At 42.5% G+C, this 114,275-nt stretch overlaps 1 protein-coding gene across 2 annotated transcripts; it reads right to left on the reverse strand.

Moving 5' to 3' along the window:
• Positions 1 to 14,788: 14,788 nt before the first annotated feature.
• Positions 14,789 to 97,799, reverse strand: LOC126149043 (serpin B4-like). 2 transcript variants are annotated; one of them, XM_049915790.1, is made up of 8 exons: positions 97,748 to 97,799; positions 82,589 to 82,678; positions 57,980 to 58,159; positions 55,319 to 55,523; positions 44,526 to 44,740; positions 43,776 to 43,961; positions 21,460 to 21,598; positions 14,789 to 15,127 (listed from the first exon to the last, which is right to left on the reverse strand). In XM_049915790.1, exons 2-8 carry the CDS (start codon positions 82,664 to 82,666, stop codon positions 14,982 to 14,984), a joined length of 1,149 nt encoding a protein of 382 aa, XP_049771747.1. In that variant the 5' UTR covers positions 82,667 to 82,678; positions 97,748 to 97,799; the 3' UTR covers positions 14,789 to 14,981. The 2 variants fall into 2 exon arrangements, with proteins under 2 accessions (XP_049771747.1, XP_049771748.1); XM_049915791.1 differs by lacking the exon at positions 21,460 to 21,598.
• Between the last annotated feature and the right edge of the window lie 16,476 nt (positions 97,800 to 114,275).

Genomic DNA, 114,275 nt, shown 5'->3' on the forward strand with positions numbered 1-114,275 from the left:
ATGCCCATTGGCTTGCATACATAGGGTCACTCTGCGGATGAAGGATGCCCTACCTCGTGTTACTGTTTCCTCTTTGATGGCTGTACAAGCATCAATAATGCGTTGCTTCATGTCCTCTGGTGTTGTTGGTTCATGTTGGTAAACAGCATCCTTCACTGCTCCCCAAAGAAAATAATTCAGCGGTGTAAGGTCCGGAGATCGAGCAGGCCACCTAACTGGGCCACCTCGTCCAATCCACCTACCAGGGAACTTACGGTTCAGAAGTCGTCGTGCTCGTAAGGCGTTATGTGCAGGGCATCCGTCATGCTGATACCACATGACCATTCTCCGGTTCAGAGGTACGGTGTTCAAGAGAACAGGAAGATTGTGTCGTATAAATCTGGAGTATTGTCTGCCACTTTGGATGCCATTTATAAAGAAAGGTCCGATAATGGTATCTCCAATAATCCCACACCAAACATTAACTTTCCACGGACGTTGATGCTCTACCTGACGGAGCCATTTTGAATTGTCTGCGGACCAATAATGCATATTCCTCATATTGACAATTCCTTTGTTGGAGAATGATGCCTCGTCGATAAAGAGAACATCTGCAAAAAAATTTGGATTAGTCAGAAGTTTTTGCTGAGCCCACCGACAAAATTTTGCCCTATTGCGGAAGTCATTTCCATGAAGATCCTGGTGTAAATGAACATGGTAAGGATGAAATTTATGACGTTTAAGAATACGCTGTGCACTTGATTTCGACACACCAACTTCACGTTCAATTTCACGTGTGCTGATTTGAGGATTCACAGCTATGGTAGCGAGCACAGCAACTTCAGCACGTTCAATTTTTTTTTATTTTTTTTATTTTTTTTAGGTTCAGCACGTTCAACTGTGCGTGTTCTAGGACGATGTCGAGGTCTTGGATTTAAGCTTCCCGTTTCACGTAGACGAGATGTGAGACGACCAAACATCCGGCGCGAAGGCGATGGCTTGTCAGGGAATCGTCTTCTGTACAGTCGTTCTGCCTGAACAGCATTTCGTCCACCTACAGCAGGGTACAATACAGGTATGTAGAGTAGGGTAGAAAACAGACATATTAACTTAATAATCATAATGTTCGCTAACAGTACTATCAACCAACAAGCAATCTCATAACGTATTTCCCGTCATCGTACATTCTCCATAGATCAGCAGCATTTCTACCGTATCTTCATGTGTGTACATTATACTGTACAGTTTAAGTTCCACAACACAACGTTTATTCACAATGTGTACTACCTCCGTGCCGTCACTAGATTACTCTGATGCACGACTACACTGGCAAGCGGTGTACTGCACGCCAAAGCAACAACAAATGGGATGCTTGGAAGGTGGTGGAGTACAGGAGTTTGCATGGGTCGCAAATCATAAACAAGGCGAAGTGGTAACTGTGGCAGTAGTGGGAACTACGTTGGACACTTGACTAGGTAGAGCCAGGCCCTGCGCGACAGGCACAATGGGTGATATAACGCATTAGATAAACCTTATTTTGGGTGTGCAGGATAAATAAGACAACCTGACGGGTGTACACCGATCGGTACTGGTTCATATTGTGTACGTAGATACGTAAAACGTGCAAGAGGGAAACCATTATGTGCTTATGAGAGTTGATGGCAGCAGACCGTATTATTCGTTTCGGACCTCTTGATAAGTATGGAAGTGTGATTACGCATGTCAATCACATCGGGATTACGGGCAGCAGGTGGTTCACGCCTGAGCCTCAGGACGTGCGCTAGCAGCGCATGTCGGGTGTTTCAAGCGTCAACTTCGCGTCTCAATATCTCGGGATGTAATGGGAATATTGCGATGCAATCAACGCCATTGTATATGTGCTTTGTCATGTTACGGATTGCTGAAGAAAAAATATAGGAGTTCCATTTAAAAAAAACATAAGTTTGTGTTAAAAAACACATATGCTTTCGTTTTAGAATGTTTCCAAATATGTACATTCATGGGCCCCAGCCCTACACTGATACCGGTGAAAGTCGTTTTCCAATCGCTGTTATTGTTTCAGAGATATTTTGGGTGGACAAGATAGCTGGAACACCCTGTATAATGATAAATTAAAATTAAAATTTCATACATGTTGCTGATATTTCACGGCATTAACAGCGAAAAAGTGCTCTATAAACATTCTTCCTTTCATTATTTTGAGGGGCGGAGGGGTACCAGTGTGAAAAAGTTTCGGAAAGGTTAGAATTTATGTGTAAAGTTTGTTGGAAGTCGCTAAGTACCCTCATTCTCAAATACTGGATGAATAAAGTCTGGGTAATTTGCAAGCCGTCAGTTTCGTTGCCTCGAGACACGTACAGTTTCGAACATCAATAGTTTACTTATAGTGTTAAATCTTTATCGTACGTTTATACTCCTTAGTGAGTAGAGTGTGACACTATTGTAAATTCCTCAATTCGGTAAATTGCATGAAATAGTGAAAATCAAATTTTTGTTGTTCCTGGAAGAAAACTGCAACTGGCATGGGTTTCAACTATTTATTAATATAGATAATTTATTGCTTTTGGTTGTAATGAACAGGTATTCTCAATCAGAAGTCCTTTAGAGCGATATTATATAACGTAATATCTTGACAAACCATTTGAGTGGTTTGAAATAAGGATGGAGGAAAGTAAATAATACAGTTTATTCGGAGTTTAGTATTCTACGCTAGTAAACAGCCTGAATAACTTTCTACTCCATCAGATGATATATTGGTGAATAAGTAAACACTACTTTTATCGGATTTTTAGTACATCTAAATTATACAACCGACACTTCTTTCTAACGTATAATGTTGTTGTTGTTGTGGTCTTCAGTCCTGAGACTGGTTTGATGCAGCTCTCCATGGTACTCTATCCTGTCCAAGCTACTTCATCTCCCAGTACCTACTGCATCCTACATCCTTCTGAATCTGCTTAGTGTATTCATCTCTTGGTCTCCCCCTACGATTTTTACCCTCCACGCTGCCCTCCAATACTAAATTGGTGATTCCTTGATGCCTCAGAACATGTCCTACCAACCGATCCCTTCTTCTGGTCAAGTTGTGCCACAAACTTCTCTTCTCCCCAATCCTATTCAATACTTCCTCATTAGTGACGTGATCTACCCATCTAATCTTCAGCATTCTTCTGTAGCACCACATTTCGAAAGCTTCTATTCTCTTCTTGTCCAAACTATTTATCGTCCATGTTTCACTTCCATACATGGCTACACTCCATACAAATACTTTGAGAAACAACTTCCTGGCACTTAAATCTATACTCGATGTTAACAATTTTCTCTTCTTCAGAAACGCTTTCCTTGCCATTGCCAGTCTACATTTTATATCCTCTCTACTTCGACCATCATCAGTTATTTTGCCCCCCAAATAGCAAAACTCCTTTACCACTTTAAGTGTCTCATTTCCTAATCTAATACCCTCAACATCACCTGACTTAGATCGACTACATTCCATTATCCTCGTTTTGCTTTTGTTGATGTTCATCTTATATCCTCCTTTCAAGACACTGTCCATTCCGTTCAACTGCTCTTCCAAGTCCTTTGCTGTCTCTGACAGAATTACAATGTCATCGGCGAACCTCAAAGTTTTTATTTCTTCTCCATGGATTTTAATACCTACTCCGAATTTTTCTTTTGTTTCCTTTACTGCTTGCTCAATATACAGATTGAATAACATCGGGGATAGGCTACAGCCCTGTCTTACTCCCTTCCCAACCACTGCTTCCCTTTCATGTCCCTCGACTCTTATAACTGCCATCTGGTTTCTGTACAAATTGTAAATAACCTTTCGCTCCCTGTATTTTACCCCTGCCACCATTAGAATTTGAAAGAGAGTATTCCAGTCAACATTGTCAAAAGCTTTCTCTAAGTCTACAAATGCTAGAAACGTAGGTTTGCCTTTCCTTAATCTTTCTTCTAAGATAAGTCGTAAGGTCAGTATTGCCTCACGTGTTCCAGTATTTCTACGGAATCCAAACTGATTTCCCCGGGGTCGGCTTCTACTAGTTTTTCCATTCGTCTGTAAAGAATTCGTGTTAGTATTTTGCAGCTGTGGCTTATTAAACTGATTGTTCGGTAATTTTCACATCTGTCAACACCTGCTTTCTTTGGGATTGGAATTATTATATTCTTCTTGAAGTCTGAGGGTATTTCGCCTGTTTCATACATCTTGCTCACCAGATGGTAGAGTTTTGTCAGGACTGGCTCTCCCAAGGCCGTCAGTAGTTCCAATGGAATGCTGTCTACTCCAGGGGCCTTGTTTCGACTCAGGTCTTTCAGTGCTCTGTCAAACTCTTCACGCAGTATCGTATCTCCCATTTCATCTTCATCTACATCCTCTTCCATTTCCATAGTATTGTCCTCAAGTGCATCGCCCTTGTATAGACCCTCTATATACTCCTTCCACCTTTCTGCCTTCCCTTCTTTGCTTAGAACTGGGTTTCCATCTGAGCTCTTGATGTTCATACAAGTGGTTCTCTTATCTTCAAAGGTCTCTTTAATTTTCCTGTAGGCAGTATCTATCTTACCCCTATTGAGATAAGCCTCTACATCCTTACATTTGTCCTCTAGCCATCCCTGCTTAGCCATTTTGCACTTCCTGTCGATCTCATTTTTGAGACGTTTGTAATCCTTTTTGCCTGCTTCATTTACTGCATTTTTATATTTTCTCCTTTCATCAATTAAATTCAGTATTTCTTCTGTTACCCAAGGATTTCTACTAGCCCTCGTCTTTTTACCTACTTGATCCTCTGCTGCCTTCACTACTTCATCCCTCAAAGCTACCCATTCTTCTTCTACTGTATTTCTTTCCCCCATTCCTGTCAATTGTATAATACGATGATAATATCCTGAGAGGTTTGGAACTCTCATTCTAAGCAGTGTTGGCTACCATGTTCCAATAACAACACTATACAGTTAAATGTGAGTGCTATTAATACCCAAAAGCTCGTGTTATACGTTACCTGGCAAGAGGTACAGGGAACAGACAAAATAATGTGAGCACCTGTACTTAGTTGGGAATGTTTTTTTAATAAGAGCTTGGACCTCCGTTTGGCCTTAATACAGCTGCTATTCTTCTTCGAATACTGGCATATAATGACTGTATAGTCTCCAGTGGAATGTTACGCCGCTCTTCGATCAGAAAATCTCCTAACTCGTGTACTGACGAGGGAGGCGAAAATCTGCTCCGGAGTCTCCGCTCCAATACCAGCCACGAGCGTTCGATAATGTTCAAGTCCGGGGACTGTTCTGGCCACGGAAGACCCTGCGGTTCAGTTGCATGCTCCTCGTGTCACGATTGCAGTGTCCTTGCTGTGTGAATGGGTGCATTGTCGTCCTGAAATATGGCATCATTGTTCGGGAACCTTTGACTAATGGGGTGCACCTGATCACCTAAAATGTTCACATGATTGTTGGCAGTAACACGGCCTTTGAGAGTAACGATGGGACCAGCAGAATACCGTGATATGGCTGCCCACACCATCACACTTCCACCTCCATGCTTAACCATGGGAGTCAAGCAATCAGGATTGTAGGCTTCTTTTGGCGTTATCCAGACGTAAGTCTGACCTGATGTTCGAAATAAGGAAAACGTTGACGGGTCGGACCAAATGACGAGTTTCCACTGATCAGCCGTCCTGCATTTAAGCTCCTGACACATGTTTTACGGTTCTTTGCGTTGGTTGCCGTCACTAATGTTTTCGGTATAACAGCTCGTCCCTTGAATATTCGCTTTATGGAGTTCTCGACGGACAGTGTCGATAGATACGGGGTCTCTAAGATAGTTATTGAGCTCTTCAGTCAGTTTAGCCACCGTAGTTTTGTCTTGTTTTGACACAATTCGTGTTAGCGTACGACGATCTCTGTCATTTAGTTTTGATTTGCGCCCACTATTACGTTTACACAATTGTGTTTTTACATGTTTTTATAGGCCGCCAGGACTGTTGAAACAGTTGCTCTTGAAACATTCAATAAGTTTGCTGTCTTGGTTACTGATGCTCCAGCTAACCGGGCCCCCACAATCTGCCCTCTTTGGAACTCTGTTAGGTCTTTCATTGCACGTCGACCTCGGCCTCTGAATGTAAATGTGAAGTGTGCACAACTCGTATACAACCTGCACTGATGCCTAGTACGTACCGAACACGCACAGTCGAGCGCGTCAAGTGCGTTACGTTCGTTGTTGACTGTCAATGACGATCATTCCATTACTACCATTGCTCACATATTTTGCCTATACCCTGTAATTCTCTGACGCTATAACAGCAGATGAGGTGTAAGTTGTTAAGTGCTGGAGAGCACTGAGCAACGTTTTTCAGTAAAGGTTGTTGTTGAGTTGTAGCTTTTCAACTTTCATGTGGGAGCTGTAGTAATATGACTCACATACATATATTATTCATGCCCATTTGAAACGTCCCCTTAGAATAATTTTACATATGAAATGTCCACTTAGAACAATTGTACAAGACTGTGCTTAACCTGGCACACAATAATTTTAGCGCAACGCAATCTGACTATCTAAAAATCCCTGCAAAGGAATGGCCCTGACAAACATTAAACTATACCTTTTACAAATCACTTACCTCACAAAAATCTTCGCTGCTCGAACTACTGCAATACGGCGAGCGCCACTACTGCCAGCTAAATAAAAGATTCAAACTACTGAAGGCACTAACTACTGATAGGGATAGTTAGCAAATGAAAGATTTTAATAGAGAACAAACACTGTATTTACCTTAATATTCATAATTAACATCCAGTATTACAAAACTCCGCCATCTCTCTCCCCACATCCACCACTGCTGGCGGCTCACCTCCAACTGTCCAGCGCTACGCGCTGTTCGCATCAACAATGGCAGACAACAATTCAAACTAGCCACATACTGCACACAGCACAGCCAGTGATTTTCATATAGAGAGCGCTACGTAACGTTGCCAATAAAAAACATAAACAGCAAACTTACATAAAGAAAACATAAACAGCCTACTTACATAGCCCCCATGCTCCCCACAAAAAATTTTACAAATGTTTTTGGCCAGTGGCCAATACAGATTTGAAAAATTTTTTCATAATTACAGTAAGAAAGATATCAAATGCACACACTTATTAATACAATGTTGGTCAACAGCTAAAATTTTCTCACAGTCAATAAAGACAGTCCTGATCATTCACCACAGTAAAACTGCCATTTCTTTTATCAAAGTCTGAGCAATAAAAGGCAATGCACACGGAAGTAGTGGATGTCCATGCAGTCTTGAAGAAGTAGTGTTGTCCTTCCAACAGAAAGACAGTGCTGACTCTGGACATGCTGACAGGTAATGCGCCACAATGGAGCAAACCCACAGCAGAGTCAGTCGACGTGTTGAAGAGTATTGGTAGGTAGGTCATCACAGAGCAGACCCACTGTAGTCCTGGTAGAGAGTATTGGTATTGGCGGGCCACCAGAGGTGCAGACCCACTGTAGTCCTTGTAGAGATTGTGGTATTGGTGGGCCTCCAGAGATGCAGACCCACTGCAGTCCTTGTAGAGATGGCCAGCAGCCATCTGTTGCGACTGTCCAGGTGCACAATCACCATTGAAGAGTCTTGCGGATAATAGAGCAAGTCCATAACCACCACTTGTGCACTCACAAAGTTTTTGGAATTGTCCTTAGAACCAGCAATGCTGTTATCCAGTCCCTTGCTGAATTATTAACACACGTGCAAACACTATCAGTCCCTACTTCTCACATATTGTCCATATACTATGACCAACAGAAATGTGTGCAGTGAAATGAATGCTTACAAGTTACTTAATTTGATTAACTGGCGTCAATTACAATTATATAACATAAGAAAACAATAACAAAGGTACAAAAAACATCATTAAAAACATAACAATACAGATAATATTTGTAGTGCAGGCTTTACAAAACAATAGAAATAAACATATACATCAGTGTTACAAGAATTATGACATGAGTACAAAAATAAAAGATCAGAATCACTTTTGAAACGTCAACTTCACACATGAGCATTAAAACAAAACAGAATAAATAATGTCTAAACATCTTTACAAAGAAAATAACAGAGTATTAAAAAAATTCTACAGCATAGCTCTCATCAGCTAAACACATAAAGACAGGAAAAACACAAATACACAAGGGTACACAAACACATAGTGGGATAACACCAAAAGGAAAGGACAACACACAATTACATATTTGGAAAAAGCAGCAAAGAGGAAAGGACAGGGTTTGGTTTACTGCAGTATTTTGCTTGGAGATCTCCCTTCATTCCATAGATCGTTCGTCTTATTTCAACCTTTGCTTCCACCAAAAAAAATCCTATCCAAGCATGCTTTCTGTATTTATGTGTTCACATATTTCTTACCTCATTATTTATTTCCAAGATAATCCTACCTATACCTCCTTCCTGTATTCTATTCATATTTCTTTCAAAATAATTATTTCTGATTGTACAATACTCATTGGGGCCCAAATCTTTCTTCGCAATGCATTCTTTACCTATTCTCCATAGTCAGTTTCTTATATAGTCTACCCCCTCTTAAGCTAACTTAAATCTACTGAGCTCAGATATATATACCAAGGGACGAGGCAATGCAGCATCACAACAAATCAACACAAACAAAAATGACAAAAAATGCAAATTGGCAAAGCTAGCAGCATAAATTAGCAAAGCAAGTGCAATATTACAACTAATATAAGGCAATGCAGGAAACAAGAAAAACTAGCTTAGAAGAGTAACACAAAGTCAAATTCAGTAACACTATGCCTGACAAACAGCAGCAACTTATACCTAAACATGACATAGCTCAAGCAGAAAAAATATTACAGGAAAAACAACAATGCAGACAAGGGAAATGCATATTCACATCTTAATGTCTATGTAATTAAAGTGGTGCACCATAACAACTGATTGTAAAAAAAAAATTACCATGTACCTGAAAAGAAAATTAAGTGTTACTGTTATTAGTTACTTCTTATTGTTCTTTCCTTTCCAAGTGCTCCTTTTTTAAAGAATGTGGATTACAAAATTATCATTTAATAGATCTGTTGACAGAAAGAGTTCACATTAGCAAATGCATTTCATTTTATAAAAGCAATGCTGCAACACAGCTGGAAACCAGATATCAAATGAAATAAGCAATTACGCAAACCAAAGCATAAAAATGTCATTCAGTAGTCATGTGACATTTCATTTCATAAGTTAATTGCTCTCAACTCTCGTACAAAGACTCTTGTCATAATCAGGTGTGCAGATGTAAAAATATTTCTTGTCAATTCATAAGCATTTCAATAATTAGCACAAAGTGCGAGTAATCATATGTTTTTTTAAGTAATGAGGGTGTCGCATTAGCGATGAAAGGCACGCCCTAATGGCTTGTTCTCCAGGTGTTTGACACAGCTGTGTGCCCACAACGCATTACAAAAATCATATGTTTTCAAGTAACGAGCGTGTCGCATTAGCGATGCCCTCTACAAAGGAATGTCATAAACAGGAGTATAGGCCTCTCTTTGTCCTTCTCTTCCACCTGTGCCTCTGGCACACCCTAATGGCTTTCTTTTCTACCTGAGCGTCTGAAAAGGCTTGTTCTCCAGGTGTCTGACACACCTGGGTGCCCACGTCACATTATGTGCAGGTGGTCACTTAATTTTCTTACGGAAATATTTACGACAGTAGTTTCCGCTACAGTGACAGTCTCATATACAAAATTTCACAGGTCAAGAATTAGCGTTGCAAATCTGTAGAAACAAAATGCTATTGATATGACAGTGTCCAAAAAATTTTCGCTTGCATTGTGATACATTCACGCATTTACACACATATCTCATAACTCTTAAAGTACAATTCTTGGTTTCCAACATCCTTTTTCACAAGTCAAGAGTCCCTAACCACTATTCATTACTCCTTACCTTATTCGTCGACACTTTTTCCATATTTCATCATAACAGATACATAGCATAATCAAATAACTCATATAGCATTAGCTTATTGATCATAAACTTACCTCAGCATCATAATACACATCGTCGTCGTAAAAATAACATCATAAAACCTCAGTCAAATCTCAAAATCGTCGTATCTTCCTCCAATAATTTCAAAACCTAACAAAATTCTCTGCTCATACCAAAGGTGTCATCTGCCTCAAACGTACTTTAAAATCATTCTCCCTTACCAAATACATCATTCAAAGCTCTCATAGTATTACAATGGTACCAAAAAAATTATGAACAGTTCACAAAGTGCAGACAAAGTACAATTTCTTAAGTGTGAAGTAATCCAACTCTGTAATTGCGTAAACATGTGTCACTGACGTAGTAAAAGGATGTTTGTTTCTCTGTTAAATGATCAGATAGGTGTGTAATTTATGTGTTAGAGAAATATGGTACCGATGTGTTAAATTGTATAAGCAAATACCATATTAGCTAGGGCTCCTTGTGCTTGCCAAACACATGGTACACAAAGTAGGTGTGTACCCCCCTGAGGTTTAATGTAATTATACCCTCAGGTGTTACAGATTACAGCAATGGAATGAAATGTATCACGAAAAACCTTCTTTGTAATTCAAAAATCTTTAAAAATAAATGTTTTAAGTACAAAATTAATCACTCAAATACGTGTCCTGTAGTGCTAAATATGCGTCTTTCTGTCAAATAATCTCTGGGAAGTGTCGTAGTTATTGTCCTCCAAAAGCTAAGTTCTGCAGAAGTCAATGTACTTACCTCATGATAAACAAAGTGAAATGCTTTGCGTATAGATATCATACTTATTACGCTTATTGCCGTGATGAAGAAAGTACTGTGCTGTAACGTATTGTTGTGCTACAGAAAAGGCTGTTTCCTTGTAGCAATAGCACAAAAGTCACCACTAAAACATGTCTCACTTTATAGAAGAATTCAGAAAAAACTGTGCAGATATAAAACAGATACACCGCAAAAGCAACATTGTAAATTGTCACGCATTAGCAGCGTCGTGATAAAATCGTGTAGCTGTCACATAAACTAACCACTGTGTCATCTGGCATTTCACAGAAAGCACCTCAAATCCTGAATCCACTCTCAAGCAAACCAAAACGTTGCATGAAAATTTCGTTAGCAGTGCTGGTATATGTTCTAAGTATGTAAGCCATATATTCGTTATGTAATCGTGCAACTAACAAGGAGGAATGTATAAATAACAACACTGTGTCGTCTGTTCGCAATCACAATGCATTCGCAATTACTTGTCTAAGTTACCTATGTTCTTGACTGGATGGTTAGTTTGCTTTGAAACATAGTTGCATGTTAACAGTTTCTCAGTGGGACAAATTATACAAGTAGCGTGAAGTGAAAATTGCAAAGACTAAGTTAAAAAGCAGATTATCTGTCAATAAATGGTTTTACATGAGAAATGTGGTGTAAACCTTTACTCTTCCTAGTACGCAGAGTTTCAGCTTGAATGCAATTATCGTGCGGTATTCGTCCGTAAAGAATACTGGAATTTTGCTCAAGGTTAGCGTCAATGTTATTTTTCCCTGAGCCAGCGGGCGCACGCGGCTGCCTGCGGTGTGAGTCATTGTCTGTTTCTTTGTTGGCGCGCGCCGTTATTGGGATTAGGAGGCCTAACTTCCACAAATTCGCCTTGCCCAGAGGGCCCAGCTCTGTTTAAAACTCGCCAGTTCTGATGCAGTTCAGGTCTGTCGTTACGATCATATCGCCTGTCGTCATGTCGGTAGTTTACATAGTTTCTTTCTTGTCTGTTACGTGGTGGAGAATTTCTGCCTGAGTCGTAACTGCGTGCTGGACCGTTGCGTCTGAAGTTATTCTGTCTCCCTTGATAATAATTGTTTTGGTTTCCATATTGTCTGTTTCTCTGATTGTCTCTGTGATAGTCATTACCGCGGAAAGGTGATCTTTCCCTGTAACTATTACTCTGCCAGTGGTTATCATATGGGTGGTGTCTGTTTTGGTCACGATTTACGTTGTAAGAATAGGTTTGTCGTGGCCATTTATTGTTTCTGTCGTCACGGAATTGAGACGGATGTGACCTGTAGTGATTGTTTTCCTGTTTTCGCATCCCGCGACTGTCTGTGTCAATTTCCAGTTCTTGTAACAATCCCTGAAAAGCTTCAATGTCGTCTTTGCAACGTCCTGCCAAAATAATATGTCGTAAATGTTCAGGCAGTTTGATTAAGCAAATGCGGATGAGTTCTGAGGGGCTGTATGGGTTTGATAGGTACTGATTCTTGTGCAACATGTCTTCAAAATATTTGACAAGACTGGAAAATTCAGATTGTTCAAAGTGTTTCATCATCATGATGCTATGTTTTACGCGGTCTTGTGTGGCTTGAGACCAATATGCTGAGAGGAAGGCATGGTAAAATTCTCCTTCACTGTGGCAATCGTGAATGACCAATCGCATTCTTACAGCTGGTTCATTCTCTAAGTAGCCACACATAAATTCTAACCTGTGCTCCAATGACCAGTTGGGAGGGAAACAATGAGAGAATTGATGGAGCCATGCTTGTGGATGAATGTCGTTGCCAGAATTCTTAAATGTTTTGAATTTACGTGTAGTAATGAACAGCTTATAGTCAAAATCATCGTGTCGGCGAGTAGCATGTCGGTCATTGTCACGTCGTTTCGGCGGTTCCGTCTCAAAATTCGGTGTACCTTGCCAATTTCTTTCATAATTACCGAAATGCCCTGTGCTATTATTTTGTGGCTTTTCCGTATTTCTAAGTTCCTCTTCCCGTGTTGGAGCGCGAGTATCCTCTGAAATATGTAATTCTTGTATTACCTGTGTCAACTGATCTTGTACTTCCCGGATTTCTCTTTTGTACTGTGTATTGATTTGATTTTGATTTTGTTTGAATTTTCTAATTTGTTCATACTCTTCTGTGTCAGTGAAGGCTACGGGTCTTGTGTCATTCAGATCATCATCTACCTTTGTAGATAAGTTAGTGACCTGATCCGAAAGTTCGGCTACTTTCTCTGATAATGAACTAATTTCCCCCATGTGTCTTTCTACTGTGTCCTTTAAGTTTTCCTGAGATTTTGCAAGTTGCGTAACCGAATCGGTAGATGCAACTGAGTCCATTTTAGCTTGCAAGGTCTCATGATTTTCATGAACAATAGTCTGCAGCTCTTTTATGGCTGCTTCGTGATTCTGTAATGCATTTTCATGCCGCGAAAAAATAGGCTGAAAATGCTCACAAATTTGTGTTTTTACGTCATTACAGACTTTTTGGCATTTCGATTCAATGTTATGTAACTCAGTAGTTAGATCTTCACGTGTTTGTTCAAGTGTGGTGTCTAACTTCCGAAGATTTTGTTCCATTGTGTCTAACTTTTGAAGATTTTGTTCCACTGTGTCTAACTTTTTAAGATTTTGTTCCACTGTGTCTAACTTTTTAAGATTTTGTTCCATTGTGTCTAACTTTTGAAGATTTTGTCCCATCTGTCTCTGATTTTGTTCCATTTGTTGCATTAGTTGTAATAACAATGCATTAGTGTCTGGAATCTGTTCCTCTACTCTTTTCGGCAGTGCATTTGCGCCGGCAACATTCACATTTTGACAAGCTGAAAATGTGTCTTGACTTATTTGAGAAAACGGTGAGGACGCAAAACCTGAATCTACAGTATTTGCAATATTGTGTCCTATCATTTCGGATTCCTGAGGCGAGCTGTTGCCGACCGACCGATCGATAATGCTTCCCTGTTCACTACCTGTTTGACTGTCTACGCCATTGTTTGACGTCCGCTCCATTTCCCTATGCACAGTTACCAAATTACTACTTTGAACATTAGTTAACTCATTACACAGTGGCGCTAACACATTGCTTTCGTCTTCACTGTCGTTTCTCAGTTTACTTTGGAGCCGAGTGTTACGTTTTTCACACGCCATTATTGTGACAATATTTCACACGATAACACAGAAAAACACAATTTGAAGAGCAAAAATAGGAGAACACATTAACATAGCACTGAAAATAATATCTAGTTAATTGCAGCTGCGAAATACTTGTTGCAAATCTACATGCATGCCACAACTGTTTTACATTACAACAATGAAAGACTGCAACTACAAAGGAGATTCTCTCTACAATTACGCGCTAGCAATAAACAAAAGCTACACTAAATACACAGACTACAAGAAAAAAATCAGAAGATTCCAGTGAGGTATCCTGGCAGGGTCGCCATATGAAACGTCCCCTTAGAATAATTTTACATATGAAATGTCCACTTAGAACAATTGTACAAGACTGTGCTTAACCTGGCACACAATAATTTTAGCGCAACGCAATCTGACTATCTAAAAATCCCTGCAAAGGAATGGCCCTGACAAACATTAAACTATACCTTTTACAAATCACTTACCTCACAAAAATCTTCGCTGCTCGAACTACTGCAATACGGCGAGCGCCACTACTGCCAGCTAAATAAAAGATTCAAACTACTGAAGGCACTAACTACTGATAGGGATAGTTAGCAAATGAAAGATTTTAATAGAGAACAAACACTGTATTTACCTTAATATTCATAATTAACATCCAGTATTACAAAACTCCGCCATCTCTCTCCCCACATCCACCACTGCTGGCGGCTCACCTCCAACTGTCCAGCGCTACGCGCTGTTCGCATCAACAATGGCAGACAACAATTCAAACTAGCCACATACTGCACACAGCACAGCCAGTGATTTTCATATAGAGAGCGCTACGTAACGTTGCCAATAAAAAACATAAACAGCAAACTTACATAAAGAAAACATAAACAGCCTACTTACACATTTATTTAGAGGATCGAGAAAATATTACAGAGAAATTTTCTGGGATACAACTCAAGAATATATAAATTTCTAATAATGTAAAACATCGTATTTATAAGTACAATTGTTATGGCATATCGTTGAAGCGTAGGTGACGGCGGTGACATCAGTAGACAAACTCTTTTTGCTGACCCATGGGGGCCTTCTTAAAGTTAAGGATCGGATACGCGTCCTGCGAAGAGCACCACCTTCGTCTTTTGATCCAGAATATAGAAGAGGAATGGATGGTCCGCCCTAAAGATGATTGGTGGTGGAGGCGTGTTGTGTAAGGACGTTGCGACTGCACCACCGATAACAGCTGAAACAGATAAATTTTATGAGATTACGCGTAGTGCAGGAGCTGTTTGCAATTTATTTGCACTCATTCTCCATTTTCTTCAGTGCACCGCAATTAACGCAATTTTTTGTTTGCAGTTATGACTGCGTTTTAACCATTATTGGAGAGATGATGTTGCTACTTTACTTCTAAGTGTTTTAATCATACTATTGTACATTTAAGGAATTGTGATTGCTGGTATCCAAGTTGCAGCGTACAGTGTTAATGGGGTTAAGCAAGCTCAAGCGACCCAGCAACGTATTGGTAGATATCCATGGATATATGAACCACATCGTCCATTGAAATTAATGACTTCGTCACCTTATGCAACAGAGAACTACAACCGATGCTGATCGCAGGAAATTCGAATGAAAAGTTCTCGGGGACGTGGCTCTGCCACCACCAGCTTTTATTCTAACAACAGTGGTTACAGTGTGTGTACAGTCAGCTGCTTCTCGTGTAGTTCGCCCTCATCTGTTCACAGCGGAAACTCGTAACATGTGACGCCACAGTTCCAAAACTGGTGGCCGAACGTCTTCAGGCACATGCAGTGGCCGTGGTTGTTTCTTCGATGCAACAGACACTGGCAAGTCGCAGGCTTCACCAGAAACTGTCTCAGTCAACGCTTTACCACGGCAGCAGTTTCCGTCCAATTTATAGTGACAGCTCAAACTTTTTTTTTTTTTTTTTTTTTTTTTTTTTAATGATCAGTCCTCTGACTGGTTTGATGTAGCCCACCACGAATTCTGCTCCTGTGTCAGCCTTTTCATCTCAAGGTAGAACTTGCAACCTACGTCCTCAGTTATTTTCTGGATGTATCCCAATCCCTGTCTTCTTCTACAGTTTCTACTCTCTATACCTCCCTCTAGCACCATGGAAGCTATTTCCTGATGTCTTAACGGATGTCCTATAGTCTTCTTCCTTCCTCTCTTCCCAATTCTGCGGATAAACTCCTCATTCCTTACCTTATCAGTCCACCTAATTATCAACATTCTTCTGTTCGTCGCATCCCAAAGGTTTCTTTTGTCTTCTGTTCCTGTTTTCCCACATCCTTGTCTCACTGCCATACAATGCTGTGCTCCAGACGCACAGTCTCAGAAATTTCTTCCTCAAATTAAGATCTATGTTTGATACTAAAGACTTCTCTTGGTCACGAATGCCGTTTTTGCCCGTGCTAGTCTGCTTTTTATGGCCTCCTTGTTTCGTCCATCACGCATTATTTTCCTGTCTAGATAGCAGAATTCCAAAACTTTATCTGCTTCTTCATCCCCATTTCTGATAATCTTCTCATTGCTCTCATTTCTGCTGCTTCTCATCACTTTCATCTTCCTTCGATTTCATTCGATTTATTCTATTCTATACTCTATACCAATTAGAATGATCATTCCATTCAGCAAGTCCCGTAATTCTTCTTCGGTTTCACTGAGGATAGCACTGTCATCAGTAATTCTTATCATTGATATCCTTGCACCTTAAATTTTAATACCACTCTTGAACCTTTATTTCCGTCATTGCTTCTTCGACAAATAAACCCATATTACACCACAGACAACGAGGTTGTCTATGTTCAAGGCGTACCATGGTAAACACCGGCTATTTACATACAAGGTAAGGGAAACAGACATTCCGAGCACTACTTCCTGCAGAGGGAGCTCGAGCCATGGCCTGCAGGAAGTATCTGTACGCCCACCCATTTTAACCCATGTACTTCGTTATTGGTCTTCTACTCACATTGTTCCCTCTTCGTTCTTGCACATATTACATATCAACCGTCTTTTCGTAAGTCCCTCGATAAGGTGTAATAGGCTTTCTCCACCCTATAATATTTCCCCTCTAGTACTAGAGAGAAGATTACTAATTTGGTTGCCTTAAGACACGACGTGCCGCTCTTCGTGCTACTTTGTCCCAACATTGAAAAATAATGAATAACATGTTAAAGAACAAGTTTAAAACAACATATGGTATGAAGGGGATTACTTTCATTTCTAAATATCCATAGTTACTCGTGCAGACAATAGTATAAAAACAAATCGAAAGGTAAATAAATCTTAATCAAAAACATCTTCGAGAAGCAGAAAAAAATTAGTTTTCCCTTCTGATTCTGTTTTCAGCATCAAACATAAGATTTTGCTAATCGAACATACCTTTCCTCATCTATTCTTTATGGTACGGCTTCAGCAGAGGCTGAAAATACCGCTTCAGTTGTAAAGTTGTTTTATCATCACACGACCGGTTTCGGGCTCTTATAAGCGCATCTTCAGGTGTCATAACTTGATGCTGTGGCCCCCGAGCGCCGTGGTGGACGTGTGCTATGTGCAGTGTGCTACCTATGAGCATAGGTTGCAGTGGGTGAGTCCAGCACTTGTGACACCGCCAAGTTCGTCCTGATGGGAGCGTTTGTTCGACAAGTAGTTGGACTTCGAAGGGGGCGGCCGGCCGAGCAACCTCTGCATAATTGTGGGGGAGGGTCGTGATCCTAGGAGGAGTCATAGTGTCACCTGTCGTGACTTGAGAAGCTCACCATTGTAAACACCTGACGTGCTTTTCTTTGTCGCAAACGCAGCAAGTACGTGACCGTCATTGTACTTGCTAATCACCCTACAACCGTCGATGATGAGTTAGGAAAGTGCGTGTTTTCTCGAGTCAATTATAATCTGTCGTAGCCTGACGAGGAGCAGATCTGTAGTAAAAGTGTTCCATTTTTTGTCCACATGTATGACCACTTTGGTCTAAGGCTGGAAGGCTGTGGTGACGACATCCGGCGGTAACTCGAACGGGAAATCGAAAACTCGTAGCTTATAGAAGCCGAGCCCCATAATGGTCATATCTGAATTTAAGATTCTTCGCGATTGAGCGCATGATTTTTTACACCCCTCGCCACTGACTAATATGATGTAGACGATACTGCTCGTAACTCGGAGATGGATACCGATTACGTCCTGTGGTTGAATTTTAACATCATCACATATAAGGCGTTCAACATCAAGAGCTCGGGACCGAGTGTAATCAGGTTGAAAGCTGACCTTTGTAGTAGTGTGTGTGTGTTTGTGTTTGCCCGCGCGCCTGGGCCATGTCATGTCAGCTGTGACGGAGTCTGAATTAGTGGGGTCGAAGTAGAAAACAACTACTCGCAAATTCGACTCCACGAACAGGACTCAAACAGCACGTCCGCGCCGCTCCACTACCGAAGGCTGACTGCACCATTAGGTTATCCGAGCACGTCTTACAATCAGACTCAAACTTCCATATGTCGTTCACGATGTGTCTACAATCAACACTCGCACATTCATGAAGTATATTCCCGTACTGGGAGACATTTTAACTGAAAGTCGCTTGAATGGTGTAGGCAGATAAATACGATACATTGTCCGTAATCGTAACTGCGAATACATTTCACGTTTTTCATAATGGCTTTAGTCGACCAATGCATGTTCATACGGACTTGCATACAAATCCGAAGGAACACTGCATCGTATTTCCAAACTATCACAGGCACTGCAGAGTCGAATTAGTTAACATCTTCTGCTGCGCCTGCCACTGTTCGAATGCTGAGCAACTGGTTATTTTCCATTCGCTCTGTGTTCACCACTTTAGTCTACAATCCGTATTTCACCAAATTCAGCAGCATTATCACACGGTTATTGTAAAACTAATCTGAGTTGTGGCGCAAGCGTTTTGTAGCCTGAGAACCTCAGTGGTAGCATTTGCATTCCTTGTGCAGTTTTAGAATTATTCTGAAATTTTCTTTCTTCGTCTTATCGACAACCCAGTGGGACAGCAACGGCTATAAGCGGAAATCTTGTCATCTCTTTCACCAAGACCCACTTACGTTTCCTGTCTATATGTGTACGCTATTCTAGCCGACAGTCTAATATTTCTCTTCTAGCTTGTAGCTTCTACATTGACGTTGACTTTCTTCTTAAACTTAGTGGGAAGTCTTAGGTTTAATAAATCTGAGCCCTGAAACAAAGTAATCAACGGTTAGCCGTGAATTGTCAACACCTGCTGACACGTTTTAATTGTCCTATCAACCTCACAATGTTGCATTCTCTCTTCGGTATCTTTCACGTCAAGAATCGGCGTAGTTTCAATGTGACTTCGTTAGGCAGAAGAATTGCCAGATCCCTCCCCGTTATCTCAGTACTATTCTCCGCGCTTTCAGACGCCCATCATTTATTTCACTATACATTACCGCGTCATAATTAACTCCACAAAGTAATTCATTCATTCCCCTGTTGGATGGTTTCTAATAACCCGTTATAACATCTCTTCCATTTGTATGTAACCAATCACTAGATTTCCCTGGACACATTCGTCGGAGTCCCTGGAATCCTGTACATTCTGACAATACATTATCAACTTGAAACTTCTCGTCAGATTAAAACTGTGTGCCAGACCGGGATTCGAACTGACGACCTTCGCCCTTTGGCAGCAAGTGCTCCACCGACTCTTTTTTTTTTTTTTTTTTTGGTCAGGCAGACGTCACATGACACCCGTTCTAGATCATTGTTGGTCCCTTCACTCAGGTTTTTTATTAAAAAGGGCATCCAGTCCTCTGAGCGAAGATGGTGAGGTACTGTGCCGGTGACTTAGCTACCCAAGCACAACGCACATAACCACTTAGCTTTACTTCCGCGTGTACCTCATCTCCTCGTTCCAGGAGTCCTGCAAGTTTCGCGGGAGAACTTCTGCGGAGTTTGGAAGGTAGGAGATGAGGTACTGGAGGAAGTACAGGTCTGAGGATGGGTCGCGATTCGTGTTTGGGTCGCTCACTCGGTACAGCACTTTTCCACGAACGGCGAAGGTCCCGAGTTCGAGTCTCGGTCCAACATAAAATTTTAATCTACTAGGAAGTTTCACATCAGCGCACTCTGCGATGCAGAGTAAAAATTGCATTCTGGCAAAATTACCAACATGTCCAGTGGATTGTGTGATCTGCATGTTACTACTGAACATGCTTCGAGGATGTGTATTTTCGGCTGTGCTTATCTGAACAAAGTATGAATAAAATCACAATTACAAAAAATATGTTGGCTTCCGTGCCTTGTGTCAATCGCATTAAAATCCTTCTCGGTGTACTCCCGGGACGCCTTATAAAGTGCTTAAAAATGTTCAAAATATTAAAATGTGTGTGAATTCCTAAGCGACCAAACGGCTGAGGTTATCGGTCCCTAGACTTACACACCTACTTAAACTAACTTAAACTAATTTATGCTAAGAACAACACACCCACCCAGGCCCTAGGGAGGACTCGAACCTCCAGCGGGAGGGGCCGCACAATCTACGACAAGGCGCCTCTAACCACACCGGCCGGGGTGGCCGAGCGGTTCTAGGCGCTTCAGTCAGGAACCGCGCAACCGTTACGGTCGCAGGTTGGAATCCTGCCTCGGACATGGATGTGTGTGATGTCCTTAGGTTAGTTAGGTTTAAGTAGTTCTAAGTTCTAGGGGACTGATGACCTCAGAAGTTAAGTCCCATAGTGCTCAGAGCCATTTGAACCAAGCCTCTTACCGCGCGACAAGTGCTTAAAATACCACCATTAACTGACGTTTCGGCCGAGTTGCAAAAACTTTCAACTGGGCACTCTGAGGGAGAGCGGTGCAATTCAGCATAAATATAGACTCATTTCAGTACTTTTCACTTTAAGTGTTCTAAAAGGTGTTGCGGCAGTACACCCAGATGGGCTTTTACCAAAAAAAATGCAACTACCCATAAATAGACAGAGCTCCCAATTTTCTAATCTTCTCTTTTTTCTGAGTCATAAAACACTGACGTAAGGTCAGTTTCACGTTTACGAAAGAATTTAATATCGTTATCTAACAACAAGAATGTCACGTCTTCTGCAGCAAATCACTTATGCGAGCGAGATGGTGCAGTGGTCAGCACTCGCATTCTGGAGATTGACATTTCAAATTCGCATCCAACCATCCTAATTTAAGGTTTTTTCCCTAAATCACTCCAGGCAAATACCGCGGTGCTTCCTTTGAAAAGGCGTGGCCGATTTCCTTCCCCGTCCCTTACTAATCCGAGCTTTTGCTCCTTCTTTAGCGAGCTCGTTAAACCCTAATCAGCCGGCCGGTGTGGCCGTGCGGTTAAAGGCGCTTCAGTCTGGAACCGCGTGACCACTACGGTCGCAGGTTCGAATCCTGCCTCGGGCATGGATGTGTGTGATGTCCTTAGGTTAGTTAGGTTTAAGTAGTTCTAAGTTCTAGGGGACTTATGACCACAGATGTTGAGTCCCATAGTGCTCAGAGCCATTTGAACCATTTGAGCCAAACCCTAATCCTCCTTTCTCCATTTTCAAAATTACTTACCGGTTGCCGCAGCAGCCTCTGTGCCTTCTTCGTTAACCTCGATGAAAGCTTTGTGCAGTACTTGGTTCACTTTAAGTTTCTCTTCACTGATTCCAGAAAAATTTGCGGCGTAATCACTGAACATTGAAGTCATGCCGAGCTGAAATTAAATGGCCAAACGTTTCAAACAAAGTTTGTTATATATTCATAGTATTTTTCCTAATACATCTATGACAACAATAGCAGAAAATGGTTCCATATAAATTCAGTTGACAAAAGTGGCTACTACTTTTCTAATAGAGGCACATAAACAGATAATATCTCGAGCTTTTGGGACAGAGATGCAGTGCGAGTGATTTTGCTAGATGAGGACAAACAGCAGAAATGGATTCCTTATAAATAGCAAAAAAGTTCATATGGATACATGGCCGTAGATACGTCCAAGGGAAGTGTGTTCACTTGAAGATAAAGATGAAAGACCTTTCACCGTGTGAGTTTCAATAATTGAAAGCCCATGTGAGAATACTCTAGGTGAAAGGGAATGTGCTCTTGTACTAGAGTTTTAGCTTCACACTCATGCAAGTAAGAACGAGTGTTACTATACTTTAAGAACGAATCTTACTACACTTTCCACCACCTAATTTCAACTATTTTTCAAGGTCTCCAACTAATCACTTTCATCTACATTTCAAATTCATCATCCAAGAACACATGTAGATTTTCGTAAACAGTAGACTTTTTTGGGATATTTCGTAGGGTAACGTAAAAAAGTAGTTGAAAGTGGCTAGTTGGATGAGCTTAAAAAATAGTTGATGTCGGTAGTTGGAAGCACAGTAACCGTCGTATCTTACTGTGATACTAAGACACTGGTACCGCCGAAACATACACACCTGCTTGATTTATTCTCGCGTGTGTTTTCAGTCATTGATACCCTGCACTGTGAAAGATCATGCACCTCCACCTTTAAGTAGATGTGCTGTGACAGAGATTTCCTTCCCTGTAGTTATCACAGATCGAGTTCAATAGTATTCGTTGCTTGTTTATTGCCTACAGTTTTAATGTCGATTCATTTTATATTTTACTGATTTTTCTTTACACAGATGTTAAAATAAATCACATATTTGAATGTATTAAACCGTATTTGCAGACTTTTGTTCTTGCGCTTTTGTGTAATATTAATTCATAATCTTGCGATTTAACTAAATGAATTACTATGTCCAGTAGGCTTTAATCATCATCCATTTTAATAACTGTGTCATTAATCGAAGAAGGAGACAGGTGAGTATGGAAAAATTGTGAGGGCTATGGAAGGGAGGATCGGGTTTTGTATTTAAGAAAGAAAAGGTGTTTTATGGGAAGATATAGCGTATGATGTGTGGATCAAATTGAAGAAGAGATACGTTTGCGAAAAGAAATGGAATTGAAACAGTTTTGGAAGATTTACAGGTACGTAACGAAGAGTGATCTCAGAGAATGAGTAGTAACATCTTAGTTGTCCTATTCTTTACTCATTCTTTTTGTAAAGTTTCAGAAAGTAATGATTATTTGAAATAATACAAGGTTGTGTCATAATCTTTAGTGCAACTTGACTATAAAATGTGGCTAGGTAACGCCTAAAGGAATCAGACGATAAAGGGGAAAGTTATGACTCAGACGTACAGTAAAATAATAAAATTTATAGAACAGATTATTTGATGATTATAGTTACGTGTATTGCTTAGCATTGTCTATATTTCAGAAACATTCAGATTGTCAAGACTAAGGTATGTGCACGTACCTTTCATTGGAAACCCTCTTTACAATAAACATCGCAACTACAAGAGCCGACACAGTTTAATGACTATAAATAGTCAGTTGCCACGAACAGTCACAAAGACATTGAACAGGTCTGGACAAGATATAAAAACATCCGATAATCACTGAACTGCTGTCGTAATACTTCAATTACATAGACTGTAGAGCCAGAGAAACTGGTACACTTGTCTAATATCGTGTAGGGCCCCCGCGAGCTTGAAGAAGTGCCGCAAACGACGTGGCATGGACCCAACTAATGTCTAAAGTAGTGATGGATCGAACTAACACCATAAATCCCGCAGAACTGTCCGTAAATCCGTAAGAGTACGTTCAAGATAGAGCTTCACCATTACTGGAGCAATTATCTGGATCGCTTATAAGGTAATTACTGTTGCACCTCCGAATGGAGATCTCTTCTGAACAGCATATTGCAAGACACCTAAGGTATGCCCAATAATGTTCATGTATGGGGAGTACGATGGCCAGCTGAAGTGTTGAAACTCAGAAGCATGTTTCTAGAGGGACTCTGTAACAATTCTGGACGTGTTGGGTGTCGCATGCTCCTGCTGGAATTGTCCAAGTCCATTAGAATGCACAACAGACATCAATGGATGCAGGTGATCAGACAGGATGCTTACGTACGTGTCACTTGCCAGAGGCGTACGTGGACGTATCTGGGGTCCCATATCGCTACAGCTGCACACACCCCACACCATTACACAGCTCCACCAGCTTGAACAGTCCCCTGCTGACATGCAGGGTCCATGGATTCCTGATGTCTCCACACCCGTACACGACCATTCGCTCGATACAATTTGAAACGATACACGTTGGACCAGGCAACATGTTTCCAGTCATTAACAGTCCAGTGTCAGAGTTGACGGCCCAAGGCGAGGCGTAAAGCTTTCTTGTCGTTCTGTCATCAAGGGTACATGAGTGGGCCTTCGGCTCCGAAGCCCATATGGATGATGTTCCATTCAATGGTTCGCACGCTGACACCTGTTGATGGCCCAGCATTAAAATCTGCAGCAATTTGCGGAAGGGTTGCACTTCTGTGATGTTGAACGATTCTCTTCAGTCGTCGTTGGTTCCGTTCTTGCAGGATCTTTTTCCGGCCCCAACTATCTGGGAAATTTGGTGTTTCACCGGATCGCTGACACTCACGGTACACTCGCGAAATGGTTGTACGGGAAAATCCCCACTTCATCCCTACCTCGGAGACGCTGTGTCCCATAGATCGTGCGCCTACTATAACACCATGCTGAAACTCACTTAATCCTTGGTAACCTGCCATTGTAGCAGCTGTAACCGATCTAACAACTGCAACAACTTATCTGTTGTCTTATACAGGCGTTGTCGACTGCAGCGCCGTATTCTGTCTGTTTAATTATCTTTGTGTTTGAATACGCATGCCTATACCAGTTTCTTTGGCGCTTCAGTGTAGATTGGTTAATTCAATGTCGGTTCATTTTCCAGTTTATAGCATACATCCTAGCACTAACAACACGTTACGAAAATGCAGTTCGTGTGACAATATGGAAAACGACTCTTAATTTTGTCAATGTAATAAGCAATTTAAATTTGTTCACTCTTGAATTTAGTAAATACGTCCACCTTGGCTACCAATTAACTCTTGAGAACAAGGCAGTGACAATAAACCTTTAAGAACACAAAATCTCCGATGACCTGGCTTTGCTGTAACCTGCATTTACTTTTAGCCCGCACTTCAAGAGATTGGTATCTAGTAATGAACTTGTTAAATAATCAGATATTTTACTTTGAAATCTGCAATGTTTGGTATTGTACGTAATAACAATTGCTCTTTCTTATCGCACAGATAAGCTGAAATAGTTATTCATTAATGTACGTTAACTAAAACAAATCCACCTTGCATGAATGACGTTTGTAACAAATTTTGAATGGTTTTAAAAGAGCAGAGATGTTAATATTAACTATGTGCGACGTTTTTCCAATCATCTTAAGTTGTCCAACAATGGCATAACTGGTGAATCATTCACTTACAGCGAAGTGCAACACACTACAGAATCGTCTCCTTCCATGTTGTTGTTGTGATCTTCAGTCCTGAGACTGATTTGATGCAGCTCTCCACGCCACTCTATCCTGTGTAAGCTTCTTCATCTCCCAGTACCAACTGCAGCCTACATCCTTCTGAATCTGCTTAGTGCATTCATCTCTTGGTCTCCCTCTTCGAATTTTACCCTCCACGCTGCCCTCCAGTACCAAATTGGTGATCCCTCGATGTCTCAGAACATGTCCTACCAACCGATCCCTTCTTCTAGTCAAGTTGTGCCACAAGCTCCTCTTCTCCCCAATTCTATTCAATACATCCTCATTAGTTATGTGATCATCTGAATACTTCCATCCTGTGCTATTTCGCATTTCGACATATGTTGCAGTCTCAATTCACGCTCCATTGTTTCCATACAAGAGAACTATGCAACAAAACGGTATATTGCACTCTCATATTACGCCACGATGTCTTCACACACAGAAGAGAACGACACTTTTTAAAACGAACATTTGAGCCCCATTTCTTGATACATACACAGGGAGCTGCACAGTACTAAATCGCTCCAAAAACGCTTGAAAGTCTTAATTTATTCAGTTATGCTCAGGTTTCCTGGCAGCTGCATGTTTTAGCCAACCACTAGTAAGTTTGCATAAATCAATCTATTCACAAAAGCCCTTTCTCTTATATTTCAAATTAATTATCCTAACTTGTTTTGACCACAATACGCTACATGTTGTAGCGTGTAACATTCCTGTTGTCCTCCACCCTCCATTCCTTCCACAAGAATTCTTCATCATACACCTTTTTCACGACCTTCCCAAAAGCGTTTGCACTATCAGTGTCCTAACTGGTTATTTTACGACGTTCTAACCGTACCCTAGATCAGGGGTCGGCAAGTAATTTTAGGTGGGATCCGAATACTTCTAAAAAATTTTATCGGGATATAAAAGAACATATTCGTTAATAATTTTTATTTTTATTTTTTTTCACAAAAATATGAAATACAACAGATGGGCATAATTGGATCCAAAATGCAATGCGAAAAGTTACATTTGTAGTCTTGACACAGTTTTCTAAAATTAGGTTCACGTGGATTGCAACTTATAAGAAAAGTGTCTTCAAGGTGGGTGGCCCTTTTAACGATAATGGTTCTTTGAAAAATTCAGTTTTTAAATGAAGTATCACGAACATACCGGGTGATCAAAAAGTCAGTATAAATTTGAAAACTTAATAAACCACGGAATAATGTAGACAGAGAGGTAAAAATTGACACACGTGCTTGGAATGACATGGGGTTTTATTAGAAACAAAAAAAACAAAGTTCACATAATGTCCGACAGATGGCGCTGGACAGCAAAACGTCAGTGAGTGCGCATGACAATCGTGTATAAAAGGAGCTGTAATGAGAGAGAGAATCAACCCCCCCCCCCCCCCTCCTCCTCTCTTGGCAGGTCCTCGGACTCGTACACGCTCAGTGAACATTCGCGCGCCGGAGATCATTGCCATCAGTGTCTCGTGTGTGTGCCTTCGTGTTTGTGTTTAGTGTTCTTTCGCCGTCACGCCGCCACTGTTCACGTGTGCAGTCGCAGTCGTCCGTGTTATGTGCGCCGTGTCAACAAGTGATAGTGTTTTTTCTCGTCCAGCGTGAACGGCTTCATGTTTATTGTTTTTCGTGTCTACAGTTTTTGCCCGCCGTTTTTATTGTATTATCTGTGCCACCTCTATGTCATATTATTGTACCACTCACGGCTGAAGAGCAGCGTAATACGCTGCTGACAGCCCGCCTTGTAAAAGGTGATTAAAATAACAATAAAGCATGTTGACGTTACCTGAAAAGGCGCTTTTAGTGAAGCTGTATTATCAGAATGGGGAATGTGCTAGTTCAGCGTTACGATCCTATCGCCATAGGAAGAGGATTCGAACGGGTAAAGGTCCGTTGACAAATGCAGCTGTGGCGAGAATGATTTCGAAGTTCGAAGTCACGGGTTGTTTAGACGATAGACTCCGTAGTGGCCGACCGAGCACAAGGCGTAATGCTGCTGAGACAGTTCAGGAAGAAATGGAGACTGTAGCGGGTTCGTCTATGCAGGGGGAAGTCAGCGCTTGTGCAGTCGCACGTCGCACCGGCATTCCATACACTATTGTTTGGTTGGCACTTAGGCGTACCTTCCGATGCTATCTGTACAAAATCCATCGGCATCATGAACTGTTACCTGGCGATTTAGTGAAGCGTAGGGCATTTGCGGCGTGGGTGTTTCAAGAGATGGCGGAAGATGACGATTGGTTGAGTAACGTGTTGTGGACCGACGAAGCTCATTTCACGCTCCGAGGGTCTGTCAACACCCACAACTGCAGAAATTGGGCTACCGAAAATCCTAGAACTGTCGTGGAAACTCCATTGCACGACGAGAAAGTCACGGTATGGGTTGGATTTACCACATCTACCGTTATCAGGCCTTTTTTCTTCGAGGAAATGCGTGATTCTGGTTTCGTAACTGCTACCGTGACAGGTGAGAGGTACGCCGATATGTTACAGAATCGCATCATCCCCAGCCTGGCTGATAAACACCTGCTGGAACGTACTATGTTTATGTAGAATGGCGCTCCACCCCATATTGCTAGACACGTGAAAGATCTCTTGCGCGCGTCTTTTGGTGATGATCGTGTGCTCAGCCGCCACTTTCGTCATGCTTGGCCTCCCAGGTCCCCAGACGTCAGTCCGTGGGATTATTGGCATTGGGGTTACCTGAAGTCGCAAGTGTATCGTGATCGACCGACATCTCTAGGGATGCTGAAAGACAACATCCGACGCCAATGCCTCACCATAACTCCGGACATGCTTTACAGTGCTGTTCACGTTATTCCTCGACTACAGCTATTGTTGAGGAATGATAGTGGACATATTGAGCATTTCCTGTAAAGAACATCGTCTTTGCTTTGTCTTACTTTGTTATGCTAATTATTGCTATTCTGATCAGATCAAGCCCCATCTGTCGGACATTTTTTGAACTTTTGTATTTTTTTGGTTCTAATAAAACCCCATGTCATTCCAAGCATGTGTGTCAATTGGACCTCTCTATCTACATTATTCCGTGATTTATTCAGTTTTCAAATTTATACCGACTTTTTGATCACCCGGTATGTGGAGTCAGATAGCATAGCCAGGTAAGTAGCTAATTCTTCGGCCGATGCAGTTTTGTACATTTGCAAGGAAATGTCTTCCTGCAGGTCTGTTATCTCCATTAGGAGTAAAACGTTTGAAAGAGGGAGCCACTTCGCAGTCACATCAGTCCATTCTGCCGCTGGAGAAACTACAAAAGGCGATTTCAAGAAGCGTGACAACTTCACTACCTCTGAGAAATCTTGGAATGTTGCTGAGAATTCCTTCGTAAGATCTGAAGATAGATAAGATTTGAAAGTAGTGCAATGTCTTTTAACACTTATGTCGACTAGTGGCAGATTTGTATTGGGTAACTGTGTAACTTCGATTATGAAAAGTGTGCTCGTTGTTAGTTAAAGTCATTGATTTGTGACAGGAAAATTAGAGTTTGTAATGTATGTATGACAAAAGATAAATGATTGTTTAAAATAATGAATTTTTATAATATGTGTATATTTTAAGAAAAACATTATGTCTTAGAAGCTGGTTCATGCTTAGGGAAATTGTATTGTAAAATGTAAAAGATGTAGGGAAGTCCCTCCGCAACGGAAGTGGCTTGGCGCGATGTAAAGGTGGTTTTGGCGGTCGAACTGGGTGGCTCCTTTGTGTGAACTGTACGCAGTCAGTGGCTAGCCGTTCCACGGTACACACCGACGGTGCCGAGGGAGGCAATTGGAGGCAGCTTTGGGAGGAATTTTGCCTCATGTGGATTTGGCTGTTGCTTGGTACTCTCGGCAGTAAGTAATGGCGTTAATAAGTTGAATAACCGTCCCCACGAAGAAATTTAATAGAGCATTCAAACATCAAGAGCCGTGAGTACAGTTAGCCGCCACGTCGCTTGCCACAACTTCGCCACTGCTCCACCAACTTCATGCACACAGATATGTATCAGAGCATGGACCAGTTAATTTCAAAATGCTATAAATCTGCGTTTGGAACCGTATCTTCTATCCTGATCATGAACCTATGCAGGGTCCCCTCCCAAGTGTTTATAAAATCGAGTATCCTGTTTCAAATGAACTAGTGATTTATTTATGTTTGTCAAATGTCCAAGGATAAAAAAAATTTAAGATATTGAAATTTTTCTAAAGTACTCTCAGCTTACTGCAAAGTATCGTTTTGCAAAAGTACTGTGCCAGGTTGTGTATATGTTAGTGTCTATAATACTGCTTCACAGGTGATGAAAAAGACAAGTTGAAATGCAATTTAGCCTTGATTACTATCATGAACGATTTTTTTAAGTTAATTGTGTTCAGTGTTGAATAATTTGCCATGAAAAGTAAAATAAAAACTATTCCAAGTAAGAAGTGACTTTGTTCAAATTAAATTTTGCTACTGAAATAATCACAGAGTTTGACGAGTGATACTGTACCAGTTTACGGGTCCCTACCATATTCTTCTCATATTAGGAAGATAATTGGAATATTATTGCTGCTAAGGAAAACAAATATAAGCAGAGGGATATGAACAGTGTAATTGTGGTATCACTTATCTTTACTTGTGGTTTTTACATCCCAGTTAAGACAGAGACTCCTCAGGTACATCTTTAGTTCTGCACTTCTTGCATTAACATTTCAGTAATGGTTCAAGTAATGATCTTGAGTGTAACTGTTATTAGTATAAGTTTGCTACATTTTTTGTTTTCTGTGATTACTAGTTTGTGCATTATTGGGGACTGCTGCTACCCACAGCTCAGAGTACCCTGTATCTGCTTGTATCCAGTGTGCTATGAAAAGGGAAATATTAATGAAATTAACTTCAATAACTTTCAATTTTCTTAAACATATATTTCCAAATTCGTGTTCCTAATTGGGCTGGCGACCGCCCATTTTTTCATCCATGTAAGATTTTTTCTACTTTCATTAGCCCCCAAATTTTAAAGTCTTTAGTTTTTCTTTTAATTGCACCATATTCAAAATTATAGTCCGATACCTTCATCCATTAGACACACGCGCGGTAAAAACTCAAAATCCTTTCAGAGGGTAACATTAGCTTGTGTCGCAGCAGGTTAGTGTTATAAGTGGCTTTCCCCGTGACAGGACTTAATGTTCGGTAGTTAGGGAAGACTGGCGCATGAAATATAGCAAGCTAGTGTTATAGTTTGTTTCAGAATTATCATTATATCGAAGGAGTGCTGGAAAGTGACTAAATTCTTGGCTTGCAACCTGTTTTTCAAATATATGCAGCTTCCGACGGAAAGAAAACGAACTTTGCATCAGCTCACATATTAAATTCCCATTTCCTTGTAGCTCAGTAATGAGCGCATCTTAATGTTTCAGAATGTCTTTCAGAAAAGTCACAGCTAGCGTATTGTGTTCGTTTGCTAGGAACTCCAGATGCTTCCTCGCTTCTTGTGTACCCAGGTTGCCTAAGAAGGGCGTTACTTCTTCTTCTATTTGCCAAAAAACTTTCCATCATTTGACGTTTACTACGTCAAAGAACATTGTTGTGCTGCAGTTAAATCAGAATGAGCCGAATCACTGACTGAAACCCTTTGAACTGTCTGTGCGGAATAGCACAACGACACCTCACAAAATTAATCTGTTTGCTCAAGATACCCATTACCTCTTTCAGACTGGCACTAAGTTTTCCACAAAGGGCTGCCTGGTGAACTATGCACTGGTAAGATAGTGGCCCAGCTTTCTTATCCTTAATTCTCTTTACTAGCCCTTCTCTTTGGGAATCTTTGCTGGGACCATGTTAGTTGAAAGAGAGAACATTTTATAATAACTAATGTTATATTTCGTTATCAAGTCATCAAAAGTCTTGAATAAATCCCCGCGAGTCTTGCCTTTGAACGGGAAAATGATTTACTCTCGGTATCCAAAATTCGCACGAGAGTAGACAGTTATTCCTCATCAGAAATGTCACAAGACTCATCGGTTGCTATGGGGCAGCACTGTGTGTTCAGCGTAAATTGGAGAAAACTACTTTTACTGTCGGCAGCAAAAAACTCAATTTTTTTATGGAATGCTTCTTGTCGACAGTTGAATACGATGAATTTCGGCAGCACCATCCTTTTTCTTTTCAAAAATTGATCATGCCACTTACAGCACACATATACTATTTCAGAGCCTCAGAAATGCTTCTGGTGTTTACTATGCGACCAACACACACGCGACTCTGCTCCGGAAGAAGCTAGATATGCTCCACGAGCTTCCCTACCCTGGTGAAAATTTTATGGACTTGCAAATGAGTTGTTTCGAAGTGTCGCTTTAAATTGGCACTTTTCACAAGAGTGACAGTTTTGTTGCGTATGGGGGTTATCTGGAACAGTTCCAGGCCAATCAGGCAGCGCAAAACAATGTTCTTCACTCAGCCAAAAACGCCCTGTTTTTACTATCACGTTGACGTGTTTTGGGATCCATATCGATGCGGACGTCGCAAGCAAGGAAGGAAGAGCAAAAATGTTCAGGAAAAATCAGGAGTACAGAAATACAAGTCACTCAGGAACGAAGTAAATAAGAAATGCAGGGAGTAAAAGCAAAATGACTACATGAAAAAATTGAGAAAGAAATGATTGTCGGAAGGACGGATTCAGCATATAAGGAAGTCAAAACAACCTTCGGTGAAACTGAAAGCAAGGGCGGTAACATCAAAAGTTCAGTGGGAATTCCACAGTTAAATGGAGACCAGAAAGCGGATAGGTCGAAACAGTACACTGAACGCCTCTGCGATGGGAAAGACACGTCTGATGACGTGACAGAAGAAGAAACAGTAGCCGACAGGGAAGAGATAGGGGATCCGGTATTAGAATCCAAATTTAAAAGTGCTTTGGAGGACTTCAGGTCAAGTAAGGCACAAGAGTACATAACATTCCATCGGAATTTCTAAATTCATTAAGGGAAGTGGCACAACAAAACGACTGTTCAAGCTGGTGTGTGGAGTATATGAGGCAGGTGATACGCCATCAGACAGAAAAGCATCATTCACACATTTCTGAAGATAGCAAGGCTGACAAGTGCGAGAATTATCGCACAATCAGCTTATAAACAGCTGACGCATCCAAGTTGCTGACAAGAATAACTTTTCCAAAGTTGGGGTTCGGTTAGTTGACGATTAGTTTGGCTTCTGGAAAGGTGAAGGCACAAGAGCGGCAATTTTGACGTTACTGTTGATAATAGAACTAAGACTAAAGAAAAATCAAGGCTTGTCAACGATGTCAAAAAGTGCGATATTTCGAAATTCTGAGAAAAATTGGGGTAATCTATAGGGAAAAACGCAATATACACTATGCACAAGAACGAAGAGGAGACAGTAAGACTGAACTACCAAGAACAAAGTTCTCGGATTAATAATGATGTGAGACCGGGGTGTAGTCTTTCGCCCCCCACTGTTCAATGTATACATCGAAGAAGCAATGACGGAAATAAAAGGAAGGTTCAAGAGTGGAATTTAAATTCAAGGTATAAGGATATCAGCGATAAGATTAGCTGATGACATTACTATCCTCAGTGAAAGTGAAGAACAATTAGAGAATCGGCTGAATGGAATGCACAGTACAATGAGTACACAATATGGACTGAGAGTAAAAGTAAAGTAATGAGAAACAACAGTAATGACAACAGCGAAAAACTTATTGGTGATCACGAAGCAGATGAACTTAAAGAATTCTGGTACCTAGGCGGTGAAGTAATCGATAATGGACGGAGCAAGAAGAATATAAAAAGCAGACTAGCACTCGCGAGAAGGACATTTCTGGCCAAGAGAAGACTACTACTATCAAACATAGGCCTTCATTTGAGGGGGAATTTTCTGAGAATGTGCGTTTGGAGCACAGCATTGTATGTTAGTGTAACGTGGATTGTGGAAAAATCAGAAAAGAAGTGAATTGAAGCCATTGAGATGTGGTGCTACAGAAAAATGTTAAACATTAGGTGGACTGATAACGTAAGGAATGAGGAGTTTCTGCGCAGATTCATCGAGGAAGGAACACATAGAAAACACTAACAAGAGGAACGTCAGAATGATAGGACATCAGTTAAGGCATGATGGGATAACTTCGATAGTACTAGAGGGAGCTATAGAGAGTAGAAACGTCAGAGGAAGACAGAGATTGGAGTGCATCCAGCAAACAATTGCGGACGTAGGGTGCAATTGCTACTCTGATACAAAGAGGTTGGCAGAGGAGTTCGTTGCGGACCACATCAAACTAGCCAGAACCCTTCAGAAGACTGCAGAAAACGTTATAAACGTCAACAGAACGAATGAAGGACAGTTCCGTACAAAATCGGAACAACTACTAACGAAGTCGAGTCGCACTGAATAGCAACTCAGTCTCGCTGGATACGACTTGGTTTTATATTTCACATTTCTCAGTAACATAGATCACAAACAGATCAAATTTTTTTTAATTATTTTTGTGCGCTGACCACACAATATATAATTTTTATCCGGTATATACTCTCGGTATGCGGACAGACGAGGACAACGTAATAAACTTTCGCACTCGTAATCATAATTGATTTAGCTTCGTAATCGAAAGAAGGTATTTCACACGAAATATTGTAACGCTTTTGCAACCTCGTTGTGGAGATGTGATAACTACCAGAGGAAAACAATGTAGACGTCAGGGACAATTTTAACGCAAATGAATATGTCTTTAAAACCGGAACTGCACTGCACCAGCCAGTTACATCTGCACATGCACAGGGCCACGTTCAAATGTAACAGAAAACGGTCTCTAAAACAGCTCTAAATGGGATGTAAGTTGGCAGTGTTCTCAAAACGGCTAGAAAAATATGAACTCTTCAAACCTAGCGCTTTCTCCAGTGACCTTACGGAAATGTGCTATGTGTTTTTCACACTTTCTCCCTTCTGCAACGCAATTGTCTCTTTAAATTCACTGCAGACAAATCAGAAATGAGATGTTCCACATCCTGCAATGCCTTATTGTGTGCAGTATGCAGTCAAGTCCACAAATGAGTTCTCCAATCCATTCTGGATGTTTCTAATTTTCGTTGTGGCAATACTTTTTCCCTTACAAATTCGACAATAGCGGGTTTTAAATCTCGAAAGAGTTCCAGGCATGCCTCTTGACTTAACCTACGTGCTTCGCAATAGTACTGCGTGTCCGAAAAGACTTTCCCTGGTTACATAAATTGATAACTCAGGCTAGAAGTAAGATACAAATATGAAACTTGTGTCGAATTGTTTACAACTATCAAAGATTTTTTCTGTTTTAGGTTCAAAAAATGGTTCAAATGGCTCTGAGCACTATGGGACTTAACATCTGTGGTCATCAGTCCCCTAGAACTTAGAACTACTTAAACCTAACTAACCTAATAACATCACACACATCCATGCCCGAGGCAGGAGTCGAACCTGCGACCGTAGCGGTCACGCGGTTCCAGACTGATGTTTTAGGTTCGCAGTACGTAAGTAGTGGATGAGGTGCAGTGCCCAAGAAGACATGTTAACCAATCAGGAGAAGGCAAAGTGTGTCCTGTGATACCATCAGACACGATCACCAAACACAGTGCAGAGACACTTTCAGACAACATTTGGAAGGAATCCACCCGATGTCAAGAGCATTAAAGCCTGGTATGAGAAGTTCAAGAACACAGGATCGGTTGCTGACCTTCCGAGATCTGGTCGACCAAGAACCTCAGCAGACAGGGTGGAAGCTGTGAGGCAGTCTTTTCTGCGAAGTCCGAAGAAATCGGTGCGCAGGGCCTCACGTGAATTACAGATGCCAAAAAGCTCTCTCCATAACATTTTACACAAACATTTATTGCTTCGTGCATACAAAGTGCAAATCGTTCAGGCCTTGTTGCCCAACGACAGTAAACGTCGATATGACTTTGCGGTCGAAATGCTATCACGTATTGAGGACGATGATGGTTATCTCAGACGAACTGCTTTTTCCGATGAAGCGACCTTTTTTGTCAGTGGAGTATTGAATCGCAATAATGTGCTCATTTGGGGTTCACAACCCCCTGGCGAGGTCATTGAGTGCACCAGAGGCAGTCCAAAGGTGAATGTTTGGTGCACGCTATTGCACGATCGAATTATCGGACCATTCTTCTTCGCTGAGGCTTCTATCACATCTGTAGTGTATCTGGACATGTTGCAACTGTATGCTGTTCCTCAGCTGCTTCAGTATCACCCCGATGTCTTGTTTCAGCAAGACGGTGCACCGCCTCATTGGGGTTTGGACGTCCATGCCTATTTCGATATGACCTTTCCTGAGCGATGGATTGGTCGTGATGGGCCAACGGTTTGGAATCCACGCTCTCCTGACATAACTCCATTAAACTTCTTTTTATGGGGTTATGTCAAGGACGAGGTCTACCGAACACGTGTACCAGATCTTGAAACCCTGCTGCAACGGATAACCACAGTTGTTGAATCGATCCCTCCAGTGCTGTTGGCCAATGTGTGGACGGAAATTGAATATCGCCTAGATGTGCTACGTGCTACCAAGGGTGCTCATGTGGAAGTTTACTGATGTGTGAAAAATGTTGTGGATTGGCAAAACAGCCAACCCACTATGAGGAAGCCGAAAGGCACGCGTTTAAGCTCACGCAGGCTGGCGTGAGGTCTGGAACAGGACAAGGAAATGAGAATGTTTTACAGCATCAATAGTAACTGGTAATGGCGCCTTGCTAGGTCGTAGCAAATGACGTAGCTGAAGGCTAACTATCGTCTCGGCAAATGAGAGCGTAATTTGTCAGTGAACCATCGCTAGCAAAGTCGGCTGTACAACTGGGGCGAGTGCTAGGAAGTCTCTCTAGGCCTGCCGTGTGGCGGCGCTCGGTCTGCAATCACTGATAGTGGCGACACGCGGGTCCGACGTATACTAACGGACCGCGACCGATTTAAAGGCTACCACCTAGCAAGTGTGGTGTCTGGCGGTGACACCACAAAAAAACTTTGATAGTTTGTAAACAATTAGACGCCAGTTTCATGTTTGTGTCTTACTTCTAGCCTGAGTTATCAATTTATGTAATCAGGGAAAGACTTGGACACCCTGTATATTAGGTCTCCATACTCTTCGTTCAGTTCCATCGAAAACTGCTGCCACTGACAGCTGAATTATGCAGGCAATTTCAGAAATTTTGTTATTAATACCACCTATTTCTTCACGTGCTCCATGCCTGGAAATTTAGCACTAAGTACTTCTTCAGGTGCAGAAACATGAAACCCATCTAGCGATCGTTGTAGGTTTGTGCTCTGTTATGGTCAACTAAGTCTTTACATTCGTTCTGCATGGTGTTGTAATGTCGTTTCATTGGAAATTGATGTACCCGTCGATTATGCGACTGCAAAATAGATACAGAGAATTCTCATCCTGTTCTTCTGTGATTTCGATTCAGTTTTAAAGCCTTATGACGAGAGGTCGCTAGACTGTCTGTTCTTTTTCCAGGCAACCGCTGGAAATGTCAGTGTCCTTCATACCACGAACAAATAGCGAAGGGTAAAAAGCTCTGACACCACGATTCTTGCGAACTGAAGAGAATTGCGACGAGCGAAAAATGCCATACTGCAGTAGTAAATCAAATGCTGCGTCGTAGTGGCTACTACGGAAGAGGGCCGAGGAAAAACTGAGACAGGCCGATTCCCGGCCCTCAGCCCCCACCCCCCCCCCACCCCCCACCCAACCAATCGCAAGAGTGCAGTTTGGCACGCCGCAGTCGGCCCTGCCCTAGACAGACCTGATGCTCATTTCCCATCGGCGTTACGTTCGTGCATTCAAAACCATCAATGGAAACCTCTCAGTAGCCGTTTTAGTTGCTTCTACAAGGGCGATACCATGAGTGATGGGAAGTGTGAATTGTTGCACGTAACAGCAACGATATGAATAGCTCATACTTTTCTCAATAGAGGATAAGTAGTCTTTTGGTTGAGTTGGAGACTTACTTTCTGGATAACTATTGTACCACTGTAGTTTCTTATGATGAGGAGAGATGCGAAGGTGATTTCTATTTATATTTATTCTATTTAACTGACATTACATTATATTTGAAACCTGATTGTCTGTGACTTGTTGATTATTTACGCCAGCCTTGAGTTCTTAGTGACAGAAAGTGGCTGAAGTTTCGGACATATTTTTATAAACAAGAGAAGCCAGTAACCTTGTTTTAACACTATTTAAATTCGGAATAAAAGGTATTCATGCTTTCGGTACCAGGTTGCTAGTGAAAATGGGTGAAGCCCGAAAACAGTCAGCCAATGAATAAATAACAACTCTGATGCAGCGATTTTGAGAATCGTAAGGCGCAAAATACTGAAAATCCTTACTTTTATGCCTAACTATTCGAACAGACTGTTCTTTTACAGCCAAACAAAATGTGTGGAATCGAATGTGTGGAATCACAATGACTTAAAAACGATGGTTGAATTCATGTATTGAAATCAGTGGATTTCGGTTTCTTGTATGCCATGTAGCATTGTTGAATGACTTCAGTTAGGATGACACACTGATTGGAAAGGTTGAAACGATAAGTGTTTGACGAAAAACGTACTCCATTTTAAGCAGATGTTTCAGTGATGCACATATTAAATAAGAATAAATAAAGGACCTATAAAAATTAAGACTTTTTACCAGTTACAACAGTTGTCTGATTGTTAATAACTGAAATTCTGACGTTAATAGATCTTGATTACATTATTGAAATACTATTCACCAGCAGGCTAAGATATTGGGTCTTCTTATATCACACGCACATAAGCCAATAAACTACTTTTTGTCACACTGTTCCTTGCTAGCATTCGTGTGACCGTTTTGTGACTAATAACTAACTAACTGATTAATATCAAAACTGAGAAATACAATACTGTGTGACTAAAAAAGGACTGGTTTCAGAACATTTTTCTACACAAGCAATATATCATTTTGCTTCCCCCCCCCCCACCCTCCCCCCTCAGACATCAGCTCCCTTTCCTTTGGCTCTTACAAGCAAGTATCTTAAATATGAATCAAAATGTAATGGCCGTCCTTTCAAGATAATTAGTAAGTAGGTAATCCTCTGTAGCAGAAGCTCTTTGCAGTACTAAATATTAGGATATGGAACAATTCATTTCCATTTAAGGATTTTAGTGAAAACATTTCAAGAGCTAGATCTACTGTGTTACTCTAGCTTCAATAAGAACGTGCTATCTATTAAACTGAGTCGAAGTATTGATAATATAAAATTTTGGGTATATCTTTTTATTTTTATAAAGAAACTTTTTAATTGTGTGATTTATAAGTCTTTTATTTCTCATCTGAAAAAGTAGGATATAAATATAAAAACTATCATCTAATTTTTATGTTGCGAAGGAAAATCAGCAGAATGTAATTATATATTAGCAATCTGCCATGAAAGTAGTTAAAAATTGAAAAACATGGTCAAACTGAAAATGAAGATACAAATTTGTGTGTGATTGGAAAGAGAAATACGTGTAATTCCTACAGTCTTCTAAATTTGTACTGACAATATTTCCTTTGGATAAAAACATATTGTAATTTTTATAGCTTTTGACTTGGCAAACTATTTCAAAGTTTAATCTAAATCTATTGAGACCAAGATATCAGTTTCAGTGACAGAATTTGACTGTCCAAAAAAATCTTTCATGAGAAAGTGTTGAGTTACAGGATGTCCTCATCAATTTGGATTTTGAGGAAATCTTTTCACCATATGTAACCTGCTGAAATTTTATTGTATTTCTTTTCAGTGTACGATTTGGGTGAAATTTGAGCCCAATTAGGTGGGGGCTTCATCGAAAAGTTTACATTTCAATTACATCTATACTAACTAGGTCAATATTTGACACTGAAATCAGTGGCAGCTCGTAATCACACATTCACTGTCATACATATCTCGTTTATGACCCCATTTTTATTGAAAAGTTTTTGCTTCGGTTATCGTATGTGCAAAGGGAAATGTAAAGGCTCAATCTAGATACAACAGGCGTCAGTGAAGTGAAATGGAAAGAAGACTAGGATCTTTGGTCAGATGAGTATAGGGTAATATGAAAAGCAGCAGAAAATATATAACGGAAGTAGGATTCGTTATGAATAGGAAGGTAGAGCAGAGAGTGTGTTACTGAGAACAGTTCAGTGATAGGCTTGTTCTTATCAGAATAGACAGCAAACCTACACGGACAACGACAGTTCAGGTATACATGCCGACGTCGCAAGCTGAAGACGAGAAGCTAGAAAAAGTATATGAGGATATTCAAAGGGTAATACAGTACGTAAAGGGAGATGAAAATGTAATATCATGGGAAGATGGAATGGAGTTGTGGGGAATGTAGAAGAAACGGTTACAGGAGAATATGGAGTTGCGAAAGGAATGAAAGAGGAGAAACACTAATTGAGTTCTGTAATAAATTACAGCTGCTAATAGCGAATACCCTGTTCAAGAATCACAAGAGGAAGAGGTGAATAAGGCCGATTGATAAGGGAAGATTTCTGGAAACAGATGCTGGATTGTAAGGCGTACCCAGGAGCAGATATAGACTCAGATCACAATGTAGTAGTGTGAAGAGGAGGCCGATGTTTAAGACATTAGTCAGCAAGTATCAATACGCAAAGAAGTGAGATACGGAAGTACTAAGGAATGAAGAGATACGCTTGAAGTTCTTTAAGGCTGTAGATACAGCAATAAAGAATAGTCCAGTACGCCAGCCGGGGTGGCCGAGCGGTTCTAGGCGCTACAGTCTGGAACCGCACGACCGCTACGGTCGCAGGTTCGAATCCTGCCTCGGGCATGGATGTGTGTGATGTCCTTAGGTTAGTTAGGTTTAAGTAGTTCTAAGTTCTAGGGGACTGATAACCTCAGATGTTAAGTCCCATAGTGCTCAGAGCCATTTGAACCAAAGTCCAGTACGCACTCCAGTTCAAGAGGAATGGACATGTCTAAAAAGGGCAATGACGGAAGCCGGAAAGAAAAATATCAGTACAAAGAAGGTAACGGTGAAGAAACCATGGGTAACAGAGTAAATACTTCAGCTGATCGATGAAAGAAGTAAGTACAAAAATCTTCAGGGAAATTTAGGAATACAGAAATACGAGGATAATCCCAAAAGTAAGGTCTCCTATTTTTTTATAAGTACATACACCTGTTTATTTCTAGAATGGTTTACATCAGTTTACAGATAGAACATTTAGCTATTTTTCGACATAATCACCACTTCTGTCGATGCATTTTTGTAGACGCTGTGGCAGTTTTTGTATGCCCATGTCATACCAGATGGCCGCTATGCTATTCAGAAAGTTATGAACCTCTTCTTTCACCTCGTCGTCTGAGCTGAATCGCTTTCCGGCCAAATTACTTTTAACCTAGGGAACAGGTGACAGTCACTGGGCGTCAAGTCAGGACTATAGGGTGGGTGGGTGATTATGTTCCACTGAAACTGTTGCAGGAGAGCAACGGTTTGCCAAGCGATGTGTGGACGAGCGTTGTGATGGAGAATATGACGCTCTTGTTCAACATTCCTCTTCTCCGGTTCTGAATTGCCCGTTTGAGTTTTTTCAGAGTCTCACAGTACCTGTCTGCTTTAATTGTGGTCCTAGCGACTCAGCTCCGATGACGAAGTGAAAGAAGACGTACATAACTTTCTGAACAGCATGCCAGCGAGCTGGTATGACATGGGCATACAAAAACTGCCACAGCGTCTACAAAAATGCATCGACAGAAATGGTGATTTTTGTGTTAGCAGAAGAGCCAACACCGTGTTACGAGTGGAGGCCGAAATGCACGTGTTTTAGCTCACGCAGGCTGGCGTGAGGAGGGAAGAACTATACTGACGTGAGATCTGGAACATGACAAGGAATGAGAATTCAGAAAGCGGAAATTATTAGTTTGATACTTAACTTTAATCCATTAATGATGAACGTCGCTCTTGACGGTACATGAGTCACAATATTATCTGTTCAGAATACATTCTTGAAGATAGTACTATAGTAACTGAATATGGCGCCTTGCTAGGTCGTAGCAAATGACGTAGCTGAAGGCTATGCTACACTGTCGTCACTGCAAATGAGAGCGTATGTAGACAGTGAACTATCGCTAGCAAAGTCGGCTGTACAACTGGGGCGAGTGCTAGGGAGTCTCTCTAGACTAGACCTGCCGTGTGGCGGCGCTCGGTCTGCAATCACTGGTAGTGGCGACAGGCGGGTCCGACGTATACTAACGGACCGCGGCCGATTTAAAGGCTACCAGCTAGCAAGTGTGGTGTCTGGTGGTGACACCACAGTGATTATGTCAAAAAATAGCTAAATGTTCAAGCTGTAAACTGATGTAAACTATTGTAGAAATAAACAGGTCTATGTACTTATAAAAAAATAGGAGGCCTTACTTTTGGGATTACCCTCGTATAGTCGCTGAGAAATGAAATAACTAGGAAGTGCAGGGGAGCTAAGACGAAATGGCTGCACGAAAAATTCGAAGAAATCTAAAAAGAAATGACTCTCCGAAGGACTGACTCAGGAGACAGGAAAGTCAAAACAACCTTCGGTGAAATCAAAGGCAAAGGTTGAAACGTTAAGAATTCAACGGGAATTCCACTCTGAAATGCAGAGGAGAGATCGGATAGGTGGAAAGAGTACACTTGAAGGCTTCTACGAGGGGGCATTTGTCTGGTGTGATAGAAGAAGAAACAGGAATCGATTTAGAAGAGACAAGGGATCCAGTATTAGAATCAGAATTTAAAAGAGCTTTAGTGTGCTTAAGATCAAATAAGGCAGAATAAATAGATAACATTCCATCATAATTTCTAAAATCATTGGGGGAAGTGACACAACAAAACGACTGTTCACGTTGGTACGTCGAATGTCCCCCCCCCCCCCTCCCCCATGAACCGTGGACCTTGCCGTTGGTGGGGAGGCTTGCGTGCCTCAGCGATACAGATGGCCGTACCGTAGGTGCAACCACAACGGAGGGGTATCTGTTGAGAGGCCAGACAAACGTGTGGTTCCTGAAGAGGGGCAGCAGCCTTTTCGGTACTTGCAGGGCCAACAGTCTGGATGACTGACTGATCTGGTCTTGTAACACTAACCAAAACGGCCTTGCTGTGCTGGTACTGCGAACGGCTGAAAGCAAGGGGAAACTACGGCCGTAATTTTTCCAGACGGCATGCAGCTTTACTGTATGATTAAATGATGATGGCGTCCCCTTGGGTAAAATATTCCGGACGTAAAATAGTCCCCCATTCGGATCTCCGGGCGGGAACTACTCAGGAGGACAACGTTATCAGGAGAAAGAATACTGGCGTTCTACGGATCGGAGCATGGAATGTCAGATCCCTTAATCGAGCAGGCAGGTTAGATAATTTAAAACGGGAAATGGATAGGTTAAAGTTAGATATAGTGGAAAAGAGACCTGGATCAACTGACTAAACCAGAGGTTGTAGAGAGTTTCAGGGAGAGCATAAGGGAACAATTGACAGGAATGGGGGAAAGAAATACAGTAGAAGAAGAATGGGTAGCTTTGAGGGATGAAGTATTGAATGCAGCAGACGATCAAGTAGGTAAAAAGACGAGGGCTGGTAGAAGTCATTGGGTAACAGAAGAAATACTGAATTTCATTGATGAAAGGAGGAAACATAAAAATGCAGTAAATGAAGCAGGCAAAAAGGAATACAAACGTCTCAAAAATGAGATCGACAGGAAATGCAGAACTGCTAAGCAGGGATGGCTAGAGGACAAATGTAAGGATGTAGAGGCTTATCTCACTAGGGGTAAGATAGATACTGCCTACAGGAAAATTAAAGAGACCTTTGGAGAAAAGAGAACCACTTGTATGAATATCAAGAGCTCAGATGGAATGCCAGTTCTAAGCAAAGAAGGGAAAGCAGAAAGGTGGAAGGAGCATATAGAGGGTTATACAAGGGCGATGTACTTGAGGACACTATTATGGAAATTGAAGAGGATGTAGATCAAGATCAAATGGGAGATACGATACTGCATGAAGAGTTTGACAGAGCACTGAAAGACCTGAGTCGAAACAAGGCCCCGGGATGCCTCGATAAATGGTGTCTCCCGCCAAGTATGAGGGCAAGGTGAGAGATTTTAACGGACTTTATGCAGTCCACATAACGCAGCTGTCGTGCGTTCACTTCTTCGTGACAAATCTCAGTCGCACACTGCAGGGGCAGAGACGATGCTCTTGCAGCATAGCCGGCCGCTGTGGCCGAGCGGTTCTAGGCTCTTCAGTCACTTGGGTAGCTTGTGTTTTAAACCGGTGTTGGAGTGGCCTTCATCTGCTGAGTTGAAGAACTTTACCCACTACAGGTCTCAGTCTACATGACCATCACCAGATAAAAAAGTTGAAATACAGTATTCGTATGACAATGATTAACTGTAGCATGTTAAATGTCAGCAGTTCTCTAATTTTACTGGTTAAGTTTCAGAGTTCCACTTACTTTCCTTAGTGTTGCTGTAAGTTCCATCTGGTACTCCATTTTGAACTTAGGTAAGTGTACAATCACCTTAGGCCTGTTCATTCTGGACATAATTTGTTGAAGAGTTACATCCGCAAGTTTATTCTCAGCATTCGGTAGACCGTTTGATTCTCGGGGTAGAAGTATCAGCATACTTATTCTACGACCCTGAAGTATGAAATGAAATCAGAAAACACAAGCACATTAACACTATACTTTACTCAACAGAGTAATCAACTACAGACTGCAACAATATCATCACAGACATTATACAATGAGTTGCATATTTGAAATCTAATTTTACTACGTTTCCTGTAATAGCTATGTGGCTGGAGGAACATTTAAGGGTCCTAATTTAGTGTTGCCTGTACAGCATAAAATGTATTATATTTTTTCTTAGTTGACTTGATCATTACAGAGAACATAATTATTCCACACTCCATTTCATGTACGGCAAACACTTAAGAATAGCCTTACCATATAGTGCACTTGATTGATCTGTTCAAAAAATGCGAAGAAATAACTCGGTTCAATTTCTTGCTATCTTTTCTTCATTTATTCACTTATTCATGGACTAAATATTGTACTTTCAAACCAAGTTTAAAAATTTATAGAAGACAGTAATACAGCGTATGGCATCGATAGCTTATAAATATTACGAGTATCTATTTCATATCATTGCTTTTGTCTTTAGTGCAATTCGTTTCGTTGTTCTCGGTTCAGACTGATTACCTTGTACGGAAGAAGTAGGGCCTGGCAATTCAGTTCTTCTATGAGTGCATAATTAAATCTGTCCATGATGAACATGGTGTCCACATTTTTTGCTGGTTGTGATTCTGGGTAGAAAAGTTCAGGTCTTGTAGCGCTTTTAGTAAACTGCTTGATCCAGTTACCCTTGAAATAAACGGCGTTGACCAGTACCATACGAGTGAGTTCACTGAAGGCACCTGAAAGAATTAGCTCGTTACGTTCATTTAAACATCAGTTCCTCCATACTTTTTTATTAATATTATATTTACATTATTTCTTACATAATTGTGAATATGAAGACGAGACTAATATTTTGACAGAATTAACGACTCACGACAGCGTTATTTAATGACTGGTATCTTTAGAAGTGAAATCCTGCAATTAAACAGAAGATTATTAGCTAACCAAGAAATTATAAACTAAACTGTGTCATACCTTCAGTGGATGGGGGAAGTCTCTCTACAATATTACGGTCCTTTAGCTCTCCGATCATTTTTTCTTCCGTAAACATAACTATATCCGTCGCTACTCCAGTGAAACTTCGCATTCTCGACAGAGAGCATTCGGTCTCATTGTCAGCACAAAATTCGACTGAGACTGGGATACCAAATTTTTTGTAGATCGCTCCACTTGCCTCTAGCAGGTTTTCTGTCTCTCTCTTTTCGTCCGCAATGACAAGCTGCTGTTGTAATCCATGTTATTTTGAAACTCTGTAAAATGTATCTCATAATATTGCATCAGCAAAGTTCAACTTTACTTGTGGATGATCATTATCTCACACAAATTGCATTTATGTTACTCCATACAACGTTCTTCTACTAATCTCACATACCAGTCTCGTGATTTATTCGCGAATGCCAGGACTGAGACAGAACTAGTTGTCGAGCTTCATTACTTTCCCTGTGTTCTTTATTATCAATGACGCATTTGATCATTTTCATATTTTCATTCAGGTACCGAGAGCCTCTGGAGAAGGAATGGTCATGCCTATGCTTATTTGTTTTTTCCAATTCCGGTTGTGTTGCTGTCAGTAATGAATTAATGAGTGAGTGTTTTGGATGTGATTTCATGAGTGGAGTAGCTGTAGGGCAGAGATAAATGTTCAACTTGGGTTTTGCTGCCAATCTCATATACGGGGTGAGTGTTCGGGGTTGGTAGGACCCTAATGCCTCCCTGTTTTCAACATTCGGTTTCTGGCTGGCTTATAGGATGGGCGGACAGTGTGCATATCATCATTGGATTGAATGGTAAATTCAAAGGAAGAGTTGTTGTGGTCTTCAGTCCTGAGACTGGTTTCATGCAGCTCTCCATGCTACTCTATCCTGTGCAAGCTTCTTCATCTCCCAGTACCTACTGCAACCTACATCCTTCTGAATCTGCTTAGTGTATTCATCTCTTGGTCTCCCCCTACGATTTTTACCCTCCACTCTGCCCTCCAATACTAAATTGGTGATCCCTTGATGCCTCAGAACATGTCCTACCAACTGATCCCTTCTTCTGGTCAAGTTGCGCCACAAACTTCTCTTCTCCCCAATCCTATTCAATACTTCCTCATTAGTTATGTGATCTACCCATCTAATCTTCAGCATTCTTCTGTAGCACCACATTTCGAAAGCTTCTATTCTCTTCTTGTCCAAACTATTTACCGTCCATGTTTCACTTCCATACATGGCTACACTCCATACAAATACTTTCAGAAATGACTTCCTGACACTTAAATCTATACTCGATGTTAACAAATTTCTCTTCTTCAGAAACGCTTTCCTTGCTATTGCCAGTCTACATTTTATATCCTCTCTACTTCGACCATCATCAGTTATTTTGCTCCCCAAATAGCAAAACTTCTTTACTACTTTAAGTGTCTCATTTCCTAATCTAATTCCCTCAGCATCACCCGGCTTAATTCGACTACATTCCATTATCCTTGTTTTGCTTTTGTTGATGTTCATCTTATATCCTCCTTTCAAGACACTGTCCATTCCATTCAACTGTTCTTCCATGTCCATTGCTGTCTCTGACAGAATTACAATGTCATCGGCGAACCTCAAAGTTTTTATTTCTTCTCCATGGATTTTAATACCTACTCCGAAATTTTCTTTTGTTTCCTTTACTGCTTGCTCAATATACAGATTGAATAACATCAGGGAGAGGCTACAACCCTGTCTTACTCCCTTCCCAACCGCTGCTTCCGTTTCATGTCCCTCGACTCTTATAACTGCCATCTGCTTTCTGTACAAATTGTAAATAGCCTTTCGCTCCCTGTATTTTACCCCTGCCACCTTTAGAATTTGAAAGAGAGTATTCCAGTCAACATTGTCAAAAGCTTTCTCTAAGTCTACAAATGCTAGAAACGTAGGTTTGTCTTTCCTTAATCTTTGTTCTAAGATAAGTCGTAAGATCAGTATTGCCTCACGTGTTCCAGTATTTCTACGGAATCCAAACTGATCTTCCCCGAGATCGACTTCTACTAGTTTTTCCATTCGTCTGTAAAGAATTCGTGTTAGTATTTTGCAACTGTGGCTTATTAAACTGATTGTTCGGTAATTTTCACATCTGCAAAGGAAGAGGTATAGTGTAATTAGAATAACTAATTCGTTCCTTTTACAGCACCCTCATAGTCAGGATTATGCTGCGACTACGTTTTATCTTTATTTTTGAAGTATATTCGGTGGTTAGGGCTTATACAGGCTATTCGGAAAGCAAGGTCTGATAGGGTGCAAAATTGAAATCACAGTGAAAATCCGATGAAGCTTTGCACGGATGTGTTGGGAAGTGTCTCTAGTATGCCCGTCGATCGCGTTACGTCGCTCTTTTCAGTTCTGAATGCACAGTGAGCACGTGAAGATGCTTACAACAGTAGTGTCTCCCACCAAGTATGAGGGCGTGCCGTGAGATTTCGCCTGATGTCATGCAGCCCACATAACACAGCTGTCATGCGTTTCCTTCTTCATGGCAATTCTCGGTCGCATTCTGAAGGGGCAGTGATGATGATCCTGTAGCGTTTTCGATGGGGAGTGTTTGCTCACCCAGAATAGAGCCCGTAATTGACTCTCCCTGAGTTTCATCTCTGCCCACATGAGCCGCTGGCTATGAAGACAATGTTCTGACACAGACAGCGGGCTGTAGACCAGCGTAGAGAATTGGTAGGAAGCACGGGCGACTGCCTTTTATGAGGAGGTTATTGGAAAGTTGATACAATCCTACGACAAATGTCTAAATGGGAGCGGCGACTATGTAGAGAAGTAGCTGGAAGGTGCGGCTAACTGTTGCAAATAAAGCATTTTTGATTTTCACAGTGGTTTCCATTTTACGACCGATCGGACCTTACTTTCTGAATAGGCCTCGTATTTCTAACGAGTACACGGTGCTCATTTCAGTCTGGCAGTATTAAGGAAATATTGTGGCGTCTTCAGCACATTTAATGTCTGTTGATATTACTCTTAATTTACTTTTATTCGTTTAAGTTGATTTTTAGTAGAGTATTTAACGCTCCTTTTTGTGATACGGACATCATCAGACAACCATGTGGTCGCAAGCATCATAACAAAGAGTAGGCACTTTCATACATTTGTTTTGCCTTAGATTTATAGTAGAGTGAAGAGTGTGCATTGCTTGAGTATTCTGGATTGTGGAATTATTTGATTTTTGTTTATTTTTGCTTCTTGGCCGTTGTCTCCAAGCTCCCACGAGAGCACAAGTGCGCGGAGAAATTACAAACGGATAGGACTTGCGTGTGATGCAAATTGCAGTTTTGCTGTTAATCCAAGAATGATCCAACAGGGTGATGAAATAATTATGCCGTTGACTTCTAATCACTCAAATGATGTTGGCTGCACAACGGATGTGCGATGATGGTTCTTGAAGAATGTCAGGTTTTATGTGTGTTTCATGTGGAATTTTTCTAATTAACCAAGAACGATCCGACATGGTTAGTACGCAATTCTTCCATCGACTTCCAGTCATCCACATTGTGTTAGTTGTACAGTCGATGAGCGCTGTACATTCTTGAAGAATTTCCTGTGAGGCTAAGCGTGTGCTTGTGTGAACAATATTGTGGGATGTAGTATTCATATGTATGTGTTTTATGCAGAATATTTTTGTTTGCCCTGTTCCCACTTATTGTCAAATGATATCTTGAGATTACGTACTCACTGTTCCCACCTAATGTATTCAGTACCCCGTAGCCTTGTAGACATAATTATGAGAAATAGTCACTATTAACCACTGTTTGAGTACCAAGAGTACAAAAATAACGTATGAGAAGCACCTTAAGGGGGGCCGGAACGATGAAAATAACAAAATTAACTTTTTTTTTCTTCATTATAAAATTATTTGGAGTTTTCTGAATAAAACAAATCAAGTTTCACCGTTCTAAGTGAATTCTGTGTTTTTTATCGCTGCAAAGTTGACGCGCCGCGTAAACGGTTGTAGCGACTCGGTGTGTCACCTCTGACGGCGCCGCTCTCTGGCTGCAAGCAGGGTATCTCTGCGGAATTAGACAGTGTTTTGTTTTCCAACGTTATATGGCTTTATGTCTGTGGCAAGTGACTGTTCATATCGGTAAACATAAACGCTATACCGTGTGTGTTGACTTGTGGTGTTTGCTTTGTGTTGTGTAGCTGTTAAATTTTGCGTATTTGACGAATTTTGCTCTTACCGGTTTTATGTATTTGTTTTGTGCATATCAATATGCTCCATTTCGGCAATCGAGTGTTTAAGAAAAGGCACAACGAGTCGAAGAAGAAATCTGTTGTTGTTTCGAAGGGAGATGCTGCTCAGACTGCTTCACCGACTACCCCAAATGAATGTGATATAACTTCTTCCAGCAAGAAACTCTGTGACAGCAAAGAAATATCTGAAAACTATGAAAGTGACAATAATGATGTGAATGAAATAATTAACATTTCCTTGCTCTCTAATATTTTGAAATATAACGAATTATGCCAAGTATGCAAAGAAAGAGGATTGGAATTGAAAATAACTTCACACATTGGTTTGGCATGTAAAATGTTATTGAACTATACCATATGTGCTACAGAAGTTTCGTTTTCTAATTCTAACAGTATTCCTCGTTGTGGTAATAGTGGAAAGAAGGTGTATGATTTAAATGTTAGGGTAGTGTATGACTTACGTTGCATTGGCAAGGCCAGTGCTTCAGGGACAATGTTATGTGGAATTATGAACTTGCCAAAACCACCAACCAAGTTTCGATTTTATAATGAATTGGGGGGATCTTTCGCTGAAGATATTGCTCAAGCAACAATGAAGAAAGCAGTTGAACAAGATGTGACAGTCAATGGGAATTGTAGAGATTTAACTGTTGCTTTAGATGGATCATGGCAATGTAGAGGTCATAAATTTCTAAATGGAGTTGTGACAGCTACCAGTGGAGACAATTACAAAGCAATTGATGTTGCTATTCTCTCAAAATGTTGTAGATGTAAGGGCAATACCAAGGACGAACATGGCGAAAGTTGTGAAGAAAATTTTCACGGCACGAGTGGAGAGATGGAAGTAGAGGGAGTGAGAGCAATTTTTTCCAGATCACGAGAGTGGTATAATGTACGATACACTAACTATCTAGGAGATGATGATTCTAAGGGATATAAAGCTTTAGAGAAACTCAAACCTTATGGCAGTGAAATTCACATTAAAAAAACAGGAGTGCATTGGACATGTGCAGAAGTGCATGGGGGCTCAATTGCACAAACTAAAGCAGATATTAGGATCCCAGAAGCTTTGTGATGGTAAGACCCTTGGAGGAAGAGGAAGATTGACAGATGAAGCAATTGATAGATTGCTGAGGTATTATGGGTGTGCAATAAGGCAAAATACAAGAAGCATTGAGCATATGAGGAGAGCAGTATGGGCATTATTTTTTCATACTTCATCAACAAATGAACACTCTCAACATTCAATGTGCCCCACAAGTGATGACCCAAGGTGTAAGTACCAATCAGGAAAGGAATATGCTCATAAAAACAGTTTGCCAAATGCTGTAATTCATGTAATTAAGCCCATATTCAGAGATTTATCATAGTTAATATCGTTGTAAAATTGTTTACATGGAAAAACACAAAATCCAAATGATAATGTAAATAATATAATTTGGATTAGGATTCCCAAAATAGTTTTTGTACAGATGGAAAGATTGCATTTTGGGGTGTATGATGCAGTGGGACACAACACCATTCCCACATGCGCCTGATTGATGAAGAAAGACTAAGAGGTGCAGGAAGAAGAGACAAAAGCCTACAACATGATGCACAAGGGAAGAAAAGACCAGTGAAAAGGAAACGGAGGCTGATAATCCATCATATGGGGCAGGAATTTATTTAAAAACTTTGAAAGTCATTTCCTGTAACTTCAAAATTTTCATCTTTGAGGAACGTTTTCTCAAAAACTGCTAACAGTATCCCAATGAAATTTATACACAATATTGTTTACTTCTTTTCCTTCATTTTTATAACAAATTGGAAAAAAATTCTATAATTCAAGAGTTATAGAAGAAAAAGTGCAAAAGTTTAGAGAAAAAATAAGCATCTGCTTAAAAAAATTGTAAAACGAAAACCAATAAATATTTCTTAACATGGCATTATAACTTTGTAGAGAAATATTCACTGAACATGTAGTCCAAATTTCAGAGAAATATGTTTAATGATATTAGAAAAAATGTTCCTTCTATTTGCTAAAATTAATATGGAGGAGGTGGATCGTTCCGGCACCCCTTAATACTGGTAGCAACTAGCAACATATTTTCCTCCCAATTCCGCGCTGAGTAAATTACGAGAGCGATTACGAGTAGGTGTTGAGCGCCCTCAGCGCATCAAGTACGTCGAGTACATATATTTTGTTCGCCCATAATAAATTGCATCGTTAAATGAAAATTACCTTCAGGTTTTTCATGCTAATAATTTCAGTCAAGTGAACCCAAATGATAATGCAATCCTAACAGTTTCATCCCTTGATATTACATCGAGTCAGTAATTAAATGCGGACATTTATAGTGTCAGAATGCTGCAAGCGGTCTCATCCAGTTATCTCCTTTGGTTGCTTGTTTCCTCCCATTTGCGTTATCTGTTGTGGTTTGTTCTTCAGTTCAAGATTAATGTACGGCTAACTAATTGATTAAATAAATATTCGTTCACCCCCATCAGTTGTCAGAAAGCACTGTACTGAAGAAGGTAAAAAGACCTTGTGCAAATATAGTGGCTCCACTACAGGGAATATTCAGTGAGAATACCCGACGGATTGTAGGCTTTCATCTGCCGAACCCAGTTCACTATAATATACGAGGACTATTCGGAAAGTAAGGTCCGATCGGTCGCGAAACGGAAATCGCTGTGAAAATCAAAAATCTTTTATTTGCAACAGTTAGCTTCACCTTCCAGCCACTTCCCTATAAAGTCACCGCTCCGACCCACACATCTGTCGTAGCGTTGTACCAACTTTCCTACTCCTCGCCGCAGAAGGCAGCCGCCCGTTCTGTCGGCCAATTCTCTATGCTGATTTGCAGCTCGCTGTCTGTGCCAAAACGTTGTCTCCATAGCTAACGCTTCATGTGAGTAGAGATGAAACGCAGAGGGCGTCAGTTACGAGCTGTATTGTTGGTGATCAAACATGTCCCATCGAAAACTGAGCAATAAAATGGTTCAAATGGCTTCAAGTACTATGGGACTTAACATATGAGGTCATCAGTCCCCTAGACTTAGAACTACTTAAACCTAACTAACCGAAGGACATCACACATATCCATGCCCGAGGCAGGATTCAAACCTGCGACCGTAGCAGCAGCGCGGTTCCGGACTGAAGAGCCTAGAACCGCTCGGCCACAGCGGCCGGCTATGCTGCAAGAGCATCGTCACTGCCCCTGCAGTGTGCGACCGAGATTTGTCACGAAGAAGGGAACGCACGACAGCTGCGTTATGTGGGCTGCATAAAGTCAGTTAAAATCTCTCACCTTGCCCTCATACTTGGCGGGAGGCACCATTTATCGAGGCATCTTTACATAATCGCTGTGTGCTCAGAACTGAAATGAGTGATGTGATTCAGTCGATGCTCCTACTAGAGACGCTGCCCAACCCATCTGTGTAAAGTATCATCGTATTTTCAGTGTGGGTTCCATTTCGCGACCGATCGGACTTTACTTTCTGAATAGCCCTCATAAATAAAGGACATGTCGTTTTTCACAGTGACATAGTAGAATTAGGACTGAAAAAAATTAAAAATTAAAAGCGCAACATAATGAAGACGGCAAGCCATAGTGGCATGAATTGTACATCATGGTTGGGTATGAAAATGATTAGCTTTTCAGCGGAACTACACGATGTATGTAAAGGTAACTCCATCTACTGCTGTATGTAAAGGAATATTACGCAGTCTGTTTCTCGTTGAGATACGTCATTTGAATGTTGGCTGATTGTGAAAATATCTTGCTAAGTCTCTATATGTATGCGAAACGCCTACTAGAATGTTGTGTAATTCGACAGGTGCATGAGTGTGTCCTATCAAGATCATAGTTTATCGTTCTGCGATACTGATGCTTGCTTTGGTGAGGATCCCACGATTGTTAAGTAAATATGGACTCCGTAGGTTCATCAGGGTCACACTCAGCGCCGTACAGTAAACATCTCCCGTCGTTTGTTCTGTGTATGCGGTAGATGACACTAGCGTTTTGAAGGCAGGAGTTCACATTGCAATCTGGGAAACCAGATGTAGGTTTTCAATGGATTCCGTATATAATTTAAGGCAAATGCTGGAAAACTTTCTTTAAAATGTACATGGCCTATAATAGCTTAAACCGTGCTTACGTTTCGTCTCTAATGACCTCATCGTAGGTGGGACGTAAACCCACGGTATTTTAGGTTTACTTTTCTTGAATAACCACACACAGTTTTATGAAGTCTCTCAGTACTGGTCACTGCTGACAGTACGTCCTAATTCCAAAAATTTTACGAAATGGTAATCTTCATTGTCTAAAAATGTTATTCATGTCCTACGCCCGTGTTCCCGGGTTCGATTCCCGGCGGGGTCAGGGATTTTCTCTGCCTCGTGATGACTGGGTGTTGAGTGATGTCCATAGGTTAGTTAGGTTTAAGTAGTTCTAAGTTCTAGAGGGCTGATGACCATAGATGTTAAGTCCCATAGTGCTCAGAGCCATTTGAACCATTTTTGAACCATTTTGTTATTCATGTAGGATGAGAGCCCCACAACTCGCATCTCTCGTCATCTGCTTGTGGTCACGGAATGAAATTTACATTTGGTAGACGTTATACTAGAGGCACTTCAGGTTAATTTGAAAACCCTACAAATCACTCGTTTTCTCAACTCCGTATTATGTGACAAACAGGAAGTTGAAGGGTAGATACGCCATTATATGTAGAAAACGATTCAGTTTGCTATGTACAATGGCTGTGAGGGGATGGTAAATATTTGTTTTTCTTTTGAAACTCCATAAGTCTCTGACTTACGGAGTTTCTTAAGATAACCGTGTTTTACCGCTAGAGTACTTTGTTAGCATCAGGTAAAGTGAAGTTCACTGATCGCTGGGGACACACTGTTTTGCGTTTATTATAGAAGCTCCTCTCATTTTTTGTAACTCTGTAAGCCTATCTTCTTCAGACAATAACGATGTTAGTGTCAAAAAGCAAAAAAGAAGTTAGAGATAATAATTTATATAAATGTAGTATAATAAAAATTCCAAGAGTGAAACAAACTCTCTATGCCGGCTACAGGAACAAAGTAGTGCATTCATGAACCTGGACTGTTACTTTCCAAATAAGTTTTCTACTTTGCGTGTTGTGTCCCATAAGCAACTAACTAAAGAATGCTAAAACTTGTAGATACCTCAGCTTCTGAAAGAACAGCTTCAGTTCTATCAATCCTATCCCCTGGAGTGCATTATCCAAATAATCTTCGTCGTAGCAGTTTCTGCCTCTCACCTGCATGGACACCTCTTTCACTCTCAGGATTCTAGTGAAAACCCCGAAACACACTTATACAACTCTTCAGTTCAGGTTTACATTCCAGTAGATGTCAGAAACAGTGTATCGCGTCACTACGTAAAGTCTGATATTCTACATTTGGTTTCATTGCCCACTTACCTATTCCAGAACATTAATTTCCAGCCAGCCGGGGTGACCGAGCTGTTCTAGGCGCTACAGTCTGGAACCGCGCGATCGCTACGGTCGCAGGTTCTAAACCTGCCTCGGGCATGGATGTGTGTGATGTCCTTAGGTTAGTTAGGTTTAAATAGTTCTAAGTTCTAGGGGACTGATGACCTCATAAGTTAAGTCCCATAGTGCTCAGAGCCATTTGAACCATTAATTTCCATCTCCTTTCCGTAATTCTGAAAATCTATGGAACAAGAATGTTCCCAAAATCGTGAAAAGTCAAAGTGTCAGGTATGATAGGATTTAGTGAGTTAGTAGTCATGTTTGCGATAGTTCAGTCTGAAGTAGGTTCGCTTCCTTCTTCGTACCACATTAAAACAAATCACTTTACCTACCAACGACGGGCTATGCATGTAGTCAATGCACCTTCAAAACTAAGTACAATTTAGAGGATGATGTATCTGCCCATAGTGCACGAAGAGCCGATACTTCCGCAGATTTTCTAACAATGGACTAGGCTCAATGGTAGCTTGATGTAATATTCACAGCTGACTTTGTGGGCTGACATACTGTGGGTCTTTACTCGTATAACCCGCCAAACCTAGTGTATTAAAAGTACAAAAAGATAAGCTTACTCACCACTTGGTTATGGAAGTTACTTACCGGATGGAATTATGTTCTTTATTTTTCCATTTGTTATTTTTTCCACCCAGCTATTTATTTTTTCAGCCGCTCCTCCTTGTAGAAAATCCATCGCTTCCACTCCGGCCATGAGTTTCCCAGCAGACTGCTTGAACGCCTCATAAATTGCAAAATTCTTCTTCACAAACATCTTGTTGGCTACTCTAAGCGTAATGTCGTTGACATCCTGAAGTAAATGCGTATCAACATTAATTATTGCCTCCAGCGTACTCTCTCTCGATAAAGCAATAAACATGGAAGTGTTCCTTTCTAGTGTGTTAAATGGTAGCACGCGGAGAGTGGTGGTCTATGGGAGCCTGTCTTAGACCTCACACAAAGGTTTTGGATACCTATTCTGATAGTGAAATATTGTTAAGAGCTGAACGTTCCGTACGTGAACGGTAAATGAGGGCGTATCAGGGGAAAAGTATGCCAAACATACGACCTGCGCCGTTACATGTCCGTTCACAGGTGTTTAGGAAAACCTTTTCAATTTATCTGTTGTAAAGTGTAGTCTGAGTCGGTCCAAGGGCTGTGCATTAGAACTTTTATATGATCGAAAAGCTTCTTTTACAAAATGTAACATAGTGAACAACTTAAAACTATAAACATTTATTGCATTAGGTAGCAACGTTCAGATATGTTGCGTGACGTCGCCTTCTAGGCGTCATGGCTTCCCCCGTGACGAGTGTACCGTTAGTACGAGAAATTTCTCGCACCGCTTTTTATAAACCATGGAAATGTAGGTTACGTTACAAACGTTAATAGATACTCTACTGGCCATTAAAATTGCTACACCATGAAGATGACGTGCTAGAGACGCGAAATTTAACCGACACGAAGAAGATACTGTGATATGCAAATGATTAGCTTTTCAGAGCATTCACACAAGGTTGGCGCCGGTGGCGATACCTACAACGTGCTGACATGAGAAAAGTTTCCAACCGATTCCTCGTACACAAACAGCAGTTGACCGGCGTTGCCTGGTGAAACGTTGTAGTGATGCCTCGTGTAACGAGGAGAAATGCGTCGTACCATCACCTTTGATAAAGGTCGGGTTGTAGCCTATCGCGACATTGCTGCTCGAGTTGGTCGAGATCCAATGACTGTTAGCAGAATATGGAATCGGTGGGTTCAGGAGGGTAATACGGAACGCTGTGCTGGATCCCAACGGGCTCGTATCACTAGCAGTCGAGATGACAGGCATCTTATCCGCATGGCTGTAACGGATCGTGCAGCCACGCCTCGATCCCTGAGTCAACAGGTGGGGATGTTTGCAAGACAACAACCATCTGCACGAACAGTTCGACGACGTTTGCAGCAGCATGTACTATCAGCTCGGAGACCATGGCTGCGGTTACCCTTGATGCTGCATCACAGACAGGAGCGCCAGCGATGGTGTACTCAACGACGAACCTGGGTGCACGAATGGCAAAGCGCCATTTTTTCGGATGAATCCAGGCTCTGTTTCAGCATCATGATGGTCGCATTCGTGTTTGGTGACATCGCGGTGAATGCACATTGGAAGCGTGTATTCGTCATCGCCATACTGGCGTATCACCCGGCGTGATGGTACAGGGTGCTATTGGTTACACGTCTCGGTCACCTCGTGTTCGCAGTGACGGCACTTTAAACAGTGAACGATACATTTCAGATGTGTTACGACCAGTGACTCTACCCTTCATTCGATCCCTGCGAAACCCTACATTTCAGCACGATAATGCGCGACCGCATGTTGCAGGTCCTGTACGGGCCTTTCTGGGTACAAAAAATGTTCGACTTTTGCCCTGGCCAGTACATTCTCCAGATCTCTCACCAACTGAAAACGTCTGGTCGATGATGGTCGAGAAACTGGCTCGTCACAATACGCCAGTCACTACTCTTGATGAACTGTGGTATCGTATTGGAGCTGCATGGACAGCTGTACCTGTACACGCCATCCAAGCTCTGTTTGACTCAATGCCCAGGCGTATCAAGGCCGTTGTAACCGCCAGAGGTGGTTGTTCTGGCTACTGATTTCTCAGTATCTATGCACCCAAATTGCGTAAAAATGTAATCACATGTCAGTTCTAGTATAATATATTTGTTCAATGAATACCAGTTTCTCATCTGCATTTCTTTTTGGTGTAGCAATTTTAATGGCCAGTAGTGTACGTCTGAGAAGTAAAACAACTGGTGTGGAGCTCCGAAGTCTGGATGGGAATAGTCTGAGAAGAGCAGACGAAGGCGAGCAGCTTGACAGAAGAGGAAGGTGTTGTGGAATAAAGTGTTCACCAAGTATTGCTGGCAATTACGACAGGGCAAAACTTAGTAATAGCAGTGAAATTTATAGCAACTAGGATTTTGTTTGATGTAGTGTCAAAATCTAGTCAAACGAAAACACAGCATCAGGTTTCTAGAACAGCAATATCATCACATTACGAAGTAATCATGAGTAGTTTAATACATGGTTGGAGCTAGGATAGCGAGCACACTTCAGACCAATACACACAGCGCGCGATGACGACGATGAAGATCGTGGTACAAATTTTGTGCGAAGTCATACTGTCTACTCCTGTTTCAGATGTAAAATAAAGTCAAATTTTTGTTTCGGTTAGAACCTTACCAACAAGCATACGGAATTTAGGCTATAATCATACCCACCTTCATCTGGCTCAGTATTTCGCTCAAACCTTGCTCAGTGGCATTTTTATCTTCCGGAAGACGGAGTCCGCTCGCCATCTCTTTCGCCGTGTTTCCGCCAGCTCCAAGAAATGCAAGGGCAAGGATTATTTGTATGCTCCATGGCGAAAAGAACAAGTTACCTTCTTGCTGCGCCAGCACCTAGAAACAAATACGTGAATTTTATCAATTAAAGACATAAAGTCTGAGAATGAGTCTGTGGCCATATTTTGGCACTTCACTTTACAGGTCCGTCTGTCTGATCAGTCGCACAAACTTTTTACATTTCACTATTACCGGTTTCGGCTACTGCCATCTTCAGATCACAAAATATTCTGATGTGGTTTCAACGTCAAACTAAACATGTAGGCACATAGTAAGTGTCCTGCACCGCTTGTCGAAAACATTCAACATTTCAGTAGGTTTGTTCGGATTGTCCGTCCACTGATTGACCATTTAGTCCGTGCGTTTCATGACCTTTCCCCCACTGGACATTTCCTCCGTGTAGGTACATAGTAAGTGCACCTACTATGTACCTACATGTTTAGTTTGATGTTGACACTACATCAGAATATTTTGTGATTTGAAAATGGCAGTAATCGAAACCGGTAATAGCGAAGTGTAAAAGTTTGTGTGATCAAGACGGACCTTTTAGTTTCCACATTTAAGGCATTAACTAGACACTTCTCGCGTCTGAAATATGCAATACATTGTAAACTGGAAGAAAAACATGCAATTCCAACGATTTTATAAGGTGAAGACTCTCAGCTTTGTGTTTCTCTTTTGTCTGTGTCTCGTACCCACATAGAGTAGGCATGCTTATTATCGAATTGTGCAATGTTAATGTAAGAGGTTGGCGTGGTGAAGTTTGTCGTAGGCTTTCCGGCCGTGGGCTTTGCGGCCCGTGACGTCAACGTGGTGTTTCCGACCGCAAGTATTCTATACACTCGAGGTATGAATTTAGAAACGCCTCCAGTCAGTTTGTCGTGTTTTATTCAGTACACCAGGCATTTCGGACCCTGCTGGTCCATCTTCAGGTGTAATTCGTCTTAATACATGCTTTATTTGTTCTCTTGAATGAGATGAAATGCATATTCCTGTCACGAAAAGTTTTCATGTTAGGTAACGAATTTCGTAAGTTAGAGACGGAAAATGTGTGCGAAATAGTGGAAAAGATGAATAGTGTGAACTCACCAAGTAACCCAAGAAAAGAGTTTTTAATTTTTTTGGCAACAGCATAAGTTTTTTCTTCCATCGTTTTCAAACATATCGCTTCATTCAAGCGGCACATTCGCACACAGATGTTTGTAAACACTTCACATATGTTTTTGTACATGGTGTGGTCAAAGATGAATTTTTCATAGTTGTAAAGATATCATTATTAAACAATTGACATATGCAGGAACCAATTGACATATACAGGAAATAATTTTAGAACAGATCCTTAAAATTTCTGTAATAGCTGTGGCTTGCGAAATCTGTGTGTTAATTTAATATCGCTTCTGGTTTTTTGAGTTTGTGGGGGTACATCTCCAGTTGTTCTAACAGATTTAGGGTCTTGCCATTGACTTCATTATGTAATACTACTAAATTGTTTTCTATATTGTTGATGACATATTTCGTTTCCAACATATGTTGTGCAATGACTGATTTTTCAAATTGGTTGAGCCTGAAAGCATTTACATGTTCTTGAAAACGGGCTTTGAAGTTTATGGCTTTTCTCCCTACATAGTAGGCAGGTCAACTGGGGCATGACACTTTGTACACTCCACTGTTGTTGTATGTCTGCGTATTTGATTTTATGTTATGGATATGTAAGTTTCCTAATTTATTATTAGTTGAGAATTAAACTGTTGCATTTGTTTTTTTGAAAAGGTTAGCTATTTTTTGTGATATGGGGCCTAGGTATTGGATACCGGCGAATATTTTTTCTTCTTTCATAATGTTTCCATTCCTTGTCTTGCTTTTATGTATTTGTCTGTCTAAATTGTCAATTGCTTTGGCTGTGTAACCATTGCTTATGGAAATGCTCTTTATTGTATCTATCTCGTTCTTGATAATGTTTCCCTCTAGATCAAGCGAGTGTACTCTGTGTAGCAAGGACCTAAATGCAGCATGTTTCTGTGTGATGGGATGACTTGATGAGTTGTCCAATGTTACGTTTATGTATGTGTTTCCTGTGTATGCTGAACTTATGTGTTTGTAGATGTTTGGTGATTTTAAGGTCCAGGAAATTTATTCTTTTGTTGTCCTCAAGTTCTATTGTGAATTTTATGTTTTTGTGGAAAGAATTGAATACTGCTAGAAGTTCTTTGATCTCATCTTTTGTTCCATTAAACAGAAGCAAGGTATCATCAACATATCTCCAGTAATATATTATTATACTTTTCAATTTATTGTTTTCATTAAAGAACTTACTTTTTAGAAGACTGAGAAATATGTTTGCCAGAAAACTTGATATGCTACTGCCCATGGCAAGACCCTCAATCTGTTGGTAAACTTTCCCATTGAATTTAAGGTAATTGTGAGACAAAATTAGCTGCCACATGTCCTTGACTTCTGATACTTCTGCAACTGACAATTTTTTGTATTTTATTAAGTTTTCAAAAATTATGTCTGTTTTTTCTTCAGTTGGTACATTTGTAAATAGGTCGGTTACATAAAAGAGGCGAACCTGGCACCTGCAGGAATTTTGATGTCTTTAATTTTAGTTGCTAATTCCTTTGTGTTTTTAACTGAGTATGATTTATCAAGTATATAGTACTGTTTCAGAAATTTGTTCAGTAACTGGGAGACTTTCGAAGCAGGTGTATTCTAGAATTAACAATAGGCCTCAATGGAACTTGGGGTTTGTGGGTCTTAGGTTGAGCTCTCAGTCTTGGGGCTGTAGGATTCATTAAAATGCATGTTTTTGCTTGTTTTTCAGTGAAGAGAAAATTGCATTTATTAACCATTTTTCTGATTTTGTTTTGAAATTTTATAATTGGATCTTGCTTGACCTCTATTATGTTGTTTTCATAAAAGAAAGTTATTGTTTTAGTGATGTATTCATCTTTGTTCATAATTATTACAGAACTGCTTTTGTCAGCTTACAGAATCATGGCATTATTATTATTGAGTTTCATGTTGATGTTGTTTACTAGCTTTCTCTCCTGATAAACTGCTTTGAGGGTGTCATTAACATTACTTAGGCTTTTTAGAACTTTTTTTACGTTGTGTGCTAGGACAGTCTATTCAGTATTATTTAGGTCAGCTAAATGAGCTGCTATTTTAGCGTGCACGATGAGGTTTTTTAGGTTATTCTTACTTAATCTGGGTTTTACATTGTGCTTTAGCACAATGTTTTTCTCCACTGAAGGTGATATCAGTTTGGTTAATGACTCTTTCATAAAACTGTGTTTTGTTGGATGGTTGGTTGTCCTGCTGCTGGTGCATTTTTAGACGCATGGCTTCTAATTTATTTTCGTGCCTGTGTGTGATTACAGTTTGCATTTTGCTTGTAATACTTTCAACATACTCCTCACCAGCTTTTAGTTCTAATGGGTGCAGTATATTAGCTAATTGTAAATATGTGTGATAACAGCACTTAACAATATCTTCGTTCTTTTTATACTGAGATCTTACTTCTGACTTCATCCACATTATCTAACATTTCCTTTTGGCAATCTGGCCACAGCTATTTCAGTAATTTTAAAGATCTGTCCTAAAATTAGTTCCAGCATATGTCAGTTGTTTCCTGCATATGTAATTTGTTTAACAATTATGTCTTTAGAACTATGAAAAATTCGTCTTTGACCACACCATGTACAAAAATGTGTTTTCGAATGTGCCTCATGAACTAAGTGATACGTGTGAAAACGATGGAGGAAAAAACTTATGCTGTTGCTAAAACGTTAAAAACGCTTTTCGTGGATTATTTGGTAAGTTTACACTATTCATCTTTTCCACTATCTCGCACATATTTTCCGCGTCCGAATTACGAAAATCGTAACCAAACATCAAACCTTTTCGTGACAGGAATATGCATTTCATCTCTTTCAAGAGAACAAATAAAGCATGTATTAAGACGAAACACACCTAAAGATGGACCCACATGGTCCGAAATGTATCGTGAACTGAATAAAACACGACAAATTGTGACTGAAGGCGTTTTTTAAATCATACCTCGAGTGTATTGAGTACAGTCACGTTTGTAGCTGCAAAATATGGATAAAATTAAATAAGTATTCTAGCCGTCGGTTTTCCGGCCATCAAAGAAATAAGGACATACCTTCCCTTCTTATTCAGGTTTAGGACTGGTTATGTATTTAGTACTTAGGAATGTTTAAATGTTCTTTTTTGCTTTGACCTACATTTTTTTTTATACTTTTTCTCCTTGCTACAACTTTACTGCAGCGGATGGTTAAAATTCTTGTCTTATTTTATGAATTTCTCACTCAGCTTTGTAACAAACCCAGAGATTTTAAACAACTTCTTAAGTCCTCCGAGTCGTTATAGATTTCTATATTGGCTTTATGCATCTCTTTCTTGAAATTTGAGGAGACCGGCCAATGGGTTCTTTTTTAATTTCAGATTGCCTATAGCTTCCTCTTTCAGCTTATTTATCAGAAAGTATGCATTCGGATGTTTTTGATTTATGGAGGAGTTATGGTATCTTTTCAACAGCATTTGTGGTCGAGCCCTGCTGGTTGAAAACAATAAACATTTCAGTAGGTGTGATAGACCATTTAGTCCGCGAATTTCATGACCTTTTCCCCACTGGGCATTTCCTCCATTATTACCATCCACACTTCATCAAAACTGTTTGGTGGAAGATGTGCTACTGCAGCACACGCGCGGCAAAACAATCTGACTTCTTCCCCATACTTATGTTCCTTCTTTAATCCCAATTCTTGTATTTTCTACAACAAACACAACTTGAGTCGACAATTGAAACTGGAAAGGGATGTTTTGGGGAACAATATTTTCGTAGCTTTAATTGTAATCATTTCAAAGTCTAACACTGCAGTTTTCGGTGACCTCCCAGGCATCTTAGTTTTCAATCCAGAAAAAAGTGTTTCTGACGTATTTTGACTTTTGTTTGGGTACAAAGCAAATAAAACGTGAAGTATCTTTAACTTTTCTTCTGTTCTTCCGATGTCAGTGTGTACTGCGTGCAGTTGTCTTTTTTCGAATAACTGTCAAATTTCTCGCCAGTAATAAGTGTTCCATTTTGACGCAGGATTTTAGCCACGTCTTGTCAACGGAACACCAGGATTCTTTTGTCAGGAGCAGATCCTTCGCCAGGTTTCAAAAAACTGTTACCTTCAATTAATTTCAATTGTCTTCGCTGAACTAAACCTCCAAATTGGAGCTAGGGTTCTGGGTCGTCTCGATAGCTTACCTTCTTGTTTTACAAAATGCAGTCTTGGAGTTCTCATCTTAACCCTTCTTTCAATACTTGAAAATCCTATTTAAAAATTTAGGAATCAGGTATTGCCTTTTCTTCGTGAATTCTTTTTCTGCAGTCATCATTCGTTTCTTAAATCTGCATGTGATTCGTCAGGAGATAAATAATGTTGCTGTTCTGACATAATTCTTCCATTTGCAGTTTTTAAAACAGCTCGGCTCTTACTCCGTCTGGAATTCACGCTCGCCCAGATCGTACACTTGTCACATTTTCTGGCCACCCGGTAGCGACGAAGATCCTTGAGAGGGCATGCCTTCTCTTTCATGCTTGTAATTACACTGCGCAACACAATTTAAGGGTCACTTTTTTGAAACCTCGTAACTGTTTGCCATTGAGACGCACCAGTTTTAAATTTGGCTCAATAGTGTGTACAAAGCGAAGAAGTACTGATAGATCTTATAGCACGCACTTTAGAGCCCATGTTTACTGAAAATGTTTATTCTTCTTTTGGTCCACAGGACCACCTTTCAAAACATGAAAGAGAAAGCTTGCAGTTGAAGAGGTTTCAGTAGAAGAGATTTGTATTACAGGATCAAAGATGAAGTAGTGCTGATAGCTCTCAGCGTATACGTTTTAGAACCCATGTTAATTCAGGCCTTTTTGCTTCGAATATCGTGTACATTCAACTGTGCGCATTTACGCCATTAATTATGATACACCCTATATAATAAAGCATACAGCGCTTCTGTAAATATTACAATGTGTAAATGGTCGTACACAAAATGGAGAACTTGATAACTCCATGATGGAATAATGTCTTTGAAACAATATCTAGAGATCAAACAAACGGTAAGAATGGAGAACTTTAAGCGACCTCTCTGTATTGACATATTTTGTAAGAATACCGTAAGAGGAACCGCGCTTACAAAAGACTTCATTGTAATCGACCAGAAATTGTTCTAAAATAGAGAGCTGATCGACAAGAAATAGAGACGTGAGTAAGAGATTTTCACTCTGCAGCGGAGTGTACGCTGATATGAAACTTCCTGACAGATTAAAACTGTGTGCCGGACCGACACTCGAACTCGGGACCTTTGCCTTTCGTAGGCAAGTGCTCTAAAAACTGAGCTACCAAGCACGAGAATACCCTTTCTCCCAGGAGCGCTGGTTCTGCAAGGTTCGCAGGAGAGTTTCTGTGAAGTTTGGAAAGTAGGAGACGCGGTACTGGCGGAAGTAAAGCTGTGAGGACGGGGCGTGAGTCGTTCTTGGGTAGCTCAGTTGGTAGAGCACTTGCCCGCGAAAGGCAAAGGTCCCAAGTTCGAGTCTCGGTCCGGCACACAGTTTTAATGTGCCAGGAAGTTTCAGAGACGTGAGTGTTTGGAACTTGTGGAAGAGACAAGAAAATGAACAAATGCATCGGGGAACAGCCTGGAGAGAAAAATTGGATTATGGCTATAACAAAAGTGAAAATAATATACAGAGCGAAGCAGATGATGATGTATGCACCAAGAAAGGGTTTTGCTGGTGTCGAGCCGGATTAAGCCGAAACATTCAGACTTAATAGCGTATTGATGCATCTTTGGAGTGAACTATAGCAGCAGTTCTACTTTACCTGGATTTGACAAGATCTTCGTAGGTTCCCAGAGGCATGTGGCACCAGATTATGCACAGGTCACGTGATTCCTGTACAGTGCTGAAGGTCGCGTACCTGACGTTCGATAGCAATGAGGATATTTTCCAACTAGTTCCAATCAGTCGAATCTGGTGGCCAAGACATCAACGTGCTCTTCAAACCAATGTGGCATAATTCTGGCGGTGTTACATGGACATTGATCCTGCTGGAAGATGTGATCGCCGTTGGGGGAGACATCAAGCATGAAGGGATGCTGCAGATCCACTGTAATGTTCACGTAGACCACAGATGCCATGGTGCCTTCGATTACAAACATAGGTTACTTTAAAGCCCAGGTGAATGTTCCCCACAGCATAATGCTGCCACAAAGAGCCTGTGTCCGTGAATGGTGGATGTTGCCAGCAGCCGTTGCCTGGAAGACGACATATCCAGACACGAACCGTTCAAACATTCCGTCAGACACACTCCCGTATGGATGACTAGTAATAACCAGCCCTGGCGTAGAGAAACAACTGCAAGATTTGAAAGCAAATAAATCCTGAGGTCCGGGTGGACCTAGCTTGCATTTTTCATGAATCTCTCTCCCAGCATAAAGTCCCAAGTGACAGGAAGATAGCGCAGGTGATTCCAGTATACAAGAAGTGTAAAAGAACGGACCTGCAAAATTATAAATCTACGTCCCTCACTTCGGTTGGCTGCATAGTCCTCGAACATATTCTTAGTTCGAATATAATCAACTTTATCGAGACTGAGAAACTTACGCCCACGAATCAGCGTGGTATTAGAAAGTGTCGCTCGTTCGATACTCTGCTTGCCCTTTTCTCTGATGATATACTGCGACCTGTGGATGAAGAGCAACGGTCAGACTCCATATTTCTACATTTCTGGAAAGCATTTCACATGGTGCCTTATTGCAGGCCGTTAACGAAGGTACGAGCATATGGTATAGGTTCACAGAAACGTGAGTGTCTCGAAGACTGAAGACTTCCTAAGTAAGAGAACACACTATGTTGTCCACGTCGACGAGCGTTCATCAGAAACAAGGATTTCGTCAGGAGTGCCTCAGGGATGTATGATGGGACCGCTGCAAACGAAAAAACTACAAAGAACGAAACTTGTCCAGCTTGAAGGAGGAAACCAGATGGCGCTATAGTTAGCCCGCTAGATGGCGCTGCCATAGGTCAAACGAATATCAACTGCGTTTTCTTAAACAGGAACCTCTATATTTTATTATATATTCGTGTAGTACGTAAAGAAATATGTTTTAGTTGGACCACTTTTTTCGCTTTGTGATAGATGACACTGTAATAGTCAGAAACATATGGCTCACAATTTTAGACGAACAGTTGGTAACAGGTAGGTTTTTTAAATTAAAATACAGAACGTAGGTACGTTTGAACATTTTATTTTGGTTGTTCCAAACTGATACACACAGTATGTTGTACCTTTGTGGACTTAATAATTTCTGAGAACGCATGCTGTTATAGCGTGATTAGCTGTAAATACCACTTCATGCAATAAATGCTCAAAATGATGTCCGCCAACCTCAGTGCATTTGGCAATACGTGTAACGACATTCCTCTCAACAGCGAGTAGTTCGCCTTCCGTAATGTTCGCACATACATTGACAATGCGCTGACGCATGTTGTGAGGCGTTGTCGGTGAACCACGATAGCAAATATCCTTCAACCTTCCCCACAGAAAGAAATCCGGTGACGTCAGATCCGGTGAACGTGCGGGCCATAGTACGGTGCTTCGACGACCAATCCACCTGTCATGAAATGTGCTGTTCAATACCGCTTCAACCGCACGCGAGCTATGTGCCGGACATTCATCATGTTGGAAGTACATCGCCATTCTGTCATGCAGTGAAACATCTTGTAGTAACATCGGTAGAACATTACGTAGGAAATCAGCATACATTGCACCATTTACATTGCCGTCGATGAAATAGAGGCCAATTAATAATGCCGCACCATACATTAACCCGCCAAGATCGTTGATGTTCCACTTGTCGCACCCATCGTGGATTTTCCGTTGCCCAATAGTGCGTACTATGCCGGTTCACGTTATCGCTGTTGGTGAATGGCGCTTCGTCGCTAAATAGAACGCGTGCAAAAAATCTGTAATCGTCCCGTAATTTCTCTTGTGCCCAGTGGCAGAACTGTACACGCCGTTCCAAGTCGTCGCCATGTAATTCCTGGTGCATAGAAATATGGTACGGGTGCAACTGATGTTGATATAGCATTCTCAACACCGACGTTTTTGAGATTCCAGATTCTCGCACAATTTGTCTGCTACTGATGTGCGGATTAGCCGCGACAGCAGCTAAAACACCTACTTGGGCATCATCATTTGTTGCAGGTCGTGGTTGACGTTTCACATGTGGCTGAACACTTCCTGTTTCCTTAAATAACGTAACTATCCGGCGAACGGTCCGGACACTGGGGTGATGTCGTCCAGGATACCGAGCAGCCCGTTGGGTATTTTGATCACAATAGCCATACATCAACAGGATATCGACCTTTTCCGCAATTGGTAAACGGTCCATTTTAACACGGGTAACGTATCACGAAGCAAATACCGTCCGCACTGGGGGAATGTTACGTGATACCATGTACTTATACTTTTGTGACTATTACAGCGCCATCTATCACAAAGCGAAAAAGGTGGTCCAACTACAACATTCATATTTCTTTACGTACTACACGAATATGTAATAAAAACTGGGGGTTCCTATTAAAAAAAAACGCTGTTGATATCCGTTTGACCTATGGCAGCGCCATCTAGTGGGCCAACCACAGCGCCATCTGGTTTCCTCCTTCTAGTTGGACGAGCTTCCCTCTTTGTAGTTTTTTCGTTTGATGCTTATTTCGTGAGATGTTTGCCCCGGTCACTATCAATGGACCACCATATATATATATATATATATATATATATATATATATATATATATATGTGTGTGTGTGTGTGTGTGTGTGTGTGTGTGTGTGTGTGTGTGTGTGTGTGTGTGTGTGTGCTGTGGAACGGGGTGAGCAGCAGTCTGCGCTTGTTCGCTGATGATGCCGCCGTGGTGTACGGTAAAGTGTCGAAGTTGGGTTACAGCAGGAAGGTACAAGATGTGATTAACGGCAGCTAACTCTGAATGTGGAAAAATGTTAGTTAATGCGGATGAATAGGAAGAACAAAAATGTAATGTTCGGATAGAGTATTAGTAATGCCCCAGTGGACTGTTCCACGTGTCTACAAGCAGTGGTGTAACACACGTCAGAATTGTGGTTGGAAAAAAGTCCTTACTGAGAGAAACCGGAGACACTTTCTCCGGCTTGTGAATCAGAATTGTTTCCAAACCCAACAGGAACTGCTACATGCAGTGAATGAAGGTCCATACCAAACCATAAGCGAGAGAACATTGTGGTGGGAACAGCATGTAATGAACATGTGGAATCGGTCACCTCACAATAGCTAAATACTTACACTGGCACGTAGCAAAGACAACATCAAAGTTCATCGAGTTGGAAGAAAATGTGATTGGTTTTCTAAACACTCTACTATGTATCGACTGACCTGCAAAATCACCTGACTTGAACCTGTAACATTCCAGGCTTATGTTTACCACCCCTGCATTAAGTATTACTAGATCAATACTCTTATATCTGCAGCTATAATTAAATTCAATTACTTTTCGATAATAGGAAAAAGGCTTTTAGGAGAATAATAGCAATACCAAACAAAGCAATTACAATACCCTTTGTACCATAAACAATCAAAATCATCATCACCATCATCATCATTTAAGACTGATTATGCCTTTCAGCGTTCAGTCTGGAGTATACCCCCCTTATAAAATTCCTCCATGGTCCCCTATTCAGTGCTAACATTGGTGCCTCTTCTGATGTTAAACCTATTACTTCAAAATCATTCTTAACCGAATCCAGGTACCTTCTCCTTGGTCTGCCCCGACTCTTCTTACCCTCTACTGCTGAACACATGAGTCTCTTGGGTAACCTTGCTTCTCCCATGCGTGTAACATGACCCCACCATCTAAGCCTGTTCGCCCTGACTGCTACATCTATAGAGTTCATTCCCAGTTTTTCTTTGATTCCTCATTGTGGACACCCTCCTGCCTTTGTTCCCATCTACTAGTACCTGCAGTCATCCTAGCTAGTATCATATCCGTAACCTCAACCTTGTTGATAAGGTAATCTGAATCCACCCAGCTTTCGCTCCCATACAACAAAGTCGGTCGAAAGATCGAACGGTGCACATATAGCTTAGTCTTGGTACTGACTTCCTTCTTGCAGAAGAGAGTAGATCGTAGCTGAGCGCTCACTGCATTAGCTTTGCTACACCTCGCTTCCAGTTCTTTCACTATGTTGCCATCCTGTGAGAATATGCATCCCAAGTACTTGAACCGTCCACCTTGAAACGCGAACGTTTCATATGTATTCATTACCAGCGATGGCGAGGCATGACAGAATCTCTGACCAGAGAGTTATTTATCGTTTCTAGTCTGCGCTTGACCGCGCGAGAGTTCAGTAGTGTGAGGCGAGTGGGCAGAGAGAGTGGTTGAGTTGCGAGTTCCGTGTAGCGAGCCGGCAGGAACAGTAGTTGTGAGTGAGGAGTCGGCGGGCGTCGACATGGGTCTCTGGTCACGGTTCTGGACGAGGTATATTGTTATCGAAGGTAATGAAGCAGCATTGCACGCAGCTAATAACATATGTTAATTGTAATTAATTTGTTCAAGAATTGCCCCAATAATATTTTTTTAAAGTAACTGTTTTAAACAAAAAGATTCAATTCAAGTTAAATAATATTTCCCATGCATTCCCTCCAAGAATCAAAATTAAACATGGGCCAGCATTGCACGGAGCTGTGCCGAAAAACAAGAGCAGATAGTGATACAGTTTTACTGAGGTAAGAATTTCGGTTTCTCTATTCAGGTTTAATTATTGCACAGGGCCGTAGGTCAGCGCTGCTGTGCCTATAAAATTTATCAGGTTTAATTATTGCTGTTCAGATGTTACATTCAGTTCAAGATTCATAATTTAATTAACATTATTGTGGGTTTAATGAGCAATCTTCATTTCTTAACGTTAATTTTCTGGGGAGTTAACATACTGGCCCATTTGTTATTCAGATAATATTTTTAATATTTTTGCGGGGAGGTTACAACCTGTTCTAACTTTGTTCCTCCTATTTGGCACTCAATCCGTTTATATTTCTTTCCCACTGACATTACTTTCGTTTTGGAGATGCTAATCTTCATACCATAGTCCTTACATTTCTGATCTAGCTCTGAAATATTACTTTGCAAACTTTCAATCGAATCTGCCATCACAACTAAGTCATCCGCATATGCAAGACTGCTTATTTCGATTTCACATATCTTAATCTCACCCAGCCAGTCTATTATTTTCAACATATGATCCATAAATAATATGAACAACAGTGGAGACAGGTTGCAGCCTTGTCTTACCCCTGAAACTACTCTGAACCATGAACTCAATTTACCGTCAACTCTTAACTGCTGCCTGACTATCCATGTAAAGACCTTTAATTGCCTGCAAAAGTTTGCCCCCTATTCCATAATCTCGTAGAACAGACAATAACTTCCTCCTAGGAACCTGGTCATATGCCTTTTCTAGATCTATAAAGCATAGATACAATTCCCTTTTCCACTCATAACACTTCTCCATTATTTGCCGCAAGCTAAAGATCTGGTCCTGACAACCTCTAAGAGGCCTAAACCCACACTGATTTTCATCCAATTGGTCCTCAACTGATACTCTCACTTTCCTTTCAACAATACCTGAGAAGATTTTACCCACAACGCTGATTAAAGAGATACCTCTGTAGTTGTTACAATCTTTTCTGTTTCCATGTTTAAAGATTGGTGTGATTACTGCTTTTGTCCAGTCTGATGGAGCCTGTCCCGACTCCCAGGCCATTTCAATTATCCTGTGTAGCCATTTAAGACCTGAGATTCCACTGTATTTGATGAGTTCCGACTTAATTTCATCCACCCCAGCTGCTTTATTGCATTGCAATCTATTGACCATTTTCTCCACTTCCTCAAATGTGATCCTATTTCCATCATCATTCCTATCCCATTCTACCTCGAAATCTGAAGCATTACTGATCGTATTTTAACCTACATTGAGCATCTCTTCAAAATATTCCCTCCATCTGCCTAAGGCATCCACAGGATTCACCAGCAGTTTTCCTGACCTGTCCAAAATACTTATCATTTCCTTCTTACCTCCCTTTCGAAGACTGCTAATTACACTCCAGAATGGTTTTCCAGCAGCTTGACCCATAGTCTCCAACCTGTTTCCAAAGTCTTCCCAAGATTTCTTCTTGGATGCTGCAATTATCTGTTTGGCTTTGTTTCTTTCTTCAACATAACTTTCTCTGTCTACCTGAGTTCTAGTATGTAGCCATTTTTGATACGCCTTCTTTTTCATTTTACAGGCTGCCTTGACTGTGTCATTCCACCAAGCTGTTTGCTTCATCATACTTTTACACACTACTGTTCCCAGACATTCTTTCGGCACTTCTAGTACTGTGTCCCTGTACCTTGTCCATTCCTTTTCCAATGACTGTAATTGACTACATTCAACTAACTGGTACCTTTCTGAGATCGCTGTTATGTACTTGTGCCTGATTTCCTTATCCTGAAGTTTCTCCACTCTTATCCTCCTACATATGGACCTGATCTCCTGCACTTTCGGCCTCACAATCCCAATTTCACTGCAGATTAAATAATGATCAGTGTCATCAAAGAATCCCCTGAATACACGTGTGTCCCTCACAGCCTACCTTAATTCCTGATCTGTTATTATATAGTCAATGACAGATCTGGTTCCCCTGCCTTCCCAAGTATACCAGTGAATGTTCTTATATTTAAAAATGGAATTTGTGATTACTAAGCCCATACTGGCACAGAAATCCAAGAGTTGTTTCCTGTTCCTGTTGGCCTCCATATCCTCTCCAAATTTACCCATAACCTTTTCATACCCTTCTGTTCGATTTCCAATCCTGGCATTAAAATCACCCATGAGCAGAACACTGTCCTTGTCCTTTACTCTAACAACTACATCACTGAGTGCCTCATAAAAACTATCCATCTTATCTTGATCTGTCCCTTCACAATGCGAATATACTGACACAATCCTAATTTTCTTGCTAGACACTGTCAAATCTATCCACGTAAGTCGTTCGTTTACATACCTTATTGCAACTACGCTGGGTTCCATTTCTTTCTTGATGTAAAGCCCTACACCCCATTGTGCTATTCCTGCTTTGACTCCTGACAGGTAGACCTTGTATTCTCCCACTTCCTCTTCTTTCGCTCCCCCCCCCCCCTTCCCGAATGTCACTAACTGCTAAAACGTCCAGCCCCATCTTACTTGCAGCCTCTGCCAGCTCTACCTTCTTCCCAGAGTAGCCCACATTGATATTAATAGCTCCCCATCTCATTGCCATTTGTTTGCCAAGTCGTATCTTAGGAGTCCCGTCACCTCCAAAGGTCAGAGGCATTTTGCTCTGATTGTTGCCAGCATCATATTTAAAGTACCAGGGAAGCAGGTTGCTAGCCTTACTTGCCCCGAGTCCCATTGAGTTTTACCCCTAACGGTTGAGGGACTAACCGGTGGATTTGGTAGTCTTTGCCGTATGAGCACAAAGGTGACCACGACTCAGAATATGTCCGAGATGCCCAGCCTTATTCCAAAGTAACTGTTATCCCGACTGTCGGGACCACTTACTTGGCCACTCATACGTTGCCCGTGATTCATGAACTAGGACATGACTACAGGAACCCACACCATGAACCACACAATCAAACTCAGATTCAGGAAATTAATATATGAAAAATGTTTAGATAAAAGAATAATATATTTCGTTCTCATTTTCTGTAAGTGGTAGGTATTAAATCTCGAGCCTAATTAACAAAATGTAGTTAACTGATCTTTTAGCATTGTTAGAATACTTATTTCTGTAATTTCAATATTAATGTGATTTTTATTTGTGTAGAAAATGTCTTAAAGTTGTTCTAGCAAAGTAGGGAATATTATAGAGTGTTCGATAATGTTGTTAAACTATTTCATATTATAAATTATGTTTTGCATTATTATAACCAGTAGTACATTGTAAGAAGACTATAAATACTCGGCCTTGAGTATTGTTAGGGCAGATGAGTGTTGGACCCACTAGAGGACCGATCTGTACGTACAGCTGAGATAAGTTCTTGGTTCATGATTCAGGTTTGGATTTACAACAGAGCAATTCGTGTGTTGGGCATTGTCTAAAACAGCGTATTAGAACAGTGCAGTGACGGATTATTACAGAGTGTTAAAGGACGGCCGGAGTGGTCGAGCGGTTCTAGGCGATACAGTCTGGAACCGCGTGACCGCTACGGTCGCAGGTTCGAATCCTACCTCGGGCATGGATGTGTGTGATGTCCTTAGGTTAGTTAGGTTTAAGTAGTTCTAAATTCTAGGGAACTGATGACCTCAGAAGTTAAGTCCCATAGTGCTCAGAGCCATGTTTTGAACAGAGTGTTAAACAGTTTGATTTAATATCGGAAAAAGCAGAATGATATGTGACTTCATATTCGTACTTTGTTGAGTATTAATGTTGAACAATGCAATGGACCTCACACAGCACTTCTATCAAATTACTGCATTTGGACTATTTAATATCGCCAGCGTAGTATGTGCTACCATCGGTTAGCTGTAGTAGCAACAACTAGGCCCATTTCATCAAAGATTTATCATCAGCTCATAAGATACCGGTTTTGAAGTGAATAAAGGTACGTACTTACTTTACTTCAGTTGTGGTCTACATCACTGTAGTGCAATCCATTATGGTATCCTGTATTTATTGAACAAGCATATTTTAGCTCATGTATGCAGTCTTCGAGGGACACTGAAGACAAGATATTCACAGGTATTTAAACCATTTTTACCTACTCACAAACCCTTGGGACGTTATAAACCCCATAGAATATCTGTGGGACATAATGGAACAGCGGAGAAAACGGCGATGTCAGCATCCCCGCAATTCGATGGAACAGACTGAATAAATCCTCAGATTGGCTTAACCTGGATGCGACGTACCTGTACAGCATTCTGAACTCAGTTCCTAACGGAATCCAGACGATTATCAGGTCCATGGGCGGAAATACACGGTAGTAAATTATATCTCCAATGATTTCTCTAGACTGTCACTTATTTTTTGTCTGGGGGTCTTAGCTTGCATATTACAGTTCTGTCTTAACATTGATATGACTTCTTTTAATGTACAGGCCATCTGTACCGTTAATCGTACGTCATTCACTGCAAATAATAATTAGTGTTAAAAATGTAATCTCAAGGATCGTATTTGCGATTTCTGAAACTTCAGTATTTCACAGTATGAAGTTCACATATCAGTTCATTTAAACTGTTTAAAAACCAAAGCCGCGCGGGATTAGCCGAGTGGTCTAAGGCGCTGCAGTCATGGACTGTGCGGCTGGTCCCGGCGGAGGTTCGAGTCCTCCCTAGGGCATGGGTGTGTGTATTTGTCCTCAGGATAATTTAGGTTAAGTAGTGTGTAAGCTTAGGGACTGATGACCTTAGCAGTAAAGTCCCATGAGATTTCACATACATTTGAAATTATTTTATTTTAACCAAAGATTTTGCATTGGTCTTCCTTGTTTTTCCATTTCCTGACACGTATTTTGTTGAGTGGAAGTTCATAATATAATAAATAAATTTTAATGATTGCTTACGTAAAAGTTTTAAAGTCGGATGTCTAAACGTGGCATTAGAAACAGTGCTACTTGCTTCCATCTTGATGTTTTAATTATAAATCACATTAACAGAATGGATTATTAATTAACAATAAATTTCGGAATGAATAAATTAGCTAATTCTGACCTTGGCGTACATAAGTACCTAGTCATAAAATTTATTTTAGAGGGTTTAATTAGGTAAGTCACAAACAACTGTTTTCCTGTGCCTGCAAAGAAAAACTGTTGGACTAGAAGATATAATAACGCTGTCAAAACATAATCACGGTGTCAAAACATAATCACGGTGTCAAACCCACATCGAAGGTAGTAATATTAAGTATAAGGTGAAATATATGATCGAGTAAGTATCGCATTTTTCGGAATCAGTAATCGATCGCATTTTTTGCCCAACAATTATCCAGTTAGAGCACACATGTATGAAATTACAAAACAGTGATCGTAACGTCGTTATTTGGCAAAGTAATACCAGTGCAAATACTCCACTGAGTGATATGGTAAAGCTTTTATTCCTAAAGACTGTTGCGAAAGCAAGACTTACCATTTGTTTCCCAGCCAAGATTGCGCGCCACGACCAGGCAGACCGTAATTGTAGCGTCCGATTATGCGCGTAGCGGCCGAAGACGCAGAACAATGACCTTCATAGCTCAGTATATAAGCTTTGGCAGCACGTAGCGTAGTTTTTGTTATTTTATTTAATCGCATGGCTAGGACCCCCCGTCGGGCAGACCATTCGCCGGATGCCGGTCTTTCACTTTACGCCACTTCGGCGACATACAGTCGACGAGGATGATAGGATGATGATGATGACAGCACAACACCCAGTCCCTGGGCGGAGAAAATTCTCCGACCCAGACGGGAATCGAAACCGGGCCCAGAGAATTGACAATCAGTCACGCTGACCATTCAGCTACCGGGGGCGGACACTTAGCGTAGTTGAGTGATATTAATAAATGGAACAAACCGCAATAAGTCCATTTAGTCGCAAAGTATTAGTGATATCTGTAACTGATATATAAAAAACTTGACGGGATTGTGGGCAATTTGTCACCGCATAAAAGTACAAATTGAAACATCATAAAATCTTGAGTGTCTGATCACACGTGACGCAGTGAAAGGTGGGTACATAACAAACAGAGCTTGGATGGCGTGTAAAGGTACAGCTGCTCATGCAGCTTCAACACGATACCACAGTTCATCAAGAGTAGTGATTGGCGTATTGTGACGAGCCAGTTGCTCGGCCGCCATTGACCAGAGGTTTTCAGTCGGTGAGAGATTTGGAGAATGTGCTGGCCAGGGCAGCACTCGAACATTTTCTGTATCCAGAAAGGAACGTACAGGACCTCCAACATGCGGTCGTGCATTATCCTGCTGAAATGTAGTGTTTCACAGGGATCGAATGAAAGGTAGAGCCACAGGTCGTAACACATCTGAAATGTAACGTCCACTATTCAAAGTGCCGTCAGTGCGAACAAGAGGTGACCGAGACGTGTAACCAATGGCATCCCATACCATCACGCCGGGTGATACGCCAGTATGGCGATGACGAATGCACTCTTCCAATGTGCGTTCACCGCGATGTCGCCAAACACGGATGCAACCATCGTGATGCTGTAAACAGAACCTAGATTCATCCGAAAAAATCACATTTTGCCACTCGTGCACCCAGGTTCGTCGTCGAGTACACCATCGCAGGCGCTCCTGTCTGTGATGCAGCGTCAAGGGTAATCGCAGCCATGGTCTCCGAGCTGCTAGTCCGTGCTGCTGCAAACGTCGTCGAACTGTTCGTGCAGATGGTTGTTGTCTTGCAAACGTCCCCATCTGTTGACTCAGGGATCTAGACGTGGCTGCACGATCCGTTAAAGACATGCGGATAATATGCCTGTCATCTCGATAGCCAGTGATACGAGGCCGATGGAACCAACACGGCGTTCCGTATTACCCTCCTGAACCCACCGAGTCCATATTCTGCTAACAGTCATTGGATCTCGACCAACGCGTGCAGCAATGTCGCGATACGATAAACCGCAATCGCGATAGGCTACAATCCGACCTTTACCAAAGTCGGAAACATGATGGTACGCATTTGTCCTGCTTACACGAGGCATCACAACAACGTTTCACCAGGCAACGCCGGTCAACTGTTCTTTCTGTATGAGAAATCGGTTGGAAATTTTTCTCATGTCAGCACGTTGTAGGTGTCGCCACCGGCGCCAACCTTGTGTGAATGCTCTGAAAAGCTAATCATTTGCATATCACAGCATCTTCTTCCTGTCGGTTAAATTTCGCGTCTGTAGCACGTCATCTTCGTGGTGTAGCAATTTTAATGGCCAGTAGTGTATTTTCCAGCAGGCAATACACATCACCGAACGATTTTGTGGCAAATAGGCATTAATTTTAATGACGATTGCAGATAGTTTCCATGAATGTATGATACAGTAGAGTGAACTTCCTAGACACAACAAGTAAGCCACTAGAGCCCCAATGACCCGAGTGCGTAAAACCAAGTGCATGCATTAGCACGATTTATCGTGTCTGTATGTAATACATGAACCACACCTAAACAAACATTGGGCCATTCTGGTATCCTTATGCTACACACACACACACACACACACACACACAAACACACAGGCTATCTCTTCCGACATTTGTTAAGTGCACCTAATACCCTCTGTTACAGAATCTACTATATTTGTGATTGTGCTCTCATTGGGCAGCCAGATCAAAAGTGGCTGCACACCAGCAGATAAAAACTGACCACACGAGCCACCATTAAGCTGATTATTAAGTTGTTCTCAGATATACACTCAGACGACAAAACTCATGGGATAGCACATTGCACGTATACAGATGGCGGTAGTATCGTGTACACAAAGTATAAAAGGGCAGTGCATTAGCGAAGCTGCCATTTTTACTCGGGTCACTCATGCGAAAAGCTTTCCTACGTGATTACGGTCGCACGACGGAAATTACAGACTTGAAACGTGGAATGGCAGTTGGACCCAGACACACGAGACATTCCATTCCGGACATCGTTAGGCAATTCAGTATTGAGAGATCCACAGTGTCTAGTGTGTGACGACAGTACCAAATTTCAGGCTGCGGATAATGCAGTGGCCGACAGCCTTCGCTTAACGACCGGGAGCGTTTGCGTAGAGCTGTCAATACTAACAGACAAGTAACACAGCGTGAAATATCCGCATTAATGAATGTGGGACGTGCGACGAACGTATCCGTTAAGACCAGGCCCCCACAACCGCACGAGTGGTCGACTGTGAAGAGCGGACAATTTGAATAGCTGGGCGGCGGCCATTAGAGTGGTAAACTGACGCGCGGAGTTCGAATGTTTATACATCCCTTTTGGTTATAAAATGCCTTCCCTTGAGTTAGTTCGCAAACATAATGCCTCATTTAAATACGTTATTACAATATACTTTTTAATTTATGAACAAACAGCAACTAGTCACTGTTTATGAATTTATCTTACGTACTACATGGAATCTGCCGTAGCTAAAAGTTATGTACTGGGCCCCTAGCATTTTTCGTAGTTCATTTACGATAGATGTACGCAAAATGCATCAAAATACTCGAAGATTTGCCCACTATATTAATAGATATTTTCTGACTCTACCTTGCTTTAGATTTTATGACGAGAAGTGCGTTATATATGGCATAGTGCTTTGGCAACTCACGACCAAATTATGAAGTTTCAACCTAACCTAGACCATGAAAACACTACCGATAAGCCAACTTTCTTCAAAATGATCAGAACATGTAAAATGGTATTCTGTCGGTCGGAAATCTTGCTTCCTGACAGCGTGTAACCATTTTTGTAACAGCTGTGGTTTTGAGAAAGGAAACCTGCAAATAGATGCACAGACATGATGCTAATACCGTGTTACAAAAACATTTATTAAGCAAGCGCACTGACATACAAAACAACTTAAAAAATTCACATACCTGTGAAATGCAATATTCGTTCCTTCTCGAATTTATTTGTACAATTAATCGCTGCACAACTCTTCACCATTGTACTTCTTTTGATCGGAATGTACAGACAGTAGAATTACGAGTAACAAATACTGTATGTACGCCCCAACAAATATACAACGTTGAATCAGGGTCTTCATAAACAACAATACTACACAACACATCAGACTACAACCACTATAATGGCGTCCAGCCGAAGGTTCAAATTATCCCGCGACTGCAGCGCCATCAGTGAGTCCAGTTATTTTTTACAAGGTCTTTGGTTAAGACAGAGCGGGGAAATATGGCGTTCTGGACTATGGCAGCAGACGACCGACGCGAGTGCCTTCGCTAACAGCACGACATCGCCTGCAGCGCCTGTCCTGGGGTCGTGACCATATCGGATGGACGCTAGATGATCGGAAAACCGTGATCTGGTCAGATGAGGTCCGATTTCATTCGGTTAGAGCTGTTGGTAGGGTTCGAGTGTGGCGCAGACACGGCGAAGCCATGGATCTATGTTGTCAACAAAGCACTGTGCAAGCTGGTGCTGGCTCCAGAACGGCGTGAGCAGTGAAAAATGAAATGATCGTGTTGTTGTTGTGGTCTTCAGTCCTGAGACTGGTTTGATGCAGCTCTCCATGCTACTCTATCCTGTGCAAGCTTCTTCATCTCCCAGTACCTACATCCTTCTGAATCTGCTTAGTGTATTCATCTCTTGGTCTCCTTCTATGATTTTTACCCTCCACGCTGCCCTCCAATACTAAATTGGTGATCCCTTCATGCCTCAGAATATGTCCTATCAACCAATCCCTTCTTATAGTCAAGTTGTGCCACAAATTTCTCTTCTCCCCAATTCTGGCCAATACCTCCTCATTAGTTGATCTACCCATCTAATCTTCAGTATTCATCTGTAGCACCATATTTCGAAAGCTTCCATTCTCTTCTTGTCCAAACTATTTATCGTCCATGTTTCACTTCCATACATGGCTACACTCCATACAAATACTTTGAGAAACGACTTCCTGGCACTTAAATCTATACTCGATGTTAACAAATTTCTCTTCTTCAGAAACGTTTCCCTTGCCATTTCCAGTCTATATTTTATATCCTCTCTACTTCGAACATCATCAGTTATTTTTCTACAGAAATAGCAAAACTTATCTACTACTTTAAGTGTCTCATTTCCTAACCTAATTCCCTCAGCATCAGCCGACTTAATTCGACTACATTACATTATCCTCGTTTTGCTTTTGTTGATGTTCATCTTATATCCTCCTTTCAAGACACTATCCATTCCGTTCAACTGCTCCTCCAAGTCCTTTGCTGGCTCTGACAGAATTACAATGTCATCGGCGAACCTCAAAGTTTTTATTTCTTCTCCATGGATTTTAATACCTACTCCGAATTTTTCTGTTGTTTCTTTTACTGCTTGCTCAATATACAGATTGAATAACATCGGGGATAGGCTACAACCCTGTCTCACTCCCTTCCCAACCACTGCTTCCCTTTCATGCCCCTCAACTCTTAAAACTGCCATATGGTTTCTGTACAAATTGCAAATAGTCTTTCGTTTCTTGTATTTTACCCCTGCCACATTCAGAATTTGAGAGAGAGTATTCCAGTCAATGTTGTCACAAGCTTTCTCTAAGTCTACAAATGCTAGAAACGTAGGTTTGCCTTTCCTTAATCTAGCTACTAAGATAAGTCGTAGGGTCAGTGTTGCTTCAAGTGTTCCGATATTTCTACGGAATCCAAACTGATCTTCCCCGAGGTCGGCTTCTATTAGTTTTCCCATTCGTCTGTAAAGAATTCGCATTAGTATTTTGCAGCCGTGACTTATTAAACTGATAGTTCGGTAATTTCCACATCTGTCAACACCTGCTTTCTTTGGGATTGGAATAATTATATTCTTCTTGATGTCTGAGGGTATTTCGCCTGTCTCATACATCTTGCTCACCAGATGGTAGAGTTTTGTCAGGACTGGCTCTCCCAAGGCCGTCTGTAGTTCTAATGGAATGTTGTCTCCTCCCGGGGCCTTGTTTCGACTCAGTTCTTTCAGTGCTCTGTCAAACTCTTCACGCAGTATTCTATCTCCCATTTCATCTTCATCTACATCCTCTTCTATTTCCATAGTAGACCCTCTATATACTCCTTCCAACTTCCTGCATTCCCTTCTTTGCTTAGAAGTGGGTATCCATCTGAGCTCTTGATATTCATACAAGTCGTTCTCTTTTCTCCAAAGATCTCTCTAATTTTCCTGTAGGCATTATCTATCTTATCCCTAGTGAGATAAGCCTCTACATCTTTAAATTTGTCCTCTAGCCATCCCTGCTTAGCCATTTTGCACTTCCTATGGCATTCGAGGTTCGGCCGCCGTATTGCCAGTTGACCCAGCTTCGGCGACTTGCGTGTCACTGCTGATGAAAATGATATAGGACACACAACACCCAGTCCTCTGCCAGGAATCGAACCCGGGCCCCCTTGCGTGGTAGGCGGTAACGCTATACCTGCGCTACGGAGGCGGACGGTGTGAGTTGTGTTTAGATGGAATGGACTGGGTCCTCTGGTCCACCTGAAGCGATAATTTAGTGAAAATAACTACGTTCAGCTACTTGGAGACCGTTTGTAGCCAAACAACGATAGGGTTTTTATGCATGATAGTGCGCCATGTCGCTGGGCCACATTGTTTGCGACTGGTTTGAACAACGTTCTGGATAATTCGAACGAATTATCTGGCCACCCATATCGCCTGACACGTGTTGCATCGAAAATTCATGAGACATAATCTAAACCTCGGTTCGTGCACAAAATCCTGCACAGGCAACACCTCCACAGTTACAACGGCTATAAAGGCAGCATGGCCCAATATTTCTTCGGGGGCCTTCCAACGACATGTTGATCACATGCCATGTCAAGTTGCTGCATTACGCGGACAAAAGGTGGTCCGACACGATATTGGCAGGTATCACATGACTTTGGGCACCTCAGTGCACTACACAGGATGTCCCAAAAGGAATGACCCGATTTTAACTTGTAATAATATTGAGACAAATGTCACTAGGTAACTGAAACACCGCTAGACGTAATCGGCATAGTCTAGAGTTTCAGAAAAATCCGCTAGATGTCGCTACGAGCGCTGACCTGGAGCGTGCAGCCAGTCTCGTGCAATATGGCGCCCGCGCAACGGAAGGCGTATTGTGTTGTTGAATTTAGTCGTACTCAATCAGTGATCGCAATTCAGCGGCCATTTCATATTCGATTTCGTGCTTAACGTTCCTCCCTTACCTCGTGACACTGATGAACTAAAAACCAGAATATCAGCTGCTGTAGCTTCAGTGACAGAGGACACCTTACGCTCAGTTTGGGGTGGATTCGGCAATTGGCTTGATGTCTTCCGTGCAGCCAACGGAGGACATATTGAACATTTGTAATGGATTTTTATAAACTTCTGTCTTTTATGAGTAATTTAGTATGCAATTTGTTGGTGTTATACCATTCTTCCTAATAAATAATTCTATTTAAAATCGGGTCAATCTTTTTGGGACACCCTGTATTACTCACCTCAACTTACTTATAAATTTGGGCAACAGATCTCTGACAGGCTTCTGAACACTTGTGGCTCACATGTTTAATTGTACCCTTTTTATGTCTGAAACTAAAATTAGTGATATTGTTTAGGATTTGCTACAGGCGCATGTAGCGTGTCTCATAACTTAGCAACAGAAACAGTGACGACGCAGCCCATTTGGCTGCCCATTCCGTGTACAGAAGCGTGCGAGATGTTGCGTGGAATCTTACCCTGTAGATGTCCGATGTGAAGAGGCTGTTTGCTTCAGACACCGTCTGCAGAGCGTCACTGACGGCTGCATCAGCCATTTTCTCGAAAACCTATAACGACAAATCAGAGAAATTTTGGAAAGAGGCTTACAGCATAGCTGAAGTTAGGATCTTCAGTTGACTTACTGGTAAATTTTCAAAAATGGTTCAAATGGCTCTGAACACTATGCGATTTAACATCTGAGGTCATCAGTCCCCTAGAACTTAGAACTACTTAAACCTAACTAACCTAAGGACATCACACACATCCATGCCCGAGGAAGCATTCGAACCTGCGACCGTAGCGGTCGCGAGGTTCCAGACGGAAGCGCCTAACACCGCTCGGCCACTGCGGCCGGCCTAGTAAATTTTAATGTTGTTTATTCCTAGTGATGTGTGGTGATGGTACCCTGTTGTATGTACATGTACACCTTTCTGTAATAAGTCAGTCTGGTATCACGAGACTACACATACGATGCTAATTATTTCTGCTTTATGGAAGGTGATTTTTATGCGTCAAGAAATCGAACGAAAATCATCCTAAGTATTTATTTTAGTTTTAAAAACATCTGTTGTCACAAGGCCGCAAATTATATTATTCCGAAATTTCGCGCTTTTGGTCTCAACGTAATTCGGCAATTGTGATATAAATAACTATGCTATAGTAGTCATTGCCGAATCCTTACGGTGGCTAATTGAGTTAAAATTACACGGTAAAATCTGAGCAGGATAAACTGTCGACACAGTCAAGAACGCCCATACGATAGTTTACAGTGGGGGTGGGCGGTAACGGGGTGGTGGGAGCGGGGGGGGGGGATGAAGAATTTTTTGATGTTTTGGAAGACGAATGGCGACCTGTAAGTAACTAAGTAACTGTAAAAAAGTTCCATTCCCATCCTGTTAAAACCTGCTTAATACATTCTTTTAAAACATTTTCTTGAAAGAAAAACACTTGACTACACTTCCCCCCCGGGTATGGACGCCCTTGATTTAAGTCACTGTCGAACGTAGCTTATTGGTAGTGCTGTGCTTCAGTGGATTTTGTGGTGTGCAGGTGACGAAGCTATTGGTTATCGCTTCAGTTGGTTCGAGCGAAGGTACTCTGTTTGTCGTGTAAATTTGTCCTCGTCGACAGCTTGACGCTAACCGGTAACATACGGTCTTGTTAGAATGCTATACTAATGGGTACCTACTTCAAAATCCCCTTGTTTTTCTAGTGACTGACCACCCTGATGATTCCGAATTCCCCATATTGGCAAACTCTTAGTATAGAAGTCTCCACTGAACCCTAGCTGACAAATCACGTGTGATTCTTACATCAATAGAATCAGTGTGTAGCTACGTTCTTTATCGTATGGAAAGGTGTGAAGAAATTAAAGTGCAGTACAATGAAGTGGCTGCATTCAGTTACTACAACGCCACTTCAAGGTCTTTTCGTTGATAGATACACACATTTTTTCAGGCTGTCACCGCCTTCACATTTCACATAAAAAATATTTCAAGTTGAAGCACGAATTTATACGCCTCTTCCATCCACGTATTAACTGTTCGTCAAGACTTTGCACGAATGATGGATTCGGAGTGTACAGTCAGTGAACTAACATGTGAAGTGCTTACGAAGCTAATCAACGGTTTTTATTTCATAACAACGTGCAATAAAACTGGAAAGACGATAAGGATGTAACGGTCTACAGATGACGAGTCATCAGAGCCGAGGTATAAGTTCAGAGCGTAAATGGATGGCGACGAAAATCGACCATGTCGTTACTGAAAGGAACCAACGTGGCATTCGTCTTGAGAGATTTAGGGAAACCATGGAAGACAGAAATATGTTTAACTCAACGGGGATTTGAACCCTGCCCAAAAGCAATGCAAAAAGTCTTAAACCTGCAGAGGATCGAATACAGTGAGTAAATTTTCTCAAGTAAGGTAACTGCGAGAAAACCATGGGTAACAGAAGGAATCACACAAGAGTTCAGGGAATGTAAGGCTACAACAGTCTAAATGACTTAGGAATGAAGTCAGTGGTACGTAAGGAAAACTAATGTCAAATGACTGCCGGAATCATCTGAAAAAGGAGCGTCAGTGTTAAAGAGATCAGATGATATTCCTACATTTGAGGCAGGCAAGATAGTGGATAGATGATTCTCACTATGTGGGAAAATAAGTGTCATCTTACATGGTAGAAACACAAGTGGACATCATTTTGGAAGAGACACGGGTTCGAGTGTTAGAATGTGACTGAGCTCTGGAAGTCTTGTGAGCAAACAAAACACAAAAAGTAGACAGCATTCCCTGAGAATTCCTAAAATCATCGAGGCAACCTCACGATTATTCGAGCTAGTGTGTAGAATCTATGCGATTGGGGGACTATTCTTGGACTTTCGCGTCCCACACAGTCCCGAAAACTGCAAGAGCGGGTGAGTGAGAGAGATATTGTACAATTAGCTTAACAGCGCATACATACAAATTGCTGACAGGAGTAATATACGGAACAACGTAGAACAAAACAGACGATTTGTTAGACGTCGATTGGTTTTCCTTCAGCAAAGGAAAAGTCAGTTGACAATGGAGGCAAGACTTAAGAAAAGTCAAGTCGTCTTCACCTGTTTTGTTGAAGTAGAAAAAACCGTTTAACTACGTGAGATGATGCTTGGTGTTTGATAATCTCAGAAAAATATGTGTGAGCTGTAATGAAGGACAGATAATGAATGTACTGTATAAATATCAAGAAGAAATAATGAGAATGGAAAGAACGAGAGACGTGTTGTGTATTTACAATGCCGGTCGACTCCCCTCTTGAAACAACGAAAAGTCTAGCAGCAACGGGTTGCACTTTTTCGGCGTTGGCTCTGTGCAGCTCACCGCGGACAGGAAGCTAGGACACACCATCATTCGCTACATAACAGGAGGGATGCTAATGACCATGCCATCGACAGACAGGTGGCTTGCCGCGGATATGCCTCCTACTGGAGACGATATACACTGCTGTGCATAATTTAAGGATTAAATCAACTTTCGCATGATGTATCGCCGCTAAGTAACATAGCACGACAAAGCTTGCACCATATATGCACTACTGGCTATTAAAATTGCTACACCAAGAAGAAATGCAGATGATAAACGGTTATTCATTGGACAAAGATATTATACTAGGATTGACATCTGATTACATTTTGGCTGGAACCGCACGGCCGCTACGGTCTCAGGTTCGAATTCTGTCTCGGGTATGGATCTGTGTGATGTCCTTAGGTTAGTTAGGTTTAAGTAGCTCTAAGTTCTAGGGGACTGATGACCTCAGAAGTTAAGTCCCATAGTGCTCAGAGCCATTTGAGCCATTGATTAAATTTTCACGCAATTTGGGTGCATAGATCCTGAGAGATCAGTACCCAGAACAACCACCTCTGGCCGTAATAACGCCCTTGATACGCCTGGGCATTGAAGCAAACAGAGCTTGGATGGCGTGTACAGGTGCAGCTGCCCATGCAGCTCCAAAACGATACCACAGTTCATCAAGAGTAGTGACGCGTATTGTGACGAGCTAGTTGCTCAGCCACCATTGACCAGACGTTTTCAGTTGGTGACAGATATGGAGAATGTGCTGGCCAGGGCAGCACTCGAACATTTTCTGTATCCAGAATGGCCCGTACACGACCTGCAACATACGGTCGTGCACTATCCTGCTGAAATGTAGGGTTTTGCAGGGATAGAATGAAGGGTAGAGCCACGGGTCGTAACACATCTGAAATGTAACGTCCACTGTTCAAAGTGCCATCAATGTGAACAAGAGGTGACCGAGACGTGTAACCAATGGCACCCCATACCATCACGCCGGGTGATACGCCAGTATGGCGATGACGAATACACGCTTCCAATGTGCGTTCACCGCAATGTCGCTAAACACGGATGCGACCATCATGATGCTGTAAACAGAACCTGGATTCGTCCGAAAAAATGACGTTTTGCCATTCGTGCACTCATGTTCGTCGCTGAATACGCCATCGCAGGCGCTCCTGTCTGTTCAAAAATGGTTCAAATGGCTCTGAGCACTATGGGACTTAACATCTATGGTCGTCAGTCCGACACCCCCGGGATAAGAAGGCCGTCCAGCAGTGTTAGTGACGTCACACTAAGCGGCCCATAGCCGACGCAGTAGTCCACGGACACCTCCGTACAGCCGCGCCTGATGCTAACGATCTTCTGTCCGTCATACAGAAAGGAGCCAACTATAATTCGAACCAAAGACTAAATTATATATATTCTTGTAAACAGCATAAAGGTTCATAACGAAATATCAAATATATATACGGGCAGGAATAGGTTCTAGAACTCCTCTGAAAAGTATCTTCAGTACCAGAATGAACATCAAATTGTCAGGTTTTCTAAACAGAAAAGCACTTTGTTAGTAACAGACAGCAATAATGAGACTTGCAGTTGGTGATTTCTACGTGGAAAAGGAAATAAGCTGTAGAGAGATTGAAAATGGTAAGTAAAGAGAGCCTCAGCCTTTTGCTCACATTCTTACATGTAATGCACTTGGTTGTTTTTCATTTCCTTACCTTTCATAACATTTTTAATATTGTTTCAAGAAGTGTATCTTCAATAGCAGAGTGAACTTCAAATTGTCAGGCTTTTCTTAAAGGAAAGAGCAGTCCCTTAGTATCACAGTGCAAGACAGAATCTTGTTTTCAGTGATGTCTATGTTAAAGGAGAATATTTGATAGCTATCTTTTGTTTCCATTCTTTATTACTGGGGATTCTTGAAAAGGGCTGTCACCGTGAACATGTGAGTTAATTCACAATAGTCATGTGATATGAGATAAAGCGAACTCTTGTTACCTTATTGTAAACGAAAGTTGTGAGGGTTTTGCTATGTATGACAGTGCTTAAGATAATTTACTTTCAGTGTAATAGCTTGAAAATGTTAAGTCCTGCTGTCAGTTGGCATTTGTCACCACCTGTATGCGAGTTTTAAAGCTAAATAGTGTTCTGACAATTATAAGATAGTGGCAAAGTTCCTCAATCGATTAAACTTATTCCTGCCCGTATATGTAATCGGTATTTCGTTATGAACCTTTATGCTGTTTACAAGAATATATATAATTTGGTCTTTGGTTCGAATTATAGTTGGCTCCTTTCTGTATGACGGACAGAAGATCGTTAGCATCAGGCGCGGCTGTACGGAGGTGTCCGTGGACTGCTGCGTCGGCTATGGGCCGCTTAGTGTGACGTCACTAACACTGTTGGACGGCCTTGTTATCCCGTGGGTGTCGGTCAGTCCCCTAGAACTTAGAAACACTTAAACCTAACTAACCTAAGGACAGCACACAACACCCAGTCATCACGAGGCAGAGAAAATCCCTGACCCCGCCGGGAATCGAACCCGGGAACCCGGGCGTGGGAAGCGAGAACGCTACCGCACGACCACGAGCTGCGGACGCTCCTGTCTGTGATGCAGCGTCAAGGGTAACCGCAGCCATGGTCTCCGAGCTGACAGTGCATGCTGCTGCAAACGTCGTCGAACTGTTCGTGCAGATGGTTGTTGTCTTGCAAACGTCCCCATCTGTTGACTCAGGGATCGAGACGTGGCTGAACGATCCGTTACAGACATGCGCATAAGATGCCTGTCATCTAGACTGCTAGTGGTTCGAGGCCGTTGGGATCCAACACGGCGTTCCGTATTGCCCTCCTGAACCCACCGATTCGATATTCTGCTAACAGTCATTGGATCACGACCAACACGAGCAGCAATGTCGCGATACGATAAACCGCAATCGCGATAGGCTACAATCCGAGCTTTTTCAAAGTGATGGTACGCATTTCTCCTCCTTACACGAGGCATCACAACAACGTTTCACCAGGCAACGCCGGTCAACTGCTGTTTCTGTATGAGACATCGGTTGGAAACTTTCCTCATTTCAGCACGTTGTAGGTGTCGCCACCGGCGCCAACCTTGTGTGAATGCTCTGAAAAGCTAATCATTTGCTTATCACAGCATCTTGCTGTCGGTTAAATTTCGATTCTGTAGCACGTCATCTTCGTGGTGTAGCAATTTTAATGACCAGAACTGCTACAGCATAGCACGGAAGGTATCTGAAAGACAAATGCGGAGAGATGAACACAAATGGGAGTTTCATTCAAAGACTAATTACACTGCAGTCACTGTGATTCAAGGTGGTCCAGTTAATATTACAAAAGGCGGGACTTCCCTCTTAATAAGGTATGCGATTACCGTGGATGGCAATGCATGTTCTACAACGCGCTCGCATGCTGCCCAACATATTTGTAAGGAGTTCTTGTGGTATGGCGTCCCATTACTCCACGAGCGCGGTCACAACTGATAGATGATAGTTGGTGCGAGTGGACGTACTGCAGGGAAAGGATCCCACACGTGCTCGATGCGATTTAAGTTGAGGGAACGGGCAAGCCAGTCCATACACCGAATGTCCTTTCGCTCCAAGAGCTCCCTCAACCTGCTCTGTTCGATGCAATCGCGCATTACCATCCAAAAAAATGAATGCTGGGTCGTATGGTACCATCACAAACGGTGAGGCCGATGTGCGAGTGTCAACGGAACACAACGTACTGGACGAAGAGGCCATCCTCACGCAAACGCCGTGCAACTGTGAAGTGTGGGATTGCATGTCTTCCAATCCTGTTAAATGTAGGTGCAATTGCAATTGACGTGAGTCCCTTATTGTCTGATGCACAATGTGGCTGTTATCTGCTGCTCTAGTTGACTGTGGCGGATCACGTACCCTCCTTTAGATGTAAGTGCCTATGATTCGGAGCGCTCCCTCCACACTAGAAACAATGCTGTAAGAAATATCAAGCTCTTGGTCTACGCTCTTCACATTTCGTTCTTCTTCCAGTTTTTCGTGTGGCCGTTCGCTGTAGCCGAGCTGCTCTAGGCGCTTCAGTCCGCAACCGCGCTGCTGCTGCGGTCTCATGTTCGAATCCTGCCTCGGGCATTGATGTGTGTGATGTCCTTAGGTTAGTTAGGTTTAAGTAGTTCTAAGTCTAGGGGACTGATGACCTCAGATGTTAAGTCCCATAATGCTCAGAGTCATTTGAACCATTTTTTCCATGTGAAGCCATCCGAATGTTATATCTGGGCCATGTTGTAGTGCAGAACACTACCACAGTAAGTACTCGTTGATTAACACACAGTATCTTTTCTATTCGTCCAATTGCGTCCTGCTGCAAAGCCAGCCTCATTTGGCTCAATGGTGACGCTGACCTCACTGCCTGTGACGTCCAACTTTCTGTGAACGGCTCTGAGCCCTCTGGGAATATGTTCCTGTAGTTTCAGTCACTTCACCCGAGTAGTTAATATTTTATGTTGTAAGCAACACCAAACTCTTGGGCCACGCTCTTCACAGTTCGTTCTTCTTCCAGTTTCCCGTGGGAAGCCATCCAAAAGTTGTATCTAGGCCACGTTGTAGTGAAGAATCCCATCACAGTACACAGTAAGTAGTAAGTACTCGTTGATTGACACACAGTGTCTTTTCTCGTTCGTCCAACTGCGTTGTGCTGCGAGACTAGCCCCATTTGGCGACACGGTAAAAAAAAAAAAAAATGGTTTAAATGGCTCTGAGCACTATGAGACTTAACATTTGAGGTCATTAGTCCCTTGAAAGTAGAATTACTTAAACGTAACTAACCTAAGGACATCATACACATCCATGCTCGTGGCAGGACTCGAACCTGCGTCCGTAGCGGTTGCGCGGTTCCAGATGGAAGCTCCTAGAACCGCTCGGCCACACCGGCCAGCTGCGACACGGTCACGCTGACCTTACAGCATCTGACGTCCAACTGTGCATCACTGGGAGCCCTGTGGCAACATGTTCCCGTACTTTCACTGATTTCCACCGAAAAGTTAATATTTTATGCTACTTCATCTAGCTCTTCCTTAAATTCTGCAGAGCAGTGTACAATCATAATATCTCAGGACATCAAACTGCGCCTCTTCAGGCAAAGAGCTCAGTGAAATATTGCTTGCCACAGTGCTGTTTCTTAATCGGTATCAATTTCTGAAGGCAATGATGACGAAAATACCTTAAAATACACTACTTGTAAAGTACCAGTGGTAAGATCTGCTCATGGCATTGCGAGGAGGAATTACAGGACATACTGAGTGGAATGAACAGTTTACTGAGAACAGAATACGAATTGAACGTAAACCGAAGAAAGAAAAAGTAATCGAGAGTAGTAAAGATGTGATTAGTTAGAATTAAAAGTAAAATTTGGGCACCATGAGGTAGATGAAGTGAAGGAATTTTGGTACGTTGAAAGCGACATAACATAGACGAAGCAAGGAGGATATGAATAGCAGGCGTGGCCAAAAGAGTCTATTAGGAGTGTCAAACATTGACCTTACTTTCAAGAAGTAACTTCCGAGAATGAACGTCTGGAACACAGAATTGTATGGTAGTGAATCCTTGACTGTGGGAAACCGGAAAAAAGAGAATAGATGCTTTCTGGGTACGGTATTACTGAAATAGGTGGACTGGTAAGATGAAGAATGAGGAAGTTCTCCATAGATTTGTCGAGGAAAGGAACATGTGAGAAACACTGACGTGAAGAAGGCAGAGATTGATAGGACATTGTGGAATAACTTCCGTGTTACTAGACGGAGCTATAAAGGATAAAAACTCCAGGGGAAGACAAAAATTGGAATGTATCCAACAAATAGTTGAGGAGGGATGGATCAAGTATCATTCTGCGATGGTAATGTTGTCACAGTAGACGAAGTCGTGATGGACCGCATCAAACCAGTAAGAAATAAAAACAGGAACTACAGTCCTAAGCAATGCACCAGACGGTCGCTGAACTGTACATTGAATACATACTGGCACCGACTGACTGTCACTAAAATGGATTTAGAGTGTCGGAACTTTGAAAATATTAATTTAAATTGACCTTAACTAAACATACTCCACAAGAAGTCATCATGTGATGTGTTGTACCCTTACCTTTGTCCTAAGAGTGTATCTGTTTAGAGATGTAGGCTTATCGCTTGTTAAACTAAGCCTTTCTCAGTTTGACTGAAACAAACATTTATTAAAAGCGTCGTGCCCACCCGGTTAGCCGTGCGGTCTAACGCACTCCTTTCCGGCCGGGAAGGCGTACCGGTCCCCGGCACGAATCCGCCCGGCGGATTAGAGTCGAGGTCCGGTGTGCCGGCCATGTCTGTTGATGGTTTTCTATCTGCCTCGGCGAATTCGGGCTGATTCCCCTTATTCCGCCTCAGTTACACTATGTCGGCGATTGCCGCGCAAAAACTTTCTCCAAGTACGCGTACACCATAGTTACTCTACCACGCAAACATTTGGGGCTACACTCGTCTGGTATGAGACGTTCCCGCGGGGATCCACAGGGGGCCGAACAGCGCAAAATCCCTGGGTTCGGTGTGGGGCGGCGGTGGGGTGAGTGGACTGCTGTAGCCTGTTGTGGGGTTGTGGACCACTGAGGGCTACGGCGGGGACAGAGTCTCTCCGTCGTTTCTAGGTCCCCATTTCCATACAATACAATACAAATGGCTCGTAGTTTCAATTTGGTGGATAAATAGAAACAAAAAGTACCGCGCAAAACGACAGGTAAATACACTCCTGGAAATGGAAAAAAGAACACATTGACACCGGTGTGTCAGACCCACCATACTTGCTCCGGACACTGCGAGAGGGCTGTACAAGCAATGATCACACGCACGGCACAGCGGACACACCAGGAACCGCGGTGTTGGCCGTCGAATGGCGCTAGCTGCGCAGCATTTGTGCACCGCCGCCGTCAGTGTCAGCCAGTTTGCCGTGGCATACGGAGCTCCATCGCAGTCTTTAACACTGGTAGCATGCCGCGACAGCGTGGACGTGAACCGTATGTGCAGTTGACGGACTTTGAGCGAGGGCATGCGGGAGGCCGGTTGGACGTACCGCCGAATTGCTCAACACGTGGGGCGTGAGGTCTCCACAGTACATCGATGTTGTCGCCAGTGGTCGGCGGAAGGTGCACGTGCCCGTCGACCTGGGACCGGACCGCAGCGACGCACGGATGCACGCCAAGACCGTAGGATCCTACGCAGTGCCGTAGGGGACCGCACCGCCACTTCCCAGCAAATTAGGGACACTGTTGCTCCTGGGGTATCGGCGAGGACCATTCGCAACCGTCTCCATGAAGCTGGGCTACGGTCCCGCACACCGTTAGGCCGTCTTCCGCTCACGCCCCAACATCGTGCAGCCCGCCTCCAGTGGTGTCGCGACAGGCGTGAATGGAGGGACGAATGGAGACGTGTCGTCTTCAGCGATGAGAGTCGCTTCTGCCTTGGTGCCAATGATGGTCGTATGCGTGTTTGGCGCCGTGCAGGTGAGCGCCACAATCAGGACTGCATACGACCGAGGCACACAGGGCCAACACCCGGCATCATGGTGTGGGGAGCGATCTCTTACACTGGCCGTACACCACTGGTGATCGTCGAGGGGACACTGAATAGTGCACGGTACATCCAAACCGTCATCGAACCCATCGTTCTACCACTCCTAGACCGGCAAGGGAACTTGCTGTTCCAACAGGACAATGCACGTCCGCATGTATCCCGTGCCACCCAACGTGCTCTAGAAGGTGTAAGTCAACTACCCTGGCCAGCAAGATCTCCGGATCTGTCCCCCATTGAGCATGTTTGGGACTGGATGAAGCGTCGTCTCACGCGGTCTGCACGTCCAGCACGAACGCTGGTCCAACTGAGGCGCCAGGTGGAAATGGCATGGCAAGCCGTTCCACAGGACTACATCCAGCATCTCTACGATCGTCTCCATGGGAGAATAGCAGCCTGCATTGCTGCGAAAGGTGGATATACACTGTACTAGTGCCGACATTGTGCATGCTCTGTTGCCTGTGTCTATGTGCCTGTGGTTCTGTCAGTGTGATCATGTGATGTATCTGACCCCAGGAATGTGTCAATAAAGTTTCCCCTTCCTGGGACAATGAATTCACGGTGTTCTTATTTCAATTTCCAGGAGTGTATACTCCGATCAGATATAAAACACTTATTTGTATAATAATATGTACTTTTAGTGGTTCTCTAAAACAGTTGTGCACTAAGATACGTCTCACATTGTAATTGTTGTTTGAGACCACCTTTACGTAGTAATGGTGACTTGTAAGGTCAAAAGTGGCCAGCGTGGATAGGAGCTCCTTCCAGCATGTACCGAATTAAGAAACACTATGTAATTTAAATGATACCCATTTTAACGTATATCTGTAAAGCTTGAGACCATCATTAACTTGGAAATGGTCCACGTGGTTATAAACGGGCGACTTCGTGGAAGTCTTGGGCAGTAGGTGTCTGGCGGGATTCTCAAGTGGTTGGTAGCAGACGCTGGCCCTGTGCTCGCTATCGATAGATGTTTCTTTCTGGACAGCTTGTCAGCCGGACTGTTCTAATACTTCGAAATTTTATGTATAATAGAGTTCTGAGCAGCATGTGGAGACGTAGACACAGCACGCGGCTTTCTAACGTAAGTTTTCGAGAGTAAAAGACTTTAAATAGGTTGGCTCTTACTGAGAAGACAACAGCAACCAGCCACTTTTTACAGCGCTAATTTAAATAGCGCCGTTACCGGTTTCGAACCGACAGCTTCACCTTCAGACATCTATTTCACGTTAAGTTACACTTTACATTAACTTTCGCTCTTTGTTTTCCCAGATGATGAGATTTTCGACAACACAGCGAAAGAATTTAACTTTGTGCGAGTCACAACTACGTTCGCGATGAACTTCTGTAGACAGAAAAGTAGCATGAATGTCGGACTTTAGAAATATAAAATGTATCGTCATCCAATATCGTGAGATCACAGCCATGAAAGCCTTAACTGATCGTTTGTACAGACCACCACCATAAGCGATCTTTTTAGACTCTCATCTTCTTGCTCGGAGTTTCCGCCACTGTGACGAAGACTGAGGGGTTCTCGAACTACACGTATAAGCACAGTTATATGGTCATAAATGCAGAAGAAAAACTAACTAGGCATTCAGGTATAATAAGCACATGCAAGAAATTCTGTAAGACGGGACAATTTTTTAATATTTCAAACGAACTCGAATTTTTAAAATTCTTTGTAACCACTTTCGTATGGAATGTGTAAAGATACACTCCTGGAAATGGAAAAAAGAACACATTGACACCGGTGTGTCAGACCCACCATACTTGCTCCGGACACTGCGAGAGGGCTGTACAAGCATGAGACCGCAGCAGGCTGTACAAGCTGGTCGGCGGAAGGTGCACGTGCCCGTCGACCTGGGACCGGACCGCAGCGACGCACGGATGCACGCCAAGACCGTAGGATCCTACGCAGTGCCGTAGGGGTCCGCACCGCCACTTCCCAGCAAATTAGGGACACTGTTGCTCCTGGGGTATCGGCGAGGACCATTCGCAACCATCTCCATGAAGCTGGGCTACGGTCCCGCACACCGTTAGGCCGTCTTCCGCTCACACCCCAACATCGTGCAGCCCGCCTCCAGTGGTGTCGCGACAGGCGTGAATGGAGGGACGAATGGAGACGTGTCGTCTTCAGCGATGAGAGTCGCTTCTGCCTTGGTGCCAATGATGGTCGTATGCGTGTTTGGCGCCGTGCAGGTGAGCGCCACAATCAGGACTGCATACGACCGAGGCACACAGGGCCAACACCCGGCATCATGGTGTGGGGAGCGATCTCCTACACTGGCCGTACACCACTGGTGATCGTCGAGGGGACACTGAATAGTGCACGGTACATCCAAACCGTCATCGAACCCATCGTTCTACCATTCCTAGACCGGCAACGGAACTTGCTGTTCCAACAGGACAATGCACGTCCGCATGTATCCCGTGCCACCCAACGTGCTCTAGAAGGTGTAAGTCAACTACCCTGGCCAGCAAGATCTCCGGATCTGTCCCCCATTGAGCATGTTTGGGACTGGATGAAGCGTCGTCTCACGCGGTCTGCACGTCCAGCACGAACGCTGGTCCAACTGAGGCGCCAGGTGGAAATGGCATGGCAAGCCGTTCCACAGGGCTAAATCCAGCATCTCTACGATCGTCTCAATGGGAGAATAGCAGCCTGCATTGCTGCGAAAGGTGGATATACACTGTACTAGTGCCGACATTGTGCATGCTCTATTGCCTGTGTCTATGTGCCTGTGGTTCTGTAAGTGTGATCATGTGATGTATCTGACCCCAGGAATGTGTCAATAAAGTTTTCCCTTCCTGGGACAATGAATTCACGGTGTTCTTATTTCAATTTCCAGGAGTGTAGATTTGTATACATATAACCACAGAACTTTGTTTTCTTATCCACAGGACAAATAATAAAACGAACAGGAGACAGCACATAATAAAAATTACACTATTTTCGCATCCTGGGTACTAAATTAGACATTTCGGATGTACATCATCTCCAACGGTTCAAAAGCGCATTGCTGTACTACCAGGCATACACGGAGGTTGGGCAGAAAATAAGCAAAGGCCGCGAGAAACGTACGCTAGATTATAAATACAGATGCTAGCCCAACCTGCAAGTGGTGCTTCTGTATTTGACCAGGAACGGCGCCTGTGCTAAGTCCTTAATACGTTGCAGGCGTCAAGCGTGGTCAGAACGCTGTACTGTGTAGTTGTGAGTCGTTATGTCGGATCTCCGTGATTTCGAACGTGGGCATATTGTTGGTGTCCTCATGGAGTGGGGGGGGGGGGGGGCTTCCGTACCAAGGTGACCGCAAAAACATTATCCGCTAAGTCACAACGCGGACCAAAGTGTATGATCAGTCATTGTGACGGATGAATTATAACGAAAAACAAAGCCGGCCGCGGTGGCCGAGCGATTGTAGGCGCTACAGTCTGGAACCGCGTGACCGCTACGTCGCAGGTTCGAATCCTGCCTCGGGCATGGATGTGTGTGATGTTCTTAGGTTAGTTAGGTTTAAGTAGTTCTAAGTTCTAAGGGACTGATGACCTCAGGTGTTAAGTCCCATAGTGCTCAGAGCCATTTGAACGAAAAACAAGAGAACGACAGCTACAAAAGTCATTGCACAACTAAACGTCGCTCTCGAAAATCCTATCAGCGCCAAAATGACACGAAGAGAGCTCCATAATCTGGGAACTGCAAGGCGAGAAGGAATTCCAAAGCCACTCCTCAGCAATGCAAATGCTCCTAACAGAAAGACATTGCGCTGAAGCCATAAGACATGCACTATGGAGCAATGGGAGAACGTCATTTCGTAGTGTCTGTCTTGTTTTCATACTGTTTCCAACGTCTTGGCGAGTTTGCGTACTAAGTTTAAAAGGAGGCAGAGGTTCAGTGATGATTTAGGTTATCATATCAAGGTATTCTACTGACTCACGCTTACTCTGCAAAGTGGCATTCCTGCCAATGATTACGTGACCATTTTGGGTGAACAGGTCCGCCCCATGGTACAATGTATGTTCCCGAATGGTGCTGCTGTGTTCCAAGAGCCGGCCGGAGTGGCCGAGCGGTTCTAGGTGCTACAGTCTGGAACCGCGCGACTGCTACGGTCACAGTTTCGAATCCTGCCTCGGGCATGGATGTGTGTGATGTCCTTAGGTTAGTTAGGTTTAAGTAGTTCTAAGTTCTAGGCGACTGATGACCTCAGAAATTAAGTCCCATAGTGCTCAGAGCCATTTGAACCATTTTTTGTGTGCCTATTCACACAGCTCACAGCGTCCAAGACTGCTTTTATGAGCACGAGAGTGAACTGTCGTATCTGCCCTGACCACTACAGTCTCGATATTATTGAGCGTTTGTGGTCTACTTTGTAGAGATGGAAGATGTATTGAATCCAAACTGTTGTCCTAAACCGTGTGTGGCATGGCAATGTGTTTTTTGTATTTTCCATATTTTTGTCCACCCCCGCTACTTAGAGTGGTCGAGGTATATAAATCAGTACACCATGGATTATAGGTGGCACGTTTGCAGTCAATCTGAAACTCACTCTTCGTATATTTCGAATGCAATAGATTACTGTACAGTTCGCTCAAAACTTGGTTCTTTTGTTTCCGGATAACAGAGTTTAAGTATGCAGTACATTAAGAAATGAAACGCTATTTGTCTCTCAGGCTGGTAGTCACCGAGTACGAATAGTCTACATACTTACTCTGAAGAACGCAAAATTACTTGCAGCTTCTGTCCAATGCCAGTCGACTGAAGAGTCGTACTGGAAGCGAGGCGCTATTTCAAGGCCCTGACAGAGCGTTTCAGTCTTTCGCGGAAGCTACTGACGTCATCCGCGACATATTAGACGTGCAATTTTCTTAAGGTCACTGATTATGAGCGGTAGCACCACACAACGAAGATTAGAGAGCTCACTTTTTTTTTCTTTTTTTTTTTTTTTATACTGCTTCACCCTGGTCGGGCCACGTATCGCGCTTCCTCCTTCAATATGTCTGCTTCCCCTAGAAAAAGCACAAGAGGAAGAAAACTGCTTAGTTGTACACACGGAGAACTGACCTTTACTCCAAAAACTGTGTAGCTTTCAATTCAGTTGATTATGCTGTTTAGTCGTCCCTTATTCTCGAACATTAAGAGACGGAAAGCAACATTTACATTCCTTTGTGTCTTTTTGTTCATTTTAATTCTTTCTTTCCTTCAGCGCTACTGTGAAGTACATCGCCGAATTGAGGTGAACGCCTGTGCTGCCTGTATACAGGGTGGTCCATTGATCGTGACCGGGCCAAATATCTCACGAAATAAGCGTCAAAGAAAAAACTACAAAGAACGAAACTTGTCTAGCTTGAAGGGGGAAACCAGATGGCGCTACGGTTGGCCCGCTAGATAGCGCTGCCATAGGTCAAACGGATATCAACTGCGTTGTTTTAAATAGGAACCCTCAGTTTTTATTACATATTCATGTAGTACGTAAAGAAATATGAATGTTTTAGTTGGACCACTTTTTTCGCTTTGTGATAGATAGCACTGTAATAGTCACAAACATATGGCTCACAATTTTTATACGAACAGTTGGTAACAGATAGGTTTTTTTAAATAAAAATACAGAGCTTAAGTACAGTCATGCTCAAAAGTATCCGATCGACCTGAATTGCATTTCGCCTGATTCGCATTCAACCCACATAACGCAGCTGTCTAGCTGGTTCTCTAATCGCTTCTTGATACAGTCGTTTGATTATTGAAAATGGTTCCAACAAGTCACCACTAGAAAACACTACTCTGTATCGCAATAACTCAAGATGTAAAGTAATACTACGATACTACAAATATCAGGGAACACCTTATCACAGGTAAGTCTGTCCCTAAGGCTTGTAAGCTCACATTCATTACAATAAATGACATACCTGAAATGTTACCACTCTCATTATTACGTCAGATACGTAATGCGCGTAGTAAGTTCGTCGTATTCATGATTTCAAAGTAACATACCGTACTTATTATTTAACACAACATGACATTAAAAATTTAAGTTATTCACGAGCAGCTAGTTGAGAATATGTATCAACTTCAAATGACACGACGAACTGTCTCGTTCTGCATATGGATTCAAACCCAAGTCATGCAGACTAAGCAAAGATTTCGTGAACGACGGAAACTAACAGTCATTCCTGATTAGGCATACAGAGAGTGATATACCTCGATTTTAGACAGTATCAGTTAGCAAATATTAACTTTAAATTACATAACCCAAACATTTTTAACGGACGCGAATTCCTACCCAGCACCTATTGTCGCTGTTAACGAACTACGAGAGATGTTAAATATTGCTTCTTAGTAACTTACTTGAAATGCCGTCAGGTAAACCTTTGTGTTGGACAGGGATTCGAACCCAGAACCTAATCGGATTGATATCGGAGCACAACCAACTGTGACATATCGCATTTTCTCGGCAGTAGCTAGATGTTTTAACTGAAATGACGAGACGAAACATTAATTTTTTCCTGCCCAGGACTCCAACCCGGCACCTATCGCTGTTATATTCTAGAGAAAACGAACGTTAAATATAGGTTTGTTGCACCAGCAGCGACAAGTGAGCATGTTTGAACTAGAAATAATATGACGAAGAGTTCAGAGCTGACTGGGAATAGAGCTCCACACATATCATTGTTGACTACACACAAACAGACGTCAGCTACCAAACTTTTCTCCACTAGCAGTTCGGAATAACATCTTGAAATTCCAGTGATCTCGCAAATAGTTCTGTGTCTCATTGGGAGTCAAAAACGTCAAATATCGTTAGTGTTGACAACGAACGAAAATACATTAAACATCGAAATTATTATCCACCAGCAGATAGGTGTTCTCAATCTAGATCTTGATAATACATAATGAAATCTTTAGTGCCGGGCCAGGATTCGAACCCATTCACGCGCAATATGTGGAGATGTTGAGGAATCTGCAGTTTTGAACAAACAACAAATTGTAGCCGAGCTGTATTGTCAGAAGGGAACAAATTCCGCGTTAAGGGTGGGCTGAACTGAATTCCAGTTCAGAACCAATTTTATCGACATACAGAAGCTCAGATAAAAGGTAGAATAAGTGTCCTGTGAGCCTACATAGAGTTTGTTTCGTCACTAGAAATAAATAACTAGTATAAGAAACGTTACTGGTGATAGAGTTTCTACATGTCGCCACTCCAGACTTTATTGTGGCTCAACCTAACGTCTACCTGGTAGAGAAGGAATATCATCTTTAAAGTGAATTTCAGACCACAATACCATTATAACTTCTTCACTTGGTGCAGCCAGAGGAGAATGGGATCTGTCTCTCCCTATCTGAAATCACCGACCGAAGTTGGAATCGAACCCAGACTATAGGTATACGAACTTATCATCAGCCCAACAGACCACCAAATCCTCTTCTTAGTGGCTCAAATTTCTATCATAACGCCGTTGTGCCACACTGGCTGAGAATTCTGACACACAGGCTCCCTGTATCAATTTGCAGCATGTTCAGTAAATTCATTTACTTGATTGACCGAATCATCATGAACTAGCTGCCTAGACTATCCAGTGCATACATTCAACTTGATTTTGTAATCACAGAGATAAAATAACCTAACTGCCACATACACAGAACTGCCAACAGTGTAGGATGCAGAAATGTAAATAGGAAGTGTTCCTTTCCATATGAGCTACTCTATTGCGCTATCTATTTGTTGAAAACGTCGTGCAGTGCAAAAGAAAAGGTGAAACTTTTTGTCTCTCAGAAGTATTGACCTGGCCATATGCATTATCCCACAGCGCTGAGGAATGCAGAAATTCTGGAGGAATTGTTGTTGACTTCTGGAGCTGTTATAGCTACGTATCAGCTAGTAGCGTAATGCTAAGTATCGCGCGCGGTAGATGTGATGTCTCGAGTTCGAGTACATTCACTGCCGTATTTTTTAAAACGCAATTCTGCTTTCTGCTAAAGTTATCAATCTAATGGAACTTGTAAATTTTTCTCTCCACTTCTCAACCCCAAAAAAATGGTTCAAATGGCTCTGAGCACTATGGGACTCAACTGATGTGGTCATCAGTTCCCTAGAACTTAGAACTACTTAAACCTAACTAACCTAAGGACATCAAACACATCCATACCCGAGGCAAGATTCGAACCTGCGACCGTAGCGGTCGTGCGGTTCCGGACTGTAGCACCTTTAACCGCTCTGCCACTCCGGCCGGCGCTCAACCCCAACTAGTCGTATGTGGAAAAGGGCTAACTTCTGCGACATTTTGTTCATTTCAGGTTTAACAGACAGCTAGACAGTAGATTCATCTCGAAACTTTTCTATTATGTATGGGGAGAGCGCATCGTGCCAAAATACGTCAGAAATGTATTTTCTACATTAGCTGTCGTCTGGAAGTGGCATTTTATTCTTCTTCAAGCCCTGTTTGACAGCTTTAACTTAGAACAAATTTTCTACATGCATGTAATCAATAAACCGCATGTGCATTTTCAGACTGTTATAGACAAGAGAATTCTCATATATCGTTGATGATTAATTTCTCTCTCATGTTTACCATTGTTTTAACAACACTAAAGGAAACCTTACGAAAATTGGGAGCTGTATTATATGAAATGTAATAAAACTACCCACAATAACTTCACGACGAAAGTCTGTTTTAATAAAACTGAGTATCTGTACACGAGCGTGCCTCTATCGACACGAATTGGTAAAATACTACTCACTTAGATTTTGATTGGGTCTGTGTTTAATTGGTATGCTATGTCATATTCAAGAGGTATGCAAATGTGGCATTTCATAAATAAAGTTGTGTATTCCTAGAAACCCAAAATTTGCTTGTCAGCAGCGGAAAGAGGCGTTTCCTGTTGTGCAGCATTGTAAAGTTTTCACCATGAGCCCAAAGTATTTTCTTGCGATTTCCTTATCGATGTTTGATCTGACTGTTTATAGCTCTGTCACAGAAGGGATAAAAACACTACACTCAGTGAGACTGGAACAGCGAACCATAACAGACGCTCTTTCACAGGTCAGCACGTTACCACAGAGCTGGCGGAGAAGTTTGTGTCTTACTTTCCTCTTACGAGGCCAATAGTTGCTAGAACTCGTAAATCGCTGTTTGAAGGACGAGATTAGTTGAGATTTCCACGTGCAACGACTTTCCTGGTCTGAAAATCGTAAATTTATAACTTTTTGTTACACCTCAAGCGATAATAACTCAGATTATTCAATGGAAATGACAGGTAAAATCAAGTGAACTTTGAGGCTTAATTCCGTGCACACCAGGAAGTAACTCGTCGATCACAGAGTTGCCAAACATACATTGCCTTGTTGCCAAATCTTAGTTACAATACCACCAGAAAGAAGACGAACCGATGTGATCTTACAGCGGGCTGGGAAGTGACCACAGCTAGTGTCTCCAAGTCGCAGCTGCTACGGCCTGGAATACGTAATGCGTCTGATTCGCATTTCTGTAACTAGGTTTAGGGTATGAAGCGTAGTTACTAATAATACTCAGAACTGACTGCAAACTGAGCATCATAAATCAGTAACTCCCATAGTTGTTTTTATATTTATTTCGTAAGTGTACTCAAAAACTAAGAAACTCATTCACAGACGTTTTCGTGCCTCGCCGATAGTCGAGCACAACAAACAAATAAAAATTAAAAAAAAGAATGTGTGTGTGTGTGTGTGTGTGTGTGTGTGAGTGTGTGTGTGTGTGTGTGACAGAGAGAGAGAGAGAGAGAGAAAGATAAAAATCAAATAGAATGAGAGTGAGAGAGAATAAAAAATTGTAAAGAAATTGAATCATGGTATGTAAAGAAATCTTTCATTAAAATGACACGTTCCACATCATTACGAAATATCGTATTCGTGATGTGTGGAACAAGAATTAATCTTATGTAATCTAATTTAATCATATCATATTGATAACTAGCCATGAAGAGTCATGAATTACCGTAGTTTTTTCCAATACCAGTAACCAAATCTAAACTTGAAAATAAAAGATGACAGTTTTTGTAATAAACCGGGACTTCAGTCAAGACCCTTTCGTCCCTCTTAATTAACCACGAAAGATGTCTGATATAGCTCTATTCTGAAGTAACAAAGTGTGCATGCATTTAAAGATGAAGTGCATGATGTGAAGTTCTGGACGGAGATACGAACCCAACACGTAATCGGATTGTTAACTAAGTAAAATCAAATGTTTCGTATCGGTTTATCTTACCAGCTGATAGGTGTTTGAATCTAAAATAAGGATACAAACTTTTGTGCCTAAGCGACAGTCGAACTGCGCCGGCCGCGGTGGTCTAGCGGTTCTAGGCGCTCAGTCCGGAACCGCGCGACTGCTACGGTCGCAGGTTCGAATCCTACCTCTGGCATGGATGTGTGTGATGTCCTTAGGTTAGTTAGGTTTAAGTAGTTCTAAGTTCTAGTGGACTGATGACCACAGATGTTAAGTCCCAAAGTGCTCAGAGCCATTTGAACCATTTGGCAGTCGAACTGCACACCTACCGTGCATCCATAAATATAGCTTAAGTGTCAGTTGCTTATTTACCAATAGTAAGATGTGTGCGTGTTTGACCAGAAATAACGACACCTATTGCGATTGTTAGTAACACACGAACAGGCATTAAAAATGTACGTTAATTTTCACTAGCCCGGTGTGCACGTGATAGGGCTTGAAATGAAATTATCAATATTTTTGTATTGGATCAGGATTCGGACCCACATACTTACCTTTGGAGGAGACCTAGAGAAGATTGCAGTCTTGAGAAAAGACACGAAATGATTGAACTATACTGTTCCGAGAGACTCAGATCCTCGAAAGAGGAGATACGAATTCGAATCACAGTCCAGCACCAAATTTTTCAACGTCTCTAGTTCAATCAAGTACAAGTAAAGTAAGAGCCCTGTTCCTTTAAATGGCTATGGGTTCATCAAATAAAATAAAATTTTCTAATGTAAGTAAGGTTACTGGCGACTGTATTTCTGTTTACCATGACTTCCGCTATGTCTTTTCCCAACGTAAACCGGCTCTTCCCAGTTGGTAATGAAGGAACGTGATGTTTAATGCGGATTCTGAATTATAACGTCTTTCTCTTGATGTTGCCAGGGGTAAAGTAAATCTGTTTGTGCCTCTTAAAAGTCAATGCCTGAACCCACGCATTGCACCTGTGACAGTTCGTCCCGCGAGACCATTGTGGCCACATTTCCCAGCCCCAGGAGTGTGCTGTAACAGATGATGTGCTTAGCTTACAAAATTAGTCACAGTGGAAAAAACGCGAGTCTATTAAATGGTTGAGTAGAAGCAAGCTTCTGAAGAGTAGATTATGCTATTCTCATGTCAGCAGGATGTAAAGACTCTTCTAGTTATCATAGGCTCGATGTGAAGCCATTTTGAAATTTTTACTAATTCAGCAAATTTCTTAGTTCGAGGAAATTCACTGGGAAGTGTGAAGTTACCGGATAATTCGATTATTACCGTCATTATTACTATCATTTTCTTCATACCGCTGCTGGAACACTGTACTTGAAGATCATTTGATGCCTTTTGGTCACTATAGAAGTAGTTTCCCAAGAAGAGGTTCTTTTCCTGTCTACGGAATCCTTTTCATGTTAATATCAAACATCAGTAATTACTCGTAGATTACAGTAAAACTAAGGTAACTGACGAAGACGTTACTTCATAACAAAACCGCGCTGCCTTTCTTCATTTACTAATTCAAATGGCTCTGACCACTATGGGACTCAACTTCTGAGGTCATTAGTCCCCTAGAACTTAGAACTAGTTAAACGTAACTAACCTAAGGACATCACAAACATCCATGCCCGAGGCAGGATTCGAACCTGCGACCGTAGCGGTCTTGCGGTTCCAGACTGCAGCGCCTTTAACCGCACGGCCACTTCGGCCGGCTCTTCATTTACTTGCGACTAGAAATGGCTATCGAGTACTGCCAAAGCAAAAGACAACAGATCTTGCTACCTTCCGATATACGTCGCTGTCAGTTCTTCCATATGATTTGGTCGACATGACCTGTTTCAAGTTGTGTATGACAGGCAATGTTTTAGAAAATCAATTGTTTTCCTTTGCAATAAACAGAAAGAATTTCATTCTAAGGTATCCATGTACAAAATTTTCGTAATATTAGTTCAAGTTTAATATATGCTTCTATAATGTAGGAAAGTATTTCACAGCTGCAAAACTCGCATCCGACTCATTGAGCTTACACTTAGTCGCTGACCATAAATTCTAGCTCAGAGGGACACCAGATTAAGTAACCTCATGTAGCGAAGACTGTTTGTCAGTGCTCTTTCTCACAGGAAAATACGCAATTCATTCATTGGGCTCCATAAGTAGACTGTAACAGTAATTCCTGTGTGTATGCAATGCATACGGATTAGAATTTAGTGGTGCTCTCTCTTCCACTTCTGTATACAATATGCCTGACCTAAACGAGACCTTTATCATTACAGGCCCTGGGCAGTGCAACATCATACCGGCAACAGTAATGTGTTTATACTGACAACCTGACTGTTCGTTTTACCTGATTTTGTAATCATTTAAATAAAACATGACCTTCCACTGGGAGACATTTTGTCCAACTTTTCCTTCTGTGAAATTTGTCAGTAAGCTTTTTGCCTTCCAACCGATATGCGGCAGAGTACGGCCGGTAAATGATTCACAAACCACGATTTAGTGCCGTTAAGACGATTTATTTAAACGTTACAAGACTGCACATAGATGCAATAGATTTCGAGGTGCAAAGTGTTTGTTATATTACTTTTGTGACAGGTGGGCATAAGTGATTTCCAAAGACTTTTTATTGTACTGAAATAATCTTTTGTCACAAAGTAACAAGATAAATGTTTTATTCGTATATATTTTGTAGGAAAGTGTAATCGTGATGGAATATTATACACCTGAATGTTTGAGACAACTAGTAGGAGAAAACGCTCCATATTAACCAAACCCCGCGCCTCCTCTCCATATCCTCCTATGACACGAGCACGGGATTCTCCTCGCATGCCGCTACAGAGCTGTTCCTAGCACAGCTGAGAATTGGCAACATCGTCACAAACATTAGGCAACACTGTGACAGTACAATCACTTCCGCGTATGGTTCTGAATTGACTCGCTAAATTCACTTGATATTCCCTTTCCATTTGAATGACTCGTGCTATATAATCCTCATGTAAACTAGGACACTGAGACAGAAAATTCAATTTTTTCCCTAAAGAAATGCTATTCTTCACATAAGTGACAACTTTTCTTATCTTTCACGATGCGTTATGAGGCTCGGATACAAATACCATGATGAGAGTGGCGTACAGCCAGCAGTGTGTCCGTAGCTTGGTGGTACCGCCCGTGTCTCGGGTCAGAACGGCTCCAAAAGTCGTAAGTTTTAATCGTGGTAGGGGCCAGAGTATGCGACCTTTTTTTCTGATATATTTTATGGAGCTGCGAATTTCCAGAAAAAATTCTGTATCGAAATCGGAAGGAAACGCTTACACATCAAATCCTCTTGATAGCTCGACTCAGTAAGTTGTGTTAATGGTCACAGATCTTGGCTTTCTGACTGCCAAGCTGCTTCGCAATGCCAGCGTCTCTGAAGAAATTCGAATCGACCATCAGCGATACGAATTTCTATATTGTTCTTCACTTAAGACTCACATGCCAGGGTGATAAGTATGAAGGAAATGAACCTCTTGCTTACTATAGGGCCTCTATGCTAAATTTCCACAGTTGCAATTAGAAACTCTCTGCAGACATTTGCTAACAGCAGCTCTATCAACTTACTTTTTCTCTGGGTAGCTTCAAATATGGGCAATTTTGTCGCTTTAAATCCAATTGAATATTTTAAATATCACTTGTGAACAGCGTTCACCTCTCCATTAATTAAGGTATAGACCTCAAAACAAGCAATTTGCCTGAGTAGCTATAGAGCAGGTTCTGATAGGTATTGACACAATCTTTTGCATCCATTTACCATAGAGAATCAAAAAAAGAAATCAAACACATTACATTGCATTTACTCTCTGTGCCTTGACTAACACATATGAATCCATGACAATAATAAATTATTTGAGGAACCTCCCGTGAAAAGAAAAAGAACGGAATGTGACACTTTAATTGTAGTGCACTGGATCAGAAACAATGAAATTAATTCTGTGCCACATTGATGTAGTGCATTCTAGTGTAATAAAATAATCACCAAATAAAAACGGTTTTGTGCCTCCTTTGCTATCAAGAGTGAAACACAAATCGTAGACAGATTTTATGAGTCACCACTCAACAACATTACAGCATTTTACATAGTCGAGAGTGCGGAGTGGAGCAGACGTTGTCAGCAGAAGACGAGACAATGCAGTGCCTGAGCCCCTGCCGGTAGGCAGTAAACGGGTCCCAGAGAACTCAGACGCAGGTGGTCGGCAAAGAAATCTTTCGCTAAAACATTGTTGGACCAAACTGTTATTACCAGTGTGACAGAAAGCGAAATCTATTGTAGATTAGCTTGAATTACACTCATAGCTTCAGCACCGAGAGGAAAGGGGCGATAAAAACTTTGTCGACGTGTGCTTTTAGTTACCAGACATGGTATTAGCTAGTCTCGCGTTTTGCCTCAAGTCTACGGTCGTAGTCAAGAATAAAGTACTAAGACTGAAGTCATTCCGAGCTGGGGTGTCCGCGGGAGACAGACGTGCGTTCTGATGCGACGGGTGTGGCGGATCGCCGTCCGGCGGAGCTTGCTCCGTCGGCGGCCCCATCCGGCCCCCCAAATACAACGACCACGCACACGACTACGGTGATGATTGGGCATATGAAGAGGACCAAGACAACTGCTGCTGGCGGCGTTATTGCGCTGCCTTTGACCGCAACGAACTACACCTCCACCACCACCACCACCACCACCACATCCACTGTCACCTGCCCCTCCCCTGCCATTCCCGGTTGCAGTTTCATTGATGCAGGCATCAATGAAACGGCACCTAGGGCGATTAAGGAAATCTGCGCATCAGGGCCCCCTTCATGTGGGACCAGCCCGCGTGCGCCGCGTTCTAGATCCCGCTCCCCCCTCCCCCTCCCCACCAGCCGGCCACTCGATATGCCGGACATACGGGATGCCGTATGTGCCCCCCAACCGATACCGGCACACGCCGAGCACATTGCGTCATCTTTGATGTCAGACGCAGACATCCAGGAGGGACTCCAGGAACAATTGATTGCCCTCCAAGACGCTGCAGAGGAGGTAGGCCACCTGGTCGACCCAGTGCAGCGCCAGGCCATCTTCTACCCGAACATGGCTGCCGTGCCCGACGACAGCGATGACGGGAGCGCGATGGAGTTTGATGACGACCATCGGCGCCCGGTCGCTGAACGTCGGAAGCGGCAGTTAGTCTCCTCATCGGACTCTGAGGCCACTCAGCCCGCTGAACGCGGACTCACCAAGAAAAAGAAGGCCATTGTTGACGCAGAGGGCTTCCAGGTGCCGCGCAAAACGGCACCTCGCCGCCAGTTCACCACGTCATTGTCGGACGTGCCTGTTAGCAATACCTATGCGGCTATTGATGGTGCCGCAGACACCCCACCAACTCCCCCAACCCCCGCACCCTCAGCCACCCCTCCCGCCCCCCCACCCATCTACATACAACACAAGGGACCCTTCAGGAAGCTTCTAGAAATCCTAACTACCCACACCGAACACCCCTTCCGCTTAAAATCGCACGGCGAAGATAATTTCCGCCTGAATCTCCAGTCCCCCACAGACCTTACCAAGACCCTTGTCATCCTCAGTAAGCTCAACATATGTTTCTCCACTCCCCCTAAAAAGACCCGCCGCCCACGGGTTGTTGTCAGAGGGCTCCCAATGAAGTACTCTGATGATGACCTGAGGAAGGCACTTTCATCACTGAATATCTCCACTACAGTCATAGCCAGGATCATCTCCCCTAGAACCCGACTCCCCACCCCGCTCTTCTTTGTCTCCGCTCCTGACACGCCGGAGAACCGCAACCTCCTCACCCTCTCGCTCATCGATCACGTTAGCGTGACGATGGAGAAACCGCGCTCCAGGAGGATGACCCTGGTATGCTATCGATGCCAGGGACTGGCGCACTTCGCGGGTGATTGCACCCGCGAGGTGCGTTGCGTGAAGTGTGCTGGTGGTCACGCCTCCTCGGAGTGCTCTAAACCCCGAGACGCCCCCCCCCCCCACCTGTGCCCGATGCGGTGGAAGTCACACGGGCAGTTACATGGGCTGCCCAAAAATCAAGTCATTCAAGGCAAGCCAGAAACGATTTGCAGGACCATCGGCGACGGCCCGCCCGGGCGCCAGTTACTCTGGCGCTCTGGTGGGTCCGGCGCCACGGCCCCCCCCCCCCTCTTTGCGTCTCGCACCCATCCCGCTCCTTTGGGCTCCTATCCACCCCCCCTCCTCTCCATCCCTATCCAACCCACCACAACATCCTTCCCTCACCTCCCTACCCAGCAGGTGTCAAGCACTGCTTCCCCCTCCCCACAGCGGGTGTCACGCTCCACTGTTCCTTCCCCATCCCACCCGCAGGCGTTAAGCACTGCCTCCCCCTCTTCTACCCCGGTACAGTCGCAGCAACGCCCTCTCCCCACCACATCCACTGATCCCACCCACCTAGGCAACATCATCACTAATATCGTCGAGGCACTGACCTCCGCAATCTCCACCACATTTACCTCCCTCCTCCAAACCATCCCACAACAGCTCGCCACCGCCCTCTCCCAATCCATGTCCCACATCACCATTCCCATCCCAACCAGTCATGGCTGTTAGACATCACGGTTTGACAGCCATGATCTGGAACGCCAATGGTCTCACCAAACAACAGGGCGAGTTCCGACAGTTCCTACTTGATGAGGGGGTAGACATTTGCCTGGTTTCTGAGACGCACCTCAAACCCGGTGTTTTCGTTCATGTAGCAAACTACTCCTGCTACAGGACAGACAGGCCCACCGCCTACGGTGGCACGGCGGTGTACGTGCGAAATTCCCTCCGCCACCACCCCATACCCCTTCCCCCACTTAACACTGTGGAAGCCACTGGCGTTGTTGTCCACACAGTGAGGGGCCCCATCACGTTCGTGGCTCTATATAGACCACCATGAGGCCTTCTTCAAACACCGGACTATGAAGCATTACTGTCGCTCGGCAACGACGTCTTCGTTGGCGGCGACTTCAATGCAAAACATGCTGCCTGGAACAGTAGACTGACAAACACATCTGGTCGTCGACTCCTTCGGGTCGCTGAGCGGCACCTTGCCCACACCATCGGCCCGCATGAACCCACCATTTACCCCTCTGGAGGACGTCCCCCAGATGTCTTGGACATCGCAGTGGTGAAAGGTCTACCCCACCTCATCACTGCTGCCACCCGCATTGCTCTAGCCTCGGACCACCAGCCGGTCATCTGTTCCATTGACCTCATTGGAACCCTGACCGCGCCGAGTGAGGGCCTGAACATCCGCGGTATTGACTGGCAGTCCTACCAGAGACGGGTCGAGGCAGCCCTACCCACAATCCCTGCTGCCGATCAAACGGACGCAGATAACACCCTCATACACCTTACCACCATTGCCCTAGACGCCGCAACAGCAGCGACCCCTCACCGTCCACACAGACCCCCCAGACCATCTGCGTCCACTCCCCCCCCACATCATTGCTCTCATCACAGAGAAAAACCGGATCATTCGAGAATGGCAGCTCACTCGAAACCCGGCAACCAAGCGCCTCATCAATAGACTACAGCGCCAAATCAAGGCTGCGGTGCAAGACCACCGCAATCAGGCATGGGCGAACAAAATCTCTGCCATTGACCTGAGTGACCCGTCTGCTTGGCGGCTCACAAAAAGCCTTCTGAGACGAGGGCAACGGATCCCCCCACTCCAGGTTGGCAATGACTTTGTGTCCGAACCAGACGCCAAGGCTAACGCCTTGGCTGATGTTTTCGCACACAACTTCACTCCGGTCAATGACCCCGTTGACCCCAACCACATCCGCCTGGTAACGGCACGCCTCCCACAACTCCTTGCCATCCAGGACCCAGAGGATGAAATCACACCCATCAACGAAGAGGAGGTTGAACTGCAATTGCGGTACCTCAAATCCAAGAAAGCTGGTGGCCCCGATAAGCTGACTAATGCCCTACTCAAACAGCTTCCCCCAGCTACTATTCCCATCCTGACGGCCACCTTCAACAACATCCTCACAACCAGGCAATATCCCTCTGCCTGGAAACATGCTGAAGTGGTCGCCATACCCAAGGCTGGGAAGGATCTTCGTTCCCCCGCCAGCTACCGCCCCATCAGCCTCTTGCCCGCCATCTCCAAGGTGTTCGAGAGGCTGTACCTTAAACGACTGCTCATCCACATTGCCCGAGAACGAGTCCTCCCTGATGAGCAGTTTGGCTTCAGGCAGGGACATGCAACTACCCACCAACTCCTGCGCCTTGTAGAAGAGGCACTGGACGCCATGGAACGTAGGGAGTACTTTGGGGCCATACTCCTCGACGTGTCCAGAGCGTTTGACTCGGTCTGGCACGAGGGGCTGCTCTACAAATTATTTTCCCTTGGCTTTCCAGTGTCCCATGTTCGGCTAATAGCCACATACCTGGAAGATCGCACCTTCCATGTTAGGATCCCAGACGGGAAATCTACACGATGACGAACCAGGGCAGGAGTACCACAAGGCAGCGTACTTGGACCGCTACTCTACTCCCTCTTTACAGCCGATCTGCCCTCTGCGCCGAGGGTACATTTAGCTCTCTACGCAGATGACACTGCACTCTTCTCTCGTTCTCGGAGTGCGGCAGTTCTTCAACAGCGGCTCCAGGGGGCTACAGATTCCCTAACCGATTGGGCTAGGACCTGGCGTCTGGCATTTAATCCCACCAAAACCCAAGCCCTCACCATCTGCAGACGCCATATACCCATTCGGCTCCCTCAGGTGACGGTCCTTGGTACCCCAGTCCCTTGGACTCGTACTGCGAAGTACTTGGGGGTTACCCTGGACCAACGCCTCACCTGGCGCCCCCACATCGATGACGTGCGTCGAAAGGCAATAGGGAGGCTATGCCTGCTCTACCCTCTCATCAACCCAACCTCCTCACTCCCCACACACATTGCTGTTAGACTGTACACCTCCCTTGTTCGCCCCATCCTTGAATACGCGGTGGTGGTGTGGGGCAATGCTGCCCCCACCCACCTCCGTCGACTTCAAACCGTCCAGAACCGGGCTCTCCGGCGTGCCCTCCGCCTCCCCTTCGACTTCCCAACTCAAGAGCTCCATAACCTGGCCAAAGTGCCGCTCCTTCGCACCCGCATCCTCTCCGCAGCCAACTCCTTTTACCAACAAACCCGTCTCTCCCCTAATCCCTTAATCCTATCCCTGGGTACCCGTGTTCACCGACTAGCCACCACTTGATGGCCTGACCTTTTATTTCGCCCCCCATGACTTCACATGCAATAGCCATCTCACCTCATGACAATTATTCTCCCTCACATCATAGAACACTCCCCCCAACATGTCAAGTCATTCACTCCCCAACACGCCACCCCCCCACACCCACACTATCCCAAATGCTGGCCTAATCATGACAGGCCCTTCCTTTTTCCCTTCTCCATCTGTCGCTCTCTGACTTCTTTCTCTTTCCCCGACCCCCCCCAACCCGCCACATCAAGACCGACTACCACCACCATCAAGACGCCGCTATGAAGAAGAAGAAGAGGCCAGGACAATGGCCTTTCGCTTTCACCATCTCTCACTATTCCTCCTCCTCTCCTTTAATCTGTAACTTAGTAGTAATCCACGGCCAGTCAATTGGGCCATTCGTTTTCCCACTTCTTCCACTATCACTCTAACTATCCTCTCTACTTTTGTAAAAAAAAAAAAAAAAAAAAAAAAAAAAAAAAAAAAAAAACCACTGCACAAAAGTCAAGACCAAAAAAAACCCACCATGTAACCCCTTTTTACCACCACACCATTTAAGAAGGAGAAGCGCATAAAGCGCTAGAACTTCGTTCACTGAAGAGGGTCCATCCCTCAGCCATGTGCGAAGTGAAGTGAAGACTGAAGTCAAGACTTCCTCTGGGAAGTGCCGCAGTCTACAATGTTGCCAGATCGAGCATATTGCCGGACATAGGATTCTGAGAGGAGCATGACTGTAATGCCCACCTTACGTGAACGACTCGGCGGTCAATTTTTTGCTCTAAGACTGTACCTACAACACGTATTGCACGCTGAAGACCCAGAAGAATTAAAAAACAAAAATAGCAACGTTAACTATAGCGTTCGAATTATTCATAGTATTGTATACGTGTGTGTAAACGCCTTCCAATGCCCACTCAAGGAAGACAAGGATATACAGTCTAGCTTCAATATTATAAATTCGCCTCAGTTTGTGGATGAACTCAGACTTAGGTTGATAATCATTTTGAATATTTAGCAGTACTGTACCCATTGGTGTTAAACTCGTTTTCGACCAATGATTCCCACAGCTACATGAATACAACTTGTGATACCTATAGACAAAATACTTACGCAGTGCTATCAGACGAAAAGACCAACCTGACACAAACTGTGGGAAGTTTGTTTTAGAACCTTCGTACCTGGATAATGAGCTTTCTCCTATTTTAGATGTCTGTGAACATTGCTGCTTGAGACGATTTAAGACGAAGCTAAATTCCTTCAGCTACGACAATGTTTAAAGAAATCATCTTAACGGCACTAAATCGTGGTTTGTGATTCGTTTACAGGCCGTCCTCTGCCGCATTTTGCTGGTTGTAAAGCAAAAAGCTTACTGACAAATTTCACAGAAGGGAAAGTGGGACAAAATGTCTCCCACTGGAAGGTCATGTTGTTTTATTTAAATGATTACAAAATCCGGTAAAACTAACAGTCAGGTTGTCAGTATAAACACATTACTGTTGTCGGTATGATGTTGCACTGCCCAGGGCCTGTAATGATAAAGGGCCCATTTAGGTCAGGCATATTGTATACAGAAGTGGAAGAGAGAGCACCACTAAATTCTAATCCGTATGCATTGCATGCACACAGAAACTACTGTTACAGTGTACTTATCGAGCCCAATGAATGAATTGCGTATTTTCCGGTGAGAAAGAGCACTGGCAAACACTCTTCGCTACATTAGGTTACTTAATCTAGTGTCACTCTGAGCTAGAATTTATGGTCAGCGACTAA

Source organism: Schistocerca cancellata, chromosome 2 (assembly GCF_023864275.1).
Source record: "Schistocerca cancellata isolate TAMUIC-IGC-003103 chromosome 2, iqSchCanc2.1, whole genome shotgun sequence".
NCBI lineage: Eukaryota > Metazoa > Arthropoda > Insecta > Orthoptera > Acrididae > Schistocerca > Schistocerca cancellata.

Excerpts from the sequence above, each read along its gene's own strand:
- LOC126149043 (XM_049915790.1), bottom strand. The coding sequence starts at position 82,666 with ATGGCTGATGCAGCCGTCAGTGACGCTCTGCAGACGGTGTCTGAAGCA. Across the intron at positions 55,524-57,979 it reads AAATACTGAGCCAGATGAAG|GATGTCAACGACATTACGCT; the intron begins GTGGGTATGATT and ends CATTTACTTCAG. Across the intron at positions 15,128-21,459 it reads AGAGGCTGCTGCGGCAACCG|CTGTTATCGGTGGTGCAGTC; the intron begins GTAAGTAATTTT and ends TATCTGTTTCAG.